Raw genomic sequence first — 134,146 nt, 5'->3', positions numbered from 1 at the left:
CCCGAGTTTCCGATCTGCCATCTGCCTGAATCCTCTCAGGCACAGTGCCCGAGATCTCTCAGAGCTCGGGCTGGGGAGGATGGAGAAGCTGGGGAGGCCTCGGCCGCATACCTTCCCCTGGTCCTCAGTTCCCTCTCAGGCTTTCTGTGCTCTCCTGCCCTTCTTACAGACTCTCACGGACTCTCGCGCTCTCCTGCCCCCTCACGTGCACAGTCACGGTCATGTGTGGTGTGTCGGTCTCCAGCCTCTGTCTTTGTTCCTCCGTCTTGCTATGTCTCTGCCTCTTTCTGCCTTGCACACCTCTTCTCTCTTTGGGGCTTCTTGCGTGTCAGGCTCTACTTCATTCCTTGCACCAGGTAGGGGCGGAGAGCAGGCAAGAGGCCTCTCCCAGGGCATTGGAGGTGAGAGGGGTTCTGGGCCTTGGCTTCCAGTCCCAGCTATCCCACGTACAGGCTGTGTGACCACCAAGCAGTGTCTTCAGCCCTCTGGATCTGCTTCTCCCTCTGTTAAATGGACACGAGAACAGGCCATGGGGAGAAGCCAGTGGCTGGAGGGGTGGCACTGGGCATAGAGTGGGTGCTCAGTGAACACCTCGCATCACTACTAGGGACGCAGGGTGGCAAGCAGGGGATCACCGACGGCAGGTCACGTGACCTCTACTAGCAGGGTCCGTTGTCACACCCTGTGCAGTGAGGATGAGGCAAGGCTGGCAGGAGGGTGGCCATTGTTCAACATGGCCCCCAAGAGACTTCCGTGGACATTATGGTTGCTGTCCTGACAAGCTTGGGGGTCTCTGGGGCCTTTCTGCTCTGGTGAGGCTGACCAGGGAGGAGCCACTTCCTCGCTGTGCGTAGCCCTGGACAAGTGACTTTGCCTCTGTGCCTCAGCTTTCCTATCTGTGAAATGGGGGTAATAGCAGCCTCTCTCAGAGGGCTGAGGGGAGAACTACAGTTATTGCAAGTACAACACCTAGAATGGCGTCCAGGCAATGCCAGGAACGTGGTGGACATTACCAATAATGATGGTGGTATTATTCAAGGAGTTGGTACCACTCAGACGTGTACTCCACGCTCAGAAGAGGAAGGGTTAGCCAGCAGCTGCCATCGGTGTTGGAGGGATGGATCTGGGGACAGCTGGGGACAGATATCTCCTTGGCACACAGCAATATTCAGGAGTGTAGCTCACACAGGTGGTGTCCTGGGTGCAGCTCTCCTCAGGGCATGATGTTTAGTGCGGTGCAGGAGCTGCTCTGGGGACCTGCTCTTTGGGACTCTAGCGTATAGTATCGGGGACCTGGCCATCCAGGTAGCACCATGGCGTGGGCACGGGCGTCAAGCTGAAGGCAGTTGTGCTTGTGGCATATGGATGTGCTGCTTCTGCCGGGCAGGCCTCCTGGGTTGGGAGGGGACCTCGGGATCAGGGACATCTGAGGTATGAGCTTGAGACATGCAGCTGTTGGAGTGTGTCCTGGGCTGGCTGCGCAGAGCGAGGGATGTGGGTGGGTGAGTGCGTCTCTGAGTGACTGTATGAGGGAACGTGGTTCGTCTGTGGGGAATATAGACGAACAACAACGGTAACTTACTCGTTCATTCCTTCGCCCAATGTTTACTGAGCACCTACCATGTGCCAGGCACCACCATAGATGCTGGCAGCCAAACTGCACAAGACAGATGCAATGCCTGCCCTTGGGGGGCTTACCCTCAAGTGTGGGCTTGTAAGAGGCCAGATGGTGACAAATGTTATATAGAAAAGTAAAGGACAGAAGGTTCTGGAGAGGGGCAGGGTGCGGTGTGATCTGAGGCGGCCAAGATGGCCTCACTGAGAAGATAACATCTGAGCAGAGACCTGAGAGAAGGCAGATACACACTGGGGACCCTCTGGCAACCAGACAGAGGAAAGAGCAAGAGCAAAGGCCCTGAGGCAGAAGTGTGTGCAGCCTGTTCTGGAAACCGTGAAGAGGCCAGTGTGGCCTGAGGTCAGTGAGTGAGTAGGGGAGGAGGCAAGGGCTGAAGTCAGAGAAGTAGCCCAGCCTGGGGAGACACGGCCTGTAAACCAAGGTGACATCCTTTGCCCTCGCACCTCATGAGACTGGTCCGGCTGAGAGGCTGTGGAGCAGGAGAGGGGCAGGGTCTGGCTCGATGTTGACAGGACCCCTCTGGCTGCCAGTGGGAACAGACTGGGAGGGAGGATAGGGGAGGACGGAAGTGGGAGACCAGTGAGGAAGGACTCTGATCTCGGGGTGGGGGGGTGATGAAAAGTGGTCAGATCTGCACGGGTTACTGAGCATTTAGCTAGTTGGCCCCCAACAGCCCTAGGAGGCCAGTGCTCTCACCACCCCTGCCTCACAGCATCTTCTGCAGCTCAGAACAATGAAGTCACTGGCCTGAGGTCACAAAGCCAGGAAATAGCAGATCCAGGATTCAAACCCAGCCCTGCTGCCACTTGACCCGTGTGCTCTACTATAGCTCTTTGTCTCCTGGGGCCTGTGGATGTCCAGGTTTTGGGTGTGGAGGTAGCATTTGTCAGCATCTACACCTGTGCCTGCACGTAGTAGGGACTCAGAAAGTATCTGTGGGCTGGATGGGCGGATGCGTGCATCCAAAAAATGGACGCGCTGCCCTGCCCATTTTGCGGACGTGTATGGGGAGGCGGCTCTCCGGATCTGGCTGAGGTCCCGGGGAGAGGGCTGCATCTGGGGCTGGGTTTCTTTGTGGCATGAATGGGGGCTGGCCCTTGGCTGAGAACTGGGTGACGATGTTGTTGGCCCAGGTTCGCTGGTATATCAGCCGTGGGGGGAGGAGTAAAGGGCTGTGTGGTGTGGTGAGGGGCTTTGGGGAGCTCCTGGGGTCCTGGAGGTGGTTCCTGTGGGGAGACTGTGCTAGGCTGTCTGCCCTTGGGCTGGGGGACAGGTGCAGGAGGGGTGGTTGTGGCCAGCGGTGGGGGATGGGGTCAGTGGTGGCCCAGCCTGGTTATGCAGCCGAGTCTGTGCCACGAGGCCCGGGCTTGGCACAGCCCACAACCCCCTCCCAGGGCAGCCCAGCCGTCAACCTTCCTCCCCCACTTCCCCGACCTTCCCCTGCCGCCCAGAACCAATGGGTTAATTAGATAACGGAGCCTTTGATTAGCGGGGGAGGGGGAGGCCTCCCGGTGCAGGGAAGGGGGGCCGAGGAGGAGGGAGGAGAGGCGCCCTCCCCGTTCAGAAGGAGAGAAAGAAGGAGGGAGGAGGTGGGGAGGGAGGGAGCTGAGGCACAGCTTGGCTCTGCACTGCCGTGTGACTAGAAATTGTAATCGCGGAGAAAGAGAGACCGACAGAGCCTGGCCAAGCGAGAGACCAAGACAGACGGACAGACAGACAGAGAATCTGGCCAAGACAGGCTCTCCAACCTACGAGAGGGTGATGGGGACAGAGCCAGAGTGAGGAGGAGATGGAGGAGAAGGAGAGAGGGGGCCCGGTCGTCCCGAGGGAGGCGAGACAGAGAGGGGGAGCCTGAAGAGGGGGCTGGGGCCCAGGAGGTGGACAGGGACAAGGCCAGGGGACCAGCAGAGAGGAGAAGGGGGCAGGGGGTAGTGGGGGGGAGAAAAGAGGCTGGCGGTGGGGGGGAGAGTGGAGGTAGAGGTGGCGGTAGGGGTAGGAGACAGGAGGAAGCCAGCAGGGAGGGGAGGGAGAGACCACTGCAGTGGCCTAGACGGGCCTCCCCGGGGTGGGAAGGGCGACCGGTGAGGAGGGGGGGGCGCGGGGAGACCCAAGAAGCCCCTGCGCCCCCCCCCCAGCGCAACCTCGAAGGAAGCCCTGGAGAACTGGGGAGGCAGAGCCCCCCACCGGCTGGAGGCATGTGGAGGGGGGGGCCTGGGGCCCAGGGAGAGGCCCAGCGGAAGCGGAGCCACCGGGGTGAGTGTCCCTCACTATGGTGGGGGGGGGACAAGGACGGAGATGGCTGAGGGCAAGGAGGGAAGGGGCGGGAGGCCCAGCCGCTGCAGAAGCTGTGATGGGGGGGAGGGATGCGGGCTGGCTGCAGGAGAGATGGGGACAGATGCGGAGGTAGAGACGCGGCAGCGGGCCTGGGCCTGGGGTGGCTGCTGCGGGCATCCTGGCCTGTGGGTTCTCCAGATGCAATTTTGGGCCCCACTGGGCAGCCCCGGCCCCTGGGCTTGAAGGGTGTGGGCTGGGTCATCACCTGTCTTAGGGGGTGGGAACAGGGAATGGCGGGTGCAGGACCAGGACCAGCATAGACCCCCCCCATCACACTTGAGAAGCGGAGACCCCACTGCGCTCACACGACTCGCAAACAGAGGTACACACAGCCCCTAGGCCCCCCAGGTAGAAAAATGAGTCCAGGATACAGACTCAAACCAACACCTCCCCCCTCTCGGTCTCTCTCAATCTCTCTGTCTCTCTCGGTCTCTCTGTCTCTCTCGATCTCTGTGTCTCTCTCGGTCTCTTGGTCTCTGTCCCGCTCTGGCTCTCACACATGCATTCAGGCACACAGACTATCCACATGCATTTTTATCTGAGTTAAAATGATCTTGAAAACTGCAGAAGGAGGAAGTGAATGTGTGTGTGTGCGCCTGCGTGTGTGTCTGCGTGTGTCTGTGCACGTGTGCGCGCTCACACGCACGCGCACATGCACGCTCATGGTGCCGGGGGTGGCCCCGTGTCCATGGGTCTGAGAGTCTGCTGTCTGAGGGTGTGCCCCGTCACCACTTCCCTCTCCTCCTCACCAGTGGGGAGCTTGGGTCGGTGCTGGAGCGGAGCCTGCTGATGTGGGTGCACTTGTGTGTGTACTCAAGACGCTGCGTGGAAGGGAGGGTGAACCCAGGGCCACAATCCCCCTCTGCCACCCACCGGCCAGCGCCACCGTGCTGGGATGAGCTGCTCCCCCTCCTAGCACCTCAGTGTCCTCATCTATGGATTGGGCGTCCTAACAGCTTCCTCCTCCGGTTTCTGTGAGGCTTAAATGAGAACACCATGTGTGCAGAGTCTGGGGCGTAGAGAGGGCTCCCCTGAATGCTGAAGTTATTATTATTGTAGTTCCTAACGTTGTTATTATGATCAGCCCATCCCCTTCCGCCTGGGCCTGGCCCCACTCGCCCACTGCCCACCCAGAGCCCCTCCTCCAACCCCTTCCCGCCAACTGTCCCAGCATCCACCCACCCACCCCACCCCAGAGGCTACCGGCTGCCCTTGCCTTGAGCACCTGCAACCTCAGGGCCAACGGGGGTCAGGGTCGGGACATGGGGGTGCGGCCCTCCCGGGACCCCCTTGGCCACCTCCTCCCCCTTTGTCTTCTCCACTCTGCTTCCTCCCTCCTGCCCCGCTGCCTCCCATCCTCTCCTACCCACACTTCACCTCCACAGTTGCCTTGTCTGGCACCTCACCTTCTTCAAGTTCCTCCTTTGAGTCTAACTCAACTCTCTGTGGCTGCTGCGAGGCCCACGGCCTGGACGGGTGACGGGAGTCTGACAAGCAGCCTGCGGCTGGGCCCGTGTGGAGGGTGGTGGTGCTGGGAAACTTGGCTCTTGGCAAACACTCCTGGGTGGGAGTAGGATGAGGGGACAGGAGGTCCTGCAGGCGGTGAGAATACTTGAATGGGACCTGTGAGGGAAGCCAGACTCCAGACCCCCTCCCCCGACTTCTGGACCTGGCACGTCACCCTCTCTCTGTCCCTTCATCTGTTTGTCTCTCTCCCTCCATCTCTACCTCTTTATCTACCTTTGTGAAACCGTGCAGAGAACTAAGTTTTGAATCGGACTGACTTCTCCATTACTGGCAAAGTGCCTTGGGCAGCCTTTCTCTCCCCACCCCACCCCTGCCTCAGTTGTCAGTTCTGTGAAATGGGTATAATCTTCCGGTCAGGAATGACTTGAGGCAGTGCAGGGAGGGCAGGGCTAGCCCTAGTCTCTGCCGCCCTCAGCAGGTGGGTCAGCCCTCCAGGGGGCTGGGGGAGCTGGGCCCTTTGGGTCCTGAGCGGAGCGGGGAGGTGATGGTGGCAGCGGTGGCAGAGAGCCGCCTGGGGGTTGGGAAGCAGGCGGGCCACACGGGGTCCCTGTCCCTCACTAAGCCTCTCCCTCTCTCTCCCCCCTACAGCCCCCTGGCGCCCACGCGGAGCATGAACATTGAGGATGGCGTGCGCCCGCAGCTCCCCGTGCCCCCCACTGCCGCCCGGTAGGATGTCCTGGCCCCATGGGGCCCTGCTCTTCCTCTGGCTCTTCTCCCCACCCCTGGGGGCCGGCGGGGACGGCGTGGCCATGACATTGGCGGCCGGAGGGGGCTCCCCGCCGGCCACCTCCTGCCCTGCGGCCTGCTCCTGCAGCAACCAGGCCAGCCGGGTGATCTGCACGCGGAGAGAGCTGGCTGAGGTCCCAGCCAGCATCCCTGTCAACACGCGGTACCTGAACCTGCAGGAGAACGGCATCCAGGTGAGCTGGGCCAGCAGCCAGTGAGGGGCGGGGGGGACAGGAACACAGGTGGTGGCCGGTTCCTCCTGCTTGAGCTGGCGAAGGCCTCCTGGTGTCCCCTTGGCACTTACGAGATACTCTTTGCATCCTATTAACTCGAGCTCAGCCTGTCTGGGTTTCTCGCGCGAGGTTCCCTGTCCTTGTGAAAGCGTGCTGGGGCTCAGGGGCAGGACCACCTGCCTGCCTCCCACAGCACAGGACAGGCGAGCCCTTGGCCTGGCCGCGGAGTCACGGGTGTGCAGAGCGACCCTTGCGCGAGGCCTCTGTGCCGTTGGTACCGCTCCACCTGCAGCATGGCCTTGGGCTCGTGAGGGCGTGACTCTGCGCCTCAGTTTCTTCATCTGAAAAATGGGGATGACGGAGGCCCTGCCCCAAGGGGCTGGGGGAGGACTGGTTAGTTTATACTCGTCAAGGACTTAGAATCTTCTGCGCCTGGTGAGCACTCCTGTGCTGTGGAGTGTGGAGCTCGTGTGCCCATTTCCCAGAGGTGCTGTGACATTTGGAGAGCACAGGCTGGTGCTTTGACGGGGCGCTTGCCGTCCGATTCATTGTGACCGTGCCCGAGGTGGGGTATAAACGATGCTTTGAGGGCAGAGCTGTGCATTCTTAAAGCAGGGTCTCTCCTCTACTCTATTGGCATCTGGGGCCTGGTGGGCTCTGGTTGTGGGGACCGTGCTATGTGCTGTAGGGTGTTGAGCAGCGTCCCCGGCCACTAGATGCCAGCAGCACCCCCTACACACACACTTCCCCAGAGATCTCCAGATGTTGCCAGGTATTCGGGGAGGGGGGATTGCCCTAGCTGAGAATGACCGTTTTAAAGACATGTGGTCAGTACCCCACACCATGAAAGCCTCTCCCGACCCTGGCCCATAAAGGAGAGAAGAAGGCTCCTCTGTGGTGTCCCAGGCCCCTGAGAGCTAACATTCCCCTCCCCCATGGCACACCCTGGTCTGTCCCTGGGAAGGGAAGGGGTCGGTGTCCCCCATCTCACTGTCCTGGAGAGCCTGGGGATGGGGCTCCCCTCTGCAGAAGAGAGGGATCTTTTAGGGGTGCAGTGCCAAGGGGGCTGCCAGCATCAAGAAGGCTGTCCTGGGTGGCCACAGGGCAAGGCCCAGTGTAGCCAGAATTGGGGTCCAGAAACAGAAGGTGCCTTGTGCCATTGCCTCATCCCTGCTCCTGCAGGATGTGTCCTCCGGCTCCAGGCCTGCCTCCTCAGCAGTGTCCCTTTCCTCCTGCTGTGCTTCGAGTCCCCCCTGCATTCTCTGGCTCTAGTCTCAGCTGACCTGCCCCTGACTTCTGGAGGGGGGCCGACACCCTCACTTTGTTCTCCCTGTACACGCCCTTGTTCCCTGGACTCTGTCCGTTTCCGTCCTTCGTTTACTCATGTAACGATCAACACGTGGGGCCAGCACCAGCTCAGTGCCAAGCCCTGTTTTCGGTCCTGAGCAGGACGGGCAGGGCCCTTCCTTGCTCCTGGGTGGCTTACCTTGAAGAAGGGAAGAAACAGTTAACAAATGGAATGGCACGTTTCTGGGAGGGGTGATGTTAGCACATCAGGAATACCTCTGTGATGAGGGGCTGCAGAGGCCACCCCACCAGCAACCCAAGGCCACTGCAGCGTCCCTTCAGTAGAACTGTGCTCTTCTGCGCTCTTCTCTTTGGGGAGCTCAGTGAACAATTCAGTCCAACAAACGTTTGCTGAGCACCCACCGAGGGCCCTGCACGAGGTTCCACCCACAGACTAGTCCTGGCAAACAGGGCGCCCCCCCTCCCAGCACCGCCAGCTCCTACCCCATGCCCAGTTCAGCCTCCCAGTGGCCGCCGAGGGGTGCTCACCTCTACCTAAAACCCTCTGCAGGTTCCTGGACCCTGGAATGAAGTCCAGGCTCTTTACTGCGATAACCAAGTCCTGTGCACTGGGCACGGCCTGCCAGTCTTATGGTTGACACTGGTTGCCCTCTCGGGGCTGAGAAGTTGCTCAGGACACCCCTCTGCCTGAATACGGCTCTCTTTGGCCCTTGGGTCCTGCAGACAAGCCTCCCTCCACTGCCTTCCAATCTGGGCCCACAGACTCCCCTCCAGACATCCATGCCCTTGCCCTTGACGCCTGTGTTTGTTAAACATCTCTTGGCTATCTTCTGGGTGGGGGGCAGTAGTCTAGGACCACCAGCCCTGCACCCCACCCCAGCTTGCATTCTAGGCATAGGTATGATAAGTAAGTAAATGGTGTGTGTTCAGGATGCTGAGGGCTGTGGGAAAAGGAAGCAGATGGGGGAACGGGATGGAGGGTGCTGGAGGAGGGGTGGCTGGCTGCAGCTTTAAAGATAGGAGGTCAGGGTGGCCTCATGGAGAAGGTGACATTTGAGCAGGAGATGAAGGTGGAGCCTTGTGGAAGGGCATTCCAGGCAGGGAGGACTGCAAGTGCAAAGGCCCTGGGGTAGGACTCTGCCTGGTGCATGGGAGGAACAGCGACAAGGCTGGTGTGACTGGAACAGAGCGATCCAGGGGTGTGGATGGGAGGTGAGGGCAAAGTGACAGATTCTGCGGGGCCTCGTGGTTATGGTGAGGACTTGGGCTCTTCTCTGAAGGAGGCGGGAGGCAGGGGAAACTCTGAGCAAACGGCAGGTGGGCTGTGACTTAGGTCTCTCCGGCTGGGGTGCAGTAGGTCTATAGGGCATGTGGATCAAGTGCCAGGGGGCCCGGGTTTGAATCCTGGATCTGCTGTTTCCTTGCTGGTGCAGAATTTGGGAGAGAAATGCTGAGAGCTCGGCTGGGACCAGGCTGGTTGCGGTGGAGGTGGTGAGAAGTGGGCAGATTCTGGGTCTGTTTTGAAGGTGGAGACAACAGGATTTTCCAGCAGAGTGGGTGTGGGAAGAGGCAAGAGAGAATGACTCCCGGGTTTTAGGTCTGAGCTGGCCCCTTTGCTTGGGCCTGTTTGTTTGGGTGTCTGTCACCCTGTCTCCCTAGCTTCCAGACTTTTGATCCACATCCCCGCCAGGATGTCCATGGGGAGCACCGTGGACGTGGGTGAACTTAGTTATAAGTCATGCACAGGTCTGCTGTAGGCACGGGTCGTGCGCCCCCAAACTGCCCGCTCCCACAGGATGGAGAGTGTCCTGTCCACAGAAGTGGACGCTTGTGAACGTTCAGTGGGATGGGCCTCCCTTCGGGGACACCTCGCAGGTGCGGGGGCGGGGAGCGGGGCTGCCGAGGGAACCATCAGAAGAGCTTGAGGAAATAACTTTTTAATTATGCAAATAAAAAAATGAAAAACATCACCCCTAGTCCCACCACCTAGATATAAATAACTACTGTTTATATTTTGTTTTAAAGCCTCCTTGGCTCTTTCCTGTGCCCATGTCAATGGATTTTTAAATTATTTATTACAGAATGAATGCAAATTAATTTAGAAAATCTAGAAAATACACCTTAGTAAAAACACAGGGACAAAAGCCAAGCAGAATTTGACAAACAGGTAACTCCCATTAGCATCTAGCGTCTTTCCATTCGGACCCTCTCCGCGCATGCTCCCACTGTGTGCCTCACGGGCAGCCCTGGCCAACGGATTTCTGGCTTTTTTTTTTTTTTTTTTTTACTTTTTGGAGAAACAAATGAAATCACACCATTTGATACCGGTTTGCAGCTGACTTTAGACACCTGAGAGGGTAACAGGAGCATCTCTCCCTGATGCTGACACTCGTCTAAAATGTCAGTGTTAATGGCTGCGTGGGATCCCGGTGCATGGCCTTCCCTTACTGCACCGGTCCCTTCTCCAGTGTTGGAAGTGATAGAAACAGCACTGCGGTCAACGACCCGGGTGCGCATTCTTGGAACTTTCCCGATTCTGCCCTTGGGATAAATTCCTAGAAGTAGAATCTCAGGGTCAGAGGGAAGATCACAGAGGCGCAGCCCTACAAGTCTTGTGTGTCCGGCCCCTCTGAGGGTTGTCCTCCCTCACAATGGCTGATACTTCCCCCACACTTGTGTGGGAGTGTGTGTGTGTGTGTGTGTGCTCGCACACATACACTTACACGCACGCGTACACACGGCCTGACACCAAAGCCCCATAGAAATGGCCAGAGTTCTGGAGATCCGAGAGCCTGCCCTGTCCTGTTCATGGTCACTTGCTTGTCGTCTGGCTCCGCACACATGGTCACTCCCACGAGGGTGGGGACTTCACCGTGCTCCCTGCTGTCGCCCAGCACCTGGAACAGAGCCTGGTGCACAGTAAGTGCTCAGCAGATGCTTGTCTATGGAAGGAGGGCCGGCTCCTGAGCTCCCGCCTTGAGGACTTGGCAGTGTGTGCGCATGCGCGGAAGTGGGGGTGGTCCCAGCAGCCCCTGCGAGAACCACTGGCCTCTCTAGAACAATGGCGTCCACCTTCGGGAAGGGTTCACACGCTGTTCTGAGCCGTGACAGGGACAGCACGTGGTGGAAACGGTTGTTCTACTGACCCTCAGGCACAAAATAATTTTTAACTATCTGCAGTCTTCCATGGGCCCCCTGATTGTTTCTGAGATGGGACAGGGGTGTGCAAGCCCAGAGCTCGGGGAGATACCTTCTAGGCAGAGACCTCGCGTAGCCCCTTCCCCCTACCTCCCAGCCCCCAAGCCACTCAGGCCAAGTGCCACGGCCCTCACGCAGCGCCCCAGGCAGGCCTGCTTGTCCTCCACGAGGCTGGGGTCCTCCCTGGCCACAGAGGCCTGGTGCCATCTCCTTCCTCCTCGACTGCCTTGTATCCTTGTCCCCTCTCTGCTCCCCTCCTCCCCAGACCCAACCGTCCTCGTGTGTTTACTGTGGATCTTTCTGCTTGTGTGTGTTCTTGCAAAATGCTTATTGTTGCTTTGTGTGCATGTATTTTTAATTTATGTAAATGAAGCTGCATTATAGATGGCTTTCTTTGTCTCACTGTTTTCACTCAGCCTCGGTTGTTAAGAGCCATCCACATCAGGGTGTGTGTGTGTGTTTGTGTGTGTGTTTGTGTGTGTCTACTCTGTTGCTTTAACTGCTGCAGAATTCTCCTTGATGGGTGCCCCCCCCCACTTCCTGCCCTCCACCTCCCAAGTCAGGACAGACAACCGGCTGCCTCCACCACAATTCTCCTGCCTCCACCACAAATTCTCCCTCGAGACCCCTTTGGGAGCTGCGTGGTAACATCTTTGGCATAAACACCAGGGGGAATCGCTGGTCAGAGGTCATGCATGTACTTAACCTAACAAAGTACAAGGAGCCATGGAGCTTTCAGGGAGCTGCCCAGGGTTCCTCGGGGTCTGCCATGAGGTCCTGTGGGCAGTGTGTGAGGGCACGCAACAAGGAAGAGTGCCTCTGTCCTAAGAAACCAATCCACCCACCCCAAAGAGGGGCTCAGAGGTGCTTCAGAGACTGAGGTCGAAGGATGGCCCAAGGGCCAGAGGGTGGAAGCCGGCTCAGTCCTTGGTCATCCGGGCATTGGTTCTTACAACAGAATGTTATTCAAAACAGAGTTTCAAAGAATATCCAATGACACAGGGCAATGCTTAGAATAGGATCCTGAGCTTTCAAAGGATGCAAGTAGGACGTCCCATGTGTTTTAAACACTGCACAGAAAGCAAAAATAAAACTCAGGGACCACTCAGAAATGTTCATACTGCCTTTCTCTTCGCATTAGTGTTCTGGAGGAGATTGAGTTTTTTTCTTTTCGCTCTCTTCAGTGTCTAAATTTTCTTCAGTGAGGACACTGAGTACTTTTTGTAATCAAGGGAAAGTTATACTTAAAAATAATACGTACAAAAGGTTGTGCAAGCTGAAGACAGAAGTCTGTACTGGGATTTGCTCACCTGTCCCCGGAGAAGGGAAGAGAAACCAAAGTTTGCTGAGCATTGAGCCTGAGCCGGGGGATTGGGAGTGCTCTTCCCACAGGGACCTCTTCAGTCCCATGAGGACAGGATTACTTCTCCCATTTCGCGGATGTAAAGTGAGACAGGCCCTCCCCTGACTTCTCACTTCTGAGCCTCATGCACAGAATTGCGTGTCTACACTCCTGCCTGTCCGGCTTCTATTTGCTCCCCGCGCCCCCCAGGGCTCCTCCTTGCCCTATCCCAGAGCCACGGTGCTTCCCCTCTTACCCCTTTATTGTTGGATGATCTTCTGTCCGATGAAGTTACCACGATCTCTTCACCCATTTCCTATTGATGGGCATTTGGCTTGTTTCGGTTTGGGGTTGTCCCTCAGCCTGATTTGAGATTTAGACTCTTTCTGAGCCAGAGCAGGCCCATGGAACTCCTCCCCGTTCGTTCCCTGGAAAGGGGCCTGCGCACTGCGGGCTGGAGCAGGAGTGGTGCCCAGGGCGCTTTGGGCTTGGGCCTGACCGCACACCCCTGGGACTGTCAACAAGCCACACAGGTGGTGGAGTCTGATGCCGTCAGAGCTCAGTTCCCCAGGTGTCCCACCTGTCACCTTCCCCAACTGAGCCTGCCTAAGACAGAACCCTTCAGGACGCGGCCCCACGCCCTGCCAGCTTCCTGCCTCCCAGGGCCCTCACAATGGCCCCCTTCTGCTCCCACTCAGCTCAGCATCTTCACACTTGATATCCCTCTTTCTGGAATGCTCTTCCACTCTTCCCTTCATCTGCTCAGCACTAGCACTTAGGATTGTGGGGGACAGTGGAAGTTTGACTCACAACTCTTCCTGGGGCACATTATCGAACCTGTCTGGGCCTCAGTTTTGTCATCAGTGAAATGGGGATAATAACAGAGCTGCTGAGAAATTCAATGCCTTTGTTCTTTGGCCAAGCACGCACTGAGCGCCACTGTGTGTTAGTGGGGAATGCTGGTCACGTGGGGGTGTAGTGTCACATGAGGCGGCCTATATATATTCGCTCACGGGGACTTAGCAGGGGACCCTGGTGAGTGGCCTGCTGCTGAGCAGCTCCAGCAAGTGTGGACGGTGAGAAATTTGTCATAGTGACCCTGGTCTCTCTTGACTCAAGGAAATGTCTCAACCTCAGAGGTGCCTTCCCTGAACCCCCAGTCAAGTCAAGGCCCCCCGATCCCTGTGGCACCCCAAATGTATTGATCACAGTTGTGCACACTTGTCAAGTCACCACTGGCCCAAACGCAACCGTAAAATTAACAGGTCAGAGAATGTCTTGCCATCTTGTAGAGCCGTGTGGCCTCCCAAGGGAGGGACAGGTGAGGGGTCCCCATGTTTCAGCTGAGTAGCTGAGGCCTGAAAGACAGAAGAGCCAGGTCTCCCCCTCCATTAATTACATCACCTCTCTAGCCCACCTCTCACCCGGGAGGGTGGGAGGAGGGTGTGTGTGTGGCCCCAGCCATGCTCCAAGCTCTTTCCACGGCAGCCCTGTGAGTAAGTCCTGTTTTTACCCCATTTCACAGGCTGGGAGACTGTGGTGTAGGAGAGGAAGGCCCTTGTGCAAGAGGCCACAGTCCAGAGAGGGACTGGGACTTAGCCCAGGCAGTCTGGCTGCAGAACTGGCTTTTTTTCAACACTATTCCAGACGTTTCCTAATTTGTAGTTATCTGGGCTCTCTGTAGCCCTGGTGATACAATCACAACACTCTATTGGAGCCCTGACTCTGTCCACACAACCAGCCCCTGCTCTGGCCTTGTCCTTGCTCATCGGGACACTCGCCCCAGCTTCTTCCTGGCCTCTGTCCCCAGTTGTTCCCCGCCCCAGAGTCACTGTGTCATCCCTGGACTTTAAACCGGCCAGTGCTCCCCTTGCAGCAAAGATCCTTCCCAGGCCGACCTATCCCTGCCCCTGTCCCAGCCACACCACACTCAGGGCTGCCCTCTGCTGGGCCCAGACGCTGCCCAGCCCTGCCCTTCGAGCCCTTCCAGCCCTTCCAGCCCTTCGGAAAACACACCTTGATCTTGAATGGCCATAGCCACATTCTGCACTTGCCTGGTGCCAGGCACCCTTCCTTGTGGGTTCCAGATGTTTAGTTTAATCCTCACAACTATGACACCCGGAAGTGAGTCTCCTCCCCACGTAGAAGTAGGCTCCAAGCTGGGAGCTGTTCTGAGATCATGAGTCCCTCTCCCTGAACTGCCTGCCCCTCCCTGACTGCCCGGCCCTGGCTTGTCAGTCTGTGGCACCTAGTTCACATCCCTGATTCATTTATTGAGCAACTACGGTGTGCCAGACTCTGCTGTAGGCACAGTGAACAGGACTTGCACTCTGTGTTCCTGATGGAGGTGGGAGCTGAGCAAACAGTTGGGGGGGGGGTGCAGGGCAGGAAGCCAGGGAGCCTCCCTCAGAAGGAGGTGTTTGACCCCCGCCTGAGCCATCTCCTAACCCTGCCCACCCACTGCCTTAGGCAAAGCTGGGGTGCACTTAGCTCCTGATACCAGATCTAACCTCCCTTCCCCAGGCATGATCTGCACCCAGGTTCAGTTGCCTGTCTGGGCTGGGGGTGGGGGTGCAGAGGTGGGGAACAGGCCAGACTCCACCAACAGGACAGGGCTTGGCCCAGGAGGCCTGGGAAGCAGCTCCTAGGTAGATGAATGAATGGGAGGAGATGAGGGGGGAGGGCAGGAGGGAGGGGAATAGGCCGGGTCCAGTTAATGGGGCAGGCATCTGGGAGGAGGAGGTCTCACAGGGCAGGGATGGTTAGGAGGCCTTAGCAAAGAAAAGGGCTTTTTTTTTTTTTTTTTTTTTTTTTTTTTTTTTTTTTAGGGAGCCTTGAGTGACTAGTGCCCTGAGCAGGTGCAGAGGCTGGGATGGTGTTCCAGGGGGGACGGCATGAACCCAAGTGTGGAGGAGGAGGAGAAGGAAAGTGACAGGAGCTCTCAGGCACTAAGCTCCTGATGTGTGAAAAGGCATTTAATCCTTTCACCAGTCCTAGGAAGTGGATTTTATAATCCCCATTGCACAGATGGGGAAGCAGGCCCAAGTCACAGAGGTAGTAAAGGGGCAACTTTCAGGACTCCAGCGGTGTGACCAGCAGGCTATGGGGCTCACGAGCAAGAGCAGCACAAGCAGTCGGCGAGGCTGGGGCAAGACAAGTCTAAGTCAGCCTGGGGTGCTGAGGAAGAATGGAGTTTGGGTTCTCTCCTCTCAGGTTAATAGTGGGGGCCACTGAGCTCTGGCCAGAGCCCTTCCCCATCCACTGCCCCATGTCCCGGTGGAGGACCAGCCTGTGGGGGCTGAGAGGTTGGCTCCAGCTGCCCTCACCTACCGTGGTTCCTGGAAGGTGGGGCACGGAGCTTCTGGGCACCTGCCAGTAGAGCTCAGTGCCAGCGTGGCCTGGAAGCTTCTAGCAGGTTTAGAACTTGTTGTTGGGCAGCGAAGGGGTGAGGGTGACAGAAACAATTACGGATTTCACTGAAGGAGGAGATGTTGTGTTCTAAGTGGCCACCCTGCCCCTGGGCTGCGCTGAGTTGCTGTGATGCAAGCTTGTTCTCACTTAGTCCTCAGGGCCCCTGCGCCCATGTTACAGAGGAGGACACTGAGGCCCCGGGAGGCTGAGTCTAGGCCCAAGTAGCTCAGTGCAGGAGCCCCCAAGCCTGCCAAGCTCCCTCAAGAAAGTCCCCACTGAAAAGAGAGGCACAAGGCCTTTATCTCAGGGAAGGAGGAACTACAAGAAGTCATCGCAGAAGCACTTGGTAGAGAAAAACAACGTTTTTAAAATTGTGAATGCAAAAAACTAACACAAGAAAAGACAATAAGCTACTAAACTTTGTTATCGGTTCATTACATTCAACATGTATAAAAACAATTTATCTTCGTAGTATTAAGATGAACAATTCACTCAATCATTTCCTACCACAGTTAAATTTTTAATAAAGGATTTCTCGACAGTTTGTTTTTTAAAAACCCAAGCAGAATGCAGTGGGGTTTTTCAGTGTTAGTGATATTTACCTACCATAGCTGAAGTGGAAAGTCGCCTAAAGAACAGACCAAGTTCTAGGATGAAAGGAGAGGAGAGGCCCCCCCTTAGGGTTGGGAGTGGTCCTCGATGGGGCCGCCTTCCTTCCCTTGCTTAATTGGCATCCCTTCCCTTGACACAGAGCACAGAGCCAGGAGCTTGTAGAGGAAGGCTCAGCAAACGTGGCTAAAGGAGTGAGGGGCTGTGGGTACATGAATATTAGGTGACTGTCAGAAGCGAGAGCCCAGGACTACCTTCTCTGCAACATTACAGAACATTAGTGTCTTTCCAGGCTCAATGTTAGGCTGGGAGGACAGGGGGAATTGCCCACTCCAAGAACCAGTCCCCACCTTGTCCATCCTACTCTGGGCCAGTGGTCACAAGAGTGCCCCGGTTTAAGATTATCTGCTGGGGGGGGGGTGTCACACTGTGCTGTGGAGCGGCCCACACCTGCCTCTCCCCCTGCAGGCAGGGCAGCACCTGAGAGCTGTTTACACCATCGCCACTTAAATAATCATTTGCATAATTATTATGTTTAGTGTCCTCCGCACTTGAGGTCAGGCTCTGGGAAGTCAGGGCTGTGTCTTTCTTGTCCACAGCTGGATCCCCAGAGCCCAGCAAGATACCTGACACATAGCAGACACTCAAAGAATATCTGTCAAATGAGCAAATCAACACACGGGTAATGGTTGAATAATGAACAGGCGCCACAGCTCAAAGAATACATTGAAAACAACAGAGAGCCCAACGCTCTTGGCTTAAGGTGGATAAGACATGACGGAGACTTCATATTTATTTAGACTGAGGAGAAGCAGACTTCGAGTCCTTGTTCTGCAACTTTGGAGCTATGAGATTAAAAGCAGATAACTCTTCCTCTCTGCAGTAAACCATCAGATATGGCTTCAGAGAGAGACATGTGGCAGATAACCCCCACGTGACATGATTTACACAAGAACTAAATAAGATCACCACCTCTGAGCATTTAGTACGGGGTCTGGTACACAGCAGGCACTTAACAAATAATGGCTTTGCCCTTCTGCCTTATCAGGAGGCTGCCCAGGATGACGCTCTGTTTCAGAGTAGGGATGGGATCAGCCTTGTATTGTTTGGGAGGAGAGGAGTGAGGTATGCATGTTAAATTTTAAGGGTGACCACTAAAAGAAGAGAAAGGGAAAATATGTAAATTCTAAACTAGAAGGGCATGTGGGTGGCTTAGTCAGTTAAGCGTCTGCCTTCAGCTGAGATCATGATCCCAGGGCCCTGGGATCGAGTCCCACATCAGGCTCCCTGCTCAGCATGGAATCTGCCTCTCCCTCTGCCTGCTGCTCCCCCTGCTTGGGCTCTCTGGCTCACTCAATCACTCATTCTCTCTCAAATAAATAAAATCTTTTTTTAAATTATGAAATAGTAGATGAAGGAAATGGAGTAATAAGAAAATCAATGAAAAAGATGACAGGGAAGAGAAAGAATAGGCTGCAAAAAATCAGGACAAACAAAAAGCACAAATAACAGAATAATTCCCTATGTATTCATGATTACAATAAATGTAAATGGACTAAACTTCCAGTTAAAAGACAGAGATTTTCAGACTATATTAAAAACAAAATCCAAAAGACACACCTAAATTAAGACACCAGGTCAGAATGGATGAAAGCAAATAAGATGGCAAATGCTAACCAAAAAAAAAAAAAAAAAAAGAGTAAGTTGGAACCAGTTCTGTCATGGAGAGTTTTAACGTGTTGGCATTGTCACCCAGGCCAAATGTGTGCAGGTGCATATCAACTGACACAACTGGGGTGCTCTCCAAATCAGAGCCTGTCTGTTCTGGCCCATTCACTCAACACGCTTGGCTGAAGTTGGCCATGAACTAGGGGATGGGGTGCGGAAACCATCTAGATGGCATCCACTCCTAAAGACTCATAACCTAGCCAAGGAGAAGATGCATTAAGCCAGTGTGATAAGAGAATGTGTGTGACATGTTAGTGAGCAGGGAACAAAGAGCACTTGCTAGGGGAAGGCAACTGGAATTTCCCAGAGAACAAGGAGGAGGAGGGCATTCCAGGCAGAGGGCACGAGCCTGTGCAAAGGCAGAGGTGCTGGGCAGAGCACGGACAGTGTATGGAACCCATACATTTCCCTATGGCTGGAGTAGAGGAGAGGCACTGGGACAGTCCTGCAGGGCCTCTGACCCCAGGTCGAGGGTGATAGAGAGCCACGGGAGGACTGCAAGCAGGGATGTGGTGGTGTCTGAACTACATGTTAGCCAGTGTAGAGGAAAGATGCTAAGGAAGAAACTGGATGCCCAGAGTTGGACAAATGGTCATGATCACTATGAACTGAATCAAAAATTTTAAATATATATATTACTGCATGCTTGCCATGTTCCAAACCCTCTCGACTTTGTCCAAGCCTCACAGTAATCCTGCAGTACCTGTGAGAAAAGTGGGCTCAGAGATACTAGGACACTCGCTGCAGGTCACACAGCTGGTCAACAGCAAAGCCAGAACTCAAACCCAGACCCAGCAACTCCCCACTAGGCTGCTCCCCAGGCATCCTGCAGAGAAGGGAGAATTGACTGGAATCCTGGTAAAAATTAAAGCACTCACTATTTAAAGCAACCCTACAGCACATCTTCAATAAAACCAGGCTTCCGTTGCAGCAACACCCCTGTCCTGCTTAGTTCTCAAGTGCATTAGTAAAGTGAGTGGGGGGACTCCACCCCCTCGGAAATGCCCCTCATCTCCCTTTACACACACTCTTCCCATCGCTCCTGCAACGAAGCCCACAGCAGGAGCAGCTCAGACTCAGCCAGCGTTCACCTTGTGGACAGACAGTAGTTGCGGTTGCTCTATCCAGAGGACCAGCTAAATGTGGGCTGGAATCCCAGCTGTGTGCTTCCCAGTGGACCCAGTGGGCAGTCCTACTGAGTCACTGGACCTCACTGAACCTCGGCCTCCGGGTTCACACCCCAGCTCTGCTGCTTCCTCGTTGTGTGACTTCATTGAGCAGGTTCCTTCTCAGGAAAGTAAGCTTAATGACACCTGCCTTGCAGGGCTGGTGGAGGACAGCTGAGGTGATGAACCAGTGCCCAGCCTAGAGCCTGGCATTTGTCACCTGGGCTCAGTGAGCACCTGCAGTGCCAAGTCCTGTGCTGAGCAAATGTCAGCAATTCCCTTGAGTCGTGAGGACAACTTTGGAAGGTTGAGGTTGCAATGCCCTTTCACAGCGAATGCCCTCCCCGCCCCACCGTTTGCTCCTTCAGAACTGCTTTATCCCCACGCAATAAAAAGTGATGCATGAATGAATGAATAAGGGACATTTGGGCTAGATCCAAGGGAGTGAGCAGGAATTTTCCAGGCAGACAAAAAGGGAAGGACATCCTGAGAAGAGGGAACAGCATATGCAAAGATAGTTCCAGGAGTCGTTATCGTTATCGACTGAAATGTCTCTGGAGTGAGGACTGCAAAGGGCAGGGGGCTGTGCAGAGAGGAGGGGAGGGGAGAGACAGGCAGGTGCCAGGCCAATCAGCTTCTGATGCAGGCTGAATTTTCTGTGGGAGCTCTGGGGAGCCATGGAGGGCTGCAGGCCCACCTTCCACCAGGAAGCTGGGCTGGGGGGCTGCACTGAGAACAAGGACCCTGCAAGGAGGGAGGAGAAGGCGGGGACACAGTGCTTTCCCGCTCAGCTTGCAGATGGGTTTGCTGGGAACTGGGGAGGCCCCAGAGCTAAGTGCCACGGAGCCTGGGTGAGGGTGACTTGTCTCTGGCTCCTGGGCCAGCAGCCCTTTTATTCTAGATTTCTCGGTCCAGACCATCCAGTGTAACCTTTTAAGAGCCCACCGCATTCTCCCCCTGGTGATTAGCGATGGCCAGATCCTCCTCCCGCTGCTGCACTTGTCCTTACTATTATTTTTAATAGAAACGGCGAGTGAGGGCCTGCTTTGTGCCGCGCCAGCATTTCCCAGGGCGATGATAAAAGGCACCCTGCGAGGAGGGTTCTGTGCTTGTGATGTTTGGGAAACCCAGAGTGGAGCAAAGTGGAACCATCCTTCCCCACAGGACTTCCCAGACTTTGAGCCCCGCAGCAGTGGCGCCTCCAGGAGGCACCACGTGGCTCTAGACATGTTTGATCAGGGAAGCTTTGTGTTGCTGCATCGTGTAGCACCTCATGGGATGAGCCTGGCTCTTCCTCGTGCTCCCTCTGAGGAGGGAACCCAGGCTGCAGCCACCCACGTGGCCACACAAGCCGGGACCCAGGGCCTCTCAGGTCCTGGGGCTGCGGACCCACTCTTGGGTACACGGCCGATCACCTGGAGAGCCCCGGGGCCAGCCCTCCTCGAGGCCATCCTGCCAGCATGCTTGGCCCCTCCCCCTGGTCCCTGGAAGTCAGATCCTGCAGGTGCCACCAGCGAGCTTTAGCCCAGACTCCTTCATGTGACAGCATTTACTGGGGTTTCGTCCCGCTCTAAAAGTTTGCCACGTTCACTGCAGGAAATTAGAGAAGGCAGAGGCATATTATGGAAAATAAATAATTGACCCTGGCAATTTCACATCAATGTCCCAAAGGAGGTATAACCCTGGTAAATAATTCTAGATAGCCATGAAAATTGCTTTTGAAGCATATATCACAAAATGGGAAAATACAGCGTAATACTATTTTTTTTTAAAGTTTTATTTTTATTTAATCTCTACCCCCAATGTGGGGTTCGAACTCACGACCCCAAGATCAAAGAGTCACACACTCTACTGACTGAGCCAGCCGGGCACTGCTACAGTGTAATACTACTTAATAGTAGGGGAAATGCAGGGCCAAGGAGAAAATATTATGTCGCCAAAAGTTTTGTGAAATATTTAAAAAAAAAGGTGAAAAAGAGATATATCCCTGCATTATATGCAGGGGAAAAAATTAGAAGGATGTATACTAAATTGTTAACGTAAGTTAACATAAGTAGAGGTCCTTTGGCCTAATTTTTATTTTCTTCTTAGACTTTTTCCTGAAATGAGTATAAATTACTTTTATCAGGGGCGCCTGGGTGGCTCAGTCATTAAGTGTCTGCCTTCGGCTCAGGGCGTGATCCCGGCGTTATGGGATCGAGCCCCACATCAGGCTCCACTGCTGGAAGCCTGCTTCTGCCTCTCCCACTCCCCCTGCTTGTGTGTTCCCTCTTTCGCTGGCTGTCTCTATCTCTGTCAAATAAATAAAATAAAATCTTTAAAAATAATAATAATAAAATAAATTACTTTTATCAGCAGGGGGGAAAGGCATATGGAAATTTGCTTTGTTATTCTATCTAATGTCCCTTTCCGGTCCCTACTCTGAGCTGTGTGTTTCCCCGGCCACCCAAACTCCATCCCACTGTTCCTGGAAACCATTGACGTGCTCTGAGAATCACAGAGTTTTATCGGCCCAAATGTATCTCCTCGTCTATCTCTTTCACCCTGAGCCCACAAAGACTCCTTCCTCAGGCCAGGCACTCAGGGTTGTTCTCAGAAATCTGGTTTCCACAGGCGGGAACGGTGCTCAGTTCTGATCAGGAAGGACCCCAGGGCAACGCTGCACTCCAGGCCCTGCGGCTGCAACCCTGGAGGGGCCTGGCCTCTGTTGATAAGGGCGTATAGACCCCTGACGCAAGGACCGGGGTGGGGGCTGGGCATGGGAGCTGGGTGTTCAAGGACAGATGGCAGGAGGCCAGAAAAAAATGGGGAAGGTCTTCCTGGCAGAGGGAACAGCAAGCACTGAGTCCCAGAGGCTGTGCTCTGGGACCTGCCGAGAGCAGGAAAGTGAGGACAGGGCGACGCTGGAAGAGGAAGGGGAGGTCTTGCCCAACCCATCAATGCCACTGGAGGGCGGAGACTGGGTCTTATTATGGGATGGCACTATTGGCGGCACTATCAGCGTCATTCCTGGCCTGCGTCAGTGTGGAGTGGAAGAGCCTTGTGCTGGAAATAATGAGGCTCCTGGAAGGACGGGGGGGGGGGGGGCATAAACAGAATTCTGGGGCTGGGCCATGGGATGGAGAGGAGGGGATGGGACAGGGAGTCAGCGAACAGAGGGCCAGTGGGGGACTGGCAGGCTCCGGCGCGTGTCAGGCTCACGTCCCTGATTTTCAGTTAGATGGTGCAGTAAGGGGCTCTCTGCCCGGAGAGCCGCCCTCCACAGGCTCTGATCCCAGTGGTGCACAGGTTAATGAACGCCAACGACAAGAGCCCCCGGGCCCTCTTCAGTGATCGCAGTGAGGCCCCCAAACTGACTCTCATTCTCCCTTCACGGCCAGCCCTGGATGGGAGGCCCAGAGAGTCCCACCAACAGGCCCCATAGCCAAGAGGGGATACGGGATGCGAAGCGGGCTCCGTCTTCCCTGCGCAGATGGTGTCCCAGCCCCTGGCCACCTCCGTGGGCCTCCATTCCCGCCTTTCAGAAACGGGCAGTAACGTGCTAGTTCATAAAGCTGCTGGAGGATAAAATGCAGTTGTGTTCACAAAGCATCGAGGAGTCAAGGAAGCACCTGCTAACCTGCACGGCCTAACATGATGGCCACGCTGGCCACACGGGGCCACTGAGCGCATGCGCTGTGAACCACACATGGTCTGCGCAAAAAGAGGGTAACATATCGCCTTCGTACGTTCTCATCTTCATGACATGTTGAAATCATAATATTTTAGATACACTGGGTTAAATAAACATATTATTAAAATTGATTTCACCTGTTTTGAGTTTGCTTTTCTTTTTTTAATGTGGCTTCTAGGAAATTTAAAAGTAAACATGTAGTTCACATTGTATTGCTGCTGAATAGCACTGACGTAGTAGTGGCTGCTCTTACTCGGTGATTATGACAGTGTCAGGAATATTATTGTTCCTTAAGCTGCGTGCCTCTCAGGCACAGGCTTTTTAAAAAATAAATTTTTATTTATTTATATATCTTTTTTTTAAGTAGGCTCCATGTCCAGCATGGAGCCCAACATGGGGCTTGAACTCACGACTCTGAGAGCAAGACCTGAGCTGAGATCAAGAGTCAGACGCTTAATCAACTGAGCCACCCAGACGCCCCTAAAAAACTTTTTAAAGTGTTTTTCTACTTATTAGAAAAGTAATTTGGGTTCATTAAAGAAATAAGTAAATAAAAATTGCCCATAATCCCCAACAGCTGGAGTTCACCGCCAAGAAGAGCCTGGAGTGGTGCATATATGAATATACCTAATTTTTCAGCTTCTTTTTAAAACTCTGCAAAGTCACAGGGCGCCTGGCTGGCTCAGTCGGTGGAGCGCACAGCACTTGATCTCAAGGTAGGCCGTAGGGATTATGTAAAAATAAAAACTTTAAATAAAATTAAATCCTAGGGGTGCCTGGGTGGCTCAGTCATTAGGCATCTGCCTTCGGCTCAGGTCATGATCCCAGGGTCCTGGGATCGAGCCCCTCATCGGGCTCCCTGCTCCTCTGGGAGCCTGCTTCTTCCTCTCCCACTCCCCCTGCTTGTGTTCCCTCTCTCGCTGGCTGTCTCTCTGTTAAGTAAATAAAATGAAATCTTAAAAAAAAAAAAAATTAAATCCTACAAGGTTGTGACCACATAGTATGCTGTTTGGAGTTCTCTATTTCCCTCTCAATATTACAATGCAAGCATTCCCTCAAGGCATTAACTAGGCTTCACAAATGCCATCTGACGGCTGCGTCAGCCATGCCTCAGTGTACCCAGCACCGCGCCCACTAAGGAGAATCCGGGAAGATTCTGCCTCCTGTGCCCAGCCCAGCACTGCCCCTCCTGTGGCCCTCAGCTTCTGCCCTGAGAGGCGGCAGCCCAGTTCAGGGGTTAAGGGCTGGGACTCTGGAGACCAATGGCCTCAGTCTGATACCAAGTCTGTCGTCTCCTCCTGTGTGACCTTGGGTGAGTCACTGCCCCGCTCTCTGCCTCCCGCTAAAATGGAGATAATTCATAATCCCTCCCGTGAAACGCTTGAGGCCAGATGTTCTGAAATCTGCTGGTAAAAGGTGAGGCACTACTGTCCAGCGCATACTTCATACCGCCCCCTGGGACTTCTAGCCCTTAGCAAGTCCGGGACTATTTCTAGAGTGAAGTGTTTGAATAGCCACGTGAGTGGGATCAATAAAAGCTCTAAATAGCTTCACATGAGTTCTGATCAGGCTCTATCACCGAATGGTATGTGCTGCCAAAGTTAGGGAAAATCTTCCGGTTTTTGGAGCTTTATGGATTTCATAGTCCCGGATACTGAGTAAGTACCTATCTCGTAGGACAGTTTGGCAGATTAAATGAGTTGTTGCGCCTAAAGCATTTAGAATGGTGTCTGGTGCCAAAGAGGGGCTCAGTGCCTGTTAGCTGTTGCTGTAAGTATTTTTAATCTTTTTTCCTGAGGTGTAATTTACATATTGAAGTGTAATTTACATATAACAAAATGCCCCTGTTTTCGGTAGAGTTTGGGGAGTTTTGACAGTCTTATTCATCCAGATAGCCACCACCCCAGATGAGGATCTTTCCATCACTCCAGAAAGTGCTCTCGTGCCCCTTGCCAGCCTGGCCTTCCCCCCCCACACACACACACACTCAGAGACGACCGCTTAGCACATGCAGGACGCGGAATGGACAGGACCCTACCGCTCGCGCACCTTCGTGTCTGGCTTCTTTTCCTCAGCATGACGCCCGCCCATGAGACTGGTCGTGCGTCTCGATAGTTGTTTCCTTTGCAGGACCCATAGTGCCCCACGGTGCAGACACACGGCATGGGTCCTTGAGCGCTGACAAGACAGTTGGGTCATGTCTTGGTTAGGCCGTAATGAACACAGGCGCTGTGAGCACCCATCACAAAAAAAGGACAACTACTCTCCTCGCTCTCGGGGAAACTGGGGCGTGGGCTGGCCGGGTCGTGTGCAGCCTGTGTCACGGCGTGTTTAGCCTCCCGAGAAACAAACGGTTTCCCAAGGCGGTCCTCCGGTCTTACACTCCCCGCCCCCACCCCCACCCCCTCAAAGAGGGAGGGGCGGCCGCTCTGCCCTCGCGCAGGCGCAGGCCAGGCCGGGACGTGGGGACGCTGCGATGGTTACCAGCCGATTGCCAGCCGCACAGGCCTCGCTGACGGGTGTCTCCCCTCCCCCACCCCAGGTGATCCGGACGGACACGTTCAAGCACCTGCGGCACCTGGAGATCCTGCAGCTGAGCAAGAACCTGGTGCGCAAGATCGAGGTGGGCGCCTTCAACGGGCTGCCCAGCCTCAACACGCTGGAGCTGTTCGACAACCGGCTCACGACGGTGCCCACGCAGGCCTTCGAGTACCTGTCCAAGCTGCGGGAGCTCTGGCTGCGCAACAACCCCATCGAGAGCATCCCCTCGTACGCCTTCAACCGCGTGCCCTCCCTACGGCGCCTGGACCTGGGCGAGCTCAAGCGGCTGGAGTACATCTCGGAGGCGGCCTTCGAGGGCCTGGTCAACCTGCGCTACCTCAACCTGGGCATGTGCAACCTCAAGGACATCCCCAACCTGACGGCCCTGGTGCGCCTGGAGGAGCTGGAGCTGTCGGGCAACCGGCTGGACCTGATCCGCCCGGGCTCCTTCCAGGGCCTCACCAGCCTGCGCAAGCTGTGGCTCATGCACGCCCAGGTGGCCACCATCGAGCGCAACGCCTTCGACGACCTCAAGTCGCTGGAGGAGCTCAACCTGTCCCACAACAACCTGATGTCGCTGCCCCACGACCTCTTCACGCCCCTGCACCGCCTGGAGCGCGTCCACCTCAACCATAACCCCTGGCACTGCAACTGCGACGTGCTCTGGCTGAGCTGGTGGCTCAAGGAGACGGTGCCCAGCAACACGACGTGCTGCGCCCGCTGCCACGCGCCCGCCGGCCTCAAGGGCCGCTACATCGGCGAGCTGGACCAGTCGCACTTCACCTGCTACGCGCCGGTCATCGTGGAGCCGCCCACGGACCTGAACGTCACCGAGGGCATGGCCGCCGAGCTCAAGTGTCGCACGGGCACCTCCATGACCTCCGTCAACTGGCTGACGCCCAACGGCACCCTCATGACCCACGGCTCCTACCGCGTGCGCATCTCCGTCCTGCACGACGGCACGCTCAACTTCACCAACGTCACGGTGCAGGACACGGGCCAGTACACGTGCATGGTGACGAACTCGGCCGGCAACACCACCGCCTCGGCCACGCTCAACGTCTCGGCCGTGGACCCTGTGGCGGCCGGCGGTGCGGGCGGGTGGCGGCGGGGGTGGCCCGGGAGGCGGCGGGGGGCGGGTGGCGGCGGGGGGCAGCGGCGGCTACACCTACTTCACCACCGTGACCGTGGAGACCCTGGAGACGCAGCCCGGAGAGGAGACCCTGCAGCCGCGGGGGACGGAGAAGGAGCCTCCGGGGCCCACGACGGACGGTGTCTGGGGCGGGGGCCGGCCCGGGGACGCCGCCGGCCCGGCCTCGTCGTCCACCACGGCGCCCGCCCCGCGCTCCTCACGGCCCACGGAGAAGGCGTTCACGGTGCCCATCACGGACGTGACGGAGAACGCCCTCAAGGACCTGGACGACGTCATGAAGACCACCAAGATCATCATCGGCTGCTTCGTGGCCATCACGTTCATGGCCGCCGTGATGCTCGTGGCCTTCTACAAGCTGCGCAAGCAGCACCAGCTCCACAAGCACCACGGGCCCACGCGCACCGTGGAGATCATCAACGTGGAGGACGAGCTGCCTGCCGCCTCGGCCGTGTCCGTGGCCGCCGCCGCCGCCGTGGCCGGTGGGGGGGGCGTCGGCGGGGACAGCCACCTGGCCCTGCCCGCCCTGGAGCGCGACCACCTCAACCACCACCACTACGTGGCGGCCGCCTTCAAGGCGCACTACAGCGGCAACCCCAGCGGCGGGGGCTGCGGCGGCAAGGGCCCCCCGGGGCTCAACTCCATCCATGAACCTCTGCTCTTCAAGAGTGGCTCCAAGGAGAATGTGCAAGAGACGCAGATCTGAAGCCGCCGGGCGGGGGCCCCCGGGGCTCGGGCTACACCAGGACCCTCCCCACAGCCCCGGCCCCGCGCCCGGACCACGCAGGGAAGGTCGGGGAAGGAGGGGCCGCAGCCCCGCCCGCGTGCGGACCCCTGGGCGGCTCACCTCCGCGAGGACACGGCGGGGCTCTGGGAACAGAGCCCCCGCGGTTCTGGCCGCAGCCCCCCATCCCAGGCGACGGGAGGGGATGCAGGATTCCGGAGAAGTGGCTGGAACCCTCCGCTTTTCCTCCTCGCGCTCTCAACCGACCCTTCCCAGCCCTCCGCCTTCCAGGGGAGAGAGGAGCTTTTTGGGGGGTGTCCTTTCCCCTCATCCCCAACGACCCTCCTTTTACGGTTCATTTTTTGCAGTTTGACGCCTGTCCCCCCTCCCGCCCCTCCGCCCTCGAAACTGAAGAGACAGACGCGTGGTCAGAGCCTCCAGACACCCTGCCCTGCCCCCCCTTCACCCCCAGCCCTCACCTGCCCCACAGACTCTTTTGATACTGAAGGGAGGTTTGCGTCAACGACTACCTGCTCTGTAATTACTTTAAAAAAAAAAAACACGGAAAAAGTAAAAAAAAAAATATTTTTTTTGGTCATGAAAGCATGGAGGACAGAGAAAACAGAGTGAATGCGGGCGGGGGCTCAATGAGAATGGAAAAGTCAAGTGTCACGGGCCCCACCCGGAGGGTTGGAGGGATCAGCTCCTCCAGTGGCTCCTAGGCCCCTCACCCTTGACCTCAGGAGTTCCAGAGAGGGGCTCAGGCACCCAGCACACCCTTATGTACTGGGACCCTGGTCCCCAGCCCCCACTCATGCCCCCAGGGTTCCACGGGCTGGGGGCTGGGCAGCTCCTAGTTCCAGATCCAGGAGTCCAGGACCGGGTGTGGACAGGTGGAGGAGCCGGTGGGGGAGGACCCTTCTTTGCCTCCTGCAGCTCAGCTCCACTCCAGTCTCCAGGTGGCGTTCCTTCCACACACGCTCGTCTCTCTGTCCAAATTTGCTCGCTTTTATAAGGACACCGGGTCATAGGGGACTAGGGCCCCCCTACTTCAGCAGGACCTCATCTTAACTTGATCATCTGCAAAGACCCTGTTTCCAGATAAGTTCACATTCACGGGTCCTGGAGGTCAGGACTCAGCATATCTTTTTAGGGGACACAATTCAACCCAGAACAGAGCCAAACCACAGTGCGTCCGTCCCCTCTGCAAACCCACAAGCCAGTGCAGGCAGCAAGGGGGTCAGGCTGAAAGGGTGTAAGGAGTGATGTGCTCCTGGCCCCGCTGGACTGGGTGGCCCGCCTGGGGAGCTGTTGCGCCCTCTTGCTGACGCACAGGCAGGAAGGTCGGGGGTGGGAGGGGCTGCTCTGTAATTCAGAAGCACAGGGGCTCACGCAGAGCCCCAGGAGGGAACAGGAGCCAGCAGGTGGGAGCAAACCCCGGGTCAGCCAGGATGGCAGCCACCGGGGGAGACCCACCAGGGCTGGGGCAGGTGGCTGCAGGTGAGACCCAGCAGGGCTGCCGTCTCATGCTGTAGGGCCCGGCACAGGCTGAAGGAAGCAGAGGGTCCACCGGGTCGAGGCGCCGCTCCCGGCAGATGTGGCCCAGGGACATGCAGGGCTGAGCTCTCTTCTTCCCCTCGGCCTAGCCTGGCCCCCATACTCGGCGGGCGTGGGCCCTGTGTGCTCTGTGCCCCCTTCTCCGGCTGTGTGCGTGCCGCAGTCTCATGTCTCCCCCACCTGGGACTCCTACTAAAGCACATTCTTCCCTTAGGGTCCCGAGAGCTGCCTGCCTCTGCGATGGCCGTCTGGGGTCTCTGGCCCTGTCTGTCTGCATCTGCCTGCTCCTGCCTGTCGACCTGGGCCTCTTAGAGCCTGGCTCCCCGTCGCTCCCTTTCATGCTCTCTTTCTCTCCCTTCCTCTTTCAGTGCGATCCTGGTTGCCATGGCAATGCTGCGGCGGGGACCAGGTGGGGGGGGGGCAGGGAGCCGCACTGCCGCCGCAGCCTGCAGCCTCCGCCATCTCCGATGCCAGGCACCTGCAGGGCGCCTTGGCTCAGCCTCATTTGGGGGGACCTCGGGGCCTCTGCAGGCCTCTTGGACTTCTCCTTGGACAATGGGGGGTGGGGAAGGGGGCAGGGTGTGGGAGTGAGAGTGCAGTATTGGGGGGCTGTGGCCTCGTGGTCAGGAGAAGGGTGGATGAAATGTGAGAAGTCAAGATGAACCGAGGGGAGACCAGACTGGAACCGGGCTGGGGCCGGGGGCGACAGCTGGGATGAGCCGGGTTCCAGCTCCTGCTGCCTGTGCAAGACGGGGCATCACCAGGCCAGGCCTCCCTGGGAACTTGGGGTGGGGAGGAGATGCGGGCCTGGCCCAGCTGGGGACAGAATGGCAGCCAGCCCAGAGAAGGCAGGGCTGGAGGGCTGGAGGTCCAGGGAGAGGCCCGGAGACAGCGACAGGATGGAAGGAGAGAGTCAGGGACAGAACCAAGGAAAGAAAAGATGGAGGAGGAATGTTGACAAGAAACACGGGTGCTGAGACATGGGGCTGGGGGGTGGGTAGCAGGCCCAAGGGCGGGGACCGGAAATTCAGGAGCAAGGGACAGACTGGGAGCCCAGAGTCCCCATCAGCATCTCCTCTCCTCTCCCTCGCTCCCAACCCTCTCTACCCCCACCCCAAGCAGGATGCAGTTTCCATGACAACCTGGCTGGCCAAAAAGGGGGGCTGGGGACTGCAGAGGAAATTTTCCACATTAGCAGGAAGGGAGGAGGGTAGAAAGCAGGGAAGGAAGGGGCTGGGTACAGTGGGGGCCACGAAGGGCCCTGGAACCCCAAGTCATTGTGCCCACTGCCCCAGAATCCTCACCCCCACCCCCACCCCCACCCCAGGAAAATGTACCCTCTCCGCTGGGCCACTGTGGGGAAGGGGGAAGGTTCTGGAGAGGATCAAGGGTCAAATGTCCAAAGATCAGCCACTGCCCAGGCCTTGAGGGGAGGGGGGCAGTGAGCAGCTGACAGAGCTCCGGCCTCACGAAGACCACCAGATTCAAGGGCATGGCTCTCGACAGGGTCCCAAGGAGGGTAGGGGTGGTGGGCTACGGCCGCCTTGGTGAGTCACTGACCCTCCGGAGCCTCTTCCCCAGGCCCCTTCCTGAAGCCCCAAAGCCCTTCCCTCCACAAACACACCTTCATGTAGGTCTTTATCTGCACCCTGGCTCTGCCTCTCTGCCTGAGCACCGTCCACTTCCCACCACGGGGCCCCATCCCCCTCTCTCTGGGTCCCTGACCCCCTCCCTTGGGCCTCCGTCCCCCTCCCTCTGGATCTCCTTCCCCCTCCCTCAGGGTCCCGTCCCCCTCCCTCTGGTCTCTGTCCCCCTCCCTCTGGTCTCTGTCCCCCTCCCTCTGGTCTCTGTCCCTCTCTCACTGAATCTCCCTCCCTCTCCCCAGGACAGTCCCTTGTTTCTCACCTGCTGACTCAGGGACCAGAACTGGGCCTAGAACTTGTTTTTGTCTGGAATCGTGACCCAGGGCGAATGGCAGGGAGTGTGCCCCCTTCCCTGCAACTCCAGAACCTCACTGCTCTTGGGGAGAGGTCAGTGATCTCACCGTGAAAGACTGGGGCTCCCTGAAGCTCCTGTTCTGGCCTCCCTTAGGTGGTGTGATCTCAGGCGAGTCCCTTACCCTCCCTGGGCCAAATGCAAAACCTCTCAGGCCAGGGTGAAGAGTGACAGGCCTCTAGAGACTCTGAGGGAATCTGAGGAGGGGAGGTCCAACACCTCTCCAAGGCCCTCCCCCATATCTCCCCTCTCCCAGGCACCCTGACCTTGTGGTGGAAGTGGCCCATCCTAAAATAATCCAGGAATCTGGGGCACAGATCCTGCGCTATGCCAGTCTTCTGGTGAGCCCCGCCCAGCCTGCCTCGGCCCCACCCCACCCTAAAGTGGGATCTCCCCTGACCTCAGCCCCTCCCCACCTTCATCCACCCCAGGTGGGGTCTCCCTCAGCCCTGGCTGACCAGGCCACAGAGCAGCAGCTCCTGGAGGCCTCGCACCGCTGGAACCACACTGTGTTTGTGGCCCGGGGGGCCCTGTGGGGCACTGAGGACATCACCAGATTGGATGCAGCTGGAGGCCTCCAGGTGAGGGCCCGCTGGGCTCCCGGGCGAACCAGAGAGGGCCTACAGAGACCCCCCAGTCCCGTCACCCTGTCTGTCACTTCCAGAGTCTTCGCGTCACCATGGCCACACACCCAGATGGCTTCCGGCTCGAGGGACCACTGGCTGCGGTGCCCAGCACTGGGCGTCGCACTGTGCTCTATGAAGGCCCCGTGCGTGGGCTCTGCCCCTTTGCCCCCCGCAACTCCAACACCATGGCAGCCGCTGCACTGGCCGCCCCCAGCCTGGGGTTTGATCGCGTGGTTGGGGTGCTTGTGGCTGATCTCAGGTGAGCAAAGGCGTGCGGGGGTCCATGCTGGGGCCAGGCCAGCTGGAATGACTGCCCTGCTTGCCCCAGCCTCACAGACATGCACGTGGTGGACGTGGAGCTGAGTGGACCCCCGGGCCCCACAGGACGAAGGTTTGCTGTGCACACGCACAGAGAGAATCCTGCGGAGCCAGGCGCTGTCACAGGCTCTGCCACTGTTACCACCTTCTGGCGCAGCCTCCTTGGTGCGGCCCCTCTCCCCAAGCCCTGGGCGCCCCTGCTCTACCGAGCTGGGGTCTCGGGCTCTGTCTGGTTCTGCAGTTCTCAATCTGTCTCTGTTGACTGATCTTTATTTCTGTTTCTCCTTCACCTTCCACTCCACGGTTTTGAGTCTTGATAGATCTATCTCTGCCCAAGGTTCCTTTCTCTGAGTTTCTGTATCCCTCCTCGGCGGGAGCCTATAACCTCTCACTCCCCCTCTCCGTCTCAGTCCTTTTCTGTCTACCTCCACCCCTCACCCTCGTCTGTCCCTCCCATCAGGTGTCTGTCTCTCCTTATCTCTCGGCCCCAGCCTTTTATTCCCTCTATCTCCCCTGCAGGGTGCTGCCAGCTCCCCTCCAGGCCGGGGATCCATCTCTGCTGAGAAGCCTCCTTCCCTGGTGGACATCTTCGTCTCATTTACGTCCCCCCATCACCGCCCTGGCCTCGGTTACCCCCAACCTCCTTCCTGCCTCAGTAAATATTGGAGGCTTTTCTCCCTGCATGGTCTGGTGTCTCTGGTCCCTTATTTCCCTTCTGTGACATCACGCCGCGGCTACACAACAGGCTTGGTGCTACCGCAGAGGACGAGCACACGCGAGAAGCAACACTCCCGGGAGCTATCGCGAGAGCGTACCCACTACATTTCCCAGAATCCTCTGAACACCAGGGGGTGTGGCCGTGCGCGAAGGCCGGGGGAGGCCTTTGTAGGGCATATTTCCGGGATTCGCCGCGGCGACGGAATCGCAGTTCCGCGTTCTCGGGGCGACAGTGGACTTCCGAGCCAAGCTGCCCGGAAGTTCCGTACCGAGCAGAGGGCCGTCGCGGGGGCCGCCGGAAGACGTAGTCCGGCTCGCGGGGGCCGCCGGGAGCTGTGTGCGTCCGGCCTGGCCAGTCAGCGCCGTGCTGCCCGCCCCTCACTCGGAACCCAGAGCCGCCGCCCAGGGGGATGCGGGAGCCCCTGGTTTCGGGGAGCAGAGAGGCAGGCGGGGTGAGGGGCGTTGCCAGGCAACGGGCAAGCGCCGCGGTTGGGGTACGGGTGGGGGAAAGGTCTCTGTTCCTTGGTGTCCGGGGAGGGGGCTCTGTTGCCGAGTGACAGGAGCAGAGAACCCTGTTGTTTGTGGTAGGGGAGGGGAGTCTTCTGTTGCTAGGCGACTAGAGGAGACCCTGTTACCTAGAAACAGGGGAGGAGGATTTCTCTATTGCAAAGTAACCAGAGGAGAGCCTTGTTACCTAGTTGGGGAGAGGGTCCTCTGTTGCTAGGTAACCAGAGAGGGAGCCTGTTACCTAGGGACAGGGGACGGAGTTTGCTAGGTGACCACCATAGGGACCCTTTCACTTAGGGATGTGGCGGGGGTGGTCCTCTGTTGCTAGGTCAGTAGGAGAGCCTTTTTCCTAGCAGTAGGGGATGGAGGCACCCCGTTGCTAGGAGAGCTCCTGGGGAGCAGGGACACCAGTGTCTCAGGCTGCCCTGAGCCCCCACCTCAATGGCAGTGCCTCCAGGGCCTGCTGGCAGGTTGGGCCTCCAGATCCCAGGCCGAGTACTTTCTCCCGTCACCCCCAAGCAGGAGCCGAGGACGGCATGTCCCAGGCCCCAGGAGCACAGCCGAACCCGCCCTCCGTTTATCACGAACGGCAACGCCTGGAGCTGTGCGCAGTCCACGCCCTCAACAACGTCCTGCAGCAGCAGCTCTTTAGCCAGGAGGCTGCGGATGAGATCTGCAAGAGGTGACCGTGACCCGTCCTAACTCCTGGAGAAGCAGGGCTCTTGGGCAGAGCAACCAACTAGGTCTCCCAGCGTGGCAGGGACAGAGCCACCCCATCACCTGCCTGGGGAACCCTGGGACTGAGACATGGAGCTGTGGCCTCGCACACCTGCCCTTCGCCACAGCCGCGTCCCCAGCTCAGGCCTCACCTTCCTTTATCTGGACCCTCATCCCCACATCCCCTCCAGCCTCTCAGCTTCTGGATTTTCTCCACCGGTCCACGCTATGCACAGCCCCAGCGCTGACCCTGTCCTCCCTTGCTCACAGCCCTCATCTGGCTCCCCAACAGCCCTGGTAGAAGTCCCAAGTCCTGCAGCCTAATATCCAAGGCCCTGCATGCTCTGGTCCCCATCTTCCTCTTCAGCATCATGTCTCACTGCACCCTCAAACCACAGTCCTCCCCAGTCTCCAAATGAGCCCTGCTACAATGCCTCTGGGCCTTTGCATGGGCTGTTCTTTCTGTCTGGAACAGCTTCCTTCTCTTGGCAGCCTGGCATGTTCCTCCACACTATGCAAGATTTCAAACGTCACTTCTTTATTCCTGCTCTGCCTTGTCTCTTCCTCTCTGTCCCCACAGCCCTATTCCTAGCCCAAGCCCGTCATCTCCTGGATCCGTCCTCCTGTCAGTAACTGGCATGATGCTACACCCAGAGATGACCCCATCTTCCCCACTCTTGCTTACAGCGCTCCCATGGACCCCCAGCATCCTCAGGCACAGTCCCAGCCCCTCAGACTGAGTTTTATAGGATTTATTTATCTCCTCTGGCATCGGGGCCCATCAACTCTTTTACGCCGAGGCCATGCTGGAGACCCAGAGATGAGTCCAGTAGGAGCCCTGCCCGGAGGGAGGGCAAACAGATACACAGGAAAAGAATATACAGACTTTCCCTCTCCAGCCCCTCCCCCTGCCCTGCCCACCAAGGGCCCAGAAAAAGAACAAAGGTGCCAGTGTTCGGAGAAGGCAGACCCAGAGAGACAAATGGTGACAGGGTGGGCCTCCTGAGCTGGGGATAGATAGCTAGAGGAGATGCTGGGAGGCAGGAGCACAGGACATGTAGTTGGGGACAGGTGGCTAGGGTAGGACTGAGGCTAGGAGGCCAGCAGAGGGGCTAGACTTTATCCTGGGGTGACGGCACCAGGGAAGGCTGGGAGCAGGAGAACTGCAGGGTCAGTGTCAGTTATGGAAAGAGCTCCTGGGATTGGAGGGGAGGCTGGAGGCCGATGAGGGTCCAGGTGGAGGAGGACGAGGCCTGAGTGGGGAAATGTGGCTCCAGGACAGAGCAGAGAGACTTGGGGACAGGAGGAATCAGGCTTGGGGCTAATGAGCCATGGGGTTAAACAAAGGGAAGAGTCCAAAGGCTGGGTGATTCAAGGACCCTGGGACTCTCCTGCTTTGTGGGGAGGGTGAGACCTTTTCAGGGGCCCCCAACTCAGGCTCTGACCATCCCCCAACCAGGTTGGCCCCAGACTCTCGGCTGAATCCCCATCGCAGCCTCCTGGGCACCGGCAACTATGACGTCAACGTGATCATGGCCGCCCTGCAAGGGCTGGGCCTGGCCACCGTGTGGTGGGACAGAAGGAGGTGGGACCCCAAGCGCTGAATCACATGTGCTGAGCCTGGCACAGTGGGTGCAGTATGACAGTATCCGTGTGAGACAAAGCCAGACAGGGATGGGTGGACAGGGGACAAGAAGGAAGGAGTAGATGGGTGGAAGGTTGGCATGGCTGGATGATGGATGGATGGCAGACCAATGGTTGGGAGATGGTACACAAAGATGAGTGGATGACTGGATGGACAACAGGCTGAGCTGAGGGGTGGATGACGGGTAGATAGATGGTAATCTGGCGACTAAATGGATGGTAAATGGGTAGTGGGATGTGCTGAGTAGGTGGTGGTTGGCTGACGGGGTGGATGAGTGGTTGAGTGAATAAAGAATGGATAATTGGTAGGCAGCGGAGAGCAAACAGGTGGTTGGATAGTTGGATGGACGGATGGACGGACTGATGGACGGTTAGGTAAAGAGTGGATGAGGAGTTGGAGGATGGTGGGTAAGTTGAGTTGGTGGCTGGCTGGTCAGTAGCGTCAGTAGGTGAATGATGTTTGGGTAGATGACAGATGGGTAGTTGGTGGGGGGTGGTCTCAAGATGGCTGGGAGGCTTGGGCGCATGCGTGATCGGGTGAGTGGAAGAAGACAGGGCGCGCTGAGCGAGGAGCATCCTGGGGCAGGCTCAGGGGGCCACTGCTGCCACGCCAGTCTGGGTCCCACAAGCTCAGTACCCTTGGGCCAGCGAGTGAGCCTGGGACCCTGACAGCAAGGTCCATATTCCTCCCACACAGGCCCCTGTCCCAGCTGGCCCTGCCCCAGGTGCTGGGACTGATCCTGAACCTGCCGTCACCCATGTCTCTGGGGCTGCTGTCCCTGCCACTGCGCCGGCGGCACTGGGTGGCCCTCCGCCAGGTGGACGGCGTCTACTACAACCTGGACTCCAAGCTGCGGGCGCCCGAGGTCCTGGGGGACGAGGACGGCGTCAGGTGAGGGGGAGGCGACTCTGGGGCTGGGACCCGGCGCTAGGCCCCCCTGCCCCGGAGGCAACACCCAGGCCCCCCAGCGTCAGTCTCCTCATTTCTCTGCCCAGGGCCTTCCTGGCGGCCGCGCTGGCTCAGGGCCTGTGTGAAGTGCTGCTGGTGGTGACCAAGGAGGTGGAGGAAAAGGGCTGCTGGCTGCGGACAGACTGAGCCTGCGGAGCAGGGAACCGGGCCACCTGTCTGTCCGAGCGGTCCCTGCGCGTCCGCGTCTGGCCTGAGCGCCGGGGAAGGACTAGGCCCCGCACCTCATGGACCCCGCGGAGTTCTTGACATTTGCCGCACCCCCTGCTCCTCAATGCCGCTGCTGCCTCAATAAATCTGCTCATTTGCTCCCGGCCTGGCCTGCATCTGACTGGGGGGCCCCTTTCCCTCAGTGGCTGCTGTTGAGCAGAGAGGCCGTTAGCCAGGTGGGCATTGTGGGGGACCCGGGAGCTCAGATGCCAGCTCTCCACCACCTTCCAGCTTTGCTGGATCGAGCGAGTCACCCACCGCTCTGGGCCTCCTCTTTGGGGGCACAGCAGAAAACACACAAATCCCTGCCCTTGTGAGCCAGGGGGAGAGACCAGGAGCAGATAGGCACAATCTAGAGTGTTCGGTGGGTTGAAAGCAAGTTTCTTTCTTGAGTCTCAATGCTACTCCTTCAGTGGCTCCAGGAGATGGCCCCACCGTGATCCCGGAAGCTGCCAGTGTGTTCGGGTACAGGGCAGAGGGCAACCAAGGCTGCTAATCCACTGACCCAAAAACAGGGACAGATCCTGCATTATCCGGTTGGGTCCCCGGCAATTGGTAGGGTCCTTAAAGGTGGAGGAGGAGGCAGGAGTGGAGAGTCCAAGAGAGACCTGGCGAAGGAAGCAGGTCAGAGCTGCTACATGGTGGGCAGCTTTGGAGACGAGAAGGGGTCCAAGCGGGGAAGTGGAGGCACCCCCAGAGGCTAGAACGGGCCAGGGCCCCAGGAGGAACCATCCCTGCCCACACCCTGACTCCAGCCCAGCGAGGCTCATTGGACTTCTGGCCTCCGCAAGTGTAAGAGAATAAATAGGTGCTGTTTCAAGCCACTGACTTCGTCAGAGTGGCCGCAGACTCCGGTGCAGCGTGGCTGGAACTCGTTCAGGGCAGTGGAGGCTGTTAAAGCTGCAACTGGAAGAAGGGGAAGGAGGGAGCTGTGAGGAGGCGTGGAGGAAAAGCATTCCAGGCTGAGGGAACAGCCAGTGCCAAGGCCCTGAGGAGGCCAGAGTGAGGCAGGGGCAAGGAGGTGACAATGGGGGAAGGTGGTCCCTAAGGGATTTGAGCAGGAGGAGGAAGGGGCTCCCATCAGGTGTCTTCTTTCCACATTCTCACCTGAGCAGGACCCCCTCCTGTTCTGCGTCCTTACCCAGGGCCTGCTGTCCCTCACTGTAGCTTCCTCATCCTTTGTCCTTTCGGCCATTCACACGGCTCCCCTGGCCCTACCTCTGGGTCTGGCCTATGCAGACGAAGCCAGGCGCTGGCTGTCAGGCTGGGAGGAAGACATGAGGGGACAGGAGCCTCCCCGCAACAAGTCCCATTTCGGGGGGGGGGGGGGCTTTAAAGAGGACTTTGGGGGACTGGCTCCAGAAGGCCGAGGGGGCCTCTGCAAAGGGAAGGATGGGAAACAACTCTGAATGAGATCTGCAGTACAAGGGGGGGCAGTGGCTACTGGTCACTGGCCAGGGGATGAGGGATGAGGGTGGGTCCCTGCCAGGCCCTAGGGCCTCCAAGGGGGTGCTGAGGGCTGGACCTTGTCCAGGACAGTGGGTGGGGGCCATGAGGGGCGCAGCAGGTCAGTCCTGGGCTCAGCACCCTCATGGGGTGGGTGGTGTGGGGACAGCCTGGAGGCCGGGAGGCCTGGGAGGAGGCTGAGGGTCCAGATGAGAGAGGCTGGTGGCCTGAGCCTGGACCCTGGCAAGGGAGACGAGGGACACAGAGAGTCCGGGCGGCTCTGCTCTGGTGGGCTCTGGGAGCAAATGTGAGGAGGAATGAAGAAAGCAGCCAGGCAGCTGGCCCTAGGGCCCTGGGACACTGGGGCCACCCCCAACAGATGAGGCACTGAGCTCAACAGGAGGTAAGGAATATGACAGACCGGGTGACCTCGGGGGAGGGAGACCTGGGTCAGGGGCTCCGGAGATGGCTTCAGAGGTCTTGGGCCTGTTCTAGGAGTCATGAGAGTGTGTGAGCCCAGGGAGGGAAGCAGGTAGAGTGGGGCTTGGGCAAAAGTGGTGTCCCCTTTTAGGGGTGGGCAGAAATGGGGGACCCAGAGACACAGGGAGGCCATGGGCAGGGAGAGGCAGGCGGGGCCCTCAGCGGATGGGGTGCAGACACAGCAGGATGCTTGTAAGGCCAGCAGGTGATGCTGGGACTTGGGCTTGGCGGGTTCGTGTGCCCCTTTCCTGGGCAAAGGGCAACTTGCAAAGTAAAAAGTCAAACAGCACATTAGAAACTGCTGGGGTCCCATGACACCCCCACTTTGGGGACGGTCCCCACACCCTGCCCCACCCCCTTTGTGCCTCCAGCTTGCTTGCTTTCCCACACCTGGGTCTCTGATGCCTCTGTCCCTCCCTTTGTGTCCTTCTCTTGGTCTCTCTTTTTGGATGTTTCTGTGTCTCTCTCAACTTCTGTCTCCCTGGATCCTGGAGGGGGGGGGGGGTGCTCCAGCCCTCTGTGCCTGTCTCCGGTCCTCTGCGGTCCCAGACAGCCTGGCGGGACTCCCTGAGTGTTTCTATTCTTGGGCCTGAGTGACCTCCCCAGGTGCCTTGTCAGTTGTGGCCTAATATGGTCCCAGTGAGGAGCTTCAGCTCCAGGGTGGGACCTTGCGGGGGCGGGGGGGGGGGGGGCAGGGGTCTGGGCCTCCCTCCCCTCCTGCTCTCAGCCCCTCCCTCCTGCTCTGCACTGGCCAGAGCCCAGGCCGGCCAGGCTGCAGGCTGTTGGGGGGGAGGGTACTGTTCACAGAACGCCCCCCCCACCCTCACTAGCCCCCATCTGCTGGGGCCTCCACTGCTCACCGGAACCAGGTCTGACTCGGGGTGTCCCCGAGCTCCTGGGGTGAGGGGCTCCCCGTTGGGGGCACGCCATACAGACCCCAGGGGCCTCTCAGTGCAGGAGGGAGACTGCGGTCACGCAGCAGGTGCAGGGTGGGGTGACAGCTGTCCTGCTCACCCCGGTGCTGACAGCTGAGGCCCGATTTAGCTCTCGGAGCCCAGGGCTGACCAGATAAGGCGGTGAGGGGTGGTGGTCCCGCCCCCAGGGCGCCCCTTAAATTGCCCAGATGGGCCTGGGGGGCGGCCGCCGCCGATGTCAGGTGAGAGGGACCGCTGGGACCGCGCTCCTTCCTCGACTTCCCCGCCGGGAGGACGGCTGGGCCTTCTCTCTCTCTCCCTCTTTCTCTTTCTCTGTCCCTGTCTCCCTGCCTGCCCCCTTCTCTCTGCATCTGTCTGTCTGTCTCTCTCCCCTGCCCCATCCCTTCCTTCCCTCTGTCTCTCTCTCCATCTGTCCTCTCTGTCTCTTCCCATCTCTGTCCCTCTCGCTCTGCATCCCTCCCATCCCTCCCTGTCTCTGTTTCTAGATTTCTGCCTGCTCTCCCTTGCCTCTCTCCCTCCTCTCTCGCGCGCTCCCTGGTCTTCCTTTGTCTCTTTCTGTCTCCCTTCTCTCTCTCTCTCTCTCTCTTTCCATTTCTCTCCATCTCTGATTCTTCCTCCCACCCTGCCTCTCCCTTCTCCCGTCTCTTTGTCCCACCCTCCGCTTCTCCTGGCCTCAGTCTCTCTCTCCCTTTCTCTTTCGGTGTCTCTCCACCTCTCCCCCCACCATCTCTCAGTCCCCCTGTCTCGTGTCCCTGTCTTTGCCCCTCGCCCCCTCCCCCAAGCTCCCGATGGAGGCCGCCAGGCCCTCTGCTGCGGTTTCTGCTCAATAAAGCTGTTCCGTCCTCACTCTCTCGCTCCCCTGTCTCCTCCTTTCCTTCCTCACTCTCCCGCCTCTGATCCCGGGGGTCAGGCCCGGGTCCTCCCTCCCAGAGCCGGCAAGAAACAGAGCCTGAGCGACGGACCCGAGAGACTGGGGAGAAACAGAAAGACGGATGGATGGTGGTGGGGGGGTACCCAGAGATGGTGAAACAGAGACCAAAATAGGGGGCCACGGACTTAGGGGAGACAGTGGGACAGTAGGACACAGAGACGCAGAGAGACGCACACAGTGAGATGAGGAGATGCAGAGACACGGAGCGACTCAGAGACCAGGCAGCACCCCTCCCCCAGCCTCAGTAGCCCCCTCCCCGTCCCCAGGCCGAGCCAGGCCTGGGACAAAGCGGCCTTGTCCCGACCAGGCTCCAGTCGGGCAGCTGGAAGGTGGGCTGGGTCCCAGGGGAGGGGCAGTCACCAGCAGGCCTGGCTTTGGCCTCTACCCTCAAACTCCCCCTTCTCCCTCATCCTCCTCCTTCTGACCTCCCAGCCTGCTTTCTGCTTTGCCAGGGAAAGGGACAAGCATTTATGGAGCACCTGCTGTAGGCACCTGAAATGCCTCCTTGCCTCCCTTGGCACCCTCTGGTCTCCCCTGCCCCTTCCTCTGTGCCCTCTGCTGTTCTTCCTAAGCTTCTGGCTCCCATTCTTGGAGGAAACAGGCATTTGTTAAGTTCCTAGTGTTTGCCAGGCAATTTCCATACACTGCCTCTGCACTATATACTCTTTTTGCTCTCCTGTCCCTTCCACCCTGATACCTTGCACTTTTTCCTGATCTGCCTGGTCTCCTGGGAAGAGAATGCACATTTGTAGAGCACCTACTGTGTGCTAGGAAATTTACAAACTCTGTCTCCTCTCTTACTACACTTTTTTCTCCCCCAATTCCTTTCTTTCCTCTCTTCTAATTTCCTCTCCTTTCTGACTTTCTGCTTCCTCTGGGAAGGTGGGGGATGGACACATATTGAGCACCTACTGTGTGCCGGGTAGTTTACACATCTTCTCTCCCTTCCTCATACCTTTTTCCTTCTTCTCTCCTCTGTCCCCTCCTTGTCTTTCTGGGCTCTCTGCTCTCTTCCAAGGCAAAGAACAGACACTTACTAAGCACCTATGGTATGACAACCAATTACCTGTGCTTTCTCTCCTCTCATCCTCCCATTTCACTGACCTGTGGTCTCTCCTACCTTCTGCAGCTTTCTGCTCTTTGCCAGGGAAGGAAATGGGCATTTATTGAACACCTATTATATGCCAGACAATCTCCTTACGCTCCCTCCCCCTGAATTCTCCCTGTTCTTTCATTTCTGCTCCATCTGCTCTTTCTTGGGAAAGAAAGCAAGCAACTATGGAGCACCTACTGTATGCCAGGCAATTAACATCCCATCTTATCACCTCCTGCCTCTTTCTCCCTGTCCCTCTCCCTCTGCCAGCTTTTCCCTTCCCTGTGTTCTCTAGGCCCTCTTTTGGGGAAGAGAACAAGCATTTACCGAGCACCTCCTGCGTGCCCCATGATTTGCCTGTACCACCTCCTCCGTGTGAGTCCTCTCCTTTGCCATTTCTTCTCAAGGTTACCTCCACACCCTTCTGGCTCACCAGCCTTACGGGTTCCTCTGCACTCAACCTCCTCAGTGAACCTTCCTTTCCCTTTGCCTGTGCCTGCACCTTCCTTTCTCTCTTGTTCTCTCTCTTCCCTTGGGAAATCAATGTGCATTTATTGAGTGCTTCCTGTGTACCCACAGCCTAACCTACACACTCTCTCTCTCCTTCATTTCTTCTCCTAGGCCCCTTCTCTCCTCCAGCTTCCCCCTCTTTTCTGCCCTCCCTACTTTCTCCTGGGAGAGGAAATAGGCATGTATTAAGCGCCTATTGTGTGCTGCTCCTTTATATACACTGTCTGTCATTGTTTGCCTCACAGGCTCTATTCTTCCTTCTCTCTTCCTCTCTGCTTTCTTCCCTCCTGGCTGCTTTTTCTGTGCTCACTACCAGGGAGGGAAATGGGCATGTATTAAGCACCTACTGTGTGCCCACTGCTTTACATATATTGTCTCCTTCCCTCACAGCTTCTCCTATTCATTCTCTCTGCTAGAACCCCCCTTCCCCCCATCTTCCTGTTTTTCCTGGGAAAAGAACACTTAATAAACACCTACTGTATGCCCAGAAATTTCCATCAATGACTCTCTCAGGCTGTTTTTCCTCTGGTTTTTCCTCTATGGTGGTTTCTTCACTTTCTTTCTGACTTGTCTCCTCTCTCCTAAAGACAGGAATGGGCATTTATTGAGCACCCACTGTGTCCTGGGCTCTTTATAAGCACAGCCTCCCCTCCTCACAATCTCCTTCCCCCTTTCCCTTCCTCTCTGCTGCCTCTTCTGTCCCTTCCTGCTCTCAATGCTCTCCAACAGAAAAGGGAAGGGGCACTAATTGGGCACCAACTGTGTGTTAGGTAATTTACACATACTGTCACCTCTCATTAAACCTTCTGTTCTGCCCTGCCCCTTCCACTGCACTGGCTTCCTCTCTCTTTTTGTTCCTTCTCAGTAGTGGGAGCTCTGAATTTTCCAAGCAGAAGGAATTTAGGGCTACTCTAGGGGTCTCTGTCACCACCACTGGAGAAGCAGCAGATCATCTTCCCCTCACAGTGATGGTGGCAACAGATTTCAGCTCCAATTTGATTTCTTCATTGGGAAAAAAAAAATGTGGATAATAGCCACTCTCTGGTGTAGGGGAGGGACAAGGGGACGGAGTTAAGACCAAGAGAGAAAGTAAGATAGAAAGTACTAGAACAGAACATGGGAGGCAGCAAGTGCCCACTGGAGGAGGTGCTGATTCTTCTGGCAGTTAAGCCATGAGTTACTACCTCTCCCACTGCCCTGCTGCCAGCTGCTGCGCTCCCACCACCTGGAGCAGCAGATAAGGAAACTAAAAGTCAGAAGGGGAAAGGAACTTGCCTGCCAGTCTCCCTTGGTCTCTCTCCCTCTCCCCCGCTCTGAGTGTCCACCCCACCACAATTCTCTTGTCTGTTCCCTCTCTCTCTCTTTCAGACTTTCTCAGACTCTCTCACTCCCTCTCTCTGATTTTTAGACTCTCTCTCAGACTCCCCCAGACTCTCTCTGACTTCCTCAGATTCTCTCGCTCTCTCACTCTGTCAGATTCTCTCTCCCTCTCTGACTCTCAGACTCTTTCTCTCCCAGACTCTCTCTCAAACTCTCTCTCCCTCTCTCTGATTCTCTTAGACTCTCTCAGACTCTCTCTCTCTCTCTCAGACTTCCTCAGATTCTCCCGCTCTCTTTCTCTCAGACTCTCCCTCTCTCAGCCTTTCTCAGACTCTCTCCTTCTCTCTGATTCTCTTAGACTCTCTCTCTCAGCCTTTTTCTCTCTCTGACTGCCTCAGACTCTCTCAAACTCTCCCTTAGACTCAGACTTTTTCAGATTCTATTTCTCAGACTCTCAGACTTTCTGAGACTCTCCCTCAGACTCTCCCTCTCCCTCTCTGGGACTCTCCCTCTCTCAGACAGAGATATCTCTCTCTCAGACTCTCTCACTCTGATTCTCTCAGACTTTCTCAGACTCTCTCAAACTCTTTCTCAGACTCTTAATTTCTCTCTCTCTCTCTCTCTCTCTCTCTCAGACTTTCTGAGACTCTCCCTCAGACTCTCTCTCTCTCCCTCTCTCAGAGATCTCTCTCAGACTCTCTCACTCTGATCCTCTCAGACTTTCTCAGACTCTCTCTCTCCCTCTCTGACTCTCCCTCAGACTCCCTTTCTCTCAGACTGTCTCAAACTCTCCCTCCCTCAGACTCTCTCTCTGATTCTCTCAGACTTTTTCTCTCAGACTTTCTCAGACTCTCTCTTTCTCTCTCGCAGACTCTCAATTTCTCTTTGACTCTCTGACTTTCTGAGACTCTCCCCCAGACTCTCTCTTTCTCTCTCTCAGATTTTCTCTGACTCTCTCTCTCAAACTCTCCCTCTCTCAGACGTTCTCAAACTCTGATTCTCTTAGACTCTCTCTGACTTTTTCTCTCTCGGACTCTCTCAGACTTCCTCAGACTCTCTCAAACTCTTTCTCTCTCTCAGACTCAGACTTTTTCAGACTCTATTTCTCTCTCTCAAACTCTCTCAGACTTTCTGAGACTCTCTCAGACTCTCCCTCTCCCTCTCTCTGACTCTCCCTCTCTCAGAGATCTCTCTCAGACTCTCTCTCAGAGATCTCTCAGACTCTCTGACTCTGATTCTCCCAGACTTGCTCAGACTCTCTCTCTCCCTCTCTGACTCTCTGACTCTTTCTCAGACTCCCTTTCTCTCTCTCAGCCTCTCTCAGACTTTTTCTCTCAGACTCTGACTCTCTCTCTCTCTCTCACTCAGACTGTCTCAAACTCTCCCTTTCTGACTCTCTGATTCAGACTTTTTCTCACAGACTTTCTCAGACTGTCTCAAACTCTCTCTCTCTCTCTCTCTCTGACTATTTCTCTCTCTCTGGGACTCTCTCTGACTTTCTGAGACTCTTCCTCAGACTCTCTCTTTCTCTCTCTCTCAGACTTTCTCTGACTCTCTCTCAAACTCTCTCTTCCTCTCTCAGACATTCTCAAACTCACTCTCTCTCTCTCTGGTTCTCTTAGACTCTCTCTCTCAGACTTTTTCTCTTAGACTCTTTCAGACTTCCTCAGACTCTCTCAAACTCTTTCTCTCAGACTCAGACTTTTTCAGACTTTATTTCTCTCTCTCTCTCTCAGACTTTCTGAGACTCAGACTCTCCCCCTCCCTCTCTCAGACTCTCCCCCTCCCTCTCTCAGACTCTCACTCTCTCAGAGATCTCTCTCTCAGACTCTCTTTCTGATTCTCTCACTCTGATTCTCCCAGACTTGCTCAGACTTTCTCTCCCCCTCTCTGACTCTCTCAGACTCCCTTTCTCTCTCTGACTCTCTCTCTCTGATTCTCTCAGACTTTTTCTCTCAGACTGTTTCTCTCTCTCAGACTGTCTCAAACTCTCTCTCTCTCTATTTCTCTCTCTCTGACTCTCTCAGACTTTATGAGACTCTCAGACTCTCCCTCAAAACTCTCTTTCTCTCTCAGACTTCCTCAGACTCTCTTAAACTCTTTCTCTCTGACTCTCTCAGATTTTCTCAGACTCTATTTCTCTCTCACACCCTCTCTCAGACTTTCTGAAACTCTCAGACTCTCTCTCCCTCTCTCAGACTCTCTCTCCCTCTCTCAGACTCTCTCGAACTCTCCCTCAGACTCTCTGACTCTCTTTCTCCGACTCTCTCTCCCTCTCTCTCTCAGAATCTTTCTCTCTCAGACTCAGACTTTTTCAGACTCTATTTCTCTCTCAGACTCTCTCAAACTCCCTCCCTCCCTGATTCTCTTAGACTCTCTCTCTCTCAGACTCTGTCATACTTCCTCGGACTCTCTTAAACTCTTTCTCTCTGACTCTCAGATTTTCTCAGACTCTATTTCTCTCTCACACCCTCTCTCAGACTTTCTGAAACTCTCAGATTCTCTCTCTTTCTCTCAGACTCTTTTCCTCTCTCAAACTCTCACTCTCTCAGACTCTGACTCTCTCTTTCTGACTCCCTCTCCCTCTCTCAGCATCTGTCTTTCTCTCTCTCAGACTCAGACTTTTTCAGACTCTATTTCTCTCTCTCAGACTCTCCCTCTCTCAGAGATCTCTCTCTCAGACTCTCTCTCTGACTCTCTCACTGATTCTCCCAGACTCTCTCTCCCCGTCTCTGACTCTCTCAGACTCTTTCTCTCTCTCAGATTCTCTGAGACTTTTTCTCTCAGACTCTGACTCTCTCTCTCTGACTGTCTCAAACTCTCCCTCTCTGACTCTCTCTCTCTGATTCAGACTTTTTCTCACAGACTTTCTCAGACTCTCTCTCTCTCTCTCTCTCTCTCTCAGACTCTCTATTTCTCTCTCTCTGTGACTCTCTCAGACTTTTTCTCTCTCAGACTCTCCCTCTCTCAAGACTCTCTTTCTCTCTCTAACTCTCTCTCCCTCTCTCCGACTCTCTCTCTCAGATTCTGTCAGACTTCCTCACTCTTAAACTCTCTCTGACTCTATCAGACTCTATTTCTCTCTCACACCCTCTCTCAGACTTTCCAAAACTCTCAGACTCTCTTTCAGACTCTCTCTCTCCCTCTCTCAGACTTTCTCTCAGACTCTCTCTTTCTCTGACTCTCTCTCTCTCTCTCCCTCTCTCTCAGAATCTCTGTCTTTCTCTCTCTCTCAGACTATCTCAAACTCCCCCTCTTAGACTCTCTCTCTCTCTCTCTCAAACTTTCTCGGACTCTATTTCTCTCTTTCACACTCTCTCAGACTTTCTGAGACTCTCTCTCTCAGACTCTCCCCCGCTCTGATTCTCTCAGACTTTCTCTTTCAGACTCTCTCTCCCTCTCTGACTTTCTCAGACTCTTTCTCTCTGACTCTCTCTCTCTCAGACTTTCTCAAACTTTCTCTCACACTTTCTCAGACTCTATTTCTCTCTCTCAGACTCTCTCAGACTTTCTGAGACTCTCTCTCCCTCCCTGACTTTCTCAGACTCTCTCAAACTTTCTGTCCCTCTCTCAGACTCTCTTTGATTCTCTCATACTTTCTCACACTCTCCCCCAGACTTTCTCAGACTCTCTCTCAGACTCTCTCACACTCCCCCTCTCAGACTCTCTCTGACTTTCTCAGACTCTCTCAAACTCTTTCTCTCTCTCAGACTTTCTCAGACTCTATTTCTCTCTCTCAGACTTTCTGAGACTCTCTCAGACTCTTTCTCCCTGACTTTCTCAGACTCTCTCAAACTCTTTCTCTCCCTCTCTCAGACTCTCCCTCTCTGACTCTCTGATACTCTCCGACTTTCTGACTCTCTTTTCTCTCAAACTCTCTCCCTCTCAGACTTTCTCAGACTCTCTCTCAGACTGTCTCACACTCTCCCTCCCTGACTTCCTCAAACTCTCTGTCCCCCTCTCAGACTTTGACTTTCTCAGACTCTCCCTCTCTCAGACTCTCTTTCTCTCAAACTCTCTCAGAATCTCTCTCAAACTCTCTCTTCCTCTCTGATTCTCTTAGATTCTCTCTCTCAGACTCAGACTCTCTCTCTCTGATTCTCTCACTTTCTCTCTCAAACTCTCTGACTTCCTCAGACTCTCTCAAACTCTCATTCTCTCAGCCTTCCTCAGACTCTCGCTCTCTCACTTTCTGACTCTCTCTCTGATTTCCTCAGACTGACTCTCTCAGATTCTCTTACTCTCAGACTCTCTCTTAACTTTTCTCAGACTTTCAGACTTTCTCTCCCTCTCTCAGACTCTCTCTTTCTGACTCAGACTCTCTCTCAGACTCTCTGACTTTCTGACAATATCTCTGACTCTTTTTCAGACTCAGACTCTCACTCAGACTCTCTCTGACTCACTCTCTCTGTGACACTCTCTCAGACTGTCTCTCAGATTCTCTTACTCTCACTCTTTCTCTCTCTCAACTTCTCAGACTTTCAGATTCTCTCAGATTCTTCAGACTCTCTCTCCCTCTCCAGACTCTCTCACACTCAGACTCTCTCTCAGACTCTCTGACGCTCTCTTTTTCAGACTCTCACTCAGACTCTCTCTGTGACTCTCTCTCAGACTCTTTCAGACTCTCACACACACACTCTCTTTCGTTCAGACTGTCTCTCCTCAGACTCTTTCTCACTCTCAGACTCTCACTCTCAGATTCTGACTCTCTTTCCCTATGACTCTCTCAGACTCTCTTTCAGTCAGACTCTATCTCTCTCAAACTCTCTCAGAGGACTCTGTCTCTTTCTCTCTCTCTCACTCAGACTCTGTCTCTCAGATTCTCTCTCTCTCTCTCTCTCTCTCTGACTCTCTCTCAGAATCTGTCTCTCTCTCAGATTCTGTCTCTCTCCCTCTCCGATTCTCTCTCAGACTCTCAGATTCTCTCAGACTCTCTGATTCTGATTCCCTCTCTATGTCTCACTCTTCATCTTTTTTCTTTCTCACCTCTGTTCCTCTGTCCCCCACACAGTTTCTGTCTCTCCTCCATCTGTGGCACACACACTTTCCTCCTCACACTAATTTCCCTCACTACTTTCTGGTTTCTTTTGCTCACACCTTCTTGATTGTGTCTTGCTTCTCCTCCTCCTCCTCTCCTCTCCATCCTGATCTGCGTCTCTCCCCACACACCCCCACACAGGTTTTCTTTATTCCTCTCATCTGCTCCTCAGAGTTACTCTTTATTTCATACACACGCCTCTCCCATTTCTCCCGAACGATGCTCTTGTCCTTCACCTTCGTCCACCCCAAACCAGCCCCTCTGGCTCCGGGGCCTGCGGCTCTCACCCTCTCTGGAAGCCTACCTATCTCCTGTCCTCGACCTTAGTCCCCCTCCACACTCTCCTCCCCCTGCGCTTCACTCCGCCCCCTCGGCTACCCTTTCCCTTTGCTCCCCAGGAGGTGTCGACCGGGACCGAGGTGCCATCCCCAGGCCTAGAGCTTCCAGCTCTGTCCAGTGCCCACGGTAGCGCTGACAGGAGGGCTGCTCTGGGGCACCGTGTGGCGGGTCCTCCGCACGTTGGTTTACACTCCGCACCCTCTTCCCTCCCTCTGCTTCTCTGTGCCTCTTCTCTTCCTCTACTCCTGTCCCCTTCGCCTCCAGCTTCTTTTCCTCCTGTTCTTCTGGTTGTACTCAGGGAGCACATCTTTTCCTTCTGCTTTCCGCTTCCCGTTCCCTTCTCTCCTGTCTCTGTCCCTCACACAGACAGGGGTCCATGGAGTCTATCTCCCCCCGCCCCCCATCTATCCACACTCTCACTCGGCTTTTCCTGTACCTTCTTTTCATCATTTTTTTAAAAACTCTTCTTTCCTCCTCCGCCTTCTCCCCAATTCGCCTTCACCCCCGGGGTCCTTCCCGCCATTCCGTCTCAACCCCACCTCACGCCCTGGCCTCTCCTCTTTCCTGGACAGTCCCCCAGCCCCCATCCACCCACTTCCCTTCACCATTTCTCTGCTTTTCCTCGTCCCTGAGCGTCTCCCTCCTCCTCTCGCGTCTCTCTTCCTCCTACATCTGCCCCTCCCCCCACGGGCTGCACCCCTGCCGCCTCCAACAGCGGGGAGGCCCCTCTGGCACCCACAAGGCAGGGCGGGCCGGGCGTCCCCGCGAGCTGGTGATACGCGTCTCCCGCCTACGAACAAACGGCCCCGTGATTTGTGTTTCGCACGTCACGAAGCTCGTGTCACGTTCTGCCAGCGCCGGGGCCCATCAGCCCGCCGGTCCCTGCAGCTCCTCGCGCACCGGGACGGGGCCACTGCCCGCGACCTGGAAGCGCGTCACCCCTCGGGAGGCGGCAAACCCTCCCTTCCCTCTTCTCTAGTTCTGGTTCTGTCGTTCCTTCGGTCCCCTTCGTCGCCCGGCCCCTTCCCCACACCGTTGGCTCCGCACGGTCTGTTTTCCCAGCTGTCGCGCCTTCCTCTCCCTCGATGACCGCCGGGCGCGGAGGAGGGAGCGGGGTCTCCGCAGCAGGTGTGAGCCGAGCGCGCGCGCCTCCCGCCTCCCCTCTACCCTCGCTCTCGGCTTTCCGCGTCTCCCGCCGCCTCTCCCCGGCTTCCCTCCTCCGCCCACCCTGGCCCGGGCCTCGGCCTCGGGGCGCGCGCGCGCCTGCCTGCGCGCACACCTGTGCCTGTCCGCGTGCTTGCGCGCGCACCCGTGCCGGTCTGTGCGCGTGCGCGCTCCGGCCGCTCGGGCCCCTCTTCCCTCTAGTGTCTCCGTCCCCCTCCTTCCCCGCATCCCTTCCCCTCCTCCTCTCGCTCACCCTGGTGTGGCACAGCCACCCCTCGCTACACACCTCACTCTTCGCGCTCTCTCCTCTCCATCCTTTTTCTTCCACTTCTCTCTCACTTCTCCCCGCTCCCGGCTCCTCGCCCCTCCCTCACACCCCTTCTTTCTGGGCCTCTCCCCGCCTCTGCCCTTCTCTTTCCTGCCGGCCCTCTCGCTCTCCACACTCCTGTCTTCCTTTTTCTCCTTTTCTCTATTTCCCGTCTGCTGTTCTCCCTTCCTCCGCTTTTCTTCCTTCTGGATGCTCTGCTCTCCTCCCCTGTCCCGCTTGGCCTTGGTCTTTGCATCCGGGCCGCCAACAAGCTCTCCGCTCCTTGCTTCCCCCTTTCTCTCCCTTTCCTTTCCCTCTCCCCTCCCGTAGGCCTTCTTACCCCGGCTGTCTTGGCTGCTCCCGGCCGCTCCTCCAATCCGCACCCTCCCCTTGTCCCCAGGACCGTCTCCTTCCTCTGCCTGGCCTTCCATTTCCAACTAAGTCCCTTCGTCTCTCTCCCTCCTTGTCCTTCCCCTAGCTTCGCTCACCCCGCCATGGTCTCCTTTCCCCTCCTCTCTCAGCCTCCCCCAAGCCTGTCTTCTCTCTCATCTCTCGTTTCCTTTCCCCTCTCATTACGTTTTTCCCCCCTACTTCCAGTCTTTCCTCCTTGCTCCCCTCTTGCTCGTCTCCACCCCTTCTCTTCTCCCTCTCTCTCTCTCTCTCTCTCTCTCTCTCTCTCGATCTCTCCTCCCCCTTTCCAATCTCTCTCCCTCTTTCCTTTCTCGCCTCTCTGAATCTGTCACCTCTGCTCTCTCTTCTCCCAGACTTCTCCCCTCCACTGGCCTCCTTTCCTCTGCGCCTTGTCTCCCAGTCTCCTTGTGTCAGGGAGGCTGCTTCATGCTCAGCCAGCCGCATCCTCGGCACAAGCTCTGAGATCCTCTCCCTTTGCCTCCCCTCCTTCCCTCTCCCTCCCTGAAGTTCGCACCCAGGAATCTGTGCAGGGTTTGTGGCAAGAGTCTGGACAGCCTGGAGCAGGGCTGCCAAGCCAGGGGCCACCGAGGGTGGAAGGGCCTCTGTGACACCCACTTTCTCTCTTTTCTGTCTGTCCTGGATGCTGGCCACTGCCTGGAGGAATGAGGCCTGCCGCTGCCCAGGAAGGAGGAAACGAGGAACTGGCTCAGAGACAGGGAGTTGCCTAAAGACACTTCACGTAAGTGCCAGGGCCGGGACTGGCTGGGCCACCCTGCAGTTGGCCAGGAATTGGCTCCTTCTCCGCTCTGCTGATCCCTGGACTCCTGTCTGAGCTTGGTGAGAAGGGGGCTGCCTCCTTTCTGCCCCGTTCTCCTCCCCAACCTGCCACCATCTTCTCTTCCTCAGGCAGCATGGAGCACGGGGGGGACTTCGCCCGACTCCCATTTCACAGATGAGAAAATAGGCACCGGTGTTCCTGAAGACCAGCACCTGCGAGGACAGAGGCTTCATGGGAACCCCGACCTTCCCAAGGGCCAAGAGCACGCCCTGCGAGGCGCTTCTCTTCAGGGAGAGGGTCCACGTGGGCCTCACCTGCCCAGAGTATCCGTCCAGTAGAGCATCCTATGGGTCTGAGACACGTTCTCAGGCAGGGCGAAATCTTTTCTCGCCACCTACTGATGAAGGACAGAACTGTGACCCAGCTGTATGAGACACCGGGAATGGTCTCAAGCAAAATTCTGTAAAAGTGCAAATTTTTACTCCTGGTCAATAACGTAAACATCACACCCAGCAAGCTTCTTGGTTTGCCAACTTACACCTCCAGACTTCATGTTTTCAAGTAATCCTATGGGCAGATTTCCTTCTGCGTTGCCATGGAAATGCATACATTCCCTACTATGGGAAACTAAGGAAAGTGGGATTTGGTTTACAGAGTTTGCTTGGGAGCCTATTTCTAGGAATTGGGCCAAGTCGAGTTTTCCTTTGTCATGACATCATTATGCCTTGCTGAATGGGAGGTGGGTGCAGGCCAGGGTTGAGTGACTGACAGCTAAAGAGGCCCCAGGGATTGGTCCCCGGTCCTCACCATGGAGTCTCTTTGATAGGTTAAATAAAGGAGCCTACAGAACTCGTTCCAAAAACCACCTGCTACAATGCACAATTTGGGATAGTAGAGTCTTAAAGAACTAAAATTAGCTTTATATATTTTAAAAGATCGCCTATCCTATAACTGTGCTAAGTATACCTAAATGACCATATGAAACGCTAGGCTGGTAAAGGGGTTTCCGAAATGCCAGGGAGCAGGTAACATTTTGTGGGGCAGAGAAGGGCATCCAAAGAGCAAGGCAGGAAACTGGGGAGGGAATCAATCCCTTCACCGAGCATTTGTGCTTTCCCATCTCAGACCAGAGGTCAGGAGGCCAGGATAAGGGTGCAGGAGGGAGAGAGTGGGCACTGAGCTCCATGGGGACAGAGAGGGAGGGATATGGCAGGAAGGGGGACGGGGCTATGGGGGCATAGAGGGGCTTGCAGCCTGAATGGGTGGTATCTGAGGGACTCATTCATTAAGGTTGGGAGGTGCTCGTCAATGAGGCTGAAAAGGAGGAATAGATAGGAAACTAACAGACCTCCAAGGCCAGGCTGAGGGGCTGGGACTTTGTCCTGAGGGCACTGGGGAGCCAAGGGAGGGAGGGCTAGGAGCAGGGGAGAAGTACGGGGCAGCTCTGGTTTCAGAAGTCCCCCCATGAGGCCAGGGAGGAGGCTGGGCTGATAGGTCCAGGTGGGGGGGATGAGGCCAGGGCTGGGGCCATGGGGGACAGAAGGGCTAAGGCAGGAGGAACAGCAGAGTAGGGCACCGCAGTGCTCTGGTCTGTGAGGCCAAGCAGGTGGTGGCACCACTTACTGGAGTGAGGATTCCTGCAGGAGCACTGACGGGGGGCGGATGGGTGGCAGAGACTCTCCCAGAGGCACAGCCTGGGGAAGGAGCCATGGGTCTGGAGACCAGGGCGGGAGTCTGAGCTGGAGATGGGTTTGAGGGTGTCAGCAAGAGGGGCTCCAGTGGGGATGGGAGGTGGCTGAGGCTGCCCCCAGCAAGTTCCCCTCTGGCAGACACACGCGCATGTGTGCGAACTGATGTGGGAACAGGGCGATTCCTGCAGCACTGCCTGCAACAACCCAAAGGTCCCTCCACGGGGACCAATGAAGTCAACTCCAAGCCCCATCACAGAATGAGGATGCACTTCATATCCAAGATAGAAACCTCTCCAACTTAAGATCGGGAGAGAAAAACAAGAGCTACAGGGCACCTGGGTGGCTCAGTTAAGCGTCTGCTTTTGACTCAGGTCACGATCCCAGGGTCCTGAGATGGAGGCTGGCGTCGGGCTCCCTGTTCAGCAGGGAGTCTGCTTCTCCCTCTGCCTCTCCCCCCACCACCGCCACTGGTGCGCTCTCTCTCAAATAAATAAAATCTTTTAAAAAATAAAACTAGAACTACACCCTTCTGTAAAACTATTTACATAGATGTTTTCATGTTTATGTAGAGAGTCTCTCCGGAGCAATGAGCAGGAGACTGGAAACACAGGCTGCCCCCGGTGAGGGGAACAGGTGCCAGGCCGGGGTGAGCGGAAGGCTCTTTGCTTTGGATCCTATGGTATCTTTTGAGTTCTGTGCTATATCCCTGGGTACCCTGGTCAATAAAATGAAATAGTAAGGGAGCTCTCCGGGGAGAGGCAAGAATTAGAAAAGTCTAATGAGGACAGAGCCCCCAAGGAGCCTGAACTAGCTCCGACATTGACTGGAATATACCGCAGATTAACTCTGCCGGCTCCAGAGTGATTCAAAAGAGTCAGAGGAAAAGAAGGTAATCAGATAGGTAGAGAGCTCAAACTCAATCCATTAAAAAATTCCAAAATGGTCCGACAAATGCCTGGGGCAAGAATGCACCTGCCAATGAGACAAAGGATTAGGAACTCCGAGTCTCAACCTTGTCCAAGAAAGCACCAGTAAACACCACGGGGGCAACCTCAGACAGGGAGCAACAGAACTCACGCGGAGCGCAGCCGGGAAAGACACGGCCAAGTTAAGAGCACCCCTGGGACACTGTTTTATGTTTTAAGGACACAAAGAATCGGGTGGAACGATAACCCCCACTGCTGGAAGGTGTGTAACACAACAACACAGTCAAACAAAATACTGAGGAACTGCAAATCGGTGGGACTGTTGGGGACTCTCAGGCCACTTGTCACAGCGCAGCGGGGAGTGGCTGGCCCCTGGGGGCGAGGTCTGAGGGAAGAGAAGGGCCACAGGAAGGGCCTCTGCAGGAGGAATCCAGAGGGACCAGAAAACAGGGGTGGCTCGAGGCATCAGCAACAACAGAGGAATCAAAATCGTTAAGTGCCGCCCTTGAGCAAAGGACAAGAACCCAGAAAATCGCAATGGTGCTACCGGGCTCCACCTCCCTCTTGGGACAGATGCAGAGCCTCATGACACGGAGCAGTTTGAGCCATCTGTTGGCAAGGCCGCGGGGGAATGGGGACTGGCGTTTGCTCCACGGAGGGCAACTCAGCAACATGGATCACGTTTACAAATGCCACTTTCCTTTGGCCGGCTGTCCCGCTGCTGGGGTTTTATCCTGGCTACACCTGCATCTGTGAAAACGGTGACGTCCGTAGGTGGAGGCCAGGCTGAATGAGCTCCTGTATGTATGTCTGGCGGGGCACAAAGGCAAGGCCATTCCCCCACTAGGAGAAGTCTCCAGAATATAAGGTGCAGGAGCAAAGAAGCAAGGGCAAGGCAGTGTAGGGGGTTCGCTACTTTTGTGTCACAAAGAAAGGAGGACAGCGTGTGTCCCTACCTGCCCGCGCTGGCACAGACGGACCCGAGGACGGAAATGAAGCAAATAAAAGCAACGAGGGGAGACAACTGTCCGCCACACATGTTTTATGTTGTTCTGACAGTCGAGCCACACGAATGCATTACTTTTTCATAAAAGTGTTTCCAATCTGCCATCGTCGTTCCACTTTTGGTCATGCATCCCCAAGAAATAATTCAAACTCACCAAAGAGAGACAAGAACGCTCACTGTCGTGGTATTTATAACCACATCCAGCAGGAAGCTAAATGCTGGACATTTGGGGAGCGGTGTAATAAACTGCCCTACAACACCGCGGAGCGCTGCACAAGCCTTACAGCCACCATGACGGCCGTTTCTGTGTGTCTCTGAATAACACACAGCGCGAAGAGCGGAATTCAATAAAGCCTGTACACCAGGACTTCCTTAGAACCAAATCAACGGTTGCATTTGGTTGCTGGAAGTCGTACCTTTTCAAAACACTGATGTATTTCAACATATTGTTGATATTTTTAAACAGACGGGGGGGGGTGATAAATAGGAAAGGCCAGTGGTCCTCTCCTGGTGGCCCGTCCCAGGGAAGACATTCCAGGGAGGGGAAGGGATTCTATTTACATCATCCGGCCCTTGACTCTACTAAACATTAGTTCGTTTTTACTTTAAACATCATTTCTTCATGCCTCAAAGCCTACGGAAGGCCTGGCATCCTGACGGGGCAGGACATCTAAACTGCTGCTCAGAGCCACGGGCAGATAAAGGCCAGAGCGGGGTCCCGAGGCAGGGCCGCTGGGAGGAATGGGGCCGGGGGGGCGCCTACGGCCAGCCCACACCTGCTCTGTGCCAGGCCCCTCAAGGGCAGACAGGTGGGAAGTGCGTGGCCCAATCCAGTGTCAGAGAAGTTAGAGGGACCCCTAGCCCAGCCGGGGACAGGCAGGGCGAGAAGACCACGAACAGAGGCACAGAGGCTGGAGAGAACTCGGCATGTTCCCAAACTATGAGGCTCAGGGGGAGGGGGACAAACACAAGGTCAGAGCTGGGCCAGGAGCTTGAGCTCCATGCTGTGGGCAAGAGGAAGCCTTTGGGGCTACAGAGGGACCACAGGGGAAGGCAGGGTGCACCAGAATCTGGCCACCCGTCCGCCCAGAGGGAAAGGACTCCTGGGGAGGAGTGTCCTCCTACCCTCATGGGCTGGAGATGGGAGGAGCTGGCAAATCCTTGGGATGATCAAGGACAGGAGCACTCTGGCAGGAAGGGGGTTACCTGGATGAAAGACGACCAGGCACTGATGCCCCCACCCTCAGCGGCCACTGCCCCCACCACCACCCCCGCCGCCGCCCCCTCCCTGGCCCCCCGCGTCTGGCGCTCCTGACATCATGAGGAACAGGACGACGGGAATGATGTACATCCACTGTGGGCCAGATGGGAGGATGGATGGACAGACAGACAAAGAGAGAGACAGAAAGAAGAGACATGAGTATAAGCCGCATTCCCCCAGGGCGGGGAAGGTTGGGGGAGCCGGCGTGAGGGGAGGCCACGTGAGGGATGGGGGCCCAGGTCCCCTACGTCACTACAGGTTGGGGAAGGGCTGGTGGGGTGCAGGGAGGGTAGAGGCGGGAGGGGGCTCAGTCCTCACTCAGGCCTCCTGCGGCGGCGGCGTGGGCCCCGGGGCGGCAGGACGCAGGGCTGTGAGCAACACGGCCCCCCCGAGGATGAGGTGCCACTGAGGAGGGAGGGGGCATAGGTCAGGGCCAGGGGTGGCCATGGGGTCCTGCGGCCATCGGGGAGGGCAGAGCTGGGGCAGGAGGTTCTTGGCCTCTCTAGGCCTCAGTTTCCCCACAGTGCAGCTGTCAGGAGCTACTGGCAAACCAACTGAGGCCCCACGGGCACCACACTCAGGGCAGTCGGGCTTGGCATCCTCCCACCCACAGTGGCCTCCGCTGCCCCCTGCCCTTGCCTCGGGTGGACCAGCCTTCTGCCCCAGTGCCCCCAGCTCCTCCCCCCAGCCCCAGCCTGGCAGCATAGGCCCGTCCCCTCTCCAGCTCCAGCTCACCCATAGCCCTGCCTCCCCTAACTGCCCCTTCCCAAAGCCACCGGCATCCCAGGCCCGGCTGGAGGACCCGACCCACGCTCTCCTTTCCAAATCTCCCCATTCCATTGAAACTCTGCCTCTCTCCCTTCTTCGGTGCCTCATAGCACTGGCCCACCTAAGGCCTCGTCCCAACCTCCTCCCAGTGCTGACCCCGTCTCTCCTCACTGCCCTTCCTTCAGACAGGCCTCTGTTCAAGACTGACACTGCCTCTACCACATCTGCCCCCAGCTTCAGAGGCCGTCCCCGCTTCCCAGAACAGCCTGGCTCCGGGCCGGCCGTTTGCTGAGCCTGGACGCCCTTCGGCCACGGCCACGAACAGACATGGGGGGGCAGGGCGCATGGCTCCACAGTCCTCACCCACTCTGTCCTGGCCCTGGGCTCAGCCCAGGTGCCAGGAGACAGGCCCAGAGGTGACAAGCAAGCCCCACACACAGGAGGCCTGGAGGATGAGGAACAGGCCGAGGGCCATGGGGGAGAGAAGGGGAGAGGGGGACTCAGGAGGGAAGGGAGCAGGGGTAGGCAGAGCTCCACTCACATATTTGGCGAAAAAGGACTTCTGTTCTTGGGGGTTCTTGGCCTTCTGGGCCTGCTCCATCTCCAGGCGCTCAATGAAGGCTGCGGTCTCAGGACTGGGGTAGAGAAGGAGACAGGGTAAGGGGCTGGGGGCAGCCAACAAGGACACGGCAAAGGCAGCAGAATGACGGCTGAGACAAAGACGGGCTGTCCACGCCCGTGCCCCGCACCCGCACCCAGGACACCCGCACCCCGCGCCCTCACCCTGGGGCGGTGGCCGGCGGCTGCAGCTGCACGGAGGTGTTGAACAATTCCAGGTCCACGTCTTCCACTTCGTGGCCCCGGCAGCCCCCGGGGTGCGTCACCACTGACACGCCCACCACGTTGCCAGCCACATCTACGTGCAGCGTCAGCTGGTCCGAGAGGTGCGACTCTACCAGGGAGCACTGGGGGGGCAGGGGGATCAGGGTTGCCACCCAGACCTTACCCGCACCAAGACCCCCAAGTCTCCAGCCCCCTCTCACAGGCCCAGAAGGATCTTTCAAAGCCCTTCACAGGTCCCCCCTCCCTCAGGCACAAGTCCAAGTCTGACCTCCCATGAGGTCCTGTGCTGTCCCATCAAAGGGTCCAGCACCTGGACCGTCCCCCCTCCAGCCCAGGGGACCCTTGAGGGCAAGGTCAGGTTTGAGTCCTCCCTGTCCATAAACGGTGGGGCACAAATGGTGGAAGCCAGGCTGGGACAGGTGGGAGGCACAAGGATGGGCCCCGTCACTGACTCACCGCGGGGACAAAAGAGGAGACGTAGCCACCAGTCTCTGGGCCATCAGGGGCCCCAGGGCGCTGAGGGACCCGGACACGGTACAAGCCATTCAGGGCTGCCACATCCTGCAGAGCAGAGGAGGGTGACAGTGAGAAGGACAATGCGTGGCCCCCACCAGGCCTGGACCGCCCCTGGGCCCAGGGGACCCTTCCCCTGTCTCACCCCGCCAGCATCCTCCTAATCCCTAGCCCAGGACTTTTCCCAGTAGGTGGCCCTGCTGGTGAGTGAGGCCAGGCGCCACCGGGTGCTCCACCTGGGGGAGAAGCCACCTCAAGGGGAGCAGAGCCCAGCCCAGGGATGGAGGGAGCCCCACGGACACTTTTGTCAAACCTGGATCCAGTTGCACCTGGGCCCACCCCCTACGTGGACTCCCCAGTCACGGGAGTGACAAATTCTCCAGGGAGGCAGCTGTGACAAAGAACCACGTGGGAAGCACACAGCAAGGTTGGCTGGGGTGGGCCACCTCCCACAGGGAGGGCGCCCATGGGCACGTGCCCGCCCACAATGAAGCCTCCCTGGCAACTACATCTAGCCAAAGGGAGAGAGTGCAAGTGGACTGTGGCAGCTTTTGTGGGCCATCCCCAAAAGATGGCTTCTCTCTCTGCCCCTCCTTTTTCTCTTCCTCTGGCCTGCTGCACCTCCATACACTGTCCCTAGGGAGGACCAAGCCAGGCCTGGCAAGAGCCCGGCCCTTGAGGAAGCCACGGAGCAGGCCACAGTAGAAAAACCTTCTTTTGTTTAACTGTGGCCCTTATGGGGATCTCTTTCTCCTCCCAAGCAAATCTCCTAATTGACTGTAAAGTATCTTGGCTCAACCTGGAAGGGTGAGAGGAGCTAACGATATGGCATGGCATGCTCCAAAGCACAGGTCCCCCCACACCCCAGCCAAGCCCCGGGTCCCCTTCTCACCCGGAGCCGGCCCCGCTCCTCCTCGTTGAGCTGCCGCTGCGACAAGGACAAAGTGCCATCCTGCTGGTTCCAGAGCAGTGACCCCCGCTTCCGAAAGTGGGCACTGTCATCTGTGGGGAGTCAGGGCTCAGCAGCCACCCCACCACTGAACCCCTCGACCCTTGCAATGACCAGGCTTCTTCCCCCTCCCGAGCTCCCATTTTCCCACCTGCAAAGTGGGGACACCCCCCATCATGTCCTGCCCTCCTATGTCACAGGGCAGCCCACGGCAGAGACACCACAGCTCCTAAGCCTTGCCTCTGCCTTGCCAGGTGACCCAGGGCCGGTCACCTAATCTCTCTGGGCCTCGGCTCTCCCAGCTGCAAAATACAGGGGCTTCCAACCACTGGGCCACATCAGAACCAGTGGGGCTTTCCTGGGTAGAGGCCAGGGTCTGAGTCAGGAGGTCTGTGGAGGGTCCCAGCTTCAGTGTTTCTAACAAGTGCCACAGAGTTTGGAGGCTTGGACCTTGGGGCCATACTGACCTCTGTGGTCTGGGATTCTGAACACCTGAATCGTAGTTGTTTAAGCTGGGCTGTACAGCAGGTCCTGCCTCTACCACTCACTTATAGAAGGAACTTGTGCGGTGCCCCTGTGAGCCTCAGTTTCCCCCTTCTGGAAAATGGGGCTTTCTTTAATACCTACTACATTGCATGACTGCGGTGAAGACATCTGAGTGAATACACGCAGAGCATCTAGGCCCTAGTGCAGGGCACAAGGTGACTGGTCTCAGAAGTCTGCTCTGACCTTATTACTGTTGCACTGGCCTTTCTGAAACTAGGATGTGTCTTACAGGTAACGGGAGTATTCAAAGGCAGAGCTCCTTCTCTCTCTTGCCCTCCCTGCCCCAACCTCCCCAGAATAATGCAAACACACTCTGAGGGGCAAAGCTTTTAGTAAATGGGTGGCGTGTCTCACACTGGGTGGCACCCAGACCCAAGTTCTTCACGGGGCAACGGGTAAGTGCCCAGACAAGGAAATTGCTGGACTCACCGATCTCGAAAGAGTGCTCCAGCAGCAGCCCCACAGTCCCGCAGCCCTCACCCTCTCGACCTTCTGCTCCAGCCTGCAGGTGAGAGAGAGGTCCCCAGGTGAGGACCGTCAGAGCCCTCAGCAGGGCAGGACCCACAGACCCCAGGACAGACCCAGGCTGAAGGAGGAACCTTACTTTCATATTCATATCCAAATACTGACACTTGCCACCACGATTTCACCGGGAACAGCCCATTTCATGAAAATTCATGATCTGGACGGTCCCCAGAAAACCAAAGCCTGCAAAGAAGGGTAACTTTGTTTCCAAGGCAACCACCTCCCGTTCCAAGGCAACTATCTTCACGCCTAGCATTGTAAACATTTGTGGGTTAAGGATGCCTGAGCATCCTTCCCAACCTAATATACAAGCGGCCTCGTTTCCACCTTAACAGCCACAATAGGGACGCTGCCACCCGAGTTCCGCCCCGTATCAGGTACATACAAGGCTCCACGCCGTCCATTTCTCCAAATTCAAATTTCTCCTACCTCTACATCCTCCAACCACGCCCTTGCACCTACGCAACCCTCACACCTGCGCAACCCCGTGTCCAGATTTTAATCCTCCAACTCAAGATCCCGCCCTCCTTATGCATATTCAGGAAGCAGAACTCTATCCAGTCACTCCAGAGCCTCTCAGCCGTTTTCGTTTTAGCCGCTCCCACGTGTGACTCGCCAAGGTTCCACCCGAGCCACACCTCCTCATGCATATTTAAAAACTGCGGCTCCCTAGCGTTCCAGCGTTAACACGATGTTCACGCCCCAACCTCTTTCGACGCATCCTCGTTTTTACAGCACCGAGAGCCCAGGGACCACGATCCCATCCGAGCCCCGCCCCCTCATGCATATTCACGAGCTAGAGCCTTCCTAACTATACTCACTTTCACCTCATCTTCCCTATTGGCCCTGCAATGCCTCGTTCCCACCTTACCCGACCTAAACACCCGAGACCCAGGATTTCCGTCAGCCCCGCCCCCCGTGCAGAGCCAATGAGTACTCACCCCCCGCAGAGCGGCCCCGGACCGGCACCCACTGCCCCGGGCCCGGCTGGGGGCTGCTGCCGCCATCAGCAAGAGCAGGAGCAGCCGAGCAGCCACAGCGCCGGCCGTCGCCATTTTGGCCCCTTCCCATCAGGCCAGGGGAGGGAGTGAGCCGGGCGCCTGCGCCAGTTCTTTGCGCCTGCGCGCTAGCCCTGCCGGGGTCTGACGTCAGCCGGGTGGCCGGCGCTTTATGCCGGTCTCTGGGCTCCGCCTCCTATATGACGACACAATAACGGGCGTCTCTTCGGTGACGTTAAAGCCGGGTTCGTTGAGTTGTGACGTGATAGAGCCCGCAGCCCCACCCACCGGTTTTCTCCGCCGGCACCTCCCTCCGCTCTCCCCATGGGGCGGGGCGTTGCGATGATGCGGGGGCACGAGACTAAGCCTGCCCCCAGTGGAACAGGTGAGGAGGGACCAGGTGGGATGGCAGGTGAGAGGCGGAGCCGGGTCTGGTGGGGTTGGACCAGGTGAGGGACCCAGGTGAGGGATGGGGCCGGCGATGCGAAGACTGATAGCCCAGATTTCCCTACCCTCAGAGCTGGACTTAGCTGAGCCCTACCAGCCGGGGGGGGGGCGGGGGGGCCGGCCCACTCTCCTGGACTAGATCCCCGAATTTTGCCCCTCTAGAATGCCCCCTGGTTCCAGCCTATGCCACGGGCCGGCCCGGACGGCTCCAACGCCACCTCCTGAGCGGCGAGTTCGACCAGCTGCGAGACTTCCCCATCTTTGAGAGCAACTTTGTGCAGGTGTGGAGCCCCAGAAACCCCTGACACCGAGCCTGGGCTTGAGCCCTGACCTCCTGATTTGGGGAACCGCTGCTCTGCAGACTTCTGACCATTCTCCTATAACGTTCATCTCCTGGGATTCTGGATCAACCCCCACCCCCATGCCTCTAGACCTTTAGCTTCTCTATGAACTCTAGCCTCTGATTCCCTCCGTTCATTTTCCCTTACTTCACACCTGGTCACACCTGGATAACTCTTGACCTCTGACCCCAGGATGTCTGACCTCATACTCCATGTTTAATACAGTTGGCTCATAGAACCCTTAACCCCACCAATCCCACCTTCCATCTATCTGCCTTCTAACCTCTAACTTCTGGCCCCAGGTGACCCGGTTAGGAGAAGTCGCCAACAAGGTCACCATGGGGGTGGCAGCCTCCAGTCCAGCCCTGGAACTCCCAGACCTGTTGTTGCTGGCCGGCCCTGCCAAGGATAATGGACACCTGCAGCTCTTTGGGTGACTGCCCCCATCCCAGCCTAGACCACCTCCTTCCCCAGCTCTGGGCATCCTGGGCCCCCTCCCTGCAGCACCTCCTCTCACACAGATGACTTCCAGGGCCAGGAGTCTTGGATGGCTGCCAGCCTGCTGTGGGCTGCTGGACACCCAGGAGAACAAGGGCAGGGCAATCCCCAGGGGCTAGAAGTCAGAGAGAGATGGACATGAGAAGGCAAGGATCAGGGGAATAACCGTGTGTGCAGTGCCTCTGCATACCAGACGCCTCCTAAGCCACTTAGGTAATCTCATCTTGGACATACCTATATGGTGGGGCCCCTTAGCCCCATCCATTGAAGAGATAAACTGAGGCTCAGAGAGGAAAGCCACTTACCCAGAGACCCACACTGGTTCAGGGGTTGGGTTGGGATTGGAATCTCAGGTTCCTCATCCTTACTAACCTCATGATTTTTTTTTAAGATTTTATTTATTTATTTGACAGAGAGATAGAGCCAGAGAGCATAAGCAGGGGGAATGGCAGAGGGAGAATCAGGCTCCCCACGGAGCAGGGAGCCTGACTTGGGGCTGGATCCCAGGACCCTGGGATCATGACCTGAGTTGAAGGCAGCCGCTTAACCGAGTGAGCCACCCAAGCGCCTCTGGCCTTATGATTCTTGAGCTCCAGTGCCACACTAAACACTACCCCTATGGGTCTTTGTTTTCTCATTGAAAAAGTAATGCAAATACACATCAAGGTACAGAACATACACGGCACAAAATAACACCTTTCGCCCATCCTAGGCTCCTGCCTCCAACTCCAGCTGGAAATAACAAAACATTTACATACATGTAGTATATTACAAAAACATTCTGCCAGTGGCTTTCACTTTTTTGACTACATCTCACAGTTAATGAAAGAAAGAGAGAAAGGGAGGGAGGGAGGGAAGGGAGGGAGGGAGGAAGGAAGGAAGGAAGGAAGGAAGGGAGGGAGGGAGGGAGGGAGGGAGGGAGGGAGGGAGGAAGGAAGGAAGGAAGGAAGGAAGGAAGGAAGGACCCGCTTCTCACACACACACACACACACACACACACACACACACACAAGGGGGTCCACAGTTCTTTGTCTGCAATTCTAAAATCTAAAAAGTTTTTTTGCAACCCACTTGGTGGCAGAATCTGATTCTGACCTAAACAAAATTAAGGCTACTTATAGCCTTTATGTATCCCCCCTGTATAAGTTTAGAACATTCCACTGGGGCATTTTCTCTTCTGCACTGCTCCTTTTCCTTTCAGTGCTAATCTGTCCCACCAATTGGTCTCACCGCTCACTGAGTCATGACCTGCAGTGGGAGGGACACTAAGGACAGTGCTGAGGGGTGCTTGGACCCCCATAATCTCCTTCAACACTCCCTCAAATAAACATACCATCAAGGTAAAAAAAAAAAAAACTGAGCTTGCCGTGCAAATGAAGCATCAAGACTCACTCAGCCCCTAGGCCCTCCTTCTGACCTACTTGCAGCCCCAAGCTAGCCTGGGCCAGTTCTGACCAGCAGGTTGTGGGTGTTCACCCTTCCTTTAAAACCAGCTGCGGGTGCGCGCTCCTTTTCCGGTCTGCTCACTCCCTCATCAGCACCAATTCAGCGTTCGCTCCATATCAACATAGTACAGCCACCAGGTCCTTTTTTGGACAAACACGAGCTTGGACCCCGGCCTTGCATCTAGTGCTGTTACCATCCTGCTGGGGTTCAAATCCTGCCTTCAGCTCTTCTTCACTGGCTTTGGCCAAGTTCCCTACCTGTCTGTGCCTCCGTTTCCCTATCTGGAACATGGTGATAAGAGGAGAACCCACATTCTGGGGCTGTCAGAGGATAAACTGAGTAAATGTTTGTGAAGCGTGGGCAACGCTTTGTAAACAACTCTTCTTCTGCCATCTGGGGAATGTCATAACAGATGGAGCCACTTACTAAGGGACAGTGGTGTTGTGCCCGGTGTCTTGGGATTACAGCCAGTGTGGTAGGCAGAGGGCATCCGTGCGCACAGGTGTGAGGGTGTCTGTAAGATCAACTCCTAGAGATAGTATTGCTGAGCCAGAGGGTGGTATGTGGCTGCCTGCTGTTGTGGTTAAGAACGTGGATAAGACTTGGGTTCATATCCCTGCTATGTGACCTGGGTCAAATTATCCACCCTCTCAACAAGCATCCATTGAGCACCTACCATGTGTGAGCTCTGGGTACCCGGGGAGCAACAGCGGACAAAATAGGACCAAAATCTCTGCTTTCAAACTCGCCCGCTGGGAAGGCAGGCAGAATAAATGACAGTTTGTCCAATGGGGTGAGGTCTGTGGAGACAAAGCAGATGCCGTAGGGGGTGGGGAGGTCTGCAAGGGTGGTCACGGTCGCAAATAAGCCACGGGTTGGAAACAGACCTTCTCCCCGAGAAGGTGCTTCTTGAGAAAGACACGAGATTAAGGGGCCAAGCCACGGGGCTAGCTGGAGGAAGATTCCCCAGCCTGTGCCGTGGTCCTGAGGTTGGACCACGCCTGGAAAGTTTATGGAACAGCAACGAGGCCGGTGTTGCAGGGGCTGAGTGAGCGAGGGAGTGAGCAGAGAGGTAAACAGGAGGCCGACCCTCTAGGGCCTGGTTGGTTGTCAAGGTGCGGACTTTTTACTCTGAGCCCGGGGAGGGACATGAACTCGGGTGTTGGCCGGCGCCCTCTGGCGGCCGCGTGGGAACGGCGGCGAAGGCTGAGGCAGCCGCCCCGGCGGAAAATTCCGGTGGCGGGACCCGGCTGGTGGCAGGAGTTAGAAGTGGTCGGATCATGGATACGGTGGCATTTTAACGGTGGAACCGTCAGGATTTGGTGGCAGGATTGGATGAGGATATGAGAGAGAGAGTCGGGTCAGGAGCAACGCCACGATTTCTGAGCGGGCAAGCGGGAGGATGTAGTTAGGATGGGGAAAGCGAAGAGGAGCAGGTTTGGGTTGGGGAGGTCAGGAATTTGGTCGTTGGACCTGTTATGGGTCCGATGTCATTCTCACATATAACTGGAAATTTCAAGAAGGCAGCTACCTATTAGAAGAATCAGCGGGAGACACAGGTACTCTGGGGATGGACGAAATATGGGGGTGGATAAAATTCAACAGGCAGAGAAAGTGAAAAAGGACTCTCTCTGGCCAGAGACAGGGGCGTTGAGGTGGGCGACCCCGACCCTGGAGGCGCCCGGGACGGCAAGGCTGTCGAGCCAGGGAGCGTCAGAACCTGAGGCCGCCCCTTCCGCCCTCCCAGGCTGTTCCCCTTGCAGTTCGTCCAGCTCTTCGTTCACGACGAAAGCCGCTGGCAGCTCAAGGTCAAGTTCCGCACCGGCCGCGCCTTCTACCTGCAGCTGCGGGCCCCGGCCGAGACCCGAGACCGCGAGTTCGGCCAGTGGGTGCGGCTGCTCTACCGCCTGCGCTTCCATTCGGCCGAGGGGGCCGTGCCTTTCACGCAGGAGTACTCGACGGTGGAGGATGGAGAGGACGACGACGACGACGACGACGACGACGAACTGCTAGAGCGGGAGGAGGTGGGGGAGGGGCGGGACTGCCAAGGAGGAGGTGGGGCGGGGAGTGGGCGGCGCTGGGGCCCGGAGCCGGGTGGAGGAAGCCCCTGGACATTTGGACTACCCCGAAAGAGGGCTGGGGACCCAGACTCCTGAGCATGAGGGAGGGGCTGGGGGCCTGAATTCCTGTGTTGAGAGCGCAGGGCACCTAGGAAGGCCCCACTCCTGAGTCCTGAAAGGGTATGAGATCTGTGTAGAGACAGCAAGATCTCAAGGCAGGGCAGGGTCTGCAGGGCCTTGGGTATACTAGCCAAGGTGGCTATACAGGTTCCTAATTGGGTACCCCCATTCTCCAGCCTCTCTCCCCTTGACCCACTTCGGTGGCATATGGGGAAGGGACACCTGGGCCCTGAAGGGCTAGGATGGGCCAGACCAGATGCCCAGTTTCCTATAAGGCCTGGGGGAGGGGAGGAGCACCACTCTTTGAAGGTGGGGGCATTGAAACCTGTGGGGCCTCTTCCTCTAGAGACACCCCATTCCCCCCACCTTCCAGGTAAGTACAAAGTCATCCATCCACTCTCGGCCAACACTGCGGGTACATCCGCAGGTCAAGGCCTCTGAGACAAACTCTTTCATATACCCAGCTTCAAGCCGTGGAAACCAGACTTGACCCACAGACCTCTGAACTCTGGGGACTCTGATTCCTCCAATATCCGTGAGGTCACCGAAGGACCAGAGATCAAAGTACCCTACCTCAGGGCCAGAAAGATGAATTATTAAAGTTAATAAAGATCGGCCACTTAACCAACAACCAGGTCATGAGCACTTTTGTCAACATCACCAGTTCAACATGGCTGCCTCAACATGGTGTTTGGTTCATTGTGTGTGGCCCCCGGGGCCACCATGAGACCTAGTGCCCACCATTCCATCATGGCTACCTCACTAGAGTAGTCTTCCCCATCTGGGCTTTGGTTCCTCCTTAACTCGTCGTAGTTGCCTCTGCAGCCAGCCCGCCTCCTTCCCACTCATAGTAGCTAATCCCAGAGGGCTGCCTCCACGAGGTCTTGGTTCACCTGTGACTTGTAATTGCCATGGCAACATGGTAGCATCACTAAAGTAGCCTTTCCAAGATGGCGGCCTCAATATGGTCTGTTTTATCAGGGCTGCCTTATCATGGTTGCCATTCCAACCTGCTGTCCCCATCACTAAGCCCCTATAGGAAGAGGGAGGCAGAGCTACAGATTCAAGGACAGACACACACAGGTTGTAGACAAGACTATTATTTTCTCAGTGGTAACTCTAGAAAGGGAAACAGTGTTCAGGGAGGTCCAGGTTAGGACCCAGTGGCCAATTATCTTGGCAGATGGAAGACGGTCTCACTGTGGCACTGTGGGGGAAATGAGAGAAGAGTGGGTTAGGTGGGCTGGGCTTCCCAAGTCCCTGTGCCCCACCCCAGGCCCTTTTGCCTACTGGATTCACGCGGCCAGCAGGGGGAGCACGTCACATCTCGGTGGGGCAGTCAAACCACTGTCATAGGGCCTGTGATTCCTGTAGCTTTGAACCCCAAACTCGGATGGGATTTCTAAGCAGCTGCTGGTGACAAGCTGTCACTGGAATCATAAAGTAGGGATATTTCCAAGCTGATTCAGTAATTAATAAAGAGGATAGCAAAACATTAGAAATTGGGTCAGCCTGGAAGAGCAGTGTTCAGAATGACAGCCAGTAAGGCTTGGGGAAGGTCTCGCTTGTTAAGGGTCCACGGCCACTTCTGTCTTCTGGGCGGTCATCAGGGCCAGGGGGGGTCACAATTGGGGATGGACCCTGGAAGCCCATATTAATGTCAGTCACATCTGAGGGACTTGGGTAGCGGCCTCTCCAGTCAGCCCTGACTGGCAGATGTTGATGGGCTGGAGCCCAAGGCAGAGGACGCAAGGCAAAGCATTCCAGGTAGAGGGAATGGAATGTGCAAAGTCCCAGGGACAAGAGAAAGTACGATGGGTTTGTCGAACTGCCAACAGCTTGGTGTGGCTGGAACAGTGTTGAGAAAAATGGGGGTACATGAGGCCAGAGCGGGGCATGTGGGAGAAGGTGCAGGACCACGGACACCAGGCTGAGGGGCTTCAGGGCTGCTGAGGAGCCTGGGGAGGGCCACGGGCTGGAGGGAGAGATGAGAGGCAAAGAGGCCAGGGAGAAGGCCGGGCAAGAATTCCAGAGGAAGAGGTGATCGGAGCTGGGGCTGAGGGGTAGACAGGAGGAGACAGGAGGGACAGAGCTTGGGGAGGAGAGGCATTTTTCTGGGTGCCCGCACATCTCCCCCCATAGGTCAGGCCTGCCAGAGCCTTGGCGATCATCTGCCAACTCTTCTCGGTCTCATTCACCTCTTATCTGTCCTTCAACTCCTTCTGGAAAACTTCCTCAGACGACTGGCCCAGCTGCATCAGGTGCTCCCCCATCCCCACCCCTACAACGCCCTGCGTACATGTCACCCTGCTTCGTTCTTGTTGGGGTCCGAATCCGGCTTCCCCATTACACACCTAGGGGACCGGGGCTGACGCCGCTCTGCCCTCGGCACGGGGCCTCCGGGTAGCTGTGTGAGAGCACGCGTGAGGGGCAGCCAGGCAGGGTGCTCACCTCGGACTTCCAGCTTGCACTCGGCCAGTGCCTCCCCCAGCTCGTTGACCGCCCTGCAGGAGTAAGTCCCCGCGTCAAAGGGGGACGGGCGGCGAATGTTGAGCGTCAGGACTCCCTGGTAGTTGGTCATCAGGAATTTGGGATCTTCGCGGATTTCCATGTGGTTCTTCATCCAGACCACCTTCGGCTGTCGAGGGCAGTGGGAGAAGAGGCCAGCTTAGGGAAGGTCCCTGGGTGATGGCAAAGTGGGCTTTGGAAGGCAGGCCTGGATTCGATTCCCGGCTGTGCTGCCACCTAATTTTGACTGGATGACCCTGAACCAGTCATTTCTCCTCTCTGACCCTCAGTCTCCTCTTTATGAGGGAAAGAGCTCACTCTGTGTCGTGGCCCACAGGACCCTACATGGTTTGGTCCCATTACCCTTCTGCCCTCACCCCCATCCAGCCGCTCCCTCCCTCTGCTCCATCCACACGGGCCTCCTCGCTCTTCCTCAAATAGACCCGACAGGCTCCCACCTCAGGACCTTGGCACACTGGCTGTTCCCTCTTCCAATACTGCTCTTCCCTCCTCTTTTCCCCTAATCAGCGCCAGCTTATCTTCCAGGTCTCTGCTCAGGCGTGGCTTCGGGCCCCTAGGCTGCAGCAGGAATGCCCGCTGTACGTTCTCAACTACCCTCCGGACTCTGACACGCACCCCACCCTTCACGGTCTTATAGTCATTTGCATGACTTTGGATTCACGTCAGTCTCCCCCAACATCCAGGAACTTCCTGTCCAATTCACCAGCACACACAGCCTCTGAAAATGTGTGTTGAAAGGATAAACAGACTGCGTGAGCGAGTGATGTAAATAAGCAAATGGAGTGAATAAATGAGCCGAGTAAATGAATGGGCTGGGAGGTGAGTAAATGTGCAGAATGAATGAATGAGTACAGTTAGCAAATAAAGTGGACAGATGTAGACGGAGGAGGTGAACTAATGAATTCACGGTGTGCCTATGGGGGCTGAAGCCAAAAACTTGGAGCTGGACCAGAAGTCGGCAAACCTCATCTGTAAAGGGCCAGGCAGTCAATATTTCAGGCTTTGCCAGCTCTGTGGTCTCCGCGGCCGCACGCAGTACCGAAGCGTGCAAGGCCACGTCCCAATAATGTTTTACTTAGAGAAATTGCTGGCAGGTGGATTTGGCCCGCGAGCCCTCGTTTGCCAGCTCCTGGTCCAGGTGAGTCGCTGGAGCTCAAGTGTTCACATTCCCAACAGCAGCCGGGAAACTGGACGGGGCAGAAGGTGCCAGGGAGGGAGCGCTGGAGGTTCAGACCTCCTCCCAACTCCCGCCGAAGTTTTCCGTTTCCGAGGGAAGCCAGAGTGTAATGATCTGAGACTTGGGCTCTGATCGAAGGGGCGAGAGGCAGGAAGTGGGTTAAAAGTGAGTCAATTCCATGAACAGAAGAGAGAGAAGTCAGGCGAGAAGGAGCGGGTATGGCTGAATCTGAGCGAAGATGTCCCTCTAGGGTCATGCACACATGCGCGCCCACTCGGCACCTTTGGGTGGCCTCGGACGGCACAGTTGAGAGCAGCAGCGTAACCAGCCACGACCACCCGGTCTGGTAGAGGCGTCAGGAACTTGGGAGGTGTTCGGAAGTCATGCTCCTTGTACTCAAGCGGCTTGAAGGTGATACCTGGGAAAGGCGAGATACACCTGTCAGGTGACCAATCTGGGCCCTGACTGCCTCTCCTCTGTCACCAGGTGCCATCAGCTTTGAGTCTGGGGGCGGGGGGAGGAGTCAACGTAGAAGCCCAGCCGAGAGAGGAGACCGGACCCCATGGAGTGGGGTGGCAGTACCCGTCTTGAGGATCCGGGCCGTGTTCTTGGAGACGCCAGGTGAGTCACTGAGCCCACAGAAGTTCTCGCTGTAAACGCGGAAGTAGTATTCGTTGCCCACAATGAGGTCAGGCACGGTACAGGAGGTCTGCCGGGTGTGTTCGTAGACGGTGAACCACTCCTGGGGGGGAGGGAAGGGGCCGGGAGAGTTGGACGCAGGGACACAGACACAAGAAGGGCCCGGTGAGGAAAGCACACCGAAGCGTGCGTCCCGCTAAGACAACCTGCTGTTCCCAGCAGCGCTGCTCACAGTGGCCTGAAAGGTGGGAACAACGCCAGCAGACGAACAGAGAAGCAAAACGTGGTAGATCCAAACCATGGACTGTCACTCGGCCCCGGGAGGGCATGAAGCACCGACCCACGCCACAGTGTGCGTGGACCCGGAAAACACCGAGGGAAGGAAACCAGACACGAGAGGCCACATATTGGATGATCCCATCTATAGGAAATGTCCCCAGTAGGTAAACCCATAAAAACAGGAGGCAGATCAGTGGTTGCCTGGGGCTGGGTGGGAGGATGTGAATGCTTAATGGGTGCGGAGTCTCCTTTTGGGGAGATGAAAATGTCTTGGAACTAAATGGGTTGGTGACACAACAGTGGGAATGGACTAAAAGCTTTAAAATACTTCATTTTATGTGGCTTTCACCTTAGTTAAAAAGAAAAGAAAAAAAGAAAAGAAAGACAACCCACCACGCACCCTATTTCAGTCAAAAGGCTTCCCTCCCAGCCCCAGCCCGTACTCCCAATCTCTCCAAGCCTCGGTTTCCGTTTCCCGGCTGTGGCCCCACCCCAGGCCCTTCTGGTCTCTCACCATGGTTTTCTTGTCGGCTTTCTGGACAAAATACCCCGTGATCTCACTGTTCCCGTTATCTCGGGGGGGCTGCCACTCCACCAGCGCGTTAGTGCCCCACACCTCCTTCACCATCACGTTCTCTGCTGGTCCTGCCTTTTCTGGAATGGAGGGGGGGCGGCTGTCAGAAGCCCGCCCCTCACCTCCTCTCCCCATCTCTCCCCACCTCTGCCCCCTCACCTGGTCCCCGAATTCTGACACCGCTTAGGCCTTTCCCCACTCCCACTTCCTCGCCTTTTGGCCCCATCCCCGCCTTGCACCCTCTTTTCCGTCCCAATCTCTTCACTTCGCGGCTCCTGGGGCCGCAGCGCCTCCCCCCTGCCCCAGCTGGCCACGCACCCACGACCTGAATGCGGATGGTGGCCGTGTCCTTCATGTTCTCGATCTGCACGGTCAGCTCGTACTCCCCCGAGTCCGAGCGCACCGCCTGGCGCACGAAGAACACGGTGTCGAAGTCACTGGTGCGCACGAGCACGCGGGCGGGGTCCACCGGCGCCCCGCCCTTCGTCCACACCACCTGGGGCCGGGGCTTTCCCTGGGCGGGGGGGAGCGGAAGGATGGGGGGCAGAGAGGTCAGCCCGGGTCTCTCGCCCTGGGCCCTGACCCCGAGCCCGACCCCAGCTTGGCGCACCTGGAAGGGGATGACCAGGTTGAGGTGCTCCCCCACTTTGCGGATGTAAGTCTGGCGGAGGTGGCGCGGGAGCCGGATCTTGGGTTGCTCTGGGGGTACAGACACAGGAACGCGGGCTCAGTGCTGGGCTGGGGGACACTCGAGAGAGGGACAGAGAGACAGCGGCGAGGACGTTCGGGGCGGGGGGGGGGGGGAGGCCCTAATGATGACATGGCAAGGGCGGGCCAGACACAGCAACTTGGTCTTTAGAGCGGGCTCAGAGGCACTTACGCACGATCTCCCGGATGGTGACAGGCTGGAACAGGGAGGCGGGCTCGCTGCGCCCCGCGATGTTGACCGCCACTACCCGAAACAAGAGTTTTGCTCCTGTGGGGAGATTCTTGACGGTGAAGCCGCAGCGCTCTATGGGCTCCGTGTTAGCAGGGACCCAGTCCTCCGCTACAAAAGAGGAGCAGTGCTGGGGCACCTTCCTGGAGCCCCTCCGCTGGTTGTCCCTTCCCGGGCCTTGGGACCACCACACTGAACAGCGGTAGCTGACATTTATTTAAGCACTTATTATGACCAGGTTGGAAGGGTGGCACAAGTGTTAGTTAGCTCATTAATTTCTGCCTCTGTCCTATGTGATCCCCATTTTAGAGATGGGGAAATCAAGGTTCAGAGGAGTAGGGAATCAGGGGTGGTGGTTAGAGACAGCTTCTTAGATTTCCTGCCTCCTTGGCTTCCATCTTGGTTTTACTGCCATAGGTTGGTGAACCAGTGTGGGTCAGACCAACAACCACCAGCGTGAAACATCACGGCGGCCTGGCACAGATCGGGGAGGGATGGGCAAGGGCAAGAATGGTGTAAAGAGTGCTGGAAAGAGAAAGAGGGAAGAAGCTGACGAGAGTCCAACCATCCATCATTTACATGCATTATCAAATGCAGTCATCACTGTACCCTGTCAAGGAGGCAACAGTCTTCGCCCGTTTTTAGATGAAGAAACTGAGGCTCAGAGACTTGCCAACGTCACAGGGTTAGAAAGTGTAGGGGCAGGATAGGAACCCACGTCTGTCTTGCTTTAAGGCCTGGGATATGGTGTTGAGATGATCACGCCTGTCTTCCCAGTGAGATGACCATGTCGCAGGTATCCCCATAGCCGTGGCACTGGGCCTGGCATGGAGTCCAGCGCTCAATACATGTTTGTTCAGTGGAGGATGGAGAGTTGGATGTGTGGGAAGATGGGTGGATGGATGGATGGATGGATGGATACACAGAAAGATGGAGAGACAGTAGACAGATAGTTAGATGGTCATATAGGGAAATGAATGAATGGAAAGAAGGAAAGGAGGTGGAAGGGAAGGAGGGAAGAGGGAAGAAAGATGGTGGAGAAGAGATAAATATACGGATGGAAAATATGTTACAGGATGGATGGATGGTTGGTTGATCCAAAGATTTTCAGATGGATAGACAGATGGTTGGATGGATGGCCAATGGTGGGCAAAGGGATGGGAAGAAAGCAGGAAGGAGGGAGGGAAGGAAGGAAGGAAGGACAGATGGATGGATGGATGGATGGATGGATGGATGGATGGATGAAAAGGTATTACTGTATGGAAGATGGGTAAAGGGAAAGGAGGAAGGAGGATGGGAGGGAGAAAGGGAGGGAAAGAGGACAAGCTGGTCAATGGGGGCCTGGCTTGAGCCATCCCATTCAGGGACTCATGCAAGTAAAGACACAGGACCAGGGCAGCCCACCCCACCAGAGAGCTCTCCCTGCATTGCCCTATTTGCAGTCCCCTGGACTGGACCCCCACCAGGGCTCTGTGTGAGCCACCGTGCCCCCCCCCCCAGGCCTGATGGGGCCACTCACAGCCCTCCAAGCAGTACTCCACCAGGTACCCATCGATGCCGCCTGCCCCAATCCTATCTGGAGGCCTCCACTTGAGAGTGGTGGTGGTGTCAGTCACGTCATCCACCACCAGGTGCAAGGGTTCACTTGTGGGCGCTGTAAGAATCCAGGGAAAGGGGAAGTGGAGGTAAATGAGGGGTCAGTGGTCACAGGGAGGGGCAGGGATCAGAGCTGAAGTCACCGATCAGGAAAGGACACAATATGGTGGGCCAGAGGTCAGTGAGCCAAGACGTGTCATCATGAGTCATTAAAACAACAAGATATATCAAGGGACGGTGAGGTCTCCAGGAGCAGGGAGAAGTGTTAGTCTGAGAGGTCAGAGGCCCGTGAGGTATTTGGGCAATGGCACAGTCTAGGATCACAGAGATTGGTGACTAATATGCTGGGTCAGTAAGAGGTCAGGAGGTTGGTTAGGGCCTGAGGGTCAAAGGCCAGGTGTAGGGTCAGAGATCAGCGACAGGCAGGGCAGGGGTTGGAGGTGGACAGGGGCTTGGGGAGGGTGCAGAGGAGCATCACCAATAGGCATGAAAGGCTTGGTGTTCATGCTGGGCTGGGAAACCCCGATAGCATTGACAGCAAAGACCCGCATCTCGTAGAGGATGCCCTCGATCATCTTGGTGGACTCATAGGTGGTCTCCGTAAAGACCTCGAAGTTCAGCTTCATCCAGCGCTGAGAGCCCTTCTTCTTCCGCTCCAGGAGGTAACCTGGATGGCCCCCCAAACAGAAGTGAGTGCTCATGGGAAGGCTATGGGCTTGCAGGTCAGTTGGAGCAGTGAGAGGCACATCAAAAGGTCCCATGACCCAGACAGGTCTGAGGCCATGAATCTTGGGTTGGTCTCAGGGTCACAGAGCAGTCAGCAGTCACCAGTCATGGGGTTGGGGGTCAGGAACAGTCATGAGTCATGAATCGGGAGTCAGGGGTCACAGAAAACCCTATGTTGTTGGCCAAAGTGAAGATCCCCAGGTCGTTGGGAAGCAAAGAATGAGTGGGAGACCAAAGGAATTGCAAGACATCAAAGATGGAGAACATCTCAGAGGGCAATCACAGAGGATGCTAAGAACTCTCCAAGACCAAGGGATAGTTGGGGTGGCAGGGCAGGGGGAGTAGGAGGGGTCAGAGGTCATGGGAACTCTGGCATATGGGCACTCACCGGTTACTGGGTGCCCCCCGTCATACTTGGGTGGCTCCCAGACAAGAATGGCCCAATCCTCTCCAACAGAGGTGACACGTACAGCCTCCGGGGGGTCTGGGACATCTGTCGGAGGCAGGATAGTCAGGGGGTCCCTCAGGGCCTCAGGGAACCACCCCTGGCTCACTCCCTCAGCTCCCTCTACTCACCCACAACACGCACGAAGATGGAGGCCACATCCTCGCCCAAGGGGTTGGTGACCTTGATGGTGTAGCGGCCCTCGTCTGCTCGATCGGCACTCTCGATCACGAAGCTGCTGGTATCTGCATGATTCTCGATGCGGACCCTGCCTTCGGTGGCCGTGAACACCTGGACACAGCCACGGGATGGCCTTGCTCCACCTCTCCCCAAGGCCAGACCGCCTCTGCCCTCCACAGCTCAAAATCCTCCAGCGGCTACCCGTCACCCCACAACACACAAGGCCTTGGACCCAGCACAAGAGGACCCGTTGGATCTACACCCAGCCTTACCCTTCTTCCCCGTCGCCTTCCTTGTCCTCCAAACACCACCCTTCATTAAAATCCCCAAGATCTGGCATGCCCACTCCTCTATTTGCTCTACTCTTACTCATCCTTTAGGATTTGCCTAGAAGTCGCCTCCTCTGGGAAGCCATCTTGGAAGCCCCCAGCTGAAAGTGATGGCCCTACACCCTGAAGTCTCACAGTTTCCAGTATCTCCCTTTATCTCAGCCCTGGTCACCCTGGACTGTGATTGCTTGGGCCCATGTCTGCCTCCCTCCGTAGTGAAGGCTCCGCATGGTCGTATCCTCAGTGCTATACACAGAGCCCTGCAGAGAGGACGCCTCAGGGGGTGTGTTCGCTGACTGAAAGAATGAATGAAGATTGAGCCAAGTCTAACCATTTTACAGACTAGGACTCTGAAGCCCAGAGGAGAGAAAAAAAATTGAACTGTCCAGGGCCTGGAACGTACAAGGTAAAAATATTTGTTGGATGGATGGATGGATGGATGGATGGATGGATGGATGGATAGTGGGGCACCCCCCATGTGGCAGGCCTGTACCATGTGATAGACAAATATAATCTCCAGTCTTTAGAACAACCCTCTGAAGAAAGATCTTCATTCTCATTTTACAGACAACTAAAGCTCACAGAGGGGAAGCCACTTGCCTCAAGTTGTCCAGCAGAGAAGTCAGGGCACGGGGGTTGGGGGGAGCTCGCCATACCTCATCTTCCTTCAGCCAGGTGGCGACAGGACGAGGCTCCCCGGTGATGGACACATCGAGCCTCAGCTTGTTTCCAGCCACAACCACAATCGAATTCTCTGAGGTCTTCCCTGAGCAGTCCAGGTGGATCTTTGGTGGCTCTAGTGGAAGAGAAGAGATGTTGGGGAACTTGGGAGTGGGCAGCTGGGTCATCCCGATCCCCACCAAGGCAAGCTGGGGTCCCCAAGAGCTGGGCTCTAACAGCCATAGAAACCCTGGAGTCCTGCCCCCAGCCCCTCCTCCCCCAGACCCAGGGGTCAGGACCCCCAGCCTCCTCCCTCAGACCCAGGAGTCCAGGTCCCCAGTCCCTCCTCCCTCAGACCCAGGAGTCCAGGTCCCCAGTCCCTCCTCCCTCAGACCCAGGAGTCCAGGTCCCCAGTCCCTCCTCCCTCAGACCCAGGAGTCCAGGTCCCCAGTCCCTCCTCCCTCAGACCCAAGAGTCCAGACCATCAGCCCCCTCCTCCCTCAGACCCTGGAGTCCTGCCCCTGGTCCCTCCTCCCCCAGATCCAGGGGTCAGGATCCCCAGCCTCCTCCCTCAGACCCAGGAGTCCAGACCCTCAGCTTATCACAGGAGCCCCTGGTCCTTACCTTGCTTGGGTACATACTCCACCTTGATTTCTGGAGGACGAGAAGATGGTACAGTTAGCTGTAAGCCCAGTGGGCCCCTTATCCCACCCTCCCGCCCCAGAGGCTGAGGGGAAGAGCTGGCATCACCCAGAGACCTAGGGGGCTGAGGATGGGTCCAGGCCCATGACTGCCCTTCCTCCCAGGTGGACACACTTCAGAACACAGTGCTCTCTCCATCTTCTCCTCTGATTCCTCCCATGAGATCAGCAGATGCCTGCTCTCACCGCTAATACACATTAGGGAAACCTAATCCTAAAGGAGGGCATCCGGGGCCTGCTGGGAAGGTGGGTGCTCTGGCCGCTGGGGAACACAGAGGGGCAGCCTCACCCAAGAAGTTGAGCTTGGCCGAGAGGGACAGGGCATAGCCATCGGGCACAAAGGTGTAGTCTCCCTCATCCTCAGGGCGGACGTCATCGATCACCAGCTTGTGGAACCTAAGGGGTTGGGGGGACAAGGCAGGGGTCAGGTGGGCCAGCCTGAGCATCACCACGGAGAAACATCTTTTTTTTTTTTTTTTAAGTTTATTCATTTACGTAATCTCTACACCCAGTGTGGGGCTCGAAGTCATAACCCTGAGTGAGAGTCGCAGGCTCTTCCGAATGAGCCAGTCAGCTGCCCAAAGAAACACCATCTCAGTGCAATCTATATTCCCATGCCCACCAATTTTTTTTTTAATTTGAGAGAGAGAGAGCAGGAGCGGGGGGAGGGGCAGAGGGAGAGGGAGGGGGCAGAGGGAGAGGGAGGGGGCAGAGGGAGAGGGACTTCCCACTCAGTGGGGAGTCCGAGGCGGGGCTCGATCCCAGGACCCCAAGATCATGACCTGAGCTGAAGACAGACGCTTACTCAACTGAGGCACCCAGGCGCCCCCATGCCCACCATTTTTATTCTGAGTTTTGAAATGCTAGCATCTGGGTTCAAATCTCAGCTTTGCCACTTATTAACTGTGTGACCTTAGGCAAGTCACCTAAGCTCCCTGTGCATTCAGTTTCTCCACCTGTAAAACAGACATAATGATAACAATCTACACCGGGGATATTGTAAAGCAAGTAAAAATCTCCCTGGCACATAATAAATGCCCAATTAGCGTTAGGATTCATTCTCAGAATTATCGACACCACCGGCAGGCAGGGTTCCTTACACAGAACCCGGAGAAAGCCTACGTTCTGGCAAGAGGTATGGTCAGGAAATGCAATTCACCCCTGTATTGGGGCACAAGCGTATTCGGGCGTGCCGTTCTACCGGCGTCACGGTGGCTCTCCCTACCCCACAGATTACCAGATGCTTCTCTTCGATGTCCCTGTGCCGCCTGTTGAATTCCAGTCCCTCGTTTCTCCAGCTAGATGTCTCCCCCACTTTGTAGGAGACTGTTCGCAAATACGGACACAACTTCTCCCCTCCCTGTATCCATGCTCCTTGTGATAAGACCTTGCAGCCTGTGGCTTCCTTTGCCCAAGAGACTGTGGCAGAGGTGACATTGGGACCGTTCCCAGCCCAGGCCACAGAGGCCTTGTTTGCTTCTGCTCTCTCTCGGGATGCCTGCTTCTGCCCCAGGCATATGCCAGGACTGGCCTCCTGGGGGATGAGACGTCGCATGGACCAGAGCAGAGGCAGGCCAGGTGTCCTGGCCGTGGTCCTGATGGAGCCCAGGAAGATCAGCAGAGCAGACGTTCGCCTGACCACAGAGGCCTGAGAAAGGCCATCCTAGATCAGCCAGCCCCCAACCAACACGCAGACTCATGATTAAATACACCCTTTTCCCCTTACACCACTAAGTACAGAGATCGTTGTTCTGCAGCCATAGCTGACTGACACACACGCCCCACCCCGCCCCACCCCTGCCACCTCCACAGTCTCTTCCGCACCTCCCCACGTGGGAGATGGTGATCCTCTTGCTGGGCCGCACCTCGATCCCATTCTTGTACCACTTGCCTGTCACCTTCTCATCAGACACCTCGCACTTAAACACGGCCTGTTCCGAGGCCTTCACCGTCAGATCCGCGATGTCCTGCAGGACCTCCAGCTGTTTCTCTGGACAGACACAGAAGGATATGGGGCCATCGCAACTCCAGTCAGCCCACAGATATTTGCAAGCACCTACTCTGTGCCGAGCACTGTTCCAGGCACTGGGGACAGGGCTGCGAACAACCCAGAAACATCCGCGGGCCTCATGGAGCTCACGTATTAGTGGGGAGACGGTCGGTGACCAGTGAAACACAGAAACGTATAACAAGAGGGAGTGATGAGGCCTGAGGGAAGGCAGGCAAGAGTCCATGCGAGAATGCGGAACGGTCCCCCAGGTAGCGGGAACAGCGTGTGCAAAGGCCCTGTGGAGCAGAGCAGGCTTGTTGGTGTGGGAAACAGCAAGGAGGCCAGTGTGCAGTGAGCCAGGCAGACATGGTAGGAGATGAGATGGGCAGGGGCAGACGGGGCCAGATCACAGACCTAGGGGGCCCCAGAGAGGACTCCAGCCAGGCAGGAGCCAATAGAGAGTGTTGTGAAGACGGCTGGGATCTGACTTTTTTTTTTTTTTTTTTTTTTTTTAAGGGGCATCTGGGTGGCTCAGTTAGTTAAGCATCTGCCTTCGGCTCAGGTCCTGGGATCGAGCCCCACATCCAGCTCCCTGCTCGGTAAGGAGCCTGCTTCTCCTTTTCCCTCTGCCTGCCACTCCCCCTGCTTGATCTCTCTCTCTCTGTCAAATAAATAAATAAAATCTTGAAAAATATATACTTGTTTTTTTAAACAAAATGATGCATTTACATGGTTTAAAAATAAAGGAAATAGGGCGCCTGGGTGGCGCAGTCGTTAAAGCGTCTGCCTTCGGCTCAGGGCGTGATCCTGGCGATCCGGGATCGAGTCCCACATCAGGCTCTTCCGCTATGAGCCTGCTTCTTCCTCTCCCACTCCCCCTGCTGTGTTCCCTCTCTCGCTGGCTGTCCCTCTGTCACATAAATAAATAAAATCTTTATAAAAAAAAAAATAAAGGAAATGGATTTAGATACTAGAGGGGCTATCTCCCACTTACCCACCTCCAACCCTCCCTTCTCCAAAGGCACTATCCTTTCAATTGATCGCTATGAAACCAAATAGGTATATAGGTTTTCTCTCCTCCCTCCTTCCTTCCCCCCCTCCCTTCCTTCCTCTCCTCTCCTCCTTGCAAGTTGTAACACATTTGCTTTTTCACCTAGCCATGCAGGATCTTGGAAATCCTTCTGTATCAGTATGTTTCAAACTGTCTTTTTAGGGCTACATATAGACCTACCGTAATTGATTTGGTTCATAAATACCCTGGTTTGGGGTTTTTTTTGTTTCTTTAAGGAATTATAGATACACAAGTGTTTGCAAAAGCAGTGCATGGAGTCCCGTGTGGCCTTCAGCCTGCTTCCCCCAGTGCAGAGGGTGACATCTTACACAACAGGAAAGTGACCTGGGCCCTGGACGGCAGGGTGCTCAGTTTCCACCATCTGACTTATATTTTACAAGGCTCACTCTGGCCGGTGTGTGTGTGAGTGGGGGAGGAGAGGGGCCATGGGAACAGGGCACCCAGTGACCACTGCGGGCGTTCAGGCATGAGGGGTGGAGGCCTGGGGCAAGTGAGGGCAACAGAGGTGGGGAAGAGCAGTCAGGTCCCGGATATCGTCTGAGGCGGGAGCAGCCAGGACTCGTTGGTGAATTGAATGCACGGTGGGAGGCCAAGAGAGGAGTCAGGAACAGCTGCAAGATTTGGGGCCTGAGCAACTTTTTTTTAAAGATTTTATTTATTAATTTATTTGAGAGAGCGAGACAGAGGGGCAGAAGCAGAGGGAGAGGGACAAGCAGACTCCGTGCTGAGCACAGAGCCTGACACGGGGCTCGATCCCAGGACCCCGAGATCATGACCTGAGCAGAAACCAAGGGTTGAACCCTTAACTGACTGAGCCAGCCAGGCGCCCCCGAGCAATTTTTTTGTTTATTTGTTTAAGTAAACTCTACCCCCAACTTGGGGTTTAAACCCATGACCCCAAGATCAAGAGTCACACGTTCTTCCGGCTGAGCCAGCCAGGCGCCCCAGGGCCTGAGCAATTCTGAGCTGTGAGGAGGAGCATGACCCAGTGCGGCCCCCACCCCACCTGGAGGCCCCGTACCTTCCACGATGAGCTCTGCCTCACACTGGCCACCATTGGTCATGACCTGGTAGCGGCCCCCATCCTCCAGGGTCACATCCGAGTAGATGAGAATGTGACGCTTCCCATCCTTCTTGAAGCGGTATCGAGCCTTGAAGGAATCCTCCCGCGTCATTTCCACGCCATCTTTCATCCTAGGTGAAGGGGATGTGAAGGGGAAAAGTGAGGGACCGCATAGCCCTGGGTCTGGATATCAGAGGGTGGGGGCCAGAGAGACAGTTCTGAGCAGAGGTCAAGGGTCAGAAGGACGGTCCCAGGAGGGAGGAGAGATTCAAGTTGGCAGAAGCATCTTGAATAGACGGGTCACAGGTGGGATAGTGGGTCACAGGAAGTCACACACCACAGGGAGATGTTGCGAGGTCCCAGTTGGAGGTCAAGGGACACAAAAAGGTCATCGGGAGATGTCAGGGCATGGAGGGAGTCCTGGAGTCCCAGAGAGATGTCAGGTATTGTGGCCTCTCTGAATGGTACTTCCCTGCCTGAGAAACTCCTCCCTTCCAACTTCTTTTCTACCTCCTCATCATTCAAATCTCAACTCCATTGTCACCTCCTCCAGGAAGCCTTCCCTGACCTCCTGAGTCACTTCTCCCTATTAAAAAGTGGTTATAGCTTCAGTTAGTGCTCCTCTGAAACACTTGTAAAAACAGAACTTCTATGTTTATTCATATGATGACTTGATGAACGCATGTCTCTGTCACCTATACATACACCCCAGAAGTTTACCGGATTATAAACTCTAAGAGGGTGGGTGACACGTTGATATATTTTCTCCCCACTATATCTCTAATACATTGAAGAGTGCCATCATAAAATAGGTGCTCAATAAATATTTGTTGGATGGGTGAATAGATGTGGGGATGGATGAATGGATGAGGAGATGGGTGGGTGAGTGGGTGAGTGGGTGAGTGGATGGATGGATGGTTGGACAGATGAACCAATGGCATAAATGGATGGGGTGATGGATGGGTTGATGAACAGACAGATGGATACACGAGTGGACGGACCAAAGGATGGATGATTGGTTGAACGGATGAGTAAATGAATCTGAAATAACAGGGATCGGGAAAAGGACCTGGAAGAAGACAAGATGGGTAGAGGTCAGAAGTTCCAGGAAGAGGTCATGGGTGAAGGTCAGGATTTATAGAGAAAGGCTGAGGTCTTCTGGTGACCACTGGGTAAAGTTCTTCAGAATCTTTAAGAGGGCTCATAAAGATCAGAGCTGAGGCAAAGAAGCTGTGGGCTCAGGGATCCAGAGTCACTTACCACATGACCTGGGCGCCATCTTCTGATACCTCCACTGACATTTCCACCCGGTCACCCACAAACACCTGCTGGTCCTCGAGGGGTTTGATAATCAGGACCGGAGGTTCTGTGAGACACCGAGGGACAAGAGGTCAGTAGTTTCAGGACTCCCTGCAGAGCCCCACTCTCTAAGCTGAGGCCCAAATCTCAGCCTCACCTCTGACAAAGAGTTCAGTGAAACACTTCTCATCTTTGACAGCGACCTCATAAGCAGCATCGTCTGCCAACGTGCACTTGTGGATGGTGAGAATTCGCTTCTTACCAACGTTCTCAAACACGTACCTGGTGCAAAAATCTTGTCTCAGGCTAGAGCCTGGAGATCATCCCGGCCCTGGGGTAGATCTGCCCATCAGTTCTCAGGGCAAGTCACTCCCTCTCAGAGCTAAATTGTGCAGGAGGGGACAGACGGTCTAATTTCTAGTATTTAAATAACTACAGTGGAAATCCTAACTGCCCCCCATCCATCCATCCTCCCCTTCCATTTAGCAGTAGCACACAGCCACCCACCTAGAGAACTACATTTCCCAGCCTCCCTTGCAACTGGGATGGTGCGCCACTGAACTTGGGCCAATGGAATGTGAGTGGATTCGACCTGCGTTAACTGCTAGGTCATCTCCACCTTTCAGTTGCTTTCGCTGGACTTCTCTCCTTCCCCCTTCCTGTCTGTCAGGCACAGATGTACCCATGACCCAGCTTCAATCATGCGAATGAGGACAAGGCCACAAGAAAGGGTGTAGCCAAAAATGTGGAACCTGGGTCCCCAGACAATCTTTAAGGATAAAGTCGACCTACCAGCCTCAATCAGCTAGAAATACATTTCTCTCTCACTTAAAGTCATGTAACCTAGGAACTCTGTTACAGCAATGTAACCCGTACCTTAACTAACTTAAATTTTTATCTTATCCAACATGCTCCTGGCTGGCTCAGTCGGAAGAGCACACTGACTCTCCAACTTGGGGATCCTGGGTTAGAGTCCCACATTGCATGGAGAGCTTACTTAGATAAATAAATAACTTAAACACACACACACAGCCAAGAAAAAAATAATAAAACTAGAACGAACCCAAGAGATCACTGCTGCAAACATTTCAGCCTCTGTCTTTCCAATCTTTCTATCGGTACATATGTAGATTAACATTTTGTGAAGCAGAAATGGGAATCATGCTTCTTCCCATTTGCTAACCTTGACCAGATTCCCATATTAGTCTATATTTTAGAATCTCTTTTTCAGTGACTACACAGCATGTAGGTAAGGAATCATACATTTTGGTTGTTTTCCATTTTGGGCTACAACAGCAAATGCTTTAGTGAACATCCTTACACCTAAATATGCATAACCATGATAACTGTCTTAGGGTAAATCCCTTGAATTGCACAACCGAAAAGACTTTTAACACACTGCCCTTTCAGAGATTTAGCAAGTACCATTCCTTCCAGCAGCATTTGTGTACCTATTTCACTATGTCATCTCCAGCACTGGGTTTTATCATTTTGGAAAGTCTTTGCCCATTTAGAGGGCAGAAAGACTATTATTTATTTGTATTATTATTATTGTTGTTGCTGTTATTTGCAAGGTTGAATGTGTACTCCATAGCATATTGACCATTTGGGTTTCTTCTCAACCAAATTCGTTTTCATTACCTTTGACAATTTTTTTAAAGATTATATTTATTTACTTTTACAGATTTTATTTATTTGAGAGAGAGGGAGAGGGAGAAGCAGACTTCCCGCTGAGCAGGGAACCCAATGTGGGGCTCCAGCCCAGGACCCTGGGATCACGACCTGAACCAAAGACAGACGCTTAACCGACTGAGCCATCCAGGTGCCCCTAAAGATTTTTTTAAGAGTAATCTCTACACTCAATATGGGGCTTGAACTCATGACCCCAACATCAAGAGTCGCATGCTTTGCCGACTGAGCCACCCAGGCGTCCCTCCTTTGTCAATTTTTTATTGAGGTATTTGCACTTTTCATATGAATGAGGGAGTACTCCTTCTGGGTTAAGAGTGGTCAGCCTTACACCTGGGCCCTCTATGGGACTCAGATCTCCCCCCACTCCCCGCGGGATAGTCCCTCCACACATACTTGGTACTTGGTTTGATCTCCTGGCCATTCTTGTACCACTTAAGGGGAAGGTCTGGGTCACTGATCTCCACCACCAACTTGATCTTGTTGCCCCTGTCCACTTGGTAGGCTGGATCCAGCTTCTTCGTGAAGGCTGGAGATGGAGGGATGCAGGCGGAATGGCGCTGAGAGGTTCTCACTGCCCTGGTCGCCCCCAGAGCTGCCAAGTCTCCCTCCCCAGACCATGGGCTCTCCCAAGGTCAACGTCACGAATCCTCCCATGAACTTGGAGGTACCTGGCAACAGGGCTCTATTACTGCTTAGATTGGGACCTTCAAGAGATAGGTCCAGGGTCCAAACATACAATACCCATGATGCTGGGATCCCCCAGACAGGGCCCCGCTCCCCTGAGAGCAGTGCTGACCTGCGCTCTTCTTGACCTCAACCTTGGCCTTCTTGAGCCGCTTCAGCATGCCCCGGAGGTCAGTGATGCCATACTGGAAAGCGATCCTCTCATACTCGCTCTTCTTTGCCCCTTTCAGGAGCTCCCAAACCTCAGGGGGGATGCCTAGGTCATCATCATCTTTCTTCTTTTTCTTCTCCTCCTCAACCACCTCCCTGAGGGCAGGGAGAGTGGGCAGGGGCCACAGGAGGGGGGATGGAGGGGTAGTTAGGATTAGGAGGTGAGGTGCTCCCTCTGCCTTGGCCCTCCTCTGCCTTCACCCACTGCTCTCTCTCTCTCTCTGGGCCTGGTACCCCTTTCTTCTCTGTCTGGACCATGGCCTCAGCCTCCTCCCTGACCTCCTGGCCTCCATCCCGCCCCTTCCCCTCCAGCCTGTTCCCCACATGGCTCCTAACTTCCACATCAGATGCCACCCTTTCCTTGTTCAAAATTCTTCCATGGGTCCCCCACTACCATCAGGAGGAAGCCCCAGCAGCTCAGCCTGACAGTCATGACCCCACCCACCATGCCATCACCACCCCCACAACCACTCAAGCATGTTACTTGCCTTACCCGAATCCTCCGGGCCCCCTCCTGCCTCCCAGCCTTTGCACAAAATGTCTCCCTGCCCAGATGACCCCTCCCTACTTTCCCTTCCTGATGGACTCCTCTTCAGACCTGGAGCCAAAGCTCCCTCCTCTGTGAGGCACTCCTGGTCTTCCCAGGCAATAAGCTGCCTTCCCTCTGGGTTCTCTCAAGGCCCCTGTGGGACCTTCTCTCTGATCACACTAAACAGCCTTGGTCTCTGCCTGTGTCTGTTGGACCAGACCCATCTCCCCAAACCAATCCGTGACTTGATGTCGGGGACCCAAATTTCTCTCTGTCCCCTGATCTCAGCCCAGGCCCTCAGAAGATGTTTGCTGAGTGAGAAAGTGATTAGATCTCTGGAAAGAAGGAAGGAAGGGAAGGGAACAAAAAGAGGAGAGATGAGTGGGGAAACAGGGGGACTGATGAATATTTGGGATGATGTACAGAGCACTGGGTGGGAAATGAATACAGACATGGGTCGAGGTGTTGATGGATGGCTAAGGTGATGGACGTGTGGGTCCGTGGATGGGTGGCTGGGTGGAGAATGGGTGGCATGAAGATAGGTGAATGGGTGGATGGGGGATAGCTGGGTGAGTGGACGGACTGATGAGTTGGTGGCAAATGGTTGGGTAGGCAATTGGGTGGATATGTTGAGGGGAGATGGCCGGGTAGGTAGTTAGCTGGGTAAAGACAAAGAGATGAATCTATCAGTAAATAGGATTGTTGTGGATTTGGTTATGGGGATAGATGAATGAGTAGAAGAATGGACGGGTAGACCAGCAGATAATGAATAACCAAGCAAATGGACAAGCATCATACTGAACACCATAAAATTGCCAATATCCCATCATTTTCACCTAAAGAACAGCAATTTCTTGTAGATCAATCGAACGGAAAGCTATGTGGGTGGATGGTGTGTCACTGAAGAGGTGAAGAGTTGATAGAGGAATGCGGGGCTAGGTAGGCGGGTGGGATAACGGATTCAGTTGAGAGAGAGATGCAGGTGCAGATAGACACACACGTGGAAAGGAAGATGGATCATGGAAGATGGGTGGTGGAAAGATGGGTAGATGGTGCCTCCATAGGTCAGAAATGGGATTATGGCGTGGGTGGGTAAAGGATGAATGGATGGGTTACTGAATGGGTGGCTGAGTGTAATGGCAGATGAGTGAATGGACAGATGGGAAGATGGTGGGCAGATGAATGGATATGTGGGCAGATGAATGGGCAAATGGGCAGGCAGGTGAATGGTTGGATTAGTCAATGGATACATAGGTAGCTGGTTGGATGGATGGATGAGACTGGTGAGTGGATGGGTGCCCCCCCCCCCCAGAATGGATAGATGGGTGTTTGGCTGGGTGACCAGGGGGATGTGCAGATGAACTGGAGCCTAAGTGAACAGGAAAATGGATGTGAGGATGATGGATTGAAGGGTCGGTAGGTAGGTGAACTGGCGGACAGGAAGTTGAGCGGATGCAGTTGGAGGTAAAGGTGCAGGTGAACGGTGGCTGGACAGGTGGCCAGGTGGGTGGGGAATGGGTAGATGCAGGAGGTCATAGAGGGGAAAACGGGGAGTCCAGAGCTGGCAGCGGAGCCTCCTCCTCTTTGAGTCCCCAGCTACCCTCTCTAGGCCAGGTGGGTAGGCTTACCTCTTCTTCAACAGGCCACTGAAATCCAGCTCACCCGCATCATTTGACTTCCCTTCGCCCCTGTGGCCATTGAGAGGGTGTGAGAACCCCAAAGAGGTCCTGTACCCTCAGGCCCGCCCTGGGTCCCCACTCCTCCCTTCTCCCACAGTTCCCCCTCCCAGGGGAGACACTCCCACAGTCCTCGGCAGCAGCAGACACCGCCACCCCCTCCACCTCTTCCCAGGCTCCAGGATCACTTACGAACGCTTGAAGCTTTCTAGACTCTGCACAGAGGCGTCGCGGGGCACTGGGGAGAGGAGATGGGGGGACAGAAGGTGAGCTGGAGGCGAGGCCTGATCTCAGACCAAGAGTGCCCCTCCAGGCCTGCACAACCTCCACCCAGACCCCCTGTCTTGGATCAGCACACCCTGTCACTTGGGCGTGGATACCTGTTTCCCTCGCTGCTGCACCACCCCGAGCAGCCTCTCCCCCCTCACCCTTCACCCCAAGCAGCCGCTCCCCCCCCCATCCTCCTCAGCAGGCTCTTCTCCCCAGGCCTGGGCAACTGCCTTCCCTGTGTCCTCCATATTTAAGCCCCACACATCCGGGGCTGTAGACCCCAGAGTCTGTACACCCTCAGGGGTCCACACATATGCCCCCAAATCTGTAATAACCTCCCACTCAGCTTGAACACCCTCGCCCTAAACCTGGACACCCGTGCTTCCCAAGCCCTTATGGCTACTTTCTCAAGCCTGTGCACTGTGACCCTGGGATCTACTTAACTCACCTTCTCAGTCTTCGCTGGGCCCCCAAAACCCTGCACCCTCTCACCCCCAAGTCCACACCTCCTCGGGGTCTAAGCTCGTAGACTGTCTCCACAAATTTGAATGCCCCGACCCCGCCTCCCTAAATCTCCCCCCCACATCTGCACAGTCTCCTACGCCAGGCTGAAACATCCACCCCAACCCCCTCAACACAACCCTTTGCTCCCCTCCCCCACCCCCACCAGCGCACCCTCCACATCCACGTTGAAGGCACAGCTGTCGCAGAAGTCCTTGGCTTTGACCTCAAGGCGGTAACTCCCGCGGTCCCCCAGGACCACCTTCGCAATGTGCAGTTCCACGGTGTACACCTGGGGGCCGGGGCCAGGGGTGTGGGTGCACATGACTGCTCCCAGCACCACCCTACACCCTCCTCCCCAGAGCCCGCCTCACATCTCCCTCTCTGTCTCCTCACTCTGGCCCCACAGGAGGGACCAGCTGTCTCTCCATGCCTGGATGAGCTTGACCCCGGGGAGGCCCACATCCCTGACCCCTGAGACCTTTCTGGGAACGCACAGACCGACCAGGTGCGCCCTGCCCTAACCCAAACATTCTCCCCGCCGTCCCCCACAATCTCCACCAAGTAGCCTGCACAACCTCTATCCCTGGAGGTCCTGTTTCCCATCTACAGGGGCTCCAGGCCTCAGGCAACAGGCCTTCCGAGACGTGGGGGCTGCACAACCTCCATCCGTAGCCCATAGGCCCTCAGCGTCCCCGCGGGGTCCTCACATTGCTGGCAGAGTCGTGGGACTCCTTGAAAGTGAATCGGGCCCCACTCTTGCTGCCCAGCTCCAGCCACTTCCCCTTGAACCACTTGATGGTTGGTGTTCCTGGGAGCTCCTTCCCGTTCACCTTGGCCACGATCACCGTGTCTTTTCCTGGGTGGGTGAGGGGGATGGGAGGGAGTGGCCAGACAGGAACCTTGAGACACTACAGAGAGGACTGTGAGCTTCTCCTCCGTCAGACCCAGGAGCCCAGGTCCCCAAACCCTCCTCCCTCAGACCCAGGAGCCCTGCTCCCCAGCCCCTCCTCCCTCAGACCAGGAACCCTGCTCCCCAGCCCCTCCTCCCTCAGACCCAGGAGCCCAGGTCCCCCACCCCTCCACCCTCAGACCCAGGAGCCCTGCTCCCCAAACCCTCCTCCCTCAGACCCAGGAGCCCTGCTCCCCAGCCCCTCCTCCCTCAGACCCAGGAGCCCTGCTCCCCAGCCCCTCCTCCCTCAGACCCAGGAGCCCTGCTCCCCAGCCCCTCCTCCCTCAGACCCAGGAGCCCTGCTCCCCAAACCCTCCTCCCTCAGACCCAGGAGTCCTGCTCCCCAGCCCCTCCTCCCTCATCCCCCTCACCATTCTCCACCGACACAGAGTCTGGCTTCTTCAGGAAAACGCCAGTGGGCTCCTCAGCAGTGGGAGACTGGTCCTCAGGTGGGGCTTCTGTTCAGAAGACAGGATTAGGGGGTCTGAGGCAGGGTGGGGAAGGGGCAGCAGGCCACTTAAGGAGCGGGGCTTAGAGCCCGTTAGGGACCCTCTGCTCTGATGCCAAAGCATGGAGCAAAGTGGCTTCTCTTGACTTGGGAAAGACCAGGTGTCACCCAGGTGGCTGCGTGACCTTGGCCTGTCTCCCCCACCCCTTTGGGCCTCAGTTTCCCCATTTGTGAACTGGAGGGAGGTGGACTGGATTGTTTGAAAGCGGCTCAGGGGTAGGAGAGGTGTGGAGATGGGCTGCGGCATCCAGAGCTGGGCAGAACTCAGTGATGAATCAGTCAGGCTGAGGGGTTGGGCTCTAACCTGGAGGCACTGGGGAGCCATGGAGGGTTGTGAGCAGGGGAAGGATGATTAGCTCTGGAGGTAGGACTCGAGGAGAGAGAGCAGGGTGGGTGCAGAGAGACAAGGGGAGCCTGGGGGATGAAGAGGCAGGTTCTGCGGATCCCACAGGAACACTGTCTCACCTTTGGGGGGCTCTGCAGGAACTTCCTCAGGGGGGGCTTCCTTGGGAGCTGGTTTGGCAGCCTCTTTGCCCTTGGGGGCCTTTTTGGCTACTGCGAGATAAAAGACGTTTAGGGTTGAGCAAGTGCTCAGCGCCCTCCTCCTCCAAAACCCAGGAGTCCAGGCCCCCAGGCCCCTCCTCCCTCAGACCCAGAAGTCCTGCCCCTTCAGGTGTAAATTTATCTCTAATCCTGAGCGTCTGAGCGATCAGGTTTCCCCTTGCCCCAGGCAAGCCATGCCCCATCCACTCAGGCCACCAGGCCCTGACCTTTTGGGTCCTGGGGGTATAATTAGCTCTTTCCCTGGGCTGGAAACTGGACACCTTGTGCTGACCACAGCATCTTTCACCTGCCCTGTCTGCTGGCTCCCGGCCCACCGGTGTCCCAGCTGCAGTGAGGGGCTGGACCCCCACTCCACAGCCTGGTTGGGCTGGTGCCAGCGGTCTGGACACCCGAGGAGGAGGGTCCCTGCCAGGGACTTGCATCTCTCCTGTTCACTTCTTCATAGAGAGAAAGCCGCACCCCGGTGTCAACAAAGGCCCCCAGGCCCATTCAAAGAAGAGCATCAAACTGCACATAAAGGAACTCTATATGGAGAAGGCCCCCAAATTTCTTTGTGGGGAAGCCCAGATTCCTATAGAAAGGAGGCCCCCTCATCCTTATACAGACAAGAGCTCTCCTCCCCGCACAGACAGGAACCCCTAATCTCCAGACACAGCAGGACTCCATTCCCTTACAGAGAAAGGACTCAGTCCTCACTCAGAGAAGCACTCCGATCCCTATGGAGAGGACCCCAGTCCCCAAATGTAGAGGACCCCAATCACCAGGCAAAGACCTCCTGGTTTACATACACAGCACTCCCATCCCTATGGAGAAAAGGACTCAAATTCAGAGACTCTTCATCTGCACCCAGAGATGGGCCCCCCAAATCCCTACAGAGAAAGGAACGCCCTCACCGCACAGAGAAGGAGACCCACCCACCCAACACAGATATGGGAGCCCCACCCCACAGGAGGAAGGAATTCCCTCCCCAGAGAACACATCCCATCCTCCCAAACCTTCAGAGGAGCCCTTAGCCCCCATTCAGAAAAGGGGACTGCATCTCCACCCAGGGAGGGCAGTCCTGAAAGCCACCTGGTTTTGCCTCAGGCATGTCAGCAGACCTCCTCTGTCTCCTCTGACCGCAGCTTGTCCCTCAGGGCCCTAGGGAGGACGGGTGGGCCCCCAGGGGGAGCCCTTTAAGGAGTCCAGAGATTCCCAGGAGGCTGTGGGAGGTATCAGACTTGCCTCCCCACCCTCCCTTGCTGCCCCACATTCCGCAGGGCGTGTTCTGAAGGGTGAGAAATAACATCTGGACAGGGAGAGAGGGCTGAATGCCAGGGTCTTGGGGAGCAGGGGCCTGGGGTTCAGACACCCGGGGCCCAGGAAGGGGGTGCTGGAGGCAAGGCCTCCCACATCTGAGGGAGGAGGGCCTGGACTTCTGGGTCTGGGGCTCAGATTCTTGGGTCCAGGAAAATGGAGAAGGATGAGGTCCTGGCCTTCGGACTCCTAGGAGGCGGGAGAGGAAGGACCTGGGGTCTTAAAATGGGTGAGGGCTCAGAGCCAGAACGCTGCCATGGGGCAAAAGGGGAAGACGGTCTAGAAAGCCATTCTTAGTATCTGCAAGTCAGGAGTTTTCGGGAAACCGGAGCTGCGAGGGAGGGTCCGGTTTCCCAGCGTAGGCAGGACGGCTGCGGGGGATGGGGGGAGGTCTCTGTGCCCGCAGGAAGGGCACTGGGGCTCGGCGACTCTCGAGTCCCGCCCCCCCGGGCCAGAGCACATCCGAAGGCCTGTGGCCCCGGCCATCTGGGACCCCGGACTGGCCGCTGCCCCTCCTGGGACCAAGCCGGCCGGCTCCTCGCGACGGTTCCCTGAGCGGACGCGGCGGGCACCGGACGCGGGGGAGGGGGCGAGTGCCCCCAGCGGGGCGGGTGGGGAGACCGGGAAGGCCCTGGAGGGCTGCCCGGACGTTGGCGCCCTTCCCGGCAGGGGGACCTGTGGCTTTCAGAATGGGGTGGGTGGTGGCTGGACGCCGGGTGGGGGGAAGTGAAGGAGGCCAGAGGGGGGGGATTGGGGGAAAAGACAGGTCTTTGAGGGGCCGTAGGTGTAATGGGGAGGAAGTCGAGGTGAGTGTGAGAGGGAGAGGGTGTGGGGGCTTGGGGTTCAGGCGAAGGACGGGAGAGGAAGTAACTCTGAGCGAGGGAGCAGGTTTGAGTGAAGACAAGTCCCTCCCGATTTTCTTCCTGTCCATCTCCCCCCTCCCCCGCTTTTCCAAAACCCCCTGCGAGCCGGAAACTGCCCCGCCTCCAGGGAGCGCCAAGCCAATCCGGCGGCAGCCTGTGTGATATCACGTGTTGCCAGGCAGACTGCCACACAGCTTCCCCGGGCGCAGCTAGGCGATGTAGCGGCGGGAGCCAGAGGGCGACGCTGCCACCAGAAGCCTCCCGCCCTGCCTGCCTGCCCGAGTGCTGTATCCAGAGAGAGGGGGGCAGACATAGAGAAGACAGAAATTCAGGAGGAGGGACAGAGACCTTGATGGAAAGGGAAGCAGGGAGACGGTGGGGAAGAGAGGGAGGGCTGGCTCAGCCGGAAGAACAGGCGACTCCTGATCTCGGGGTTGAGTTGGAGCCCCGTTGGGTGTAGAGATTGCTTAAAAATAAAAATAAGAAAATCTTTATAAAAAAGAGAGAGACAATAATTGAACCGAACCAGCAGTGCCTGCATCTGAAGCCCTTTACCGCGGCCTTCAAAGCTCAGCCTGGTGCGGCCTCTTCCATCTCCTGTCTTGTGGTCCGCCTGGCTGCGGCTGCAGTGTCTCGGAAGGTCAGCAGGCCTGGGCTGACAGACGGCATTGCCGTCCCTAACAAAGGGACCTAGGAAGTTTGTCTACCTTGATTTGTTTTGTTTTATTTTATTTTATTTTATTCCACACTTGGGGGTGATGATAATAGTTTTTGCAAAAAGTACCTCATTTGCAAGAGGAGGCCCTGGGGACATTTTGTCCCTGGCACTCCCTTCCCACCCTGCCCCCATTCCAGGGTGAGGGTATGTGTGCTGTCCTTTGGAGGGCAGTTCCCAGCATGGGCTCTGCTACCAGCAGCTGTGTGCCCCATAAGGACCTCTTCCCTCTCTGGCTCCTTGAAGCTCCTTCCTTGTCCTCCTCCTCCTGGACTTCAATGAATGGGTGGTGGGGTAGATTTCCAGAAGATGTATCAAAGGCTCAGCAGGGCTGCAAGGGACTTTTTCTATCTTCCTCCTCCTCCTCCTCTCCCCTTTCACAGAAGGGACAAACTGAGGCCCAGAAGCAGCAAGTCTTTCAGCCTAGATCCCCCAACCACGAAGGCCCAAGGACCTGGGACTCTGACATCTTAGCCCACAGTCTGTGACACTTCCACAGGGTTCGAATCAGAGCTCCCATGGTGAACCCAAGCTTCACCTCCGTGGGTTCACACCAGGGTCGAAATACAAATGGTTGGGGGCCAACAGGCGACTGAGAGAAGCCACTGGGGTCTGACAGCCAGGGGCAGGGGGGACTGGGGCAGACTGGAGAACAGGTGCCCTGATAGGAGTGGCTGCCATGCTCCTCCAGCCTCTCTGCACCGTGAAGCTGCCCGCCTTTGCTGGATTGTGCAAAGTTTGAAGTGAAGGAGTATGCAAAATCTCCCTCACTGCTGCAGTGAGCTGAAGAAGGACCCACCACCAGAGATCTGATTTGCCCCAAAGGGAGCTGGAGGGGTGGAGGTACCAATGTGAGACCTCTGGTTAAAGATGACATGGGAGGGCTGCCTGCCAAGATCACCCAGAAATCGGCGGACTGGCCAGAATGATCCCTAGCTTGGCCTTACAGAGGGCACCCCAGGAAGGGGAGGGTCCCTGTGTGAACTCAGGTCTGCTGATGGGGTCCCCAAAGGGGCATGGCAGATATGGGATCCCAGGGAAGCCCCAGATGTGACTGGAAGGATCCACAGACAAGGGTATCCCAGAGGCGGCCTGGACAAGACAGGGTTCACTGAGGTCCCCGTAGACCTGACAAGGGTGTTTTTAGACATGGCCAAAGGATCTCAGAGGCACCCTAGATGTGACTGGAGAATTCCAGACACACACACAAAAGTGATAGCACAGTGCTTCCAGAGAACTGGGGGATCTCAGGATGACAAACGTATCTGGGGTAATAGGACAAGAGAGTCACAGATGGGCACAGAGATCTGAGACATGATAAAGGGTTTCCAGGAGGCCCCAGACATAAGTAGGAGATCTCAGATCTGACAGGAGAGTGTGAGACATGAGAAGGGGATCCCAGAGAGACGCCCCCCCCCCCCCAGCTGGACAGGGCTTAGGGTTGCAGGCAGCAAACCCCTCCCTGTGTGATGATCTGTGGGCTCACCCTCCCCAGATGAGATTAAGGAATCGCAGCCACACAAGGGAGCTCAGAGAGATCCCAGGCTTGGCTGGACCATCTCAGACACCACAAGGGGATCCCAAAGAAACTCTTGGGATTCTGGAAGCAATGGTCCTACCCACCCCCTCCGCAGAGACACATAGTATAGTCCTCTATGGGTTCTGTGACCCAAGACATGAGGATCCTGGGGATCCGGAACATGACAAGGAAATCCCAGAGGGGCCCCAGCCACGGTGGGAGGGGGGCGTCCCAGAGGGGCCCTGGGCAGGGCTTAGGGATTATGGCAGCCCCCCGTCCCCGCAGTGTGGGGAATCCACGGGTCCTGTGACCTAGGGTGTGGGGACGCCAACGTGACGCAGACGTGGAGCCCCTGAGAGCCCGCCCTGGGCTCAGGCCCGGCGGGCGGCGGGCAGCAGCGCACTGTCAAACTGGTAGGTGAGCTTGCGCTTGACCTTGCGGATCTCGCCGGTCTTGGCGTAGTTGCGCAGGGCGCGCGCCAGCTTCTGGTAGGTCATGCGCTTGCGGTTGCCCTTCTGCTGACCCCAGCGGCGCGCCAGGAGCTCCTTGTGCTTGGACGAGAACTGGAAGACCCCGGCGCCCGGCTCCACCCACCACACGCAGTCGCGCATGTCTCCGCGCGTCAGCAGCCCCAGCAGAAACTGGTACAGGCGGAGTTTCTTGCGGGCCCCTGCGGTGGTTGGGGACGCGTTAGGGGAGGTGGCCTCTGGGCGCCGCCCCCACCCCGCCCCCACCCCCTCCCCCTCCCCAGGCCCCCGGGGCCCCCAGCAAGCCGCAGTCTCCACGCGGAGAGCACTGGGGCGAGGGAGGTGGCATCCGCGTGGCTCGGTCTTGTGCCATCAGCACCCCCATCGGAGGCAAGCCCCCTCCTCCCTGAAGCTGTTACCCCGGAGCTCCCCCCGCCCCTCGCTTTATCTTCCGGGATGTGCGTCTGTCCTCCGCTCTGCGGGCGGCAGCACGAAGTAATCCGTATCTGCCCCGCATGGGGTTGGAAGGGCCTGTGAAATGGGCTGCCAGGGCTCCTCAGAGGCTCATAACAGGGCGCTGAGTGGCCGTGAAGAGATCTGGAGTGGGTTTGAATCCGCCTAGCCATTTCTCAGCCCCAGAGGGACTGGGATCCTGGAAGGATCAGGGGGTCTGACTCTTGGGCTCCTACCAGCAGCGAGGGGCCTGCGAAGCCAGAGAGGGGCTGTTCATAGCAGGGCATCAGATGCAGGAACCCCACGTCTGCCCGTTTCCCAGCAGTGACCTTGAGGTGGCCTCTGCTCCGCTATAAATGAGGGTGTGTGTGTGTGTGTGTGTGTGTGTGTGCGCGCGCGCGCGTGACTTTTACAAAACTTTGTGAAGCACTCTGTTCTAGGCATTTACAGTTAGGAGCTCCTTTCATCTTCATCAGAACACCAGGAGTTGGGGCTGTGGCTGCTGCCTGTCGTACAGATGGGAAACCCAGAGCCAGGTAGGGAAAGTGACTCATGGCCGTAACTGCCCAGGAGTTGAGCATACTGCGTGTCAGGCACATGGGCGGAAACAGGGGTCCTGTGGACCGGTGTTGACATGGTTATGTCTGTTGCTATTGAGTCAGTAAGAGTGGAGACTAACTGATTGTCCACTCTGCCAGGCACGGCTCTCATTTACCCATACTGTCCCACCTAATCCCCCCCACACCAGTAAGAGACACTTACTGTCATCCCCATTGTAGATAGGACACTCAGGCAAAGAGAGGTAGAGTCCTTTGCCCCAGGTCACACAGGGAACCGCCCTCAGCACTGGCGTATACAGTAGGCGCAGTAGGCGCTTGAGAAGCCATGGTTCCTTTAGCCCCTCGCCCATCTCCATTTGCAGCCCCACCCCACCAGCTCCTCCGTACCTGCCTCAGACGCCCTTCCCTCCGGGCCAGCCATGAGGGCCTCCTCCGACTCCTCGCTGTCTGAAACTTCCAGTGTGGGGCTGTCCAGCAGGAGATCTTCCTCCTCCGACAGCACAGGGCTGGGGTACGGGGCATACGCCGGGGGGCCCATGGTCTGCAAAAGGTCAGGATCACCTGCAGTCCAGGGACCTGCACCCCTCCCTCCTTCTGCTCTCTTCCCTCAGCTTCCTCCTCCTGGGTCCCCACTGTGGCCCTCCCCACTGTCTTTACAGCCTGCACTCTGGCCTCGGTTCAGATCTCCATGGCATGGCCAAGGGATGCCCAGGCCCCCTCCCTGAAAGCCTGCCCGACACCGATCATGGCCTTCTATGCTGCCCCTTGCCTAACATCCATGCCTCTGTCGGCTGGTCCGTGCAATGGAGTGAAAACGGTTCTTAATCTCAGAGGGCTGACGGAGGCTTTCGCACGCTGCCTGGCATCTAGTAAATCTCGATCAAATGATGGGGATGTTAATTGTGTCCCTGCCCCTCACCTGGCTGGTGAAGTCCTCCGTGGGGTACGCTGGGAAGCTGGGCCCTGGGGCCTCTAGGCTGGGGGCCGGGTCGAGGCTCCCCACGGGGCTGTAGGTCGAGGGTCCATAACAGAGCTGGACACCCTGGGGGTGGCTGAAGGTAGCCACAGCCGGGTTGAAGGCTTCATAGGAGGCAGCCGGGACAGCTGGACTGAGGTCCCAGCCCCACAGGGAGTCTGGGGGAGGGCGGGAGGGCGCAGAGTCAGAAGCCAGGTCTGGCCTCAGCCCCTCCCACTTGAAGCCCCCAGCACAGAGAGGCCATTGTGGGCCTTGCAAATCTCTGGCCCCAGAATTTGCATGGGCAAGAGGGTGGGTGGCAGAGGAAAGGGGTGGAGGTCTGGAGACCTGGGCTAACCTTATCCTGCTGAACTAGGTGACATCCTCCCCTGGGACTCAGCTCCCCCATCTGTGAAATGGGCCCAAGGTCCAGGTCAGGAGTTTGGCTAGGGCAGGCCCACTCACCAGAAGCCCCCTCTGAGTCGGGGTAGCTGGGGTGTTTGCAGCTGTCCAGGTCATAGAAGACGCCATCTGGGTACTAATGGGGTAGGGGAGGAAGGGGGATTATCCCAGGCTTCGGGGAGCCCCCACCTCCGTCCTGGGCCAGCAGGAGGATTCTGACAGGGACAGGGGAGAAGAGGGGAGGGCTGGGAGAAGGAAAGAAAGAGACACAGAGACCAGGCGCCAGAGACAGGGGCAAAGAGAGAGACATACAGAGATACCGGAAGAGGAGACACACACAACACAGCAGGAACACACAACACACACAGAATGAAAGACACAAGCAGAGACCCGCATAAACCCCGAGACCCAGGGTCCCAGAGAGGGACCCAGCAGCCAGCCCCTGCTAAGACCGAGGGTTCCCAGGAAGGTGTGGGGAGGGTGTGGAAGAATTCCCCCAGGCTCACCTGTCCCAGGGGTGGAAGTGTTTTTACAGAGGCAAAGAAAGTCTCAAGGCTCCTTTTATCCACTTCTGATCGCTTCGCTCTACCCCAAGAAGCGTGTTGCTTTAGCGATCATGGTAAAGACCAAGGCTAGACATCCGGATGTCCCGGCAGCCTTACTCCCAGGTAGTCCCCCAAGGGACCGAAAACAGGTCCACAAAGGAGCCTTGTTCGAGAACAATCAGAGCAGCTTTTCTAATAGCCCCAAGTGAGAAACAGCCCATGGACAGGAGAATGGATAAACTGGTGGTGTTGGGGTGTGTGTGTGGGGGGGTGTCCTACAGCCGAGAACTATACAGCAAGGAAAAAGAACCAAGCCCGGAGCATCTGACTGGGGGGCAGTAGAGCATGTAACTCTTTTTTTTTTTTTTTTAAAGATTTTATTTATTTATTTGACAGAGATAGAGACAGCCAGCGAGAGAGGGAACACAAGCAGGGGGAGTGGGAGAGGAAGAAGCAGGCTCATAGCGGAGGAGCCTGATGTGGGGCTCGATCCCACAACGCTGGATCACGCCCTGAGCTGAAGGCAGACGCTTAACCGCTGTGCCACCCAGGCACCCCGAGCACGTAACTCTTGATCTTGGGTTGTGAGTTCAAGCCCCACGATGGGATGGGGATAGAGAGTTTACTTAAAAACAACAACAAAACAATGCCTGATACACGCAGAATGTTGATGAAGGGAGCCAGACCCAAAAAGGGACATCCGGCATGATGCACTTCATCAAGGTCAAAACCGGGCAAAACGAATCCGTGTTGGAAAAGATCCCCAGGGGGAGGGGTGGTTGTTGATTAGGAATCTTCCAGAGGAATGGAAATGTTCTCTGTCGCTCTGGTTAGCTGTTACACAGGTGTGCGCATAATGCGAAATGTCATTGGGCTGCTTCAAGATCTGCCGCTTTGCCGACTTGTAGGTTACACCTCCATTTTTTTTTTTAAAGCAAAAAACTTGTCAAGCTGGAGGAAGGTGGGACATGCTGGAGGTGGGGCGTGCGGGGGGTTCTTTCAAGCCCATAAGTGAGTGAGGTTTTGGTTCTTGGACGGGGTTGTGGGTTCCGGGTAGTGAGTATAGTATCCTGTCTGAACTATTATAGACTACGCTTTTGAAAATACAATTTAGCAAAGAAGAGAAGGAAAGAAGGAATAGATAGGTTTGTTGAATGTTGGGGTGGGCAGAGGAAGAGACACAAAGCCAAAGACACAAGGACCCCCATCCCTCCCCATGCCAGGAAGTGGACCCAGAGCCTGAGAGCTGGCAAGAGACGGCAGAGAAAGTTCCATGAAGGGGATGGGGCAGGTGAGGTGGAGGGTGCTGGCGGGAGATATGGAGGGAGAGTCAGAAAGACAAAGTGACAGGAAGGAGTGGAAGGGGAAACTGAGGCGGGGGGGGTCAAGGTGGGCCATGTGGGTCCCCCCCCACCCCCAGGGCCCCGACTCACCAGACAGCTGAAGTGTGGCCCGTCAAGCCTGGAGGGGGAGAGACACAGGGGCATGTCAGGGGTGCCTTCAGCCACCTGAGTCTCAGGGTGGTTGGGAGCTGATGGGGGGGCGGGGGGAGGTGGCTGCAGCTGTGACCACCGCAGCTCTTCTGCTGTGTGTCCTTGGGTGAGACCAGCCCCACCACACTCGAGCGGGACAGGAAGTAGGGGGTGGGGGGGGACAGGCAAATGTCCCCCCTCCCCTGGGATTTGCATAGACAGAGGCTGGTTGGGGGGCAGGGAAAGTGAGGGAGAGAAAGTCCCTGGAGAGGCGGTGTGGGCGCCGGTGGGCTGGTGGGGGCAGGGAGGGGGCCTCCGTCCGTGAGTTGGTTAAATGGGTCCACCTTGGACCAGAGGAGAGATGTAGAGCTTCCAGGCAGGGATGGGAAAGAGGAGATGCAAGAGAAGGGAAGGGAGGAAAGCGTGAAGAGAGACATTCACCGATGTAGGAAGTGGTTATGAATCCCAGAGATGGGCAGATGGGGCCAGGGGACAGACAGGGAGACAGCAGGAGAGAGCAGACGGACAGACAGAGGAAGAACTGGAAAGAGACGGGGACAAAGACACAGAGACAGAGAGGGAGCAAGAGGCAGAGAATAGAGCCCCAGAAACAAGAACGATGTGGCGAGCAACAGAGTGGGGTAACAAGTAAGCAAGCCAGAGGTCCGGTGAGGCTGGGGTGGGGGTGGGGGGCGGAGAACAGACAGGCCTGGAGGGCCACCTGGGAGAGGCCGTCAGCAGGAGGCGAGACAGGCAAGCATCCCAAGGAGAGCTTTTCCAAGTCCGAGAGAGACAGGGATAGGGTGGAGAAAGGAAGCCGAGATAGAAGAGAAAAGCAGTCTAGAAGGGGCAAAGGCAGCGTGGACCCCCTCCCTCCCAGCCCCCTGCCCCCTGGGTAGGGCAGACCACCACCCCTGAGGGAGGCCTGGCAGAGGGGCCTAAGTGCAGGGTGACTCTCCTTCCTTTAGGGAACCCCCACTTACTGTGCAGCCTCCAAGGCGAGCATGGTGGTGCTGGGCCGGGTTTGCTGCCTGCTGCAGCCACCACCCCTATTTATACCTTGGCCCAGCCCCCTGGGGGGGGCAGGGGTGCCGGCTGGCCTGCACAGAGCACAGCCCTCCTCGAAAATCCCCTCGGGGAGGGTCAGGGGAGGGGGCTGTATTGCACAACCCCTTGGTCACGTGGTAGAGAGGGCAGGCCCAGGGGCCATCAGGATTTGGGGATCCCCACAGTAGGGGTGAGAATGGGGGGCTGACCGGGTGATGGGAGAGAAACTAGATTCGGGGAGACCTTATGGAAGTAGGAAAGCCAAGGGGTCCTGTGGTCAGTGAAGTGGGGGTCAGAAATCATGGGGGGGGGCTCTGGACCCAGGCCCAGGAACCAAAGGGGGAGTGGGTTGCTGGGGATGAGGGGCACATGACATCGAGGGGCAGAAAATCAAGCACCAATGGGGTCTGAAGACAAGGTGGGGCTGCTGGGACTCTCAGGAGTGGATGTGGACTAGGGGGAGTGGGGGGGAGCTCTCTGAGGAAAACCCGGGCCCAGAGCCTGTGAGGACCCCGAGGTGGAAACATCGTGGGTGTATGACATGGAAAGGGGGGGTCCCCTGGGTTGTGCCGGCGAGTGGGAGCTCCCGGGCGAGGGGCTGCCCCAGGCCTGGAGGAAACAGGTCAGCACCTGGAGGGCGGGGCGTCCAGGCAGAGGGGGGGTATGTGGTTAGACGTTCACTGAGGGCCTTGAGGGAAGGTCACAGGGGGAGACTGAGGCAGGCCTGGCTTTCATGGGGCTAGACATAGTGCTGGGAGCCCAGGGGTCCTGGAGGGAAGGTGAGGAAATCAGCGGGGGTCTCCTGGGGGTCAGGGGACCTCACTGAGTAGAGAGGACCCACCTGGGCCAGGGTTCTTGACAGTGGACCTCGCACACCAGAGACCACAAAGCACCAGGAAACAAAAGGCCTAAACTTTATTAATTCTCCACCAGTCCCACCCCCCCCAGCCCTGGTGAGAAGCCTGCCCTGGTCAGAGGTCACCAGGCCTCAGGGCCGGGAGGGCCAAAGCGCCGCAGAAGCTGCTCCTGGTCTTCCAGGTCCTTCCGTACCTTCTTGCGCATGTAGAAGATGGGGCAGTCCCGGCTGTGGGCGGGGTGGGGGTCAGGGTCAGGACTGGGGCGCTGCCCAGCCCAGTGATGGGCCGGGGCTGTTCCCAGGACTTTGGCCCCCGCCTGCTGCCCACCCAACCCCCCTCCAGGGGTAGGCTGTTTGCTCAGCGGGCATGGGGGGAGCCGTAACAGCGGGTACCCGCGGAGGCGCTGGGCTCCACCAGCCGTATATCACCTGTCACCTGGCGTGGGAACCAGCCCCGCCCACCCGTTCCCTGGGGAAAGCCTGGCCCGCCCTGGGGGAGGGGGCCAGGGCCATGGTGTGCATGTGCGTGCGTGCGTGTGTACGTGCGTGTGTGTGTGTGTGTGTGTGTCAGAGCAGGAGAGAGAACTGTGGCCATTTCCTGGGCAGATGCTGGCCCAGAGTCAGCCCTGCCCACAGAGCAGCACCCTCCCCGCAGCAGGCCGGGAGAAGCACTGGCCGCTCTGCAGGCCCGGGCACCCAGAGAGTCAGCCATGTGGGGCAGCGCGCCCCCCCAGGGCCTTGGGGTCAGGGCTCCGGGCCCCACGTACCTGGTGCAGATGACGTCCTCGTGCAGGCTGCCCTGACAGCGCTGGCACTGGGTCCAGAGGCGCGAGAAGCGCTCCTCCAGGGCGTTCAGGTGGGACACCTGGGGACGAGAGGGCAAAAGGGTGGCCCGGCCCCACCCAGTCCACCCTCGCCTCGCGGTCCCCACAACCCCCCTGCCTCGCCCCTCACCTCCTTCTGATACAGCTCTGACTCCCGAGGCTGGCAGAACTTGCACACGGCTCCTGGTGGAGAGGGCGGGTCAGCACAGGGGAGCTGGGGCCCAGCCAGGGCCCGGGCTGCCCTATCCCTGCCCCTTCCCCACCCGCTGCCTATCCCGGCTTCTGAAAGTCCCCGGAGACAAGAGAACAAGGGAACGAGTGTGTGGGGGAAAACTCCCCGGGGAACTCCCAGGGCGGGGGGCCTAGGACCCTCGAGGGGGTGCCTGTAAATGGGAGCCCCCACCCCGGGGCCAGGGCCCATCCGGGTGGCACTGCCAGCCCGTAGGGCGGGTGCCGGGAACCTCAGCGATAGAGGAGCCGGGTGCAGGGTGGGGGCCCGGGGCTGGGGACCGGCGCTCACCCTGGTGACTGAGGACAGTGCGGCAGCCGATGCAGCAGCTGTGGCGTTTGGCAAAGGCCAGAAGGCCGCCCACCTTGCCCGTGAGCACGGTCTTGCAGCGTGTGTGGTCACCCCCTGCAGGCGAGGGCAGGCGGTGGGCCCGGTGCCCTCCGTGTCCCCCGTGCCCCCTGCTCCCCTCTGGGCATTCCCCCTAAGTACTCAGCAGCACAGCCTCAGCACGGCCCTCGCCCAGGATGGGCTCGAAGATGCGCAGGAGCGGCTTGGCAAGCTGCTGTTCCAGGTAGTACTGTGTGTCGATGGGCAGGCTGTGCTCCAGCACAAAGAGGGGGTCCTGCAAACACAGTGGCCGGAGGGGTCACACCCAGGGGTCAGGGGCCCCGGGGCTGTGGTCAACAGTAGGCAGCGGGGCGAAGGGCACTGGGAGCCTCTGGGGTGGGGCTCCCAGGCGTGACGTGGGCAGTGGTGTGGGGCAGTCACTGGGCATGGGTGCTGTGCTGCAGGGCGTGGCATCAGTGGGGGGCATGGGTCTGGGATGGTGTCAGAGACCATGAGGGGTCCCTGGCCATGAGCTGTGATTCATGCTGGGGTCCATGGGTGGGGGTCCTCAGGTTACCAAGCAAAGGTCAGATGTCACCATGGGGAGGGGGGCGTGAAGGTGGACAGTAGCTGGAGGCAAAGGCTAGAAGCCAAGATATGAGGGGGCGGAACGGGAACTAGGGACTGAGGAAGGGGTCGTGGGGGTCAGAGGACACCGGCCATCGGGATGGAATGGGGGAGGACATGAACCCTAGAGAATTATGGGTTAGAGAGCAAGGACCAAGGAGACATGGTGAGACACAGTGTGCACAGTGAGGCTGGGCTTTCTTCTGCAGGGGGAGTGAGGGAGGGGTAGGGGGAGTGAGGGAGGGGTCAGAATAACGGGGGGGGGGGGGCCCTCCAGAGGGCACAGGAGGCCTGGGAGAAAGGCATCATGGAGCCAACTCCCAGGGGTGTGTTGGGGGCGGTTCTCAGGGCCCTCTGGGGCCCACAGAGGGAAACACCCTCCCCACCGGGCTTGGAAAGCAGAAGTGAGAGCTGAGGGAAGCTGGGCGGAGCGGGCAGCCCAGGTGGGCCTGACCTCGGACTTCATGTAGGCAGCCACGCCCTTTGCAGCGCCGATGATCACGTAGGGGACACGGTCGCCCAAGCTGGGCGCACTCCCGGGGTCCCGCTTCCTCATCCTGCGGGGAGACCGGGGCGGCCGGGCGGGTGAGGGCAGGTGGGACGGCGGGGGCGGGTGGGGGTGTAGGAAGCGGCGCCCAGCTGGCAGGAGAGGGGCTATTTCTGGGGGGCCCTGCACACCCCACCCCGCCGGCGGACCTCTCGGCCAGCTCCACGTGGGCCTGCTTGCCGGCGTAGTCAGCGGCCGCGCGGGTCAGCTCCTTGGTGATGACCAGCTGGGAGATGTCAATGCGGTTACACAGCAAGTCGGAGATGACGTCCTGCGCGTGGGCCACGGCGCCCGCGGGGTCTCTGCAGGGCCGGGATGGGGGGTGTCACCGGTGGCTGCCAAGGCCTGGGCTGGCACCTCCACCACCCCCGAGGCTGGGGGGCCAGGATGTGCTCTGGGGCTGAAGCCCAAGGCGGGGAGGGACGCGGCCAGGCCACAGGGTGCAAGGTGGCAGAGGCGGGGCCGAGGCCCACAGCTGTCCAACCCCACACTCTTTCCACCGTTCCACCACTGAGGACGAGCTGGGCCTGACACCTGTGTCCCCAGGGGAGGAGGGGGCTGGGGGCCGGGACTCCTGGGTCTGAGGGACAGGGGCTGGGGCCTGGCCTCCGGGGCTGGGGGGAGGTCCCACTCACCGGTCGATGAGCAGGCGTCGCAGGGAGGCAGTGACGAGGTTGGCCACGAGGGGGCAGTTGTCCCTGCGCACGGCCTCCAGGCCCTTGCAGTCCATGCGGTCATGGGCATCCGGCCGGGAGGAGAAGAGCAGGCCGGCATAGCGCTTCTTGCTGATGAGCAGGTAGGGAAAGTAGACCTGGGGGGGACCTGTGGCTGAGACCCTCAAGACTTCCAGAGTCCTGAGACTTCCCTCAGAAACAGAGGACACACAGGGCTAGTCTGCTAGTCTGGGACACTGGGGGACGTGGACCCTAAGACCCCAGCCTGAGCCCAGGGACACCCTCAGCATTCCAGGGGCCTCAGATGTGAAACAGAGACTGGGATAAACCTAGAGACAGGTCCTAAAGCATAAGACCCAGACATGAGGGTGTAGCCTGGGGAGCCCCAAATCTGGATCTGGGATAGACCTGAGGTGGACAGGGGTACAAGGAGCTGAGACTTAGGCCCAGGAGTGAGCCCTGAGGTAGGGGCTTCTCAAAATTGGGAGGCTCCAGGGGCGCCTGGGTGGCACAGCGGTTAAGCGTCTGCCTTCGGCTCAGGGTGTGATCCCGGTGTTCTGGGATCGAGCCCCACATCGGGCTCCTCCGCTATGAGCCTGCTTCTTCCTCTCCCACTCCCCCTGCTTGTGCTCCCTCTCTCGCTGGCTGTCTCTATCTCTGTCAAATAAATAAATAAAATCTTTAAAAAAAAAAATTGGGAGGCTCCAAATTTGTGAACAGGTATACCCAAGACCTGACCCCAAGTTTGAACCTTGGAAATAACATGCAGTTTGAGTCCCCAGACCCCAGCCCGATTACTGCTGGAAGCCAAGGAACACTGGCCAACGGTGCCCCGATCCAGGATTCGCCCCACCAGGGTCCCCACCGCCCAAGGTAGCCCCCACACCCAAAACCAGAGATGCTCTAAGACTGACAAGGTTTTCAAAAAATAGACACTGTCCTGCGTAGCAAAGCCCAAGACTTTAGAGGTTTTCAAACAGGAGAATCCACGCAGCAAAATACTCAAAACTGGGGCATATGAACGTAAAGAATGGGATACCCAGAATACCCAGATCAGGGCACCCCAAAATAGGCCCTGAGCAACACTGGGGTTCTCCAGATGCTGACATACTAGGGGAACCTCACACGAATGCGTTCTTAAACTTTGCAGGCACTGAGAATCAGAGATCCTCTGAAACCTGCAAGGCCCGAGCCTGCCCACTCCAAGCCCCGAGGGAGGCTCCCACTTACCTTTTCAAACTCGAGCCGGATAGGCGGGGGAAAGTGGCCTGACACCCAGTCTGCGGCCTCCCGCCCCAGAGCCATCGCCTCGGCCACAGAGGAGACACCAAATCGGCACATGACTGAGTCAGTGTCACCATACACCACCTGGGGAGGGGTGTGTGTAACTGGGAGGCAGGGGGAGGTGGGGGCCAACTCCCTGCACTCCCCCGATCAGCCCTGGGCCCATCTCTGGTCAGCAGGTGGGGTGGCCGCTGACCTTGGCATTGGTACCATAGCCATTCTCCACCGTGTACTTGGACTCCACCAGCTGCTTTGTTTTCTCAATCATCTGGCGCCCGAACCCAGTGACGCTCTGTCAGGGAGAGAACCAGGCAGTGAGGGCCCAGGAGCCATCTGCAGTGAACACGGGCTCAGGGTGCCACCTCAACTACTTCCTGGAGCGTGGACTCGGGCAAGTCACTCCGCCTCTCTGAGCCTTGATTTCCAACTCAACAATATGGGGCTACTAAGCTGCTCCTTAATGGTCTGTAGGAAAGAACTGGGTCCCTGGCCCAGAGCTCTGGGCGCAGAAGAGGAATGACTGCAAAAAATGCATGTTGACAAGGCCGAGGCCAGAAGAGGCCATCAGCACTTCTTTTCCCTCCAGAGGTGCTGTAACATGTGGTGACACTGCAGGCAGCTCCTCATGGTGCAAGACCACCGGCACTCCTGGCCCCCTCCCCCACAGTCAGCACTACCACCCCCACATCCTTGGGCAACCAGAAATGACCCTACACTGTTAAATGCCCCCCTCCAAGGGGGGTCGAGAGTTGTGCTAGCCTCATGCAGAAACTTTCCTACAGTCTTACTTTACAGGAAACTGAAGCTGGGGCAGTGAGGGGCCAGGGGACACACACCAAGGAGAAATGGGTGTGACTCTTCCGTTTCAGTTTGTTTGGACTCAGAAGATCCCTGTCTTTTAACTAGAGATTTAGGTGACTTACATTTAGTATAATAATTGATCATATCTGGACTTAAATCTACCACTTTACTGTCTGCCTTCTGTTTGTTCCACCTGTTCTATGTTCCTTCTTTCCTTCGCCTTTTCCTGGAACGGTTCTGTGGTTGTTTTGTTTTGTTTTGATTCCATCTCCCTGCCCCTATAAGCCTGAGGGACAGCAGTAAGAAATGAGGCTAAGAAACAGACATGACAAAGGAACAGAGGGAAGGGTGAGGAAGGAAAAGACAGAAAGACGAGGAAGCAGTAGCTCCGATGAAGGAGCTCCAGGGGAAGGAAAGCTGAACCCTCCTGGCCCGGTCTCTGCTCAGGGGCTGGAGTCTGACAGCCAAACACCCACCTCTTTCCACCGAGGAGGCCGGGGAGGCCCCTGAGGACTATGGAAGGCCGATGAGAGGAGTATGGGTGGGATGCACTATGGGATGAACCTTGCCCTAAGAGAGGCCCAACTTTTAGAGGGAACCTCTGAGCCCTTGGAACGTCCTGCCTAAGAGAGTGTTTTTGTTCATCTGGGACCTTGGACTATACTAACAACATGACTCACGGTGAGGCCTCGGGCCACACGGTATCAGCCTGACCTCTGCAGGGGCCGGAGACCGAGTAACAAAGGTCAATCACACAGATGCTCCATGCCTACATGACTGATTCCCAATAAAAACCCAGGACACTGAGGCTCGGGTGAGCATCCCTAGTGGGAAACACTCCATGCATGTTGTCACACATCAGTGCCAGGAGAAGTGAGCACTGTCTATGTGACTCCGCTGGGAGAGACAACTAGAAGCTCTGTGCCTTTGCCCTTGGCTGATTTTAATTTTTTTTTTTTTAAAGATTTTATTTATTTATTCAACAGAGATAGATACAGTCAGCGAGAGAGGGAACACAAGCAGGGGGAGTGGGAGAGGAAGAAGCAGGTTCATAGCAGAAGAGCCTGATGTGGGGCTCGATCCCACAACGCCAGGATCAGGCCCTGAGCCGAAGGCAGACTCTTAACCGCTGTGCCACTCAGGCGCCCGATTTTAATTTCTATCCTTTATCTGTATTAAGTCATGATCGTGAGTATGATGGCTTTTCTGAGTTCCTCGAGTGCTTCTAGCGGATCACTGGGTGGGAGGGTGATCTTGGGGGCCCCGGAAATGAAGGTAGGTGGGTGTGTACGCAGGCCTCTCCCACCAGAAAGCCCAGTCACTGGCAATTCTTCCCAAGTCTTCCAACCAGAGCCACATGAGGACTGACCTGGTACCCAGATACAGACGGATCTTCCCATGGCTGGGAGTAACCAAGTATGGAATGGGCTGAGACCCAATCCCCAGGGGAAGGGGCTGGACAAGAAGCCCTTTCTAAGGCCCTCTCTTAGGCCATGAGCCGAGGCACTGATCCCAGCGTGGCAGAACCTCAGGTCCTTTGTGGTCTGATCATGGATCTGTTTTTCTGTCTGAGCAGCAGAGCTGCCTCTGGTAAACAGGCCTGGGACCCTGCTGTGGGACGGGAAGGGAGGCAGTGGGCTCTTCGGCCCGCATTCCCTCTCAGAGCAGAACACTGACCAAGCAGCCTCCCACCTGCCAAATTCAGTGACGGAGCACGCACAGCAAATCAAGCATCAGAGCCTGGCTGTGCTATCGGGTGGTCCCCCCAGCCCCCATGAGCAGAGACGCGGCTCTGTTCTCCCATCAGGTGGGAGGGAACCTACCCTCCGCATCCCCACCCTCACGGGGAGCAGCGGAGGAGGTGGGTAGGGGTCTGTCAGATTGACAAATGGAACGAATGAACAGTGAACCAAACCTCTGCTCACCCCACCACTCCCCCTGCCTCCCCTGCTTCATCTGCCTGCAGAGCCCTCGGCACCAACTGCCTTCCTCTACGCATTGACTGCTGTCACCATCTGTGCGCCCACGAGGCTGCACACTGCGGGAGGGCAGGAACCCACATCCGTTTTGCCACCTGCTGGACCCACAGAAGATGCTCAGCAAGTTGGGGCGACGAGACCTCTACCACACGGAGACCTGGTTCTCCTAGGGAGGGGCTGTCTGCTCCCCACTGCCTACTGTGCAAACGGAGCACTCACCTGGGAGATCTCCAGGCACGGCAGCTTGCCCACCTGGGCACCAGTGAAGCCATATACAGAGTTGGCGCTCACTTTCAGTGCCAGCTGCCGCCCGTCCAAGACCTGCCGACGCAAGGGGTCCGTCTCCTGGGCCAGCTCAGCCTTGGCCCTGGAAGGACAAGAAGCAAAGGCCACTGATGCAGTGTCCCAGATCTCAGGGAGAGATGAGAGGTCAGGCCCTGGGCACTGGTTACGGTGCCTTTCTAGAAATGGGTGCTGTGTACTGGTGTGCAGGATGTGCACTGCACAGAGGCGCCCAGCAGAGGGGGCAAATGGGAGCTGTCTGGAAGGGTGTCTTGTTCTAATTCACACACAGCTGCAATTAAGTGCGGCATGGCGATCCTGGGGTGGCCCAGGAGGGACAGGGACTGACGAGGAGCCTCAGGAAGTTTGAGCAGGGGTGGGCGGGATGCTCGAGAACCCACCTCTTTCGGGCGCTGAGCAGGTTCTCCAGGATCTGGGGCAGTAGCCCTTTCCGCACTGACGTCTTCACAAACTCATCCCCTGTGGGTGTCTTGATGAACTGATCCTCGGTTAGGCTGGGTTGGAGGATGTGGGGGGAGGAGAGGGTGTGAACCTGACCTCCCCATCTCTTCCTCCTCCAGACCGTTCAGGCTTTCCCCACCTCTCGAGTCTCCCCTCCCCACTATTTCCGGGTCCCTGGCCCTACCCTGCCTGAAGCCGGCCCCCGGGCAGTCCTGGGGCACACAGGATGAAGGGGGGGCCATACCCTAATTTCTGGGCAGCCCCGGGCCGCAGGAGTGTGGTGTAGCACAGATTGTGGGCCATCATGATGGACGGGTACAGAGAGGAGAAGTCCAGGGTGGCGATGGGGACATCGTAGTACCTGGGAGGGTGGGGAGGAGTCAGGCCCGGGAATCCCGAGCCACCCCCACCCAACCACGGGGCCTCACCCTTTGAGGGGCTCAATGACGGTGGCCCCCGTGTAGTCCTCGCCACCCTCTGTCTTCACCACGGGCATCAGCAGTCCCTCACGCATGGCCTGGGAGAGGAGAAGTAGGGCAATGAAGGCAGGCAGGGGTACGGCAGACCAGAAGAGGAAGGAGGAGGAGCAGGGAAGGGCGTCCATATCACGGCCCAGGAGCCACAGCGAGAGACCAGAGGCCAGGAGTGGGGGCTTGCTGGGGGTGTCGTCATGGGGCCCAGCCTCAGCTCTGCCCACTGACCTGCCGCAGGAGCTGGGACACGACCTTGACCTGCTGGCCGCGGCTGAGCAGGTAGCCGAGGGGCACGCCAGTGACGCGTGCCATCTCCATGGCGTTCACCAGCACCATGAGCCGCTCCAGCAGCCGCAGGGGCAGGAAGGCATCCTTGAGGCAGTACACGGCCAGCCGGCGGCGCGTTTGGTCATTCCCGTTCTGGGGACAGGAACTGACGGCATCAGTGGGGATGGGGGTGGCCGCGGAGACTCAGGGTCAGGGAGAGGGCGAGGGTCTGGGTGTGGAGCGGGCGGGGGGAAGTCAGGGAGTTGACAGGGTCCGAGGGAGGAGGGAGCCATCTGAAGGGTGAGTGTTGAGGAGAGGTGCGGGCAGGAGAGCGAGATAAAGGTCGAGGCAGGGTGAGGTCACAAGTCAAAAGCAAGAGGTCAAGGTGAAAGTCGGGAGAACAGCTGGGAGGCTGAAGCCCCCGGTCAGGAAGGCGGGAGGCTGAGGTCAGACGAGTAGACAGAGTAAGATCAGAGGTCAGGGGCAGGAGGTGGAGGTGCAAGGTCAGGGCAGGCGGGAGGAGGGGTCAGAGGTCACAGGCTGGCCGCCAGGCACCTGCAGGTCGGTGATGATGCTGTGCTGCACATCCTCCTTCTGCTCGCCCAGGAAGTGGAAGCTCACGGCGTTGAGCGTGTAGGAGCGGAGCTTGTACTCCCGCAGCAGCACCTGAGGCGGGGGGAGGAGCGCAGGGTGGGCCCGGGGCCCCGGCGGCAATCCCGTGAGGTGGGCACCCGCCCGGCCCGGCCCGCATACCTGCAGCATGTCCATCTGCACGCGGCCCACCATGCTGACCACCTTGCTGTCCCGCCGGCCCGTCTGCTTAGACTGGAAGGACGAATCCCGGATATTGGAGCGGAGGCCAGACACGCGGCCCAGGAAGGGGAATGTATGCACCTGGGGACAAAGTCCAAGGGCAGGGGGAGCTGCGGTGGGGCACGGCCGGCCCAAATCTGGGACCCCCCCCCCCTCCCCGGGGCTGCGCCAGAGGAATGGAGACCAGATGGGCCACGAGGCCACCCATGATGCCGAGTCTTCCTGCTGCGAGCCCTGAAGCAGGGGCAGTTCTGATGCAGAAAAACCCCCTGGGGCTGGGGAAGCATGGACTGGAGGTGAGAGACAGGAGGCCAGGACGGGGAGAGTCAGAGGCCTGATGGCTGCAGGGCTGAGAGGCTAAGGATGGTGCCTGGGGGTTGGGGAGATGGGCAGCTGGAGGAGGGGCAGAGCTGGGGAGACAATGCAGAGCTCAGTGGGGAGGCGGTGTGTGCATGCGGTGGGGGCCTTGGGGAAGAGCTGAGTGGGAGCACAGCAGGGGGAGCACGGAGAGCTAGGTCTGCGGTCAGGACAGACAGACAGTGGCACTGGAGGGGAAGGTGGGAGGGCCAGGGTAGAGAGGAGAGGCGTGAGCCGGTGAGCAGCAGGGCAGGGGGGCAGAGGGGAGACGGGCAGTGCCCCGTGTATAAATGCCAGACTGGCAGGGATGGACTTCTTCCTGGCACTGTCGGGGGCCATGAACATGATTTTATCTTACGGCATTCGATTTTATTTAAGTAGGCTCCGTGCCCGCAACCCTCAGATCAAGAGTCACGCGCTCCAGTGACTGAGGCAGCCGGGCGCCCCAAACGTGATTTTTCTTTTTCATTACAAAATTGGCCAAACGTAAGGAAGAGGAAGAAATAGTACGATATGACCCTCGTCGTGAGCTGAGTTGTGTCTCCTTGCTCCCCCACCAAAGACGCTGAAGTCCTAACTTGCCAACGCTTCAGAAATAGGGTCTTTACAGATGATCAGCTAAGATGAGGTCATCAGGGTGGGCCCTGATCCCCTCAGACCGTATCCTTCGAAAAAGGGGAAATTTGAGCAGAGACACAGAGGGAGGACAAGTGGCAAAATTAGGGAGATGGCCTTCTACACCCCAGGAATGTCTGAGAGCACGAGAAGCTAGGAGAGGCCTCAGTAAGAACCAGCCCCGGGAGGCTCTGATCTCGGGCTTGAGACGACACAAGGCTGTGGTCCCGCGTTCTGGCAGCCCTGGCACACGAACGCGCCCCACACAGTCACCCCCAGATACAAGCATCAAGGTTTTGCCACACACTTCGAGGAACGCCCCACTTTTCCTTATTTTTGGCCGCCGTGTTTTGAAGTCTAGGAGATAAGACGCTACACCCTTGCACGCTTCAGTCTGCCCTCAAACACATCAGCCTTTCCTTACTTAACCATAAACTCCCTCCTTGCCTCTGCAAAAGCCACGATAACCCTCTGGACTCCGAGCAGGGCAGGGATGGGGCCAGAGCTGGGTTTTCAGCAATGTCCCTGGAGCCGCTGGGGGCGGTGGGCTGCAGGTACAGAGCAAGAGGGACCACCTGCGGGGGGGCAGAGCCACGAGGGAGAAGGCAGAGAGGAGGAGCAGGGTGGCCGCCCACCCTGGAGCCCCCAGTGGGGCTTCTGAAGGCAAGCTCCCCCACTTGCCTGCCCTACCTTGAGAGTCTGGGCCCGGGAGATGAGGTACGGAAGGTCAAAGTTCTGGATGTTGTAGCCAGTGATCACGTCGGGGTCCATGGTGCGAATGAAGGTTGACCATGCCTGGGGGTGGGAGCCCACTGGGTCACTCTGGTTGTCATCTTGATCATCCCCTCTGGCGTGGATCCTCCCCACTCCTGGAACATTCCAGAAGCCCCCAAGAACAACCCTAGAGCCCTCCTGTCCCTTGTAGAAAGATCGGGCAGGTGCTTCTGAAAAAAACCACAGAACCCAGAGGGGAAATGTTCACCCCCTCCCCCCCAAGCAAAGGGATCTGAACCCGTGGACTGGGCATGCCAGCATCCAGAGGCCTTCAGCCTGGGATGCGGAAGCTGGGTGGGGGGTTCTGAGGAAATGAGGGGAAATGGAACCAGAGGCACCTGGAGCAGCTCCTCCTCCCGCTCGTAGCTCTGCACTTTGGCGCCCAGGATAGGGGCACAGGGCCGTAGGGTGAGCGCCAGGCGCAGGAAGGGCTCCGGCTCACCCCAGCGCAGGCCCAGTGAGCAGATTTGGATCACGGGATCCCGCTCGGGTTCAGGGAAAATGCCTGTGCGGGGAAGAAGGGGGATGCAGGGTACCAGTCTCTTCCTTTTCCTTCGTGACACATCAGGGTGGCTGCACCTCCAAATTTCCCCAGTCTGTCTACTCCCCTCTATCCCCACTGCCTGCAGACCCCGCACGACCCACCCTGGCTCCCCTCTGCCTTCATCTTCTGGCCCTCTCCCTGCCCCTCATAGACTGGGATGGTCCTGCCCCAGGGCCTTTGCACTTGCTATTCTCTGCAGGTGTGTGTGTGTGTGTGTGTGTGTGTGTGTGTGTGTGGTGTGGGAGGCTGCTCATCCCTCTTCACGAGGCTGGCCTCATCACCCGAGGCCTTCTGTGCCCACCAGTCTGAGCTGCCCTGTCACTGTCCACCACCAACCTCCTTTAATGGAGAATCTTTCAATAACCTGTCCATTTGCATGTTCACTCCCTCCTTCCCAAGTGAGCTCAAGAAGCATGGGGACTCCTGGGGCGAGACTGGCATGTCACCAATATCTAAAGGGAGGGCAGGAGGAGCCCCAGGCCCCGGAGACAGACCTTTGCGGCCAGCACACTCGATGTCAAAGCTGAGCACACGCAGGGGTGCAATCCGCTGCCACTGCCCTTCCGGCGGGTGACTGACCACGTCAGACCACAGCACGTCCGCCTCCAGCTGACACAGCGTGGCCTATAGGGATGGGGCCCATGAGTGGCTGCAGGGTCCCAACTCTGTGCCCCACCACCACCCCGGGGGAGCCCCATACCTTCCCCTCCTGCCTTAGGACATATTTCCCTGCTGGGAGTTCCAACCAGTTGCAGCCGACGATGTCTGTGTCCACCATGAACCTGGAGGGGGACAAGGATCAGTTGGCAGAAGCTGGCTGGGGGGTGGGGGTGGAGGCTGAAGCGAGGCAGGGGCCATACCGGATCTCGAAGTCAACGTTGGCCTCATAGGGCGCGAAGCTGGGGGTGCCCAGGCCTGCCACACGGATGCCCTGCTCCAGGAGGCGGCGGGCGGGTGCCATGAGACGCGGCAGCGCCAGGGTGATCCGCAGAAACGGGGAGGGGCCCTGCCCGTGGTACCCGAACATGCCTGCGGACAGATGAGGCTGGCACCGGCCCGGAGGGATCCCTACCCGCTTGGTCCCCGGGGCAGCACTCACTCTCCCGGGAGCACAGCTCCACAGACAGCACCGCTGGCCCTGTGAGCTCCTTCCCTCCGCGCTGGTCCCTGCTAATGGCGGCATTCAGCTCCCGTTGCAGGTCACCCAGGTGCTCGGGCCCAAAACCTGGGTGTGGCAGAGCTGGTCAGAAGTGCACGGGGCGGGGGGTGTCAGGGGGGCGAGGGCGAGAGCAGGTCTTGTGGGTCAGGGCCACTCACCACGGGGCGCCGGGGTATAGAAGTAGGGCGCAAAGCCGTGGATGTGGCAGCAGACTGACACGCCCTCGTCTGTGACTCCAAAGGCTCGCAGCACAGGCACGGAGCTGCAGGATGGTGGGGGTGCTCCAGGCAGGGGCTGTGCTGGGCCTGGGGGTGCCACAGGATAAGGCAGGAGCGACCCCCTCAGACTCCTTCAGGGCTTGCCTCCCCAGTTTCCTCCTGGGCTGGGAACACACCCCCTAATTCCTGCAGTTTGGGGTACGTCTGCCTGCTGTTCACTCTGCCTTGACCACCACCCCGCTGGCCTCTGTTTCCGTCTTTACTCCCCTACAGTCCATTTGCCACTGCAGAGCTCGAGGGAGCCCCCTGCCTTTTTTGCAAAAAAACAGCTTTTAGAAAATAACGTGGACTTGGTGTTCAGTGTTACGAGCTTTAACTCGCATACGTAGCTTCGTGTGACCACCACCAAAATCGGACACAAGACAGGTCTGTCACACCAAACAGCTTCCGAGACACGTGCTTTTGTCACCACACCCCCTCCCTCGCTCCGTCCTTCTACTTCTTTTTGAGACCCTCCATATACATGGACCCACACAGTCTGCTGGCTCCTGTCACTCTAGGGGAAATATCTAGGGGAGGAATTGCCTGGTCCTAAGAAAAGAGTAGATTTAACTCTTATATGTCAGTAAAGCTGGAAGGGAAAAGGGTAGGCTGAACTGTAAGAAACTTCCAGGCTGTTTTCCAGAGGGGCTGCAACCCACAGCGTTCCCATGGCGCGGGGGCGGGGTGAGCAAGCGTTCCACTTGCATCCTCGTCAGCGCTTGGCGTCCTTGCTATGCGTGTGCGCGCGTGCGCATGTGCGTGCGTTAGCTCTTCCGACGGGAGAGTGCTGTGTCTCGCCACGGCTGTCATTCGTATCGCCCCGGCAGCCAGCGACACCGAGCGAGCGTCGTCTCCAGCGCAGATTTGCCGCCATGCACCCTCGAGTGAACTGTCTGCGCAAGCGCTCTGTCCCCTCCCAGACTGGGTAGTTCTACTGTTGAGACCCGGACATATTCGCGGTGCTGGTTTTGTGTCACATACGTGGATCGCTAACGTCTCCTCCCTGCCTGTAGCTTGTCTCTTCGCTCTCTTACGGGGGAGCCTTCTACCCTGAGAGGTGGTTCCATTTCCTTTTTTATTCTGCCTATCCTTCTAGAAGGTGAGCCTTGAAGAGCAGGGACCTGGTCTGACTGAAATAGGGTCCAGCTCAACGCAGATGCTCAGGTGTTCCTGACTGACACTGGATGGACAGACAGACGGGTGGACGTCAAACCACATGCGTCTCCCCTCAGCAAGGAGCCAGCTCTTACCCTCAGGCCTCAGTTGGAAGACACTCCCCACCTCCAAAAAGCCCTGCAGGATACCTGTGCCCCCCTTCCCCTCTGGCTGCCCCTCTGGGCACTCACAGCCCTGGTCACCTGTGTGGGCACTGTCTGTGTCCATCTCCTCCCTCAAAGCCCAGAGCTCCTCCCACCCACCAGGCCTCTGTCCACCAAGCTCACCCACGTAATGGTCGATCTCCAACTGCTGGAAGATGAGGGGCTCCGTCTGGGGATTCAGAGAGGGCGGGGTGGGCCGCAGCCAGCGGGCATCTATGGCCGTTGGGGAGAACTGCCCTGGGTGTGAGGGAGATAAGCAGGCTACATAGAGTCGCGGTCTGCCCAGCCCAGCCCATGACCTCTCAGGTGGCATCTGATGTGTGAAAGGAAAGTCAGGTGGACGGGGTGCTCTGGATCAGGCAGCTAACGCAGGAGAGATTATGGGGTCAAGGGTCAAGGTCAGAAGAGAGCTCCAGGCCACAAAAGTGGCATACAGGCACCAGGTCAAAGGTCAGCACTTTGTGGGGGCTCAGTGTGGGCCAGAGGTCAGAGGTTACAGGTGAGTTCTGTGGCTGACTCGGTTCCTGTGAACCAGGACGGGTATGGGGGAGCAGGGGGTTCCCGCTCCAGGTCTCACCGTCTGCTGCTCCGTCCAGGTCTGGCTGCAGCAACTCCTCCTCCTGTTCCTGCAGCCTGTGCTCCGCCTCCATCTCCTCCATCAGCGCCAGCTCCTCCTCAAACTGGGATGGCTGACTTGGCTCATCCTCATCCCAGAGGCCCCCACGGGCCCGCTTCGGGGGCACCCCAGACCCCGGGCCTGGCCGCCGCTTGCCATCCATCCTGCTGGGCAAGTCAGGGCTGGAGGAGGGTTCCTGTCTTCTTCCTGGCCCCCCGTGCACCCACCATGACCGTGAGCCTTTTAATTCCCTGGAGACCCTCAGGAGTAACACGACTCTCTGCGCCCACAGGCTCACAGACTGCTGGCACATTCCACGTGTCAAATAATCAGTTACTATAATTACAGCCCACACCCCACCTCAGTTTAACCCTTTCCTCACACGCTCAAACCTTCCACATCCTTTTACCTGGCTGCTTGCCCTCCACCCACCGTGGACTTGGTCCTTAGCACATCCCTCTCTTTCCCATAAACCTCTGTCTTTGATGCCATCTCCCCACCTGCCCAGGCCTTCGTACAACAAACAGCTGGGAGGCACTCACTCCTTCATGCCAGTCACACTGTGTTGGGGGCCACACAGTGGCCTGAAACACAAATCTGATCTGGTCCCTTCCCAGCTCAAAACGCTTCAGAGACTTCCCATTCCCCTTCAAAACAAAACAAAAACAGAAGCCCTTTCCATTTTGAAATCATTTCAAATCTGCAGACCTGTATACCCTTCGCCCAGGTGTCAATTTGTTGCCACATTTGCTTCATCAGCCCCTATATGTCAGCACAGTATTTACTTTCCCCAGCCATCTGAGTTAGTTGCCTGCCAGTTAGATACGATGTCCCTTGACCCCTGCATGCTTTGCATGTATTTCTGAAAGACAAGGACATTCTCTTTCTTTTTTTTTAAGTAGGTTTCACACCCAATGTGGGGCTTGAACTCACGACCCTGAGATCAAGAGTCACATGCTCTACCGACTGAGCCAGCCAAGGACCCCGAGGACCCTCAAGGACATGCTGCTCTCTTTTTAAAGATTTTATTTATTTGAGAGAGAGAGAGAGCACGAGCAGGGGGAGACGCAGAAGAAGAGGGACAAGCAGACTCCCTGCTGAGTGGGGAGCCTGATGCAGAGCTTGATCCCAGGACCCCAAGATCATGACCTGAGCTGAAGGCAGACACTTAACCGACTGAGCCACCCAGATGCCCCCCCACGGACATTCTTTTAAACAAGCACGGTGTGATGATCAAATCCAGGACATTTAACGACTCAATAACAACATAAACAAAGACTCTATTTTCCAATTTCTCTGTCCCCCCAAATGCCCTTTATAGTATTTTCCCCAATCCAGGATCCAATGTAGCAAACACAACAAAAAACCCAACAGAGGCTGCAATTTACATATTTATATGTTTTGTTGTTGTTGTTTTATAAACTTGATTTTTTAATGATTTTTTATTATAAACTTGATTTTTTAAGTTTATTTAAGCAATCTCTACACCCAACATGGGGCTCGAACTCACGACCCTGAGATCACAAGTTGCATGCTCTTCTGACTAAGCCTGTCAGGTGCCCCTGTTTATGTTTTAATTGCAACATATAAAAAATTATTTTGTTGTATATTTTGACAAGCTATATTGACATGAAAGTACATATCCTCTGGTAGGTTTGACAAAAGACCATATTCAAGTTAAGCCCATTCAGGTTGGTAACTTTACTATGGTTCAGTAAGAGAATATTCGAAGAAAATACATACTCAACTGTTTCAGTATAAATAGCCATGATATATACAAGTTTTTCTGAAAAAGTTTTTAGGTGGCATACGTGTAGAGAGGAGAAAAACCTGAGCATATGCAAATCATAAAACAAAGAGAGCAAAGAGGGGGAAATGTTAAAACACGTGAATCTGGGTAAAGGGTGTATTGGTGTTCTTTGTATTATTATTCTTTTGATCTTCCTGTAAGTTTAAAATTATTTTAAAAAAAGTTTTTTAAAAGTACATGTCTCCCAGCATCCAGGCCTAGACAGGGATTATAGGAACCTAGGGCCGGGCAGACCCCAGACCCAGACGGGAGGGAGGACAGGGAGTGGACAGGTCAGCTACTCTGGGTTCCAGTGAACACCTTTGTTTCCCATAACTCCCCGCCCCCCATATCTAGTCTCCCTTCGTCCTTTTTGCAGCTGACCAATCCCTTGCCTCACAGTTGCCACAGGAAGTCCAGCCCAAGACTACATTTCCCAGGGTGCACTGCTAGGGAAGGTCACATTGTTGAGTTATCTCATGGAAAGAACGACCATAAGGTGTGCCACTTCCGGGACAGCCTTCAAAGGAAGCTTGCCTCTACAGCCTCTACAGCTCCATGGCTGGAGCATGGGTATAGTGGTGGTGAACCAACCTTGACCATGGGGACAGACAACGCCACACGGAATGCAAGGCCAAGACGAGAGGAACCCAGGCTCCTCCACAACTTTCTGGGGCGGAGCTGCCTACCTTAGGGCAGTTGTGTGGAGAAATACACTTGTGTCTTGCCTGGGCCACTGTGCTGTGGGGTCTCTGACAGCAGCTTAGCCTAGACCTTAACAAATACAGCATAGAAAAATTCTGAATTGACTGGGGATGTGTTGTTGCAAATGTCTGGGTTGGGAGGCACCGGAATACTTCTCAGCATTAGACAGCAGGCAGCTACTGATAGACACACAGGATGGACGAATCTCGAAGACATGCTGCACCGAAGAAGCCAGACACACAAGCACACACTGGAGGAACGGGGAATGATTGCTCAGGGGTATGGGGTTTCCTTTGGGGGGGATGAAAATGTCCTGGAAGTAGGCAGAGGATGCATAACACTGTGAACAAACTAAATGGTTAACCTCAGGGGCGCCTGGAGTGGCTCAGTCAGCTAAGCGTCCGCCTTTGGCTCAGGTCGTGATCTCAGGGTTGTGGGATCGAGCCCCACATCGGGCTCCCTGCTCAGCTGGGGAGTCTGCTTCTCCCTCTCCCTGCTGCTCCCACCCCTGCTCATGCTCTCTCTCGCTTGCTTTCTCTCTCTCAAATAAATAAAATCTTTAAATTACCTACAACTGTCCACTTGAGAACCTGTGCATTTCACTGTATGTAAATTCCACCGCAGTGGAAACACGAAAGCTGGAAGGCCACAACTCTGCATCTAGAGGTTTATGCTAGAGATAGACTATCACATATGAAAATTTGCCTTTACGAGGTTATTTCCGGCAGCATTGTTTGCGATCACAAAAGACTGGAAACCACCTAAATGTCCTCCCCTGGGGGACTGTTTAAATAAATTCCATTAACTCCATTCCATGGAATATTATGCAGCTGTATAAAGGAATGAGGAAGCCCTCTACGTACTGACGTGGAGGGCTCTCAAAGACCCATTGTTGGAGAAAGCAAGGTGCAGAATCGTGTACTTAGACTGTTATCTTCTTGTATTAAAAAAAAAAGTCTAAAAAATGTTTGCTCTGATTCTTTCATCAGGAAACAATCAAACCAAAGTAAGGACTGGACTACAGAACTACCTGTCTCAAATCTTCAAAAATGTCAGTTATGAAGGGGGGGGGAAGGGGCAGGAAACTTTTATTTTATTTCTTTTTAATATTTTTATTTATTTTTTTGAGGGGGGGCAGAGGGAGAGGGAGGAGCAGATGCCCTGCTGAGCAGGGAGCCCAACAGGGGACTCGATCCCAGGACTCCAAGATCACGACCTGAGCCGAAGGCAGACACTTAACTGACTTAGCCACCCAGGTGCCCCAAAGCATGTTTGTTTTCAATGCCCAATTCTGGAAAGATAGGTAATAAACTGGTAACACTGGCATCCTGGCGGGGGGGGGGTACACAGAATGGGACAGTTTACTGAGACGGAATTCACATACCATATGACCCATGCGTTTCAGGTGTATAGTTCAATGGATTTTAGTATATTCAGAGCTGTGTGACCATCACCACAGCCAATCTTAGAATTTTCATCACCCCAAAATGAAACCCCGCACCCCTTGGCCATCACCCCCACCCCAGACCATCCCCACCCCACTTCTCCCAGCCCAAAGCAACCACAAATCTACTTTGTCTGTTGCTATGAATTTGCCCATCCTGGGCATTTCCTATATGTGGAAACAGAATATGTGTCCTGTGGTGTCTGTCTTCTCCCACTTAGGATAATGTTTCAAGGTCTACCCATGACACGGCACGGGTCAGTGCCTCCTTCCTTTTCATGCCTGAATACGTCCTCACCGTGTGGCTGTATCGCACTGTGTTAATCTTTTTGTCCGTCAGTGAACATCGGGGCTGTCTGCACCTTTTGCCTATTTCGAGTAGCGCTGCTCTGATCGTGCATATGAGAGCTTTATATAAGGAGGAAGACTTGGAACAGGCTCTCTTTTTGTGACTTTTGATTGGGAACTGTGTCTACAGGTGACTTATCTCACAGGAAGGAAAAAGCCTGGAGGCCTTTGCTCCAGCCCTGCAAGGGGCCAGAGAGACACATAGAGTTCCAACCTGTGGGGAGAGACCTGGAGGGTGTGGTGGGAGGGACAGTCAGGCAAGGTAGCAAGAGAAGGTAAGAGGCCCGTGTGTGTCCCCTCTCAGCTGCCGAGGCACAGGACAGGAGCTGGGGAAACATGGTGATCTCTCCCCTTCTGGACCCTCCACTGGCATAGAGACAGCAACACCGGATGCCCCCCTGGCTAAGATGCTGGTTTCTGTGACACTCCCTCCTTCGGTGTTCTAGTCCCCTCTCTCCCAATCCCACAGCTTTCACTGCCACCTCTACGCTCACTGGGCTTCCCTTCCCGATTCTGGCCCAGACAGCTCCCCAGGGCCCCGGCCTGACAGAGGCAGCTGCTCACTGTGAGGATGTCTGCTTAGTGACCCATCCCACACTCCAAAGCCAAGCCCCTCATCCCCCTGCAAACCTGATCCTTGCACCCCACAGTCTCCCCCAGTTCAGCAAAAGGCAACTCCCATCAGGCCAACAAAGCTGGAGTTACCCCAGCTTCTCTCTTCCCCTCAGGCCACATGTTTGTTCCACTTGCAAATCTCATAGGCTCTAGGAGACCTGAGTCTCACCACTTCCCAGCACCTGCACGACTCCCAGCCTGGTCCCTCTGGCTAAGATTACCTGCAGCTTTCTTTTGTGCATTGCTTTTTGTCTGTCTCCCCCTGCTGGAACATGAGCCACAAGCTCAGGGATCTGGTCGGTTTTGTCACTGGAGCATTCAAGAGTCTGTATCAGTGCCTGGCATACAGCAGGTGCTGAAGAACCATCTGTTGAATGACTGAAGGGACTCCCACCAGGGTGTCCCTCATTCCACCCTGCCCCCATCAGTGTATTCTTCACACAGGAGCCAGACGGATCTTGTGTGAATATGTCAGACCATCCCATCCCTCCTCTGCTCAGAACCTGCCCCTGGGTCCCATCTCATGCAGAGCTAAAGCATCGTCCTCACGGTAGCCCACAGGACACTGTGCAATCACCCCCTTCCTTTTTAGACACTATCTTCTGCCCTGTCCCCCTTGTTCATTTGGCTCCAGCCACTTGTTTCCTCTCTGTTCCTTAAGCACTCCAGGCTTGGTCCTACCTCAGGACCTTTGCACAGGCTGTTCCCTCTGCCCTGCCAAACACTCTTCCCCAGACGTTCCCATGGCTTCCTCCCTCCCCTCCTTCAGGTTTTGCTCAAATGTCACCTTCTCAGTGAGGCCTGTTTATTATTTTTTTAAGATTTTTATCTTTAAGTAGGGGGCGCCTGGGTGGTGCAGTCGTTAAGCGTCTGCCTTCGGCTCAGGGCATGATCCCAGCATTCTGGGATTGAGCCCCACATCAGGCTCCTCTGCTAGGAGCCTGCTTCTTCCTCTCCCACTCCCCCTGCTTGTGTTCCCTCTCTCGCTGGATGTCTCTCTCTGTCAAATAAATAAATAAATAAATAAATCTAAAAAAAAAAATTAAAAAAAAAAAAAGATTTTTAAGTAATCTCTATACCCAGTGTGGGGCTCGAACTCACAACCCTAAGATCAAGAGTTGCACATTCCACCAACTGAGCCAGTCAGGTGCCCCCAGTGAGGCCTGTTTAAAAGGACAATCTCCACTGCCCCGTGCTGATACTCTCCAACCCCTTTCTCTGCTCTTTTTCCAGATGGCACTTATCGCCGTGTAATGCACCGTATCAGTTCTTAGCGTTCTCAGAGCATGGTCCCGGACCTGCTGCTTGAGCTTCAGGTGGGGACCAGTTGGAATGCTCATGGTCAGGCCCCGCCGAATCAAACCCTCTGGGGGTGGGGTGCCATAATCTGGGGTAACATGCCCTCAAGGGATTCCAAGGCCACTCGATTCTGAGAACCACTGCTTATTTATGTTGTTTACTGTCCATCCCACAATGTGAATGAATAACTCTGTGAGACCGGGACTTTGTCTTGTTTCCTGCTATGGCTCATGCACCCTGAAGAGGGCTTGCAGCAGAGAATGTGCTCAATAAACACCTACCAAATGAAGAATGAAGGAACTCACAGAATCTTCACAAAAACTTCCGAGGTAGGCGCTGTTACCCTCCAACACAATGATTAGAACCAGGGCCCAGAGAGGTGAAGCTACCTGCCCAAGGGGGCACAGCTAGCTTAGGGGGTTCAAAGAGAGGCAGGCTCATTTCAGAGCCCCACTGTTGTCCACCACTGCAGACTGCCGGCCTCCAGGGGTGCCAGGCAAGGCGCAGGGGTGAACTGCTCTCTTCCCAGCAGGGGACACAGACGGAGATGGATTCCTCCGCTTGCTCACCCCCGTATCCTGGCTCACACACAAAAGTAACTATTCACTCTTGCCCCCCAGGAAACTACACACTTTCCATGCTTTGGCCTTGTCCCTCCAGTGGGCCTCCCTGACTCCTGCTACCCTTGTGGCAGGCCGGGGACCATCTGGGCCTGTGTCTGACTCCCTCACCAGACAGGAACCCTTCAGGACAGGGCAGGGTCTGCCGCTTCTCTGGGTCCTCGATGTTATCCAGCACAGGGCCTGGCTTTGGGAAGTGTTTGCTGGATGAGATCGTCCCTTTTTCCAACTCCTCTGCATCCACAGAGACTCAGCTCCAGTTCAATTTTTCCAGGACACTCAGAGGCCCCTCGGGGCACCCACTGCACCCAGAACTGCTTTGGAAAGTGAGCTCCTCAAAAACGGGTCAGGGTCTCCCTCAAGTCGGGGTCCCAGCATCACTCAGCACAGTGCCTGGAACACAGCCACTTCGAGTTGTGTCAGTTCAGACTCCTCTTGAGTATCACCAACTGCACAAGCCTTCCCTGAGCCCCTGCCGCTTCTCTCGCCTCCCAAAGACTAGCGCTGCCTTGTATTGGTTCAGAGCACTCTGGATTGAGATCTCCTGTCCTCCCCCCAACCAAACTGAATTATCATTGGCTCCCCAGTGCCCAGCAAAGGGTCTGCTATAGGAACAGCCGACTGAAAGAAGGACTGAAGAGTAGAAAGAGCATTGCAGGAGAAAGGAACAGCGTTGCAAAGGCCGTCACTGTGTAAAGAACCTAAGGGACAGGAGGCTTGGGTGGTGAAATGCCGCAAGGAGGGGGAGAGACAGGTAACTACAGGGGGCGCTATGAAGCCGAGAAACTGACATCACCCTGCTCACTCACCTTCACCTCAGAGTGGCACCCCAAACCCACTCCACCTCAGCCTTCTCCATTCACCTATTGCTCAAACCACATACCCCAGCCACCTGAGCTCTTCTTCCTTACACCCTGCTGGCTCAAACCCCAAAGAAAACCTGAAAGTGAATGATAGCACTGCAGTCTGAGCCACCTACTATGCCCTCGTGCCTCCTAACTGCCTTCCTCCTTCCGCTTTTGCTCCCACTACAATCCTGTCTTCATTCTGCAGCCTGTGTTTTTCAAAATGCAGGGCGGGTCCTGTTGCTCTGATGCTCAAAACCTCCCATGGCTCCCTGTGGAACCTAGAATAGAAGCCAAACCTCACACCAACCTCCACAAGGATCAGGTTCCCCAACATGTCTCCAACCTCATCTGTTTTTTTGGCTCCAGCTACAAACACACCAAACTTTTTCCTGCCTCAGGGCCTTTGCACTTGATGGTCCCTCAGTCCAGACCTTTCTTTACATGGCTGACTTCTCTGTCAAATGTCACTTCCCCAGAGGGGCGACTTTTGATCACTCCAGCTAAAGAGGCTGGCTACCCTGTTTTATTTCACTTCGGATATCAAACCCTGAAAGCACTGCTTTATCATTATTACTTATCACTTGTCTACTATCTGTCTTCCCCAAGCAAGGACTTTCTCTGACTTGTCCGGGCCGTAGCCCTTGCTTCTAGAACAGTGCCTGGCACAGGGTACTCAATATTTAGTGAATAAAAGATGACACCACGTCCCCACGTGCACCAATTCAGTCCTCTAATACGTCCGGGATCCCGTCGCCCCCAAGACCCAACAAGGTGCCTGTCCCAGCTCGCCCCGGGGGCCAGGCGCCCAGCACAAGCGCCCCCCGCACCTCGAGGGCCCCCCAGACTCCGTCATCTTCCCGTGCGCCCCCGCGCACGCTCTCACGACCACCGGCCCTTGCCCCTGTACCGCACGACCCCGAGCCAAAGGGATCCCTCCCGCCTCCACGCCCCTCGCAACTCTTTCTCAGGCCTCCATGCCCAGCTCTTCCAGCCTCCTTCCCTGTCAGGCCGAATCCCTGCAAACCCCCTACTCCCCTTACTCACCCGCTTCAAACAGCGTTTCCCGCCACAGCCTACGCCGCCGTGACCCCTGACTCCGGCGCGCGCAGGCTCAGAGCCACCGCGCGCAGAACTGGGCCACGCCCCTCCCGCCCAAGTAGGGCGAGACCACGCCCCAAACGGGCTCGGGCCACGCCCCTCCGATCGGCTGGGACTAGGCCACGCCCCATCTTTCCAACTAGGGATGTAGCCTCTTCCCATTTTCCATAAATTCTCGCCAAACCCCGCCCCGTCTTGAAGGGTTGCGACTCCTCCCAAACCACGCCCCCACCTTACGGCACCCTCGCGGGTTTCTGCTACCTACGCGCGCAGCGGCGCGGCCCGCCCCCTGTCCTCCTAGCCCCGCCTCCCCGCCCGCGGGCGCCGCGCGCGCCTCCTCCGCTCGCCGGCGTGCTTTCTGCCGGCGGTTATGTCGGGAGGATTTCTTGAGCGCTGTCCTGCTAGCCACCTGACGTCTGCCCTCCCCGCGGAGAGGAAGTCTGTCAGCCTCCTGTCTCACGGGTTTAGTTTCCCCATACGTAAACTAAACTCCACGCAGGGCGGCCATACCTGGGGGCATCAGACACACTGCTTGGAATGGGACGACTGCTTGTAACTAGTCACTTCCCCCATCACCTTCCCCCCCATCCCGTCTAAAAAACACACCTTTCAGTACCCAGCCCATTCCAAGCAACACCCCCTTCACCCTTGGCCAGGGCTGTCCATCCTGCTCACTGCGGTGACTGCTCAGGGCCTGGCCCAGGTGGAGGAGGAACTACGAGAATTCCACAGCCGGACCTGACTCTGAACTCACCAGAGTCTCTCACCTTCCAGACTTGGCATGTGCCCTTCCCTCAATTTGGGGGCCAAGCCCCCTCGTCTTGGCTTAGGTCCCAGCTCAGCCATGATATCCTGTGTGAGGACTTGCCTGCCTTCTACCTCTAGGTCCCCACTCAGTCACGTGCTGCTCCCATAAAAGCCACTATTCTCTCACACTCTAGCTAGCCCCCTCCATCCCCCGCTGCCAGCCCTGACTGGTAGCCACCTCCAAGGGGACTTTATCTTGTTCTCCCACGTGTCCAGTGCCTAAAATTGTGTTTGCCACATAGTAAGTGCCCCATACATATTTGTTGGATGAATAACATCTGCACCCCACAAGGGCCCGCAGAGTGCCTAGCCCACAAGCGGCTTCAGCAAATATTTTTTGCCTAGTGAAAGCCTGGGCCCCTTCATCCATTGAAATTCTCTGTCCTTCAACAGGCTCAACTCACCTTGTACAGGGAGATGACACCAAAGCTGTCAGCCTCTCCTGGAAACATCGCCCCCCCCAAAAGCCGAGTCACATCACCCTGAACCCACCACCAGCCTAGTAAGCAGCACAAGGTTTAGGGAACTGGTGTCAATGAAGACCCACAGCCCATCCCCTGTATATACATCCTGGACTCACTCTGGCTCAGGGCACATTTCTATTCATACTTTATTTTCCTGTTTTTGTCTTTTTTTAGTTTTTATTAAATAAAAGGAACAGAGGGAGGGGGCCTGTGGTTTCTCAAGCTGTAGGGGAGAGCCACAGGCCCCCCAGTCCCTCTCTTCAAGGTGCATTGCGCAGTGAGCTTGAGGTGTAAGCTGGGTGGGGAGGGCAGCTGGTAGTGCTAGGAGAGTCAGAGGTTGGGATCTATGACCCATCCAGCCCTCCCAGGAAGACTCAGTGGGCAGGGAGGGAGCCTCCTGGACCCTAACTGGGGCTCACCCGAGAGCTGAGGGCTGGTGGGGTCAGGGCTTGTGCTCTAAGCCACAAGGTGGGACCCCAGGCCTGGCCCCTTCCCACTCCAGGAGGAGGAAGGGGTGACAATGTCCATTCGTTAGAGGGTGCAGGGCTCTGGGGCAGGGAAGCCAAGCCCCTCACTCATGGACGTCCCAGATCTCAGACAGCAGAGGCGGCAGCTTCTTGTCTTGGAGCCGCAGAGCAAAGACCTGCTCTGAGTGCACGGAGCTCAGTGTACGCAGGCTCACAAGCTTCATGAGCATCCGAGGGAAGCGCAGCTGGTCCTGCAGGGGGACAGGAGGAAGGTGGGTGCTGGCCAGGCTCCTGCCCTGTGAGGCTCTGGTCAGCCCACCTGGACCACCAGGAGGGCCCTCCTCCCTGGGCTGAGCCAGAACAGCAGTGTGGGAGTGGCTGGGCAGAGCGTGGGGACCCCTATCCCTATGCCTGCACCAGGCCTGGCTCCTTGGTCAGGGGACAGGGGCCCAAGGACAGACTCTGCAGAGAGGACATCAGCCAGAGCTCAGAGTGCTGCCAGGGCAGCCAGGCTCAGAGGAGGAAGCAAGACCTCAGCCCCAGGCTGACTCTATGTGGGTGTGGACTTCCTGTCCCTGCCAGGGCCTCAGGGGGCTGGGCTCCGGGTAGCTCCAGGAGCCCCATACCTGTGGCCTCTTGATGCGCGTGTAGGAGAGCAGTGCCTCTACGTAGGGCTGCTGCAGGGCCTCGACGCGGCTCGGCTCCTGCACGTTGGGCCGGTCAGCCGAGAAGATGTTGATGGCGATGAGGAGGGCGTACTCGGCGTCGTCCAGGCCCAGCCGCCGCATGGCCCGGGAGAACTCGAAGATGGGGTTGATGAACTCCACCTGCAGGCCTGTGGGGGGGCGGGAGGCCTGGCCGGATAAGCTCCCCCAGCCCCAAACTGGCCCCATGCCCGGGCCCTGACGCTGCTCAGTCAGCGGGGTGAGGAAAACAGAGGTGATTCTAGTGTTCTTGTCATGTCTATTCACCTGTGTCCCTGCTGCCTAGACGAGTGCCGGGCACACGGTAAGCGTGCCCTAAGCCTTGCCTGAATAAAGGAATGAGTAACGAGAGTGAACATTTATTCAGTATTTCCTACCACGCCATCTTACCTTCCCTGTACCTCTCCTAAGGAAAAGGAAGGATTTTTACACCTAGGTCGCACTGCGTCACCCTTGCAGTGGCTTCCACGGCTTAAAGTAAAGCCTGCCCTCATTCCCAAGAGTGGTTCATTCATTCAGTCATCAAACTTTATCAACACCTACTATGTGCCAGGCCCTGGGGTAGAGCCGTTTCCAAGTCAAAGCCTCCCCTCCTGTGGAATTTGCATTTGGGGGCTGAGGGGACAGACAACAGGCAAACATGTCAGGAAACCATCCAGCCTGTCAGAGGGATGGGTGCTGCTGGGTCAAGGTTAACGTATGGAAAGGTAATGGGGGCACTGAGAACCAAATCAACGTCTTAGACAAGGTGGCCACTGCACAGTGACGCCGTAGGAAGGCCTCACTGTAGGCGGACCTTTGAGCGACAACCCAAAGGAAGGGAAGCGACGAGTTACGAGGATGTGTGAGTGTCCCAGGTGGGTACCATCTGTTTTGCCCAGGACGGAGCAGCTTTCTGAGCCTCAAGAGTTTCAATGTTGAAACTACGAAGCTCCCATGTGAACCAGGATGAGTTGGTCGCCCATACTGGCCGAGGGACCAGCAACTACAAATGCCCTGAAGTGGGAGCACAGCTGGTGGGTCCAAACAAGAGGGAGGAAGCCAGTGTGGTGGGAGGAGGGTGAGCAATGGGAGCTGAGTGCAGAGAGGACCCTGCAAGGCCTGTGCGCCATGGCAAGGACTCTGGCTTTTCTCCCAGTGAGACAGGAGCCACGCGGGGTACTGAGCAGAGGACGGACATGAGCTGACTTGGTGTGAACAGGACCCTTCTGACTGCTGTGTGAACAGACACATTTGGGAGAAGCCAGTGAAGGGACCCGGAAGTGTTCCAGGGAGAGACGCTGGACAGTGGCAGAGCACAAAGGGAAGTGGTGGGACCCCAACTTTCTCTCCAGCCCCACCTTCCTGTGCTCCAGATGCCTGGGCCTCCCTGTAGTTGCAGCTCCTCCCTCACCTCAGGGCCTTTGTACCTGCTGAGCCCCCTGCCAGAAACATTCTCCCCGCCCAGTGCTCCCCTGTCAAACTCATATCAAAGGGGGTTGAGATGGCCAGGCATCAGAGAAAGGAAAAAAGATGGGGTTAGGAACACACATGTGGGAGTACAGAAGGGTGCCCCAGAAAGAAATTATGGAAGAGAGCAGGACTTGCGGGGAAAGCTGAGACTGAAGGAACACAGCCTTTTTGTACATGGGGTTCCCTGGTGGGCAATGCTATTCCCCAATTCCGTTTTCCTAAGCAATATACCTCACCCCTCAGGCCTCAGTTCAACTGCACTTCCTCCAGAAGCCCACTGCCTGGTCACATGCCCAGGTAAGTGCTCTCGGAGGGCAGGGACCAGGACTGCCCTGTACAGTTGGGTAGGTTACATACTTCACAATGGACTGAGATCCAGCATCCCTACAGTGACACCAGGTTTTGGGAGGAGGGAAAGTCTTTTCTTCATTCCTACTAAAACGCCCTGTGTGATAGGAGACCCCTCTGCCTCATCCTGCACTGGCTCCCAGTGCACACACATGGCACTCAATACATAAACCCTTATCTTGACGTAAAGCTGGCTCAGCCTGCTTTGGAAATAAAGGAATGGAGGCTCAGACAAGAACGAGGTGGCCTGAGGTCTCCCAACAGTAGGGATTCGGCAGGGGCACCAGTCCTGCAGCCTCCCAGCCCCCTCTCCACCATACCTGCGCGGTGGAAGTCATCCTTGCTATAGGTGAAGTCCTTCAGGAAAGTGATGCACTCTGTCTCATGGTTGTAGCGTCTGGCCGTCTCAAGCAGCATGATCTGGGGGCAGCACGGAGAGCAGCAGGCATGGGCAAGGGCTCCAGGAGTCCCTATGATCCGTGAGCCACTGGGCTCTCCTCTCTTGGCCTGTGGGAGGACCTAACCTCACCAGAATCATCCCTCGCCCCCGGGCCCAGCTCTGTTCCTTCAGCCACCCCAGCCCGCGGTCAGCCTGTCAGACACCGCAAGCTCTCTCCCTCGGTGCCCACGGCACCTTCCACAGGTGGTTACGAGGCACGGGGACAGGCACTGCCTGTTTTGTCCACTGCCACATATCAGCACTTGGAGTGGGGCCCAGTATATGCTAGGAACTCAATACTTATTTGTTCCGGTTGCTTTGGTTTAAATCTCAGCTCTCCTGAGTAGCTTTCCCAGCATCACGTTCTTTAAAGCACGGCGTTCCAGCCCAATCCTCAATTTTCTCAGCCTCAGCCCGTTTCCTTTTTCTTCTTGGCTCACGGGAGGCTCTGATGATCTGTTCAGTATTTTCACATCTCCCTGTAGGGTATCCTCTCCACAACGGCAACAACTGGAGGGACCTGGCTTATCACTATGCTCCCAACAGCTGTCCTGAGGCTCAACCCTGGGGTTCCTTGGGGGCAGTAAGGGAAGGGCCTTGTTGAGGATGGGCAGGCCGCCCATTACCTCAATGGTAGACGCCTTCAGGAGGGCGATCTGGTCCTCGCGGCCCAGCTGCAGGAAGCCAGGCACCTGTTTGGCGAAATCCACAATCTCCTGGACTGAGATGATGGCTAACTCCGTGAAGTGGGCGAAACGCTGCTGGCGGGCATCGCGGGACTGGGGGTCTGCACCCAGGGGCCAGGGCTGGAGACACAAGGGCCAGGGTTACTCTCAGGCCTCCTCCCTTGAGCCCAAGGTCGTGGGGACACCTTGAGGCAAAGACTGCACCCTAGGAGACCCTCCTCTCCAAGGCCCTGCCCTCTGGAGCCTCGTTCCCTCCCCATGCCCTGGGCCGCAGCCCTGCTGGCTTTCCCCCGCCGGGCTCCTCACCCCTCAAGCCTGGGGGAGGGGCAGTACCGTGACTTTGGGCTGGTCAGAGAAGGAGCGTTTGTTGCACTGCAGCTGGGCTGCCACCAACTGCTGGATCATTAGTTCCTGAGCAGCTGTTAACTGAACACCCTCGCCTTCCCCGGAGCCCTGGCCACCTCCGTCAGACTCTCCAGGGGAGGCCCCGGGCCCAGAGGCTGAGCTGCTGCTGCCCACTGGCCCTACGGGTGATTGTTGTTGCTGCTGCTGCTGCTTCCGAATCTTCTTCTTTCGGATCTGTTCTTCAGACAGGACGCCTATTCGGGAGACACAGGCCTCAGCAGAGGCCCCAGGGCTGGGCAGGGGCCTGGCTGGCACTGCTCCCTCCCCAGCACTCACACTGCTCCCTCATCCCGGCCTCCTTGCATTTGCGCAGCCGGCACTGCTGGCACTTGCGCCGCATGAAGGCGTCCATCTGGCAGGTTCCACCACCCCGGCAGGCATAGCGCCTGGCCCCGCCTCGGACCACACTGCGCCGGAAGAAGCCCTTGCAGCCTTCGCAGCTGAGCACGTTGTAGTGGAAGCCGGAGGCCTTGTCCCCACACACGCGGCACAGCTCGTGGCCCAGCATCTTTGGAGCCGGGCCCTTCTTTCGCTTGCGCTCCGGTTCCTCTGCAGGGTCTGGAACGACTGGGGTGGGTGAATAGAAGCCATGAGAGACAGGCCCACAGGGAAACAGCAGCCAGAGGGTCAGCCCCACAAGAGAGAAGAAACAAAGAGCCAGAGTACAGAGAGTGACCCAGAGAGATGGCAATTTAGAAGAAAAGGTGTATATATCCGTCAATCCCAAAGAACAAATGACAATAAGAGGTGTCAAATAGAAAAAATACGCTCACAGGCCAAAAAAAAAAAAAAAAGAAGTGGCAAGTAGGTATGGAAGAAAAAAAAATCAGTGAGAAGTTGGGAGCCTCCCATCCTCATTTCCGATCTTTCTCCCTTCCCAGATCCCTTCCCAAACCCCCCATCAACTCCCAGCCCCTGTCGCTGAGCCCCATCTCACCCACACTGCAGGCTGAGCGGGCCCAATCACTGCCTGGGACATCAGGATCTGGACCCGCAGGCCACAGTTCAGGACCCTCCTCCTTTATAGCTGGTGAAGAAGAGGGGGCGCTGGGTTGAGGTGGGCCATTTCCTGGGAGAGGGAACACAGTGAGTTTCTCCTGACGAGTGTGCAATGGAGGTGGGGACTGGGCTGGGAAAGAGGTCACTCACCAGGCAAGGGGGTGTCCAGGGAACTAGTAGTGGGGGTGGACATGGTGGCGTCACGGAGCAACCTGCAGATTACAGGGGGACTGAGAGCCTTGTGGAGCCAGGGAGGGTCAGCTTAGGCCAGCCCCAGGTCTTGATGGGGCACTTCTTTCTTCCACCTTTCCAGTCTCCTCCTTTACTGCATACAGACCCCACCCCAAACTCCTGCCAGCCTATAAAGGTTCTCCTCCGGTTCTAACAGAGCCCACCCCCTACTGCTCCACGTCTCTGCTGGGTCTCAAGCCCTGCCCTCACCTAGACCCCGCCCCTCCCGTAGGCTCCACCCACTCAAAATACCGCCCACTCCCTCTCTCCAGGTACTGCCCTTTCGGCTTCAATCGTGCTCCACCCTCACTTCCTCCCCACTAAGTTTCCCCTTACCTACCCTTACTCCCCACCTCTGCGGAAGAAGCACCCCCAGCCTCCCACTCTGACCCCACCTCCTCCCCATGCTCCGCCCCATCTCTTCCTTCTAGGTCCCGCCCAACCCCTCCAGGTTCCACCCTCACTGTACCCATAATGCTCCGCCCCACTCCCTTTGCCCCGCCCCGCCGGTACCCCTCCCTCTAGGTCCCGCCCCATCTCCCATCATGCCCCGCCTCCACCTCCTCCCATCACGCTCCGCCCCCACACCTCGCTCCAGGTCCCGCCCCTCTCCGAACACCAGTGGGGGGCGGGGCTCATGGCTGCGCGCGAGGGTCTTGTGGGCGGCCTCTCGCGGGGTCTCCTACTCCCGTTGCCCTGGAAACAACCGGAGACAGCGCGAGCTACGGAAGGGAGAGGGGAAAGGAGAGAAAGGGGGCTGAGCGGAGCGGCGCGGGGAACGCCGGGAAGCCCCAGGACCGGGGCGCCTCCCGCGCCTCCCCACACTCTAGTGCACCTGCCTCTGTCCACTTGCTCTGCTTCTCCTCCTCCTTCTCTGTATCCTTTGGCACGCCGCCGCTTCTCGGATCCCCTCAAAAGTAACTTCGCCACTTCTTCCGGCAACCCCGCCGTGCGTCACTTTAGGAAAGGGGCGGGTAGTCAGGAGTGACGGACTTCCGGTCCGCTTAGGACTAGCCAAATCGGCTGCCCCGCACGGAAGTTGTATACTCACCGGAAGTTTACCGTCGGGGGTAGCTCCACCGAGGCCTGGCAGAAGAGTTCCGGACCAGGTCAATGGAACGTTGGGCCGGAGGGGGGCGTGGCCAGTCCCAAACCTTCCGGCCCGGAGCTGGGCGGCTTTAACTCATCGCTGTGCCTCTCTGGACTCGCGGCCAAGGGTTTACTCGGCATGTACCTCCCGACCTTTAGCTCCTTTGCGCACACGTTTGATTTGAAGCATGTTTGTCCTTTTTTGGTTGTTAACAAGTTTCCTGATTTTAGAGGCGCGCTGCTTATTGGTTTTAAATAAATTGAATTACAAACCTAGACCCAAGGAAAATATATTTTAAAAAAATAACTTGTAGATAGAACTTAAATAAATAAACCTTTAAAATAAGAAGAATAGTAAAGGCAGAATTACACATTACAAAGTATCTGTGAAAAAAAGAATTAGCCATCAAAGAAGTACGAATTGAAACAGTGAAATACACTTCACACCCACTACAATGGGTATAGTCAAAAAGATATAAAAACAAGTACTGGTAGGGACCCTTGGGTTGCTCAATCAGTTATGCGACTGCCTTCAGCTCAGGTCATGATCCCGGGGTCCTGGGATCAAGTTCTGCATCAGTCTCTCTGCTCAGCGGGGAGTCTGCTTCTCCTTTCGCCTGCTGCTCCCCCTGCTCATGCTCTCTTTCAAATAAATAAATAAAATCTTAAGGAAAATAAGGAATGGCTCATACGTGTTCCAACTTTTTAAAAAATGGATATAGATCTGATTATCATCAAGTGAAGACTTTGGGACAGTTTCCTTCCTCTACCTATTCAAGTACTGTGAGTTTTCTTTAAAAGCTATTATTTTTATCATTTTGGTATGCGAAGGCTATGCTTTTTTTTTCTTTTTCCACAGAGAGAGAGAGA

The 134,146-nt window shown here is 56.7% G+C and overlaps 10 protein-coding genes across 26 annotated transcripts in view; 5 read left to right on the top strand and 5 right to left on the bottom strand.

Moving 5' to 3' along the window:
* The window catches only part of LRRC4B (leucine rich repeat containing 4B), a 38,824-nt gene extending 10,652 nt beyond the window's left edge, over window positions 1-28,172 (top strand). Inside the window, 3 exon segments of the mRNA XM_045775196.2 lie at window positions 6,086-6,417; window positions 25,434-26,530; window positions 26,532-28,172. Coding sequence (XP_045631152.2) covers window positions 6,121-6,417; window positions 25,434-26,530; window positions 26,532-27,288 — 2,151 coding nt within the window. The 5' untranslated portion in view covers window positions 6,086-6,120 and the 3' untranslated portion in view covers window positions 27,289-28,172.
* A 2,082-nt stretch (window positions 28,173-30,254) lies between these two features.
* Window positions 30,255-32,619, top strand: ASPDH (aspartate dehydrogenase domain containing). 3 transcript variants are annotated; one of them, XM_045775152.2, is made up of 7 exons: window positions 30,255-30,410; window positions 30,749-30,893; window positions 31,115-31,199; window positions 31,290-31,439; window positions 31,523-31,743; window positions 31,813-31,967; window positions 32,322-32,485. In XM_045775152.2, the coding sequence occupies exons 1-7, from the start codon at window positions 30,356-30,358 to the stop codon at window positions 32,363-32,365; spliced, it is 855 nt and encodes a 284-aa protein (XP_045631108.1). In that variant the 5' UTR covers window positions 30,255-30,355; the 3' UTR covers window positions 32,366-32,485. The 3 variants fall into 3 exon arrangements, with proteins under 3 accessions (XP_045631108.1, XP_045631107.1, XP_045631106.1); XM_045775151.2 differs by lacking the exon at window positions 31,813-31,967 and having other exon boundaries at window positions 32,322-32,619; XM_045775150.2 differs by lacking the exon at window positions 32,322-32,485 and having other exon boundaries at window positions 31,813-32,276.
* Window positions 32,620-32,837: 218 nt separating this feature from the next.
* On the top strand, window positions 32,838-36,663 carry JOSD2 (Josephin domain containing 2). 7 transcript variants are annotated; one of them, XM_045775153.2, is made up of 5 exons: window positions 32,838-32,971; window positions 33,546-33,708; window positions 35,203-35,328; window positions 36,085-36,279; window positions 36,384-36,663. In XM_045775153.2, exons 2-5 carry the CDS (start codon window positions 33,563-33,565, stop codon window positions 36,481-36,483), a joined length of 567 nt encoding a protein of 188 aa, XP_045631109.1. In that variant the 5' UTR covers window positions 32,838-32,971; window positions 33,546-33,562; the 3' UTR covers window positions 36,484-36,663. The 7 variants fall into 7 exon arrangements, with proteins under 7 accessions (XP_045631109.1, XP_045631110.1, XP_045631115.1 ...); XM_045775154.2 differs by having other exon boundaries at window positions 32,839-32,971; window positions 33,549-33,708; XM_045775158.2 differs by having other exon boundaries at window positions 32,850-32,962; window positions 33,549-33,708.
* A 2,950-nt stretch (window positions 36,664-39,613) lies between these two features.
* On the top strand, window positions 39,614-51,853 carry LOC148108310 (uncharacterized). The gene is made up of 3 exons (XM_087853390.1): window positions 39,614-39,646; window positions 48,756-51,277; window positions 51,445-51,853. The coding sequence occupies exons 1-2, from the start codon at window positions 39,614-39,616 to the stop codon at window positions 49,743-49,745; spliced, it is 1,023 nt and encodes a 340-aa protein (XP_087709516.1). The 3' UTR covers window positions 49,746-51,277; window positions 51,445-51,853.
* A 3,105-nt stretch (window positions 51,854-54,958) lies between these two features.
* Window positions 54,959-61,441, bottom strand: EMC10 (ER membrane protein complex subunit 10). 3 transcript variants are annotated; one of them, XM_087871231.1, is made up of 8 exons: window positions 61,286-61,418; window positions 60,424-60,527; window positions 60,249-60,321; window positions 59,217-59,326; window positions 58,268-58,372; window positions 57,752-57,933; window positions 57,510-57,603; window positions 54,959-56,293 (listed from the first exon to the last, which is right to left on the bottom strand). In XM_087871231.1, exons 2-8 carry the CDS (start codon window positions 60,433-60,435, stop codon window positions 56,183-56,185), a joined length of 687 nt encoding a protein of 228 aa, XP_087727357.1. In that variant the 5' UTR covers window positions 60,436-60,527; window positions 61,286-61,418; the 3' UTR covers window positions 54,959-56,182. The 3 variants fall into 3 exon arrangements, with proteins under 3 accessions (XP_087727357.1, XP_045631099.1, XP_087727356.1); XM_087871230.1 differs by lacking the exon at window positions 60,424-60,527 and adding an exon at window positions 56,519-56,605 and having other exon boundaries at window positions 56,186-56,293; window positions 61,286-61,441; XM_045775143.2 differs by lacking the exon at window positions 60,424-60,527 and having other exon boundaries at window positions 61,286-61,441.
* A 40-nt stretch (window positions 61,442-61,481) lies between these two features.
* Window positions 61,482-66,885, top strand: GARIN5A (golgi associated RAB2 interactor 5A). The gene is made up of 5 exons (XM_045775144.2): window positions 61,482-61,727; window positions 61,952-62,070; window positions 62,433-62,563; window positions 65,822-66,098; window positions 66,719-66,885. Exons 1-5 carry the CDS (start codon window positions 61,667-61,669, stop codon window positions 66,773-66,775), a joined length of 645 nt encoding a protein of 214 aa, XP_045631100.2. The 5' UTR covers window positions 61,482-61,666; the 3' UTR covers window positions 66,776-66,885.
* Window positions 66,886-67,338: 453 nt separating this feature from the next.
* On the bottom strand, window positions 67,339-91,265 carry MYBPC2 (myosin binding protein C2). Of its 3 annotated transcripts, none has more exons than XM_045775119.2 (28): window positions 91,108-91,265; window positions 89,938-90,027; window positions 89,336-89,422; window positions 88,723-88,871; window positions 88,187-88,304; window positions 87,434-87,479; window positions 87,194-87,253; window positions 84,939-85,132; window positions 84,536-84,668; window positions 82,608-82,732; window positions 82,412-82,517; window positions 81,110-81,282; window positions 78,851-79,016; window positions 77,316-77,422; window positions 76,950-76,979; window positions 76,322-76,461; window positions 75,288-75,447; window positions 75,100-75,204; window positions 74,464-74,652; window positions 73,909-74,043; window positions 72,333-72,500; window positions 72,063-72,151; window positions 71,771-71,966; window positions 71,393-71,532; window positions 70,543-70,702; window positions 70,242-70,378; window positions 68,706-68,892; window positions 67,339-67,461 (listed from the first exon to the last, which is right to left on the bottom strand). In XM_045775119.2, the coding sequence occupies exons 1-28, from the start codon at window positions 91,124-91,126 to the stop codon at window positions 67,451-67,453; spliced, it is 3,420 nt and encodes a 1,139-aa protein (XP_045631075.1). In that variant the 5' UTR covers window positions 91,127-91,265; the 3' UTR covers window positions 67,339-67,450. The 3 variants fall into 3 exon arrangements, with proteins under 3 accessions (XP_045631075.1, XP_045631073.1, XP_045631074.1); XM_045775117.2 differs by lacking the exon at window positions 67,339-67,461 and adding an exon at window positions 67,590-67,684; XM_045775118.2 differs by lacking the exon at window positions 67,339-67,461 and adding an exon at window positions 67,590-67,684 and having other exon boundaries at window positions 89,938-90,024; window positions 91,108-91,230.
* A 1,391-nt stretch (window positions 91,266-92,656) lies between these two features.
* SPIB (Spi-B transcription factor) lies at window positions 92,657-100,298 on the bottom strand. 2 transcript variants are annotated; one of them, XM_045775120.2, is made up of 6 exons: window positions 100,267-100,298; window positions 99,245-99,272; window positions 97,330-97,402; window positions 96,829-97,043; window positions 96,297-96,450; window positions 92,657-95,099 (listed from the first exon to the last, which is right to left on the bottom strand). In XM_045775120.2, exons 1-6 carry the CDS (start codon window positions 100,287-100,289, stop codon window positions 94,801-94,803), a joined length of 792 nt encoding a protein of 263 aa, XP_045631076.1. In that variant the 5' UTR covers window positions 100,290-100,298; the 3' UTR covers window positions 92,657-94,800. The 2 variants fall into 2 exon arrangements, with proteins under 2 accessions (XP_045631076.1, XP_087727354.1); XM_087871228.1 differs by lacking the exon at window positions 100,267-100,298 and having other exon boundaries at window positions 99,245-99,298.
* A 924-nt stretch (window positions 100,299-101,222) lies between these two features.
* On the bottom strand, window positions 101,223-125,185 carry POLD1 (DNA polymerase delta 1, catalytic subunit). The gene is made up of 27 exons (XM_087871140.1): window positions 125,132-125,185; window positions 116,381-116,626; window positions 115,927-116,040; window positions 114,383-114,529; window positions 114,165-114,290; window positions 113,926-114,094; window positions 113,766-113,847; window positions 113,560-113,689; window positions 112,860-113,026; window positions 112,438-112,542; window positions 110,716-110,856; window positions 110,518-110,628; window positions 109,924-110,115; window positions 109,651-109,739; window positions 109,467-109,583; window positions 109,162-109,275; window positions 108,698-108,845; window positions 105,895-105,990; window positions 105,645-105,782; window positions 104,376-104,551; window positions 103,890-104,042; window positions 103,648-103,750; window positions 102,729-102,861; window positions 102,531-102,644; window positions 102,141-102,193; window positions 101,954-102,051; window positions 101,223-101,414 (listed from the first exon to the last, which is right to left on the bottom strand). Exons 2-27 carry the CDS (start codon window positions 116,580-116,582, stop codon window positions 101,309-101,311), a joined length of 3,324 nt encoding a protein of 1,107 aa, XP_087727266.1. The 5' UTR covers window positions 116,583-116,626; window positions 125,132-125,185; the 3' UTR covers window positions 101,223-101,308.
* A 1,393-nt stretch (window positions 125,186-126,578) lies between these two features.
* Window positions 126,579-133,257, bottom strand: NR1H2 (nuclear receptor subfamily 1 group H member 2). 4 transcript variants are annotated; one of them, XM_087871211.1, is made up of 11 exons: window positions 133,239-133,257; window positions 133,027-133,144; window positions 132,776-132,909; window positions 132,107-132,168; window positions 131,895-132,026; window positions 131,234-131,524; window positions 130,886-131,151; window positions 130,493-130,672; window positions 129,748-129,847; window positions 127,550-127,758; window positions 126,579-127,174 (listed from the first exon to the last, which is right to left on the bottom strand). In XM_087871211.1, the coding sequence occupies exons 4-11, from the start codon at window positions 132,147-132,149 to the stop codon at window positions 127,028-127,030; spliced, it is 1,368 nt and encodes a 455-aa protein (XP_087727337.1). In that variant the 5' UTR covers window positions 132,150-132,168; window positions 132,776-132,909; window positions 133,027-133,144; window positions 133,239-133,257; the 3' UTR covers window positions 126,579-127,027. The 4 variants fall into 4 exon arrangements, with proteins under 4 accessions (XP_087727337.1, XP_045631118.1, XP_087727338.1 ...); XM_045775162.2 differs by lacking the exon at window positions 133,239-133,257 and having other exon boundaries at window positions 133,027-133,181; XM_087871212.1 differs by lacking the exon at window positions 133,239-133,257 and having other exon boundaries at window positions 131,895-131,984; window positions 133,027-133,181.
* Between the last annotated feature and the right edge of the window lie 889 nt (window positions 133,258-134,146).

This window comes from Ursus americanus, chromosome 21, assembly GCF_024610735.1.
Source record: "Ursus americanus isolate L20-20 chromosome 21, mUrsAme1.1.p, whole genome shotgun sequence".
NCBI classification, from domain to species: Eukaryota; Metazoa; Chordata; class Mammalia; order Carnivora; family Ursidae; genus Ursus; species Ursus americanus.
Note: the sequence above shows the minus strand (reverse complement) of the source record. Positions and strands in the feature narration are given on the sequence as shown.

Bases quoted from the DNA above. Each gene is read 5' to 3' on its own strand.
- EMC10 (XM_045775143.2), bottom strand. From the start codon at position 61,399: ATGGCGACGGCCGGCGCTGTGGCTGCTCGGCTGCTCCTGCTCTTGCTG. The intron at 59,327-60,248 runs GTGAGTCCAGCA...GACTCCCCACAG, and splicing joins GGAGCACTCTTTCGAGATCG to ATGACAGTGCCCACTTTCGG. The intron at 56,294-57,509 runs GTGAGTGGAGCT...TCTGGCCCACAG, and splicing joins AGTCCTTTTTCGCCAAATAT to TGGATGTACATCATTCCCGT.
- MYBPC2 (XM_045775117.2), bottom strand. The intron at 84,669-84,938 runs GTCAGCACTGCT...CTCCATCTCCAG, and splicing joins TGAGGTCAAGAAGAGCGCAG to CCTTCACGAAGAAGCTGGAT. The intron at 68,893-70,241 runs GTGCCGAGTGGG...TGCCCTCGACAG, and splicing joins CCGTCCGAGGCCACCCAAAG to CCGAAGGTGGTCTGGATGAA.
- ASPDH (XM_045775150.2), top strand. From the start codon at position 30,356: ATGGCTCTCGACAGGGTCCCAAGGAGGGTAGGGGTGGTGGGCTACGGC. The intron at 31,440-31,522 runs GTGAGGGCCCGC...TGTCACTTCCAG, and splicing joins ATGCAGCTGGAGGCCTCCAG to AGTCTTCGCGTCACCATGGC. The intron at 31,744-31,812 runs GTGAGCAAAGGC...TGCTTGCCCCAG, and splicing joins GTGCTTGTGGCTGATCTCAG to CCTCACAGACATGCACGTGG.
- POLD1 (XM_087871140.1), bottom strand. From the start codon at position 116,582: ATGGATGGCAAGCGGCGGCCAGGCCCGGGGTCTGGGGTGCCCCCGAAG. The intron at 116,041-116,380 runs GTGAGACCTGGA...CCTCACACCCAG, and splicing joins CCTGGACGGAGCAGCAGACG to GGCAGTTCTCCCCAACGGCC. The intron at 109,584-109,650 runs GTGAGGCCCCGT...CCACCCTCCCAG, and splicing joins GTCATTGAGCCCCTCAAAGG to GTACTACGATGTCCCCATCG.
- NR1H2 (XM_087871211.1), bottom strand. From the start codon at position 132,149: ATGTCCACCCCCACTACTAGTTCCCTGGACACCCCCTTGCCTG. The intron at 131,152-131,233 runs GTGAGTGCTGGG...TCTCCCGAATAG, and splicing joins GGCCGGGATGAGGGAGCAGT to GCGTCCTGTCTGAAGAACAG. The intron at 127,759-129,747 runs GTATGGTGGAGA...GCCCCCCCACAG, and splicing joins GGATGACTTCCACCGCGCAG to GCCTGCAGGTGGAGTTCATC.
- SPIB (XM_087871228.1), bottom strand. From the start codon at position 99,298: ATGCCCCTGTGTCTCTCCCCCTCCAGGCTTGACGGGCCACACTTCAGC. The intron at 96,451-96,828 runs GTGAGGGGCAGG...GACCTTTTGCAG, and splicing joins CGGAGGACTTCACCAGCCAG to ACCATGGGCCCCCCGGCGTA. The intron at 95,100-96,296 runs GTACGGAGGAGC...CAACCACCGCAG, and splicing joins GGGAAGGGCGTCTGAGGCAG to GGGCCCGCAAGAAACTCCGC.
- LOC148108310 (XM_087853390.1), top strand. From the start codon at position 39,614: ATGGGCCTGGGGGGCGGCCGCCGCCGATGTCAG. The intron at 39,647-48,755 runs GTGAGAGGGACC...CCCCAGGCCTAG, and splicing joins GCGGCCGCCGCCGATGTCAG to AGCTTCCAGCTCTGTCCAGT.
- JOSD2 (XM_045775153.2), top strand. From the start codon at position 33,563: ATGTCCCAGGCCCCAGGAGCACAGCCGAACCCGCCCTCCGTTTATCAC. The intron at 33,709-35,202 runs GTGACCGTGACC...TCCCCCAACCAG, and splicing joins GCGGATGAGATCTGCAAGAG to GTTGGCCCCAGACTCTCGGC. The intron at 36,280-36,383 runs GTGAGGGGGAGG...TTCTCTGCCCAG, and splicing joins GGGGACGAGGACGGCGTCAG to GGCCTTCCTGGCGGCCGCGC.
- GARIN5A (XM_045775144.2), top strand. From the start codon at position 61,667: ATGGGGCGGGGCGTTGCGATGATGCGGGGGCACGAGACTAAGCCTGCC. The intron at 61,728-61,951 runs GTGAGGAGGGAC...TTGCCCCTCTAG, and splicing joins GCCTGCCCCCAGTGGAACAG to AATGCCCCCTGGTTCCAGCC. The intron at 66,099-66,718 runs GTGGGGGAGGGG...TCATATACCCAG, and splicing joins AACTGCTAGAGCGGGAGGAG to CTTCAAGCCGTGGAAACCAG.